The 121,896-nt window shown below is 32.3% G+C and overlaps 4 protein-coding genes and 1 long non-coding RNA gene across 6 annotated transcripts in view; 2 read left to right on the forward strand and 3 right to left on the reverse strand.

The window, feature by feature from the left end:
* LOC118196424 (splicing factor Cactin-like) overlaps positions 1-7,379 on the forward strand; it is a 7,492-nt gene extending 113 nt beyond the window's left edge. The window contains exons 1-2 of the mRNA XM_085810198.1: positions 1-795; positions 7,265-7,379. The exon at positions 1-795 is cut by the window's left edge and continues 113 nt beyond it. Of these exons, the coding sequence (XP_085666324.1) occupies positions 1-795; positions 7,265-7,379 (910 nt within the window). The remainder of the gene's footprint in view (positions 796-7,264) is intronic.
* Positions 7,380-19,116: 11,737 nt separating this feature from the next.
* Positions 19,117-49,471, reverse strand: LOC118196413 (UNC93-like protein). Its single transcript, XM_035367871.2, has 4 exons — positions 48,237-49,471; positions 37,244-38,472; positions 29,620-29,887; positions 19,117-20,046 (listed from the first exon to the last, which is right to left on the reverse strand). Exons 2-4 carry the CDS (start codon positions 38,216-38,218, stop codon positions 19,859-19,861), a joined length of 1,431 nt encoding a protein of 476 aa, XP_035223762.1. The 5' UTR covers positions 38,219-38,472; positions 48,237-49,471; the 3' UTR covers positions 19,117-19,858.
* A 3,419-nt stretch (positions 49,472-52,890) lies between these two features.
* Positions 52,891-66,682, reverse strand: LOC118196397 (N-acetylglucosamine transporter UNC93A-like). The gene is made up of 3 exons (XM_035367849.2): positions 65,254-66,682; positions 59,343-59,610; positions 52,891-53,639 (listed from the first exon to the last, which is right to left on the reverse strand). The coding sequence occupies exons 1-3, from the start codon at positions 66,292-66,294 to the stop codon at positions 53,407-53,409; spliced, it is 1,542 nt and encodes a 513-aa protein (XP_035223740.1). The 5' UTR covers positions 66,295-66,682; the 3' UTR covers positions 52,891-53,406.
* A 4,295-nt stretch (positions 66,683-70,977) lies between these two features.
* LOC118196405 (UNC93-like protein) lies at positions 70,978-98,319 on the reverse strand. Of its 2 annotated transcripts, XM_035367861.2 has the most exons (5): positions 98,047-98,319; positions 83,406-83,714; positions 80,515-81,498; positions 78,829-79,096; positions 70,978-73,847 (listed from the first exon to the last, which is right to left on the reverse strand). In XM_035367861.2, exons 3-5 carry the CDS (start codon positions 81,475-81,477, stop codon positions 73,624-73,626), a joined length of 1,455 nt encoding a protein of 484 aa, XP_035223752.1. In that variant the 5' UTR covers positions 81,478-81,498; positions 83,406-83,714; positions 98,047-98,319; the 3' UTR covers positions 70,978-73,623. The 2 variants fall into 2 exon arrangements, with proteins under 2 accessions (XP_035223752.1, XP_085673313.1); XM_085817187.1 differs by lacking the exon at positions 83,406-83,714.
* Positions 78,986-120,368, forward strand: LOC146999130 (uncharacterized). The gene is made up of 2 exons (XR_015041300.1): positions 78,986-79,122; positions 115,152-120,368. It is a non-coding gene; the product is annotated as an uncharacterized LOC146999130 (long non-coding RNA).
* Positions 120,369-121,896: the final 1,528 nt, after the last annotated feature.

Below are 121,896 nucleotides of genomic sequence, written 5' to 3' on the forward strand. Positions count from 1 at the left end.
CTTATCTCAATATTTAGAGACTGATCGCTCATGTGTGTTTATGCTGAATATCAAAGACCCAGTAGATTATATCAGAAGTTTTAAAATTGTTGATTTACAGAGTCTTTTATCTGATATAAAATTATATCAAGACCTTGAAAAAAACGAAAATTTAGATTTCTGGAATGATCTACAACTAATTGTGGAGAACATAATTAATGAAAAGCATTCTGATAAACTTGAAAGTTTGAAAGTTGCAAAGAGAACAGCTATTAATTCATCTGTGAAAGGTGATATTGATATGATTTTCAAGAATAAGACTCTGGAAGAGTTGAAAATCCTATATTTTGAGGTAGAAAATAAAATTGCTAGTCATCACATGATTGATGTAGCTTACTGGGAAGTACTACGCGACAGTCTGAAGATTCAAATAGCTGAAGAGAAATTGAGAGATGTTAACAAAAAACTAATGAATTCAGTTGAAAAGATATCAGTAAATGCTGAGTTGGAGGGAAAAATCACCAGCAATAATGACTGTCAAAACAGGTGTGAATCAATAGATGAAAAGAAAGAAATTTATTTATCTGAGCAATATAGTCCTAAGTTAGTACCATATAATGAAATCCCAACCTGCTTAACAGTAGTTGATGCTGTTGATGACATGGATCAACTTTTAACACAGCAAGAATTGGCAAAGAGGTTTTATAATTTTTCTTGTAGCCAGAAATCAGAATCACATAAAACATTCTGTGATAAGTATAAGCCCTGTAAACCTCGATATTTTAATAGAGTCCATACTGGATTTGATTGGAATAGGTATAATAAAACTCATTATGATTTAAATAACCCACCTCCAAAAATAGTGCAAGGTTATAAATTCAATATATTTTATCCTAATTTAATTTATAAAAATAAAATTCCTAAATATACCGTTTTGCCTTGTGACAATAATGACTTCGCAACTCTAAAATTTCATGCTGGACCACCATATGAAGATATTGCTTTCAAAATTGTTAATCAAGAATGGGATTACTCTAGAAAGAGAGGTTTTAAATGTCAGTTTACTAATAGTGTTTTTCAGTTATGGTTTCATTTCAAGAAACAGCGCTATAGAAGATAGAAAATACATTATTACTATGGTTTTCTGTGTTTTATTTTTAAAAGAATCAGCTGTATTTTTAGTTTGTTCAGATGCATATTTTTAATCTGTGCAAATACAGTACATTTAAAATTTCTCTTTAAAGATTAAAGGTGAACAGTTGTAATTATGATTGCTTTTTATACTTGTAAAATTATTATTATTATGAATGTTGTTATATATTGGTAAACAACTTTAGTAAATACAAATTTAAAACACTTAGAATGAACTATGTTTTTCTGTGTGTTCATGTAAAACAACTTCTTGTCATGTTCCAGTTGAATAACAATTTTAAATATGTAGGTTTATGTTTAGTTATATAACTTTTGATTATTATTTATACTGAAATAGATTATAAAATACAGAATTTTATAGTCTATAAAGAGGAAATTTTTAATAAGTTTGCAGAAAATCATATTTGGGATATATTCAATTAAATGCAAATTTATGATAATGCTAGAGAACTCCATAACTGTTACATCCTTAATAAAGTTTCTAAAAAAATCCTGGATTTTCATGTCTAAGCATTTTAATTAATACAAAGCAGTGTTTGGTTGATCTTTACATTATGGTAACTTGGCGATTTTTTGGCAAAAATTTGGCAACCAACTCTCCTACAGCAACCCTCTATTTTTTTTCCCCGCCGCCATTTTGTCTTCACGAAGTAAAGACATGTTTCTTTTCTTCTTATCTACTGAACACTTCTTCCAACAATCTACTAGCCGAATTACACTTATGCTAGAAATTTTATCTAACAAAACTGCTTAATCATGACAAATATTCACTGCAAAATTGGGAAAAAGTGCACAATACCATACTCCTTACGTGTTTTTCAAAATAACACATACACATAAACCATGTACACGTCGACTTATTTTTACTTAATAAAACATCCCAGAATTACACAAAAATGGCATTGCGCACACTCTTCACTATATCCATGTACACTGCTTTTTTCTCATAAATTAGAAAAATTTCATGAAAATACATGACAATTTTCTGAATCTTTAAACCCGGTAAAAAGAACATATATGAAATTACCTGATCGAGAAAAAGTATATACTCTTTCCAAATATGAACATTTCCACATATAAAATAAATAAAATATCCAAAACTTTTACCTCTAAATCATCTATTATATTATAAACGTCACCAACGAATTCATACCGCAAGCATTACAAATACTTAGTGTCAAATATTTAAATTATTTCCATGCACGTTTACTTCAACTAAAACATATACCAAATTCCTACAAACATAAAATTCACAAAATAACTATCATTTAATTAAAATATCACTAAACCATGTACACGTCGACTTATTTTTACTTAAAAATCCCAGAATTGCACAAAAATGGCATTGCGCACACTATTCACCATATCCATGTACACTCCTCTTTTCTCATAAATTAGAAAAATTTCACAAAAATACATGACAATTTTCTGAATCTTTAAACCCGGTAAAAAGAACATATATGAAATTACCTGATCGCGAAAAAGTATATACCCTTTCCAAATATGAACATTTCCACATATAAAATAAATAAAATATCCAAAAACTTTTACCTCTAAATTATCTATTATATTATAAATGTCACCAACGAATTCATACCGCAAACATTACAAATACTTAGTGTCAAATATTTAAATTATTTCCATGCACGTTTACTTCAATTAAAACGTATACCAAATTCCTACAAACATAAAATTCACAAAATAACTATCATTTAATTAAAATATAATTAAATTCAAAAACACTACTTAAAATATAAATAAGCACATACATTAAATTAATAAAAATTACCTTACAATCCTAATTACTTTAAACTAAATCATTGCTAATAACAATTTTCCCAATAATACCAAATTACTTTACTTCCACCTTACATTTAGAACAATGCATAAAAATAATATCCTCAAATAATTAAAAATACTAACTTACCTTATCTTCTTCAGAATCTTGATTACGTGTCCGATAAACTTTTCTTATTTCTGTTTCAGGATCTTTAAAAACATACTTATAGTTCACAGCAAGGTACCAGGTAAAATAAATAACTTAATAAAACATCTTTACTTCTATCTCGCACAACCTTAAAGAAACACTTATTACTACCCTTTTCAATCCCACTAAATACCCATTTCGAATTCACTTTAGTTAGGGCCATGGGATCCAAAAATTAACGAACACTGTTTCACACAACACAGAATAAAGCCAAATACAAAATTTCCAGATTTTTTCCCGATTTCCCCCCTTTTCCGATTAAAGAACCGTAATTCGTCCATTAATATCACATGACATATCCCATGATCTCTCATTTCCCTCACACAAAATAATGCGTAATCGAAACTGAGTACTGCTCACATTACTACCAAAGTCCCAGGTAGTAACCTTTATCGCCTCCAAAATGTCGCCAAACTACCAGTTACCATATTCTAAAGATCAGCCCTGTAATCATTTTGAAGTAAATTATCATTCATATTTTATTGACTATTATGTTTATCACTAAATAAATATTTTGTCCAAAGTTGCTAAATATGCATCAACTGAAAATTGAGCAAATTCTCGAAGCATATTTTATAAAATATCAGAAAAAAATGAAAAGTTTTTTTTCTATAGGCAGCACTTAAGAAAATTATATTATTGACAACAGCATGCATGTTCACAAAGTAATGGTTATCGTACAGAATAATTTGGTTAGAGTAGAGAAAAGGGTACTGACAACAGCATGCATGTTCACAAAGTAATGGTTATCATACAGAATAGTTTGGTTAGAGTAGAGAGAAGGGTACTCCCTGTATTATCATGAACTTTTTTGGTTAATCTTCGGATTATAGTAACTTGGCGATTTTTTGGCGAAAATTTGGCGACCAACCCTGCTAGAGCAACCTGCTAGTTTTTTTTTTTTTTTTTTTTCCTCAACATTTTTTTTAACAATCTGCTAGCCGAATTACGCTTATACTAGAACTTTTATGGAACAAAAGTGCTTAATCATGACGAAGATAAGGTGCAAAATTGGGAGAAAGTGCAGAATCACCCACTGTTTGCCGCGTTTTTAAGAATTGCACATATGCATTATCCATGTACATGTTGACCTATTTTCACTTAAAAAAACATCCCAGAATTGCACAAAAATGGCATTGCGCACACTCTTGACTTTATCCATGTACACTTCGAGCTATTTTCACTTAAAAAGTCAAAGAAAATTGACAAAAATTCAATTCTTCTTACTCTTGTAAAAAGCACGAAACAAATAATTGGGCTATTCTGCATTTTAGCAGCGAAATTGTTTCTACGTGCTTGTTAGCTACGATCGAAATTTTCCGGAAAATGTCACATTACATGTCTCATGATCTGTCATATCTCTGAGACAAAATAATCTGATTCGATTTTGTCACTTTCCAATATGGATTGAATAGAGCAAAAAGTTCTGCAATAATTTTACTATGCTTGCTAAGTAGCAGACTCAGTTTTGTTGGGCCATTTTTTTTTTTTTTTTTTTTTTAATATAAATATATTTTTACAATCTGTATGTTTACGGTGATAACTGGGCTACAGATCATATTTTTTTTTAATCAAGAGCAACATTTGTTGGTTAATCTTTGGATTATGGTAACTTGGCGATTTTTTGGCAAAAATTTGGCGACCAACCCTGCTACAGCAACCTGCTAGTTTTTGTTTGGTCGCCATTTTGTTTTCACGAAGTAAAGGCATATTTTTTTTTAATCAACATTTTTTTCCAACAATCTGCTAGCTGAATTACGCTTATGCTAGAACTTTTATGGAACAAAAGTGCTTAATCAGGACGAAGATTAGGTGCGAAATTGAGACAAAGTGCAGAATCGGCCACTGCTTGCCGCGTTTTTACGAATTCCACATGCACGGTATCATCCATGTAAGCGTCGACCTATTTTCACTTAAAAAAACATCCCAGAATTGCACAAAAATGGCATTGCGCACACTCTTGACTATATCCATGTACACTGCTAAAGTCCTAGCTAGTAACCTTTATCGCCTTACCAAAATGTCGCCAAACTACCTGTTACCATATTCCAAAGATTAGCCCATTTGTTACCTGCTGTATGTTAAATTAAATTGTTATTTGCAATTAAAAAATAATTGTAATTGTTTCCCATAGTTGAGTAATGCTGATTATCTCTTTAAATACTGAATTTCTCAGATTTTGAATTACGGTTGAATCTCATTATTTTAAGGTTATGCAGTTGTGTATATATGTAGTTAATGTAATTAAACAGGTGCTTATTTTTTTTCTTAAAATGTGCTTGAAAAGTGCTTATAGGTGCTTATTTTTTTAACTAAAATGTGGCTATGAACCCTGTTTGTGTAGTGCAAAGATGAATTTCCTTTTTTATGTTATTTCATTGTTTGATTTAAAATGTAGTTTATTGATATTATATATTTTTTGTTGGCTGCTCTTTTGACTTTTCAAGTGAATATAGTTCGATGTGTGCATGGGAAAAGTCTAGGGGCTGCGCAAAGCCTAGTTTGTGCAATTCTCTGATGTTTTTTAAGTGAAAATAGGTCGATGTGTACATAGATAAAGTCAAGAGAGGGCGCAATGCCATTTTTGTGCAATTCTGGGATGTTTTTTTAAGTGAACATAGGTCGATGTGTACATGGATACCGAGTTTGTGCAATTCTTTGTCTTGTTATTTTGGCTTTGTGTAGTGGCGATTTTTGCGCAAAAATCGGCACTAGACAAGCCAAAATAACAAGTCAAAGAAATGCACAAACTCGGTATCCATGTACCCCCAAAAATCACCATGTTTTGCCAAGGCGTAACCGTAAATATACTTTTGCTAATAGTTTATATCAGTGTTATATTTTTCTGAAAGATAGGAATTTTCTTGCAAAATGCATATTTCATTTATATGTTCCACTGAAACAGTTCATTATTATAGTTTAATTATTACTTCTATAGATTATAATTTCAGTACTGATAGATTTCATTGAGATTTTTATCTTTGGGAGACAGGAGATAACCACACCTAATTCCGTAGCTGACACATAGCTATGTCAAATATTAATGCGTATCTATGTATTAGAGTTAGTATTATTTCTGGGTTGGAACTAGTACCAAGTACAGAATGTTTTGGATTGCTTAATAACCCAAAATGTTACACATTTTGGTTAACACATATTGTTTTTAGAGCTATGCCAGATATATTAATATTATTGGGTAAAGTACTAGAGTTAGTATTATTTCTGCATTGGAACTAGTATGTTAGTCAAATACAGGTGTTTTGGGGTCGCTTAATAGACCTCTCTCCTCTTATGATGTGCTCTACCTTCCCCAGAACTGTGTCGCAACATTTACGGGACATCCTGTAGATATAAGCAGGGTGGGCACTAGATTTTTTCCCACTTGGTGCAAACTCTTAGAAATTCTGCCACCTGGCGGTTGCACGCGCTTTGCTGCCAGCTCTGTGTGTAAGCATTCATGATCTTGTTTAATCCCAGAAAGCTATATTCTGATTTATTATCAAAACTAAAATTATTTGAAAAACAGTTGAAACAGAGATTATTTTATTTGGTTTTTAATTACTGTTCTGCTATTGGGACCATATTCACAAATGTATGTATGCATGCACATGGTTATGTATGTATGTGCATATATGTGAGTATGCATACGCACTCATACATTTGTACATAATGTACAAATGTATGTGTTCAAATATGCATACATGAACACATACAATCATAGATATATGCATGCATATGTACATTTCTGTATTCGGCTCTGATGACAGAACAGTACTGGTTTTTATTATGCTTTAATAATTTGGAATTTTCCTTAAAAAGTGTTTTTATTTATTCATTTTTGGTCCTATCTGTTTCCCTGCAGTTCTTTCTTACTATAGTGTATCTTTTGATAAATGAAATAACATTTTGCGTTGCTGCATACATTTTTAGTAACCATTCTGTTCCTAATACTGTCTCTTTTTTTACAGTAGCAACCATATGTAAAAAGACTTGTATAATAAATAAATACTTAAAAATTATTTTTGTGATTTATAGAAAAGGATGGTACATTTATGGCCATTCATAATGAAGCACATGTGTCCATAGTGATTAATAATGTGTGCAGATTCAGGGATATAATATTAAAATGTACATAATTGTGTTTAGGAGTGCGGAGTATAACACAAAAAGCTACCATAAGGCCTTTAATCTTCTTACATCTGCAACTCAGGAAGTAGAACATTTAATGCCATCAGAAGAATTCCTTGAACTAATGGCATAATTCCTTTTGTGGAGCATAAAAAAAAAAAAAAAAAAAAAGAGAGATTTTTAAGGTAAATATGTGTATCTTTGTTCCCTGCCGCTCTTATGTTAGGGTTTTTATATGTAGTATTTTAAAATCTTTCTTACTGTTTTTCTATAAAATATTCTCAAAATTACTCTCAGGAAAGTGCTCTGTTCTTTTGGAAAAATAATAACAAATAACTTTAAAACTGCCCAACAGCAAGTGCTTTTATTTCAGAAAGACTTTAAATCATTTATCTATTACATATAAATGATTTAAATACTAAACTAAAATGGAAAAACTCCAATATCTCTTTTATCTTACACTGAAAGTATAAAATTTTAAAATTGCTTCTTTGAAAAGACAATCTTTTCACATCACAGCTTTTGTTATTGTATTATTTTTCCATAACTCTGTGACATAAAAGTCAAACTGCCTTTTAATGAAATTGATACATTTGAGTTATCTTTTTGTGGAATTCTAATTTTCCATTATAGAATTTGTATGCGATCCTTATTTGAGTATGAGATAACCTTCAATTAAACTGTTCACTTTCCATCAGTGACTAACATAGTTGTTTCCTGAATTGAGCAAGTCAAGTATTTAGGAATAATCGCAGTCTTATATTAAATGAGTATTTTTCAAGTTTCTCTGGCATAAAGCTATACTCCCCCCCCCCTAATTTCTCAAAATAGCATTATATTGATTGATAAATTACTTAAAAATCATAATAAGTATCTGATATTTACATGTGTTTATCATGTCTAAGGTTTTTCAGTGTTATCCCTCAGCATCAATGAACTCAAAATGCCAGTAATTTATATATATATATATATATATATATAATAAAAAAAAATCATTTCTGGTAGAAGTGAATGTTAAGTTTATGTTTATATTTATGCTAAAAATTTGAAAAATATTCTGTAATTACATGGTAAAATTTAATGATCACACTTAATTCTCCTCACATATTAGCCCAATAATGTTAGCAGAAGTCAAATGCCATATACTCAGGCAACCATGTGTGTAATAGTTCTTCAGTTTTGATATGCAATGCTGTCATTTTGATATGCCTTCTTATTATTTTATCCAAGTTCTAGCAGTGTTTTTAGATAAATTGTCTTTTTTTTTTTTTTTTTTTTTTTTCCAAACTAATTTTCTAACATGAGCTTGCTTACAATGAAAAAAACTGCAATAATGTTTTGCATGACTGTAGTATTTTAACACAAAATCTTGAGAGGAAAATTGCTTTGAATCTCTTCTTACCATAAAATCTAAAATATGAAAAAATATTGGTTTATTAATTGATTTTTAAAATAAATACCTAATTAAATGGTAAACTATATATATTAATATAACAAATAATTTTTTGCAGTTATATGTCATCATTATTTTTCTTCTGTAAAAAAATTCTAAATGGCCTCAAAATAATAACAGACCCACTTTATCCCAACTGTAGATTATGCTATTAGTCTTAATAACTTTAGGAGATTGCTTACCATTTTAAAAAAGCTTAATACCGTTTGCCCACTTTTCCCATTTTTTTAAAAATCTTTTTTAGCTTTTCCATTCAAAATTAATGAAATGGGTCTGAAAATTCCCAAATATCTGATTAATAGTTTCTGCTGCTTGGCTAATGAATGCACATTCTCTTTTTTTAATGATGCTGTACATACATCACTAAAAGTTTCATTCCTCTTCAAAAAAATTTAAACATTATGAACTTTATCTCAACATTGCTTTAAATTATTGCTAATTATAGAAGGAATTAGCCAAGATGCAACAAATTAATTGCTTCTCTTCATAGATAAATAAACATATTTACATATACCAGTTCCAAAATGGTATGATTTTTTAATGTAGTAGATGTTTAGAAACTCATTCAGTCAGCTAAAGCAGTCTAATATTTTAGTTTTTTGCAGACATATTGTCTAAGTGTTAGAAGTTTATGTTTATCTCTGCAGGAAAACTTGTTAGTATTGGTCTTCTTGGTTTTAGTTTGCAGCTTTTATTTCTGTTGATTCTTCCAAATATTTATTTTCATTCACTCTATCAGTGTTATTGTACCCCTCCTTTCTTTTGGCTAAACTTTTTTCATCAGTCTCAGGTGCCACATGTTACTTAATGACATCTGGCTATTGCCAGATGGGGCTCTGCAGGATATACTCGATGAACTCGCCTTAATTGATTCAAAGAGATATCATGTGAATCACCAAATTCAGATTATCTGTCATAAGCATCTGTGTTATGCATATCATATGTAAATGATGCACACATATTTAAATGTGTTTTATAAACTGTCAAACTCTGTTATCTTCCTTTCCCTTAAAAATATAACGTTTTTTCTGCCTTTTAAAAAAGCTACATATAAACACCATAATTTTATTTCTGCAAAACAGTTTCATATCATTGTTGCATTCTCACTCTTACACCTATTAAGAGCCAGTCCAGTGTCATTTGAATTGATAAGTCACAAATTCAACATCATCTGTCTTTAAATTATATATGTATCTAAACAGAGAGAAGATATTTTCCATTTTTTAAAAGGGGAAAAATAACCGATCTCTTCCTTTCCCTTAAAATAAACTTATTTTTGCAAATACCAAGCACATTTGGATTTTTAAATTCTTTGTAAATCATATTAAATAAAATTTTTAAATAATGAACTTAGGGTAGTAGTATATTACTACAATTTAAAATACTATCAAGGTAATTTAGTATTTTTTCAAATAATTAAGAAAATGTAAGGTTCTACCCCCTTTATGAAAAGAATTAAAAAGCTGTGTGAATTACCCCTTTCCTTTTTGAATAACATTATCATTTTCACAATTTTTATGGAGTACTTACAATATAGAAATATGTATTTATAGAAGTTACGTTTTGCAATCAAGCAGTTGTCAAGTCTTTGAATGAGAATAGATTTTTTTTTAGAAAGCGGATACACACTGTTTGAATTGGTTTGCAGTTTTCATGTTTAAGATCTGAGGAACAAGTGTTTTAGTTGAATAATAAGTCAAATGAAATCTGTTTAATATTGCTTAAAATTGGCTAGTGCCAAAAAGAGTTCTGTGTAACCTGTCCTTAACACCTTATATAGAATTTTCACTAAGCCCTGTTGTTGTCCCCTTATAACCATCACATTCTTTAGACTCTTAATCATTAGACTGAATTAATGAATATAGAAAGGCTGGCTCTGAGGATCATTACCGGAACTATTAAAACTACTGCAATTGATGCCCTTATACTTTGCATGGTAAAAAAACACATCAGAAAAAATTTCTCTGACTACTGTATAATTTATATGTTGTGTAAAAGCTTATTACACAACTTTTTATAGATTTTAAGAAAAGTATGTAAATGAACCATGCTAATTTTTCACATAGGATGATTTATACAACTCATTTTAAAAGAGAGAAAACACTTAACTCAGTCTTTTTTACCAAGACACAACTTCTTTGTTCGAAATCGTAAAATTATTCATTCAGTTTTTTGTCTTGATATTTTTTGGCCATTCTTTCAACCTGATACCAACTGTGTTGTTCTTTATTCTGTTGCAATATATACTATTAGAAGGAGATAACTTTTCAGGTGTTGGTTATGGCTTATACTGATGGGTCTCATGATGACAGTACAGGAAGATCTTCAACTGGAGTTTTCTGTGAAACCTTTTCTTATTATGTACCCTTTGGCCAATTCAAAACTGCTTCCTGATAGCGAAATAAAGATTTCAGTTATATATATATATATATTATATTCTTTCCATAGACTATTATCATTTCAGATTATAGAAAAGTTGTCTTTCTGGCTATTGCTGATCAAAACTGAGCGACAACTAGTTAGTGAGGAATGCTGGATTTTCTTGCATTACCTCACTGGTTACAGGAAAACTATATTTCATTGAATTCCTTCTTGTGTGAAACTCCTGGTGACAGCTGTGGAGGCCCTTGCAAAGAAGAGCAGATGCATCCTGAACAAGACCCAGCAGTATCATTTATGAATCTGCATTCCCCACTGCATATCAGAGAATTCTGAATCAATGTAAAATATATCTATAAGGAAGAATATTGAAGCTTTTTTGTTTGACCATTGAGCGTTTCCACCTTTTGACATTTTGGCACTTCTCTTTTAATTTGGTAGTATCTCTAACCCATTGTGTCCTTTCTCTGAAGACACATCTGTGAATGTCTCCCAGCACATCTGATACCAGATTCAGTGCAGGTGCACTAGGTTAAAACAATTTTAAATTTAATAGAAATTGCACAGCAAAATGTCTAGCACCAGCCCTGCTCTCAATTTTGTCTTCTGTATTCTTGTATTAAAGCATTTCAAACATCTTTGTCAGGCAGCAGCAGGTAGCCAACCTGTGTTTTAAATTCTTGTAAACTTTGATTAATAAAATGTAGCACATCATTTTATTTATATGATGTAATGAGTGCTCACATGTATTATAGGATCCATATAAAATGGTGTGTCCATTTGCTTGCTGGCATTCCTGGCATCTTTTCTTGTTTCAAATGTTATAATTTAGTAGCCCTCTAAGCCCAGGCTTTTAAAACAGCTGTTTCTTGCTAAACATGTAGAGATTTTGTTGGAATGCTCTGTAATGATTCTCCAATTCCAACAATTTTCTTTTCCATTAAAACTTTTTCTTTATGAGTTCTGTTGTTGGATGGTTCAGTTTCCCTTAATCTAACAACAACATTTCTGACAGTATTCCTATGAGGAACTGGAAAGCTAGGGAATTTTCTATGTATTGTCTCTATGCACATTTCTTAAAAAATCTGTTTTTACATAAATGTCATACGCAAAAAATCTTTTTGTTTAAGTGTTAACTTTTGCCATTGCATTGCACACACAGTAATAAACTTCATATGACAATATCTAAAATCACCTCATGCTAAAGCCAAACTAATCCCCATACAACTTGAAGGAGAGTCTAAGACAATGACAGCCTTGAGTGGCACCAGCCTGCTACTGCTCTTGTCTGCCTATGCATTGCTAGCACAAAGATGTTTACCATTCTGCCCGTCTACACAGTGACTCCTACAAAGATGTTTGAAATATGTTGTATCTTGTCTGGCATTCTCTTTAGTCTCAGTAGTGAAGGGCATGAGATGTAGAAATTTTTTACTGCCTTTTCTTTTTTATTATTTTACTAACTCTGCATAAAGACCTTTTTCCAGCAGACTACCTAAATTTGAATAAAACTTTATAGTTTACCACTTACATTAAAATAACTTATTCTTGTAATGTCACAATATGTTAATTTCTTGATGAACTTGATTAGATAGAGCATAAATTCGGTAATGTTGCTTTTGAGTAATACAAATTTGTAACAGAATTTGTTTGACTCCAGAGTGCAGTTTCTGTTTGAGGAGTTCCCCCTCCCTCCACCTGAATTTTCTTATGCTTTGTACATGGCACCTAACTGCTACTTTTAATACATTTTGATTGAAAAAATGATGCATGAAATAATACTTTCAATGACTTAAGAGCTTTCTATGTGAAATAAACTCTGATATTGGTAAGACACAAAGTATTGATAGCATATTGAAAACAGATTTTGATGTTGATTCAGGAAAATATTGAATAGCATGTCTTTTAAAAACTACTGTGGTTATTTATGAAATTAAATTTGTTATAATAAAAATATATTATAACTAAATGTTTTTAGCATTTTATTTCACATATTTAATTTTCTTAGTAGTTTTCCTTTGTTTCCTTATTGGCACTTCTAAAATTATTTAGCATGCTTTAAAACTGAAAAATATGTTACTCATTCCAAATTAATGAAAAAGCTTCACATATTAAAATACATTATCATCCAGTTTCAAATTATTTCATTAATCTTGTTTAATTTGCAGTGAGTTATAAATCATTTATGTAATAAATAAATGTACAAAGTTAATAATTATTATTTCATAATTCTCTTTTTGTAAATGTGATTATGTGTAACAGTACTTATTCAAAGCATCTGCAAAGAATTTGGTTTGTTAAATGTTATTCTTTTAATATCGTATTGCCAGCCATACCAGTATACAAAGTATCTTATTTGTTTAATGTTATTAAAGTATTGTATTTTTTTCATGCTAGATTTAAAGTTGTGAATCAAAATTGGGTGAAGTATTTGTCAAGGTAAGATTTTGAATTCTTTTTCATGCCTGACACAGTAGATCTTGGGAAAAAATTCTAAATCTATGTTCCTAAAAATTATATATCATTCAATCTGCTTATAAGAGAGAACTAATGATTAAGTCTTGGTTTTCACTTTTACCACAATTGTGAAGTTCATTTGCATACTTTTTTACTAATTGTAAAATAAGTTATATGGATTTCCAATTTCCATATAATATTTTTGCAATTTGCTTCATCTGCTTTTAGCATTCCTAATCTGGTACCTCCTACATAAAAATGTACGGCTCCAATGTCATATGCCAGGTGATAACAGTCGGACTATACAAATACAGTCAAAAGTCGTTAATTCGGACACCCATAATCCGGAATGATCTATAATCCAGACCTCAAAGCTACAACCTTTCTGCGCATGCGTCGCGTTGACGCATGCGCGTAAGACCTTTACCGCTGCGAATTTGCGCGTGCGCAAAATACGTTTATGAATGCGCGTTTAATGTATAACGGACGGGATAAGCTAAGCTAAAATTATCTAATTATCTATTTCAGTTAATGTTGCAGATTGCATTGTTCCTTAATCTTCGAATTGGATCCGGATTATTATTTTTTGCAGACTGTTTTCGATTATGTCAAATAGAATTTTCGATATATATTTACAAATATGTAAAGGATATACAAAGCGAAAGTATCTTTCGGAGCCCATTACACAAAAAGTGGAATTGCTACAAAAAATGGATAAAGGCATATATTTTGTTTATCTAAACTTTAACGTTTGTTTATCTAAACTTTGTTTATCTTAAACGAGGCGGTGGCGTGCAATGAATTCACTATCCTTATCTTAAGGGCAGATGTTTTTATTTTATTTGGCTTATAATTGCTTACTCAATGTAGTATTTCATCTCGATGTACTCCATCTTTGATATGATTTAAATCAAATGCCTCGTCATTATAATTCGCTTCCGATAGCGAAGAAAATGACAGAGGTTATTGAAAACGAAAAAATTTCGATTGACAAATTAGTCGGTATTCTCGACACAGCAATTATAGGACGTGAACAGCGGAACTTTGTAACTGAACAAGAAATTATGTCTGTTTATAGAATTAAAGAGAATGTATTATCACATAAAAAACGAATCAACTTAAACAACTTACATTGAAAGAAATGTTTAATAAAGTAAACAAATAAATATTAAGCTTTTTTTTGTAAATTTTGATACCCTTTAGATCATAATTGTTCTTTATTTCATAAATTACGGTTTTATATTTTTAATTTTATAATTTCTGCATGCCATTTTACCAGATTTAAACTGATGATCTATAATCCGGAAAAATCGATAATCCGGAATCGCCGAAGTCCCGACGAGTCCGGATTAACGACTTTTGACTGTACATACAGTTAACTACAGATCACCAGTACCACAACACACAGGAAAACCCTAAAGGTTGCAGGAAAGAAGTATGAAAGACTGCCAGAGCTGCACGATTCAAATTCATATTGTGATCAGTGAATGATAGCACATTATTTAATTCTATTAATTTTCAAATTGCCATAATTTCTATAATTGTATATAATATTAATTCATACAGGGCTAGATGCTGCACAAGAAACTCACAGAAGCTGCACATTACTATTCTTGAACTTTCTTTCAGACACTGCCAGAACATTTTTATTGTTAAAGTCTTTGTGCTAGTTTTTGAGATAAGAAAGTGTTAGTCAAAGTTTAGTAAATTTTTTTTTTTTTTTTTTTTTTTTTTAGTGATTTTGTTTACAGCATTTACATATGCACCATGTTGGAAAGGGGTGAAAAAGGAGAAAGTTTATGGTGATATTCCCCTTGTTATTTTTTTTCCTTTGGTATTTTTTAAATTTTTTTGATGAAAAAATAGCAGTGAAGAAAGAAACTTAACGTTTTAAGCATATTATTTTTCTGGGAATGAGTAAAATATAAAATAGAAACACTTTACGGTAAAATGTAAAATTAGACAATAAAAGAAAACTTTAGATTGACTTGATTTTATGTAAATGTCCGGTCAGTTTTTTGAGAGCAATTAATAAAGGTCCTGCTTCCCTTGGGAGAAAAGAATTCTACAACTATGTTTTCCCCATCTGAAGAAGAATTGTATTTAAATTCTATACAAATCTAAGGGTTCTTCTTCCCCTGCCCAATATTATGTAAGTGAAAGGAACTCTGCTGCTCTATATTTCATTTGCTTCTTATTTTCATGTTGATGTAGATCTTGTCTTGTTATTTATTGTCTTATGCTTTCATTACCTTGTAAAAAAGTGTATGATGGAAGATGGATATTTTAGGAATAATGAAAGTGTAATCTCTTGCAATTTAAAATCCTTAAATTTTAATGTAATGTTCCTTTTTAAATACACAAAACTGATGAAACATTTCAGAACTTGGGAGTTTGTTTTACTGTCTATTTCATATTTTGTAAACAAATTTTTAATTTAAAAACTCAACAATTTCAAAGTGAACAGTGGTGACACGGAAGGGAATAAAATATTTTTATCTCCTGCATCCAAGTCCGTCTATCAGAAATTCTAAAAATATGCTATTTTTTTAAATATTTTTAGTCCAGTGTGGCATTAGCTGAAATGCTCTTGAAACATATATGTGTCCGTAAATGGTGAAGCAAAATTACTGTTTTGCGCATAATGTAAAATAATTTTTTGTTTTCTTAAATTTTGTTATTTTTCTGCATTTCTTTTCTTAATGTGAAATGGTATAAATGTTACTGGCAAAGCATGAAATCTAGCATTCTACAGAATACCTAGGCATGTGACTTTTATTCCTTCACTCAGGTTCAGAATTTGCCATTTGCATTCTGAGCTTTGTTTGGGAGTGTCAAAATACTCGAGTTTACTTAAATTTGTTCATCAAAAACTTAGTTTTATACTGTGCTGGATGAAAAGGGAAGAGCAAGATGTAGTGTTGGAGAAGGACTCTTGCTTACCAGAACTTGAAGGAAAAAAAAAAGCCAAAATGAGTACTAAGAAGAAACCGCAGAATTGTTGGTTGCTGAATCGCTGTGATGTATAAATCATACCAACCAACAAGACGCATAGAGGGCACTAACTGTCAACCAACAAGACGCATAGAGGGCACTAACTGTCAGTCTGAGAGGTGCCAAAAGTTTAGTTTCTAGGAGGGAGACCTACAGAGGTCATAGATAATGGGAAGGCTTGTAAGAACCATTAGCAAAACAAATTAACTTGTATTAATGAATGTACATATTTCAACCAGTGCATGTGCAAAGTGGTGTGACAAAATTCATAATTTCTGTGGTCATACTAGTAAAAATGGAGAATTGAATATCTTGTGCTCTCTTTGTTTCAAACCAGAAAATGCTGTCAGATATTAAATTAATTCTAAAATCAGTCTGGAAATACAAGCCCAAAGAGAAATGAAAATGAATTTGGAAACAAAAGTTTTTTACTGTTTCTTTGGGCACCAGTGTGGGAGTTCCTACTCCTGACATTAACAAGGGTCGAAGTGATTCATGTATTTGGCAGTTGTAATGACTGTGACAGAGGATAGTTTTCTACCAGCTTGGAACTTCTAGGGGAATTTTAAAACAGCATTATGTGAGATCACAATTCATTTCATGCCCTTAGAACTTGCTTAGAACTGAAGATGCTCCTGACCATAAAATTCCTCTCTGGTCAGTTCCCTTGGAAGCTGCCATGGATTCACCAAGTATATGTGTAAAACAAAATCCTAAAATACGAAATGTCTTTGAGTGAAAAAGTGTTGAAGTGTAATTCAAAATGTCATTCAAGCCTACAGTATAGCAACAATAAGTTAAATTTAATTTTTAGTTTTTTGAAAAAATTACATTTTTAAAATTTTGTTTTCAATGTGTGTATTTTTTGTAAAGTTCATTTAATGACCCTGTTTTACTTTCTATGAGAAATAAAATTAAGTGAAATTCAAAATAAAATTATTTCCTTTCTTGGTGTGGCAAGCAGCTTCATATCTTATTATTTTTTTTAATGAAAAAAGGCATAAATTTTTTGTACAACTTGAATTTTTTTATGGATTTTGAATAAAAGTTTTTAATGGCAGTCTTTCATTATTTTTTCAGAACAATATAACTATATTCTATTATTCTATATATGTATATTTGTGGAATTCTATATATGTATATTTGTGGAACATTTTTAAAGTAATAGCCATATCATGACCTTTTTCGTACTTTCCCTAAAAAGCATTTGTCAGTCTATAAAATGCCTTTGTATTAGATATAGTGCCTAGGTAAGTCTAGCAATATGGGTATTCCTCTTTCTGCCTTAGGGCACTAAGAGTCCCCCCCCCCTCGGAACAAGGCACATAGTTCAAGGTTCAAGGGACGCATCGGTTTTGCGACACTGATTGTAGACTATTATTTGCTACCTGTCCGTCGCAGAGGGACATTACTCAACAAACTAGAGGCGCTACCCCCGGGCTACTAGAGCCAACTGCTCTAGGATGTGCCAAACCCTCGGGCCGGCTAATAAATGCCTTTCCTGGGGCCTTCAGAACCACCAGATTCATGATTTACCCCTACGGCCAAGACTGCCTAGGTACAGATCCCAGGCAGTAGCTTCACAGAGTTCTCTGTGTCCACCCCATATCCATACTTTTCCTAAAAACTCCTGTCATTCTAAAAAATGCCTAGATATTCTATAGAATGCAGATATTTCATACTTTTGCTGGTAATATAAATAAGAAAATATCAAATTATTATAAAACAATTACTGTTTGAATAAAGCATAAATAAAAGGGGAAAATATATAAATGTTCATAAGCTTTATTTAATGCAAAATTTCATCATTTTATTAGATTATAATTTTGATGCAGACAGTGTATATACAAGAAATAGAGTTCTAAAATTTGCAGTCATCATATTATACGTTTTTTATTATGCTAATGGATAAAATACACTTGTTTCAAAATAGTATCATGTTTCTTTTTTAGCATGAAAGATTAATAAGGTATTTTAGACATGTGTGAGGCACATCAGGACACTGATTTGTACCACTCCAACTTATATCCAAAAGCATTAAGAGCCATTTATCATAAAAACAATGTTACTGCAAGAACACCAGTACAATCTAATACACAACATGGGAAATTGCTGTAAAGTAATGACCACAAAATTTGTTACCACATTTTAACAATGTATGGAAAAAATTTACCACAGTTTCCTGTCTATCACATTTCCTATGCTCTCATTTACATTCATTTTTTGAAGAAATAGACAATTCTGCATTTTAATCATATGTCAGGCATTATACAATAAAGATCATATGCATTTTCCATGTTCTTAGCCGCAAAATCGTTCTAGTTACATGAGTTTTTATAGTTAACTTTTCCTGTGAATAAAAAGAAAAAAATTTGTATACATTCGTTTCTAAAAAGTTTGATTATTGAATGAAATGAAGCATTAATACCTTATATAATTCAAACATACTAAACTAGAAATAATTGTTGTAGTTGTAGCTATTGCTGGAGTGAATTTTCATGCTTTGAATTTGCTTTTGTGTCGATTAACTGGTGCTACACCATAATTTTCTACTCTTAAATTGGAAGCAGTAAAAATGAAGTCCATATGAAAATTAGCAACAGTTTTGGCCTTTATTTGTATTCAGTAAAGAAAAAAGCACTAAATAATTGGAACAGTATTCCCTCCAAGAAGTTATTAATACTGTTTATATAATATATATATATACAAATTTATATTTCACAAGGTGTAAATGCAATAGAATTAAAATATTCCCATGCCTTTTTACCTGTCATGGCATAATTTTTATATGATAGGCTGTGCTTCTAATAGTATCTCAGTGATAATACTAGCATTCAGCATTCCATGTACACTTTTTTTATGTAAAACCTAAAAATGTATGCAAGAGAAAAATAGTATGGCACGACATAGATGGCCAGGGCAATGTTTCTGTACCAGTCTTTTTCTGAGAACAGTAGATGGTTCTGTTTATTTATAACTTCTAAAATTTGTAATGTAATTTTATTTTTAAAATAGTAGATATATTACAAATATAGTAACTTAATATATATCAAAAGTGTAAATGTGTTCCACCATATTTCTAGAAATACTATTGATTTTTTTTTTTTTTTTTTTTTTTTTTTATTATTTATTCATATTATTTCCATAGAAAAAAATTCAGTACAGCACTGAAGAGATATATTTATACAACACCTAGCTCTCTTTCAAAATAGTTACAAATAAACAGAAAATAATTAATATAATGAATGTCTTTTGTAATTTCTCAAGGAATATTTTCCATATTCTTTTATTTTAATTTCATATTTTATTTGGTATTAACCTGTACAAAATTAACATATTTCTGCAATAATGTAACCTATTACAGAAACAAAAAGCAGTCCCAGTAAAGTATAAATTTTTATACTTGTGCATAATATATCACTGTAAGCAAATGCCACTGTGAATCCTAATGAGCACCAGAAGTAGAAAGTTGAAAATGCTGCATCAGCATTTTCAGCAAATATAATTCCATAGAATGCTGGAAAAGGTAATAAATGCATTAGCATAACCAACAGCATATAATTTTATTAAAAACTTGATTGAGTTGCAAAATAAGTTTTTATTATATTGTTATTACAAAATTAAAATCATGCATTAGAAGTTATCACAAATTACAATGTGAACTCTGTCATCTCTTTCTAGATGATATTTCTAATACAGTCAAAAGTCGTTCATTCAGACACCCATAATCCGGACCTCAAAGCTAAAATCTTTCTGTGCATGTGCCGCGTTGACGCATGCTCATAGGCGTTTTACGTGTGCGCGCAAGACATTTACAACTGCGCATATGCGTCTGGGCAAGGGCAGAATACGTTTTCGCGTGCGCGTTTAATGTATAACGGATGGTATAAACTAAAATTATCTAATTATCTATTTCAGTTAATGTTGATGATTGCGTTGTTCCTTAATCTTCGAATTGGATCCGGCTTATTATTTTTTGCAGACTGTAAGAGCAATTTTATAACAGTAAGCTTGAACTTTCGATTATGTCAAATAGAATTTCCGATGCTGGAGCTCCCAAAGGATCTAGAAAACGAAAGTATGTTTCGATGTCCATCAAACAAAAAACGAATTGCTACAAAAAATGGATAAAGGTATATCCTTTGTTTATCTAACCGTTCCGAAATCTGTTTATCAATTTCATGCTGCTCTGCGTGGGGGGGGGGGGACGGCGCGCAATGAACTGAAAGTTGATCTGTCAGCACTATCGTTATCTTCAGGGCAGATGTTTTTATTTTATTCGGCTTATAATTCCTTGCTAAATGTAGTATTTAATCTCGATGTACTCCGTCTTTGATATGATTTAAATCAAATTCCTCATCATAATAAATATCATGAATACAAATCAAATAGTTTTCTGGTTGCAATTTTCTAATTTCGGCTATGCGTAAGGTATGCTTTACGCATGCGCGTGTTGAAAGAAATGTTTTATAAAGTAAACAAATAAATATTAAGCTTCTTTTTTTGTAAATTTTGATACCCTTTAGATCATAATTGCTCATTATTTTATAAATTACAGTTTCATATTTTTTATTTTATAATTTCTGCATGCCATCTTACCAGATTTAAACTGATGATCTTTAATCCGGAAAAATCGATAATCCGGAATCGCCGAGGTCCCGACGAGTCCGGATTAAAGACTTTTGACTGTAGTAATATTGAAGTGTATGCTTATAGTCCAAATAAAATCCCACTCCACAAATGATCCATTTTAAAGCTGATGAAATAAAAAAAACTTGTTTTAGAGTAATTTCTCAAGTTACTCATCTCTGCATTATTTGTTGTAACAACAATGACTTAAATCAGAGTTTTAAAAGCCACAATATTAATTTCAGTTATCAGTATTCAAGAACATTTTAACATTTTACAGTATTGTAGAAATTTAGTTATGCACTGACTATTCTAGTTACATTACTAATAACTGAATCAGTATTTTAAATTTTTTAATAATCAGATAAGCACTTTGTGTTCTATAGTGCACTTGATTATCCCAAGGATTATTAGGATTAGCATTGCATTTTGCATCTTTTCCTAATGCTTATCAATTAATTCAAAAATCTAAATATTCATTTACTCACTTACTTCAAACTTGTTTCAAATGTTATCCCAGTATTTATTGCTTCATACTTTCAAATTTCCAAACTGCTTTAATATCACTTATCTTCACAAAATATTTATCACTTATTTTTTTTTTTTTTTTTTTTTAATAATGTTTTCAAAAAGTCTGCAAGTTTCTTAATTTTCATGCTAATTTAAAAATTGCCATCCTCTTTCTACATAATTCCATAATAATTTGGATTAGTTCTTTCCGTTCATAAGTTTGGATTGATTATTGATTTTTTGAATAATGACATTTCCTTAATGATATTCCTTAATTTTTAATATGTAAAAATTAAATTGCATGTTTCATAATATTTGTTGCCTGATTGATAATTTATATAACTGTCATTATATAACTTACAATAACTACTAATAATAGTAATAATTATATAACTTATAATATTTACTTATATTAATAGATGTCAGACTACCATCTTTTCCATTTCTTTCAGCTTCAGATTACCACTTACCATCTTTCATCTCAGTATCCAAGATTCCTGAGTTTTATCGCGATGGCATAGCAGAGCTAGTCACTCGTTGGCAGAAGGCACTGGATGCCAATGATTAGTTGGTGATTAATTTGAAGATTAGCAGGGATTATTTTTTGTTTTATGACCTTTTTCTTTCTGGTTGTCCAAAACGACAAGAACTTTTTTGGTTACCTTGTAGTTTATAGAATGAAATTTGAAATTGCAATGCTAGTTTAAAACTGATTTTTTCAAATCTTTCTGATGGTAAATTATATTTACTCAAAGGAAACATTAAAAATTGGTACTAATGTGTAAAAGGCCTTTGTAGATGTTAAATTGCTTGTTTTTATTAAGAATTTCATTTATGCTATTACCCGATGTATATCCAGTTCTACACTGCTGGCCACCGTAAATGCAAGACCCTGAAGGAAGCATGTAAATAACATGAAATTTACAACATGCATTAGCAGAGGTGAGATATGCAAATGATTAGAATTTTAGCACAGATGCACATCACATGCGCCTGTGGCGCCACTTCAAAGTGCTATTTAAGGCTTGGAGTTTTCGACGATTTCAAGTTTGGCAATTGTGTTTTTCTTGTGGTTTAAAAAAAAAAAAAAAAAACGATCAATTATGCTTTGTAGTAAACAGCGATCATCGTTTGATCAAGTATCCTAGTTCGACAGAGGAAGGATATTGGCCTACCAAGAGTGTGGATTATCTTTCAGGGAAATCGGTAGTCGTGATGGACGAAACCAAACAACTGTTATGCTGATATATGACCGTTGGATGCAGGAGGGTACAACGGACCAACGTGTTCGATTGCATCCACTTCAGTGCACCACTTCATGGATGACAGGAACATTGTGCGCATGGCAGTGACGGATCACTCGGTCATATCACAAAACATAGCACAGCACATTCAGCCTGTAACGCATCATCCAGTGTCTGCGTACCATTCAATGCCGTTTACAGCAGAGTGGTCTGTCCGCAAGACGTCCATTGCTTCGTCTACCCTTGACGCAGAACCACAGACGCCTTCGCTATCAATGTTGCGATGAAAAAAGGATGTGGACGGCAGAATGGAATGAAATTGTCTTTACTGATGAATCGCGCTTCTGTCTGCAACACCACGATGGTCGGATTCGAGTCTGGAGACACCGTGAAGAGAGAATGTTCAACAGCTGCGTTATGCACCACCACACTGGTCTTGCACCGGGTATTATGGTATGGGGCGGTATTGGATAGCATTCTCGCATTCTTCTAATATGCATTGCCAGTATTTTAAACAGCCAGCGCTACATCTCCGATGTGTTGGAACCAGTTGTCCTTCCTTACCTTCAGGGCTTGCCCACAGCCATATTTCAACAGGATAATGTGCTACCACATGTGGCACGCATTATCCAAGGGTTCTTCGTCAATCGCCAGATTAAATTGCTTTCCTGGCTGGCTCGCTCTCTGGATTTTTCGCCGATAGAAAACATGTGTTCCATAGTTGCTGAACGATTGACCCAGATTACATCCCAAGCTGCCACACCGGATCAACTTTGGCAATGTGTGGAAGCTGCTTGATCTGCTGTACCCCAAGAACACATTCAAAGTCTCTTTGAATCAATGCGAGGTGTGTGGCAGCGGTGATCTCCAACAACGGCGGCTACTCTGGCTACTGATTCTGGAAGGAACCACACTTCACAGAAGTCTAGAAATTTAATCATTTGATGCTTGGTCAACATTTTATCTACTAAATAAATTTTGTTGTAATATCTCTTGTCTTTCTTTGTGTTGCAATTTGGGTGGCCAGCAGTGTAGTTGCTGACCCGATGCCTACATTTTGCAATGGGTTTTAGAAGATGGAGGGAAAAGTGATAGTCAAAATTCCACTCATCTGGACTGAAAGACTTGAGATACAGTTTTTCTCAAAGGAAATGCAGTTCACTGTAAGTGGAAAAATTACCAGGAATTTATATTTTATCATATTGGAGTTCAAATAGATTGAAAATATGTATGATATCATCACTGATTGCAAAGAATCAAATATTTGTTAACTAAAGAAAAATTATACTTTTTTTTAAAGTGAAAAGAAACATCTTCTGAAAAGATTTGTTCTTAGAATTAGGTGACTAAAAGTCTAATGCATAATCTAGTAGAAAAAAAATTACCTGTCTATGTAATGTAGATAGAAAATGTAATGTAAGTGTTTAATCAATGTAAGCAGAAAAAATTACCTGTCTCTAACAGAATCAAAACATTCTGTTGGTAAGTGAGTAATCTTTTCAAAAACTTAGTAGCAGCAAATAACAAGTCTGAAATATGAATTATATATTGTCAGTTGTGAGCATTCTATTGCTGTGGAGTTATTATTATTTAAGCAATAAATGTGTAAATTAAGTAATGTTTAGCTTAATAATTTTGAATGCCCTTGTAAAAGAAATAGAACTTTATCTCAGAAACCAGAGTGATTTAACCCCTTATGGTTTTTACTCTAAATACTGTTATGATAAGTTTAATGTGCCATACCCTATAATGCTCTTCTTTTCAACATAACGTTGTCACGGGAAGAGAAGTAGTTTAATAGATGAATCACAGAATAAGCCAAGATACATATTTTGTAATTTTTGTTTCCTAATCATCTTTATTAGGTAATTATTGTTAATAGTAAAAAAATAGTTAGATCAAATACTTCTGAGTTTGGTTGCTGAAAAAAAAAAAAAAAAAAGTGCTTGGTCTATAAATATTTTTGTAGGTAATAAATTTTTAAGCATTGGTTATTATTATTGAAACATTCAATAATAAATGTTTTTGCTTTCTTATATCATGTGTTAAATAAAGGATATGTTGAAACACTTTGTAAGATGTCACAAGTATAATATGCTTACACATTTTCAAGCTATCTATTCGCAATTTAAAAAGAAATTCATAATCTTGCTAAAATTCTTTTTAATTCTAATATAATATTTTCGTTATTTTTAAGGCCTTACTGAATATGTAGTAACATTCAATAAAAGTGTAAAAAACAAGATATGCTTCATTAACCTGAGCTTCAATATTTGGTATAAATGTATGTTTCCATGTTATGTAACAAGATCATGAGATTCAAAACTTTTACTTCATGTAAGCACATGACAAGAAATTAAAATAGAAAAACACTCTTTTTTACTTCCTTGTACGAAGTAAAAAGGAAGTATTGTAATCGCGAAAAGCTTCAGGCAGCATATTTCAACGAAAATATCCACTTTGACTGCTTTCAAATGCAATTTAACGATGTTTTTGCGTGATATCTGTATGTAAGGACAGAATAAAAGACTCTTTTTCTCTAAAAAAACTGCTTTAAAATGAATTCTGAAGAGAATTTTTCGTGGCGTCTGTATGAATGTATGTACGACGTATCTCGCATAACTCAAAAATGAATAGCCTCAGAACGTTGAAATTTTGTATATAGGAGTACTATAACATGTAGATGTGCACCTAGTATTTTGGTTTCAATCGGCCGTGCCAAACGTATATAAATATATTTATAAATATATCCACTCTGTTACCCGAATCAGTAATCTCAGTTTCTTTACTCTTATATGTTTGTAAATGGTACATTTTTTTCTTTAAAAATGATTGAATTATGTTGTTTTTATCTTCCGGTTAATGGTTTTGTGCCTTTAGTAAATCTGTATGCAATATTTTTAGAATTATCAACAATTTAAAAGTTGTTTAAGTGCTGCTAAGCCTATTTTGATGGCGGAAATTGCGTGTTTACATTTGAAACAGCTGAGTAGTGAATTTGTTGCCAATCTAGAGAAACGCCTTCATTTATTATTGCGATTTAAATCATGCTTAATCCTTTCTGGAATTTTTTCAAGGAAATAAGTGTTTAAGATTTACTTAATTTTTAATAATTAGTAATTTTTAGTAGAGATATTTTGAGTTTTTATGTATTTTTGCCTTGTTGCGAAGTGAGAAGTGATTAATTGAATGAGAAATACTCAATCGTCTGTAAAAAACTGTTTGTTTTGTTTGCTTAAATTCTTTTATACATCGTTCTAGCTTTATTTTAGTACTTGAATAGAATGTGGCAAGGATTAGATAATTCTTTAAATGATACAAATTTTGTGCATTAAGTCATAATATGAACGAAATATAATACTGTTAAGTGAAACTTGCGCCAGGGTGTCGCTATGGTAAACAAACAGAGTAAATTTTAAAGAATGCACTTATTCTATTGTGGTTTATGCGCTGTCGGTGAAATAAATATAATTAAATAAGTTTAAACAAAATGCAACAAAAAATGCGTATAATTTAATATTCCGTACAAGGAAGTCATGTGGTATACACATCAGATTTTTTTAACTTAGAATTGGTCTGTTAAGATCAGCCAATACGATGCTTTTTTTTTAAAAAAATTATATATATACAGTGGATGGACAAAAATATGGAAACACCTTGTGAAATGCATGTTTGAAAAGAAAGATTGACTTTAATGAAATATGTAGGTGTCGCTGGCGTTTTTGACTACTGACGCCACCTATACAACTTCGTAAATGTGCTAAACAGTTCAGTTGTTGTCGGAGTACTGTTATGTGAGGTTGTCATTGCATTATGTCAGAGTTAACAGACTTCGGACGTGGGCAAATTGTAGGAGCACGTATGGTAGGTGCTTCCGTAAGCAAGGTAGCCGAGGTGTTTAGTATTTCAAGAGGTACTGTATCGAAGATTTATTCCGCATATTTGAAAAGCAGAAAAACATCATCTGCTAAATCACAGCGCGGACGAAAGTGTGTCCTGAGTGATCGTGACAGACGATCATTAAGGGCAATTGTGACGAAAAATAAGAAAACCACAGCTGCAAAAGTTACTGCTGAAATGAATGTTGTGTTGCCGAACCCTGTGAGTACCAAAACAATTAGAAGGGAGTTTCATAAACAGGGAATTGCTGGCCGTGCTACAATTGAGAAGCCACTCATCAGTGATGCTAATGCCCGTAACAGGAAAAGGTGGTGTTTAAGTCATAAAGCCTGGACTATAGAGCAGTGGAAGCGAGTAATATGGTCTGACGAGTCTTCTTTCACATTGTTTTCCACTTCTGGCCGAGTTTACGTCTGGAGAACGCCATCTCAAGCCTATAATACAGACTGCTTGTTGCCAAGAGTGAAACATGGCGGGGGTTCTGTTATGGTTTGGGCAGCCATATCGTGGTTCTCTGCTAGCCCCATGATAACTGTGTCAGGGCACATGACTGCCAAGACTTATGTGAACATTTTGGCCGATCAAGTTCATCCCATGGTACAAACTTTGTTCCCCGATGGTGATGGTGTCTTCCAAGACGACAAAGCCCCTGTTCACACAGCTCACATTATCCAGGACTGGTTTTCTGAGCACGAGGATGAGTTGTCCCATCTCCCCTGGCCACCACAGTCACCAGACCTGAATATTATTGAACCTTTGTGGTCTACATTGGAACGGAAAGTGCATTCTCGTTATCCACCGCCAACATCGTTATCTGAATTTGCCATCGTTTTGCAGGAAAAACATACAGGAACTGTATTTATCCATTCCGAGAAGACTGCAAGCTGTTTTGGATGCCAACGGGTTTCCTACACCATATTAAGCAAAGAAACATGTTTTTTTAAAGGTGTTTCCATATTTTTGTCCAACCCCTGTATATATATAACTTAATAACATTATCTACATTTCTTTTTGACAAAGATCTGTGATTGGAAAAAATATTGTGTGCTCAGTGTTAATTAAATCTTCTGACATGGTGGGGGGTAAGGAAACAAATTGTAAGTAGACTTTGTTAATATTTCTTGCCAAGATTTCTCTCTCTTCCCTCTTTCAAGAGAGATTCTTATCACTATCAAACATTTTAATTGTTTTAATTGTAAATCTGCATGTGGAGATCTTTGAAATAATCATATGTTTATTACATGTACCCTCCTTTTCTGAAACAGCTCTCATCAAAACATAAAAGGAATATCTTCTATTTTTAATATGAAAACATCTCTTAGAATATTCTTTCAGAAGATTAAGACCTTATAACTCAAAAAATTAAATCATTATATGTCTGAGATTGATAAATAAGTTCTGAAAGTTGAGAGTAGTCATGAAAATGTAATTTGCAATTTCTCTATCTGAATCAGAATTTTGTTTATTTTTAAATTGCTTTTCATTTCACTTGTATAGTTCGTGAGTAAATTTCTTCTATGATACACTGAGAATCAAAAGTTTTAGAATAAACCATTTAATGAAATACTTGTTCCAGAGCAGTTATAAATGTCTATTCGTGTGTTGTATTTTTCTAAAATTAGCTGCTTTTTAGAACCATTCTTCGGCAATTGTGTTTTTTGTTCATAGTAATAATTTTGCAAATTATTTCATAAAAATTTTTAATCTCTGTAAGTAGCATGTATTGGGATAAAGGTTTTCATATCTACACTGCTCTTAAATATCAGGTTAAGGGTCCTAAACCACAATGATTAGCTTGAAATACTAGCCCATTAATCAGTAAATTTTGACGCTGAATCTTATAAAACGATGATACAAAAAACCTTCATCAGTAGAATGTATTTTTGAATGCTATCCTTCCTTTCATTACCTCATGTTAAGTTTGATTTTAATTTTCTTTATAATTCTTGATGTTGAAAATAGAGAAGTTCTTATGATTTATTTACTTTGTTGTCTTATTTTGCTTACATGTACATATGGATTCACTTTTTCTTAACTAAACATTCATGTCCCCCCCATCCATAGTGTTACCATCTGCTTGTTAAGTGCTGATTTGTTTTAATATAAGCATGTTGGCTTTACATAAACACAAATGATATGCTATTAATACAATTTGTGAGTGGCAACAATTTTTAATTTCAGTTTATTGTTGTTCCAAAAAAGAATATTCTTTAAATTTATCTATGAGAATGGGGAATTCATTTGACTTACTTAGTAGAATTTTACAGTGTAATTAAAAACATCTTTATTTAGGAATCTTGGATGTGTAATGTTTCTTTAGTAACACTTTTATGGAGTCTGGGGCTCAAAGTTTAGCAGAAAATTCAGTGAATTTTCAGATTGCATCTCACACATAGCTTTTTTCACTAAACATATAAATAACTCACCAGAAAAACTTGTTAAGGAAAAGTAGCAAATTATGGTACCCTTATGGCACTAAAACAGTTATGCCTTTCTTGTAACTATATGCTTAACTTAAAATTTGTTAACATAACAACCTTGAGTTTGACGTAATCCCTTTTAAGAGGTAATTCAACCAATTTGCTTCTGTTTAAAACCATCAGGAAAAGCAAGAAGAGGAAAACAAAATGTTATTTAATTGGTTTCTATAATTATTATGCAATATTATACTTCTGAAATTGGAGGCATTATAATATTTGTTGCATGTTAAACTTACAAAACAGTCTTATCATTAAGGCCATAAATTCATTATAAACATGTCTATTAGCATAGTGAGGAATAATGAGAAATTGTAGAGATAAACTCACCTGTTATTTGCGACCACCATACGCTGGCACCAATGCCATAAATTCCAGCAAGAGCATAATAAAACATAAAATTATCAGGTCCAGGTGCCCACACTAGAAGTGAAGTGAAAACTGCAAAGTGCGAGATGGCAGCGATAATGAAAACTGTTGGTCTTCTGAGATACTTTACGAGAGAGCCCACAGAACAGTCCGTGACAGCGCAGACTACCCCATAACAAATTGTCACATAGCCAACTTGAGATATTCCCCAAGCACATGCTATAAATGCCTGAAAAAAAAACGTTATGCAACTTTTGAAGAAAATATTTGTATCTAATCTGAATAACGATGGTATAGTGGTTAGTGAACGCTGATTGTTAGTCCAAAATGATAGTTTGAATCCCATATAAAGCTAGATTATATATGTGTGTGTGCCTTTCTCTTCTCGCTAATGTAGTGCTCATCTATTCCCTGGGGTCCACTATGGCAACATTTTTGGTGGTAAGTTGACTGCTATTGCTGACGAATGCTTTTGAATAACTGTCCAGCTTTTGGATAATATTTATTCATAATGCAAAAATTGAGTTGAAATTTATATGATGTCAATTACAATCAGGTTTTAACAATTTCAGCCATTTTGTGTCATTTTCTTTTACTGCTATCATATAACAATTTTTATAGCGATATTTTCTAATTTGAAGACAGCCCTGTTCTCTGAAATACATAATATTTTATTCTTTGTTTCAAAAACCACTCAACAGTATTCTTTAGTAAAGGAATTTTTTTGCCAAGGATAGCCAAAGCTAAGTTTTTTTTTTTTTTTTCCAAGGATAGCCAAAGCTAACTTTCTTGGGCAACCTTAGTCTTTAAACAAGTAAAAGACTTCTTATTTGGTCGCCAATGTAAGCTTTTTGATTATAATGATGTCAGTAGGCATTTAGTTGTAGAATTCAGCCATTGACAGCAACTCGGCTTTAAATGCCGCAACCCTATTTCACAGTTAGAGCACATGTTTTCTTTTTGATACCTAAATATAGCACCACTATTTCTTTATAAAGTCTTAAGCCAAACATGGCCATTCATTGCAACTTTAGCAGGCATTTTTAAATTACACTTTTTAGAGGTAGGAGGCATTATTCCAGTAAGTAATTTTTAGGTCTTTAGGCATTTATTTGTAATAATTTTTTTGTATAAGGAGTGATTAATTTCTAAAGATTTTATGATTATTTTTAATTATGTTTCATTTTTTATTTAATTAATCGTCTTATGTAGGATGGGAAAGAGACATTAATTTTTTCAAGAAAGGCACTTCAAAAACTGGTGTTGAGAGCCATCTAACATGCAAACTCTTTCCACCTCTCACACAGCCTCCTCATCACAAACATTCCCTTTACCCTATGAATAAGTCTTCAGAGGGTGAGTCAGATGTTGATTCCATGTATGTAGAAAATAAAAAGATGTTAATCTTACCTCCATGGTTGACTCACCCCTACCCATGTAAAAATCTAGCTCATCCACACATGCCTTAAAAGTTACGTACTGTATAATAAAATAATGCTTTATTTGTTATTTATAATTTTTTATTTGTAATATTCTGTATTTAAAATTTATTTTTGTGTTTTCGTACTTTTAAGTGTTTATTTGATAAAATAGATCTTATCTTATGGTTGTTTGGAACATAACTCGTTCTTATGTTGGGGAGCAGCTGTATATATACATATATATATATACTGAGAGAGAGAGTAAGAGAGACAGCATAGCAAAACTCATCTGTAACCAATTCAGTGTGGGCCATTTATTCATGAAATTCTGTCCAACTATAAGATTTTCTCCTTTCTTTCTGCATGCCTTTGTGGTGTAACAGTAGCACACTTTGCACATATTCAAGAGGTTTAGGTTCAAGTTGGAGAGGGCATTGCATATTTTTAACATCTCCTGCATCCAAATAATGACTCTATTTTATGGCTGCCTGACGGCTATTTTATACTTGAAGCATTCAGAAACAGAAACAACATTGGTGGGGCTCAGAATCGTCTGGGAACCAAAATGTGAGCAGTACTACTGTGGTTTAGCATTTGGTTTTAGACTCTCTGGACATCACTTGAAGAAGAAGCATTATGCACCGCAGAAATAAGATCTCTGTATCGGAAAGAGGCTAAAGAACATGTGGAACAGATTACTAAACCGTGAAAAATATTTATTTACCAAATATTAAATACTTTTATTAAAAATTAATTATTAAATATTTTTATTTAAAATATTAAAAATATTTAATAATTATACACCATTTAAAATTATTATATGTCATTTATACATTGAATGGGGGTCTAGGAACTGTTCAAATTTAAGGAACACCTACGAAAAATCATTAGAATAAGATGGAAAAGTGTTTAAAAATAAACTTGGCACATTAATGCAACTATGGAAACACTTATTTCGTATTGAAGTCATGAAATGTTTTATGAACACATCCAAAATCTTATTATTTTTTAATACTACAATATCATCAAAACCAGAGGTGGTTCCGCTGAATGTTAATGTCACTAGATGTTTTTAAAACACAGGTTTTTTAAGTTTCCCATGTTTATTGTTAATGCCATTTTTATATGATGGATACATCAGTGATTGTGTCTCTGTTCTTTTACATAAGTTCAATGGTTTTAAGAAACTCCTGTAATAAAAATATTATACATATATGTAATAAGTATGTTATAATATATGTGTAATAAATCTGTTATTTGTGTAATAAATACACTATACATATATGTATATGTATTTTATATGTAATAAAAATATACACGTATACACATACCTTTTACATAAGTTGCATTAACAATAATTATAAGTAATTCATGTAATAAATATATACATATATATATAGCATACATACAATCTGAACTTAAGCCACAGTTTTAAGTTTGGAAAAATAATAAAAATTAGCTGCCCTGAAATTTAAGCCCAATAATATTGGAAAGTTCAAAAGATAACTGGCAAAAATATATATTAAAAAATAATAAAAATATTTTTCATTTATTTAAGTAAGTAAACTCTGATATGAATGTAATAAGCTACCTGTTGAGAATTTTCTGCAGATGTACTACCACTTTCAGAATCAGCATTACCATCTTTACCTATAACACCAGAGCACATCATCTTCACTGCCATTTAAATCATTAGAAGTGTAAAAAATTTAAAAAAAAAAAAAATTCTGTTAAATTCTGCAGGAAAAGAACTGATTACTGTAGAGTGGAAGATCGGCAGTAACAAGATGTTAAAATATTCGCTATCAATTTAAGTCTTACCCTAATTTTATATGTTAAATATTTGAGTAAAAAATAAATTCAGTTTGAATTCGAAGTAATATGGCAGTTTAAAATAAATTAGTCACATGCTTGTTTTTGCAAATTATTTACTTCATTTTGCAGTATCTTCTTATAGTTTACCGTAACAAATAATGAATGCAACATACAATATAATTTCTTGGATAACACTTATAATTCAGCAAAGTAGAAAACTTTTAGATGGATTTATACCAGGACTGTATACTGGATTTTCATGCGGGGCATGCTGCTGAAGAGCAATTTAAATATTCATGCAGGGCATGCTGCTGAAGACCAACTTAATAATAATGTGTATGATAAAAAATATGTAAATCTATAATTTAGCGATAATCTATTAATTCTTCATTTTTGAATTTGGTTATTTAAAAATGAAGAATTAGTCCAGAAATGTTAATTACTATTCTAAAAATAATAATAACATTTCTAGACTGCACCATTTCTAGATTAATCTATGCCACAAAGCTTGCATAATGCTGATGACGTAGTTATTTTAGATCCTAAGCTCTGAGAAATGAAAATTTTCCAATCTAAACCAAAACCTTCCTCTTGGTAGGCTTCCATATTGGATAAATGCACACTTCGCTTGTATCTCCGTTGCTGCTTGGATGCTATTTAACTCCATTTTGCTTTCTTGTGCTGTTAACGATGCCATTATTTAAAAAGTGATACTCTATATAAAACTCTGTGGTGTCTATTGCTCCTATGATCATATGTAATGAAAATAGGGTTTCAATAATTAGTTTGTGTCCAGCAATAAAAATTGTGCTCAATTCAACTACATCTCTCTACAAGTCTCTCCTTTGAGTGTCATCTTTCTAATTATGCAGTAGTCTCTCCTAGTAATAATGTAGAGAACCATCATCAGACCATTGCAACTTACTCCAAGTTATAATGAGCCGGCAGCCATGAAGCACCATTTAACCATGGGTGAAAATTCATACATTAATTCATTAATGTGGATTTGCCCATAAAATTGTTAAAAGTGTGTATACAGAGAAAGCTGTGGAGTCTTCCAGTTTGTACAAAAATTGGAAAATTAATTAGAAATATCTATAATAATAGAAAGAAAGGAATGGAGGTTTTTAGATTCTACTGCATTTAAGCAGTAACCCATCAACAAGTTGTAACGCTGATTTGCACTGTAGAGGATTTGCTCATTTTTATCAACGTTTATTTCATTATTGTACTAACTTTTGTCACTTTTCTGTGTTTATTAAGTTATTCCATTGTACATTGCTTTACAATTAAGAAAATGTGAATTGTTTTACAAGTATTAAATCATTAATTTTAATACAAATTTTATAAGTATGATAAAAAAAGGATTTATATGGATAACAACAAATTTTACATAAAACTTTAAAGCTAAGGATTGCAAAATATTATGATATTCAACCAGAGATTTTAAGAACTGTGAACTTTTACAGTTATTTCTTGAAAAAATTAGGACATTCCTTACAGTATGGTTGCTGAAAAATGAACTTGCAGACTTTCAAAATTTCAACAGCATTTTCACTTGTTAAAAATGATGTCTACAAGATTTTGTTATTTTAAGACAGATCAAAATTTTATGATTATTTTTTCAAAACTGTATTTCTCTTGCTTTGCTTATACTTTAATGCTTTTTCCTAAAAAGGCTTTTCTGTTGCCAGGCATTTTTTTTTAAAGGGAGGATATGTAAGATAAAAAATACATAAATAAAATTTATAATTTAATTTAGTAATAATCTCTTAATTCCTCATTTTTTAATTTGGTTATTTCTTCGTTCTAAAAATAATAATAATTTTTCTGGACTGTGCCGTTTCTAGATTAATCTATGGCACAAAGCTTGAATAATGCTGTTGACGCACTTATTTTGAATCCTAAACTCTGAGAACTGAAAATTTTCTAACCTAAACCAAAATCTTCCTGTTGGCAAGCTTTCATACTGTATAAATGCACATTTTGTCTGTATCTGTGTTGCTGCTTGGATGGTATTTCATTTAACTGTGCTTTCTTTGTATCGCAATACTATTAAAAAATGTAAATGTTCTCGATATAGGCACAATTAGTGTGCCAAGTGATTATGGCCACAAATGTCAATTTAAATAAAAATGAAGATATAATCTGCCTCGACTGCTAAATTTCTTATTCATTTTAGATCAACATTTCAGTATTCTATGCAATCATATTTCTTCCTTTTCAATACGGATCTATGTTCTATGCCTAACAACATTGCTACGTTTCTGTGTCTCAGTGTTCTAAAATCAGTACTTCTAAAATTTGCTGTTATCTCACATATATAGACATGGTAAGAAATTTAGAAGCAATTTTTTGCAAAGGCCCAAAGGAAGTGAAATCCAATACCAATAAATTTCAAAATACCCTATAAATACGCAAATAAGAATTAAAAAATGTGAAACTAAAAAATACAAAAATAGAGAAAACACAAAACAAGAGGAATTAATCAAATCTGATATAAGGTTATGAAGAGAAGGATACAATAGACTCAATTACTATCCTCCTTCCCCTTGAAAAACCACTGCGTTTCTGTATCCAAAATCAGCTGATGAACTGTTCAAAAGTATTTCATTATAACAGTTCATCCGAAAATTTTGAAATGGTATTTGATGATGTATACAAGTTGCCAATTCACCCAGCATACGATTTTTAATTTGCCTTTAAGTTATAATAGTAGAATTCTTACAGCAAAATATGAGTTAAAAACCAATTTTCAATATATATATATATATATATATATATATATATAAGAAAAAATTGAATTTAATTAAATAATTTAAATAAATTAATTAAATTTAAATACAAATTTAATTAAATAATTCTTTGCACCATTGCTGCAAGGAATGAAATTTAAATTTAAACAAATTAAATTTTAATTTTAACAAACACATATAAAAGTAAAAAAGCAAATTTAAAGCCACAATTTGCTTTTTTTAATTTTTACTTATTTTTGGCTTTAAATTTGCTTTTTTACTTTTATATGTGTTTGTTAAAATTAAAATTTAATTTGTTTAAATTTATATATATATATATATATATCGCATTAACCGTAGCTCACAGTTCTGTACAATTAATGATATACTAACTGAAGTATTGCAGCAATAAATAAGGAAAATGTGGGCTATCATTAATTTTTTAAACTAACTCTCCCTTAACTGCAAAATTTTTTGGATGTACTGTTGCCACAATGCATTTATTATCCACATTTTTGAGGAAGTATTGCTACTGAAGATAGGAAATAAATGATGGTTCTAATCTGGTAGTACGATAGTTCCATTTCATATACCACGAACTTTTAATGATAAGGATATTTTTTTTTTTTTAATTTCACGACACAATAATCTAAAGCAAGTCTCTTTCTTTCTAATTCCAAAAATCATTTGACCAACCCGAACTGCTTGCGCAGATGATATTTGCAGTGGCAGAAAAACTTTTGCTAAAACCCTATATACTACACTGATTAATAATATTGATATTAAATATTTTAGCAAAGCTTACAGAAGTCACAACAACAACAAAACAAAACAAAAAAATTTAAATTAAAAAAAATATATCTGAAAGATTTTAAATTACGTCCAAAGGCGCTTTTTTTAACGTTTTGTGTGTTACCTTTATTTATTAAATATGTTCTTTCCACTTAAACCATAAGTTTCAGTTCAATAGCAATGTCACAAAATAATTTTAAAATGAGCATATCTTTAGAATTTCCGATACACAGTTTCGTGCGCTGAAGATTAAAAGGTTCCCCCCTCCCCCGTAGAGTGTTGCCATTGCTCGCTTTTAAATCGTTGAGTTTGTTACTAAAAAATTCATTAAAGTTTTAAAAATATGAAATTGGTAATAAAACAAATTTTAAATTTGGTCTTCCACATACCCATGTTTTTCATTCATTACGCATTCAAAATTTGATGGCTCCTGGGAGATTTTTCATTAATTTCTTCAAATATAATGCAGGTCTCTAACATTTGGTGGGGACAGATTGAAATGTGATGTGCCGTTTATAGTGATTCAACGCAAAATCGCAAAACGAAAACAATAGTCTTTCAGGGACAAAGCCCCTTTGGACTAATAATTAGCAGCAGCACATTGAAATTAGGCAATCTTAAGTTGCTGTGTAAATATTATTTAAAATAAAAGATTTAGCAAGAGAAATATTTTCAAGAGTGAATAGTTTTTATATGTTGAGGTATATAATATATGAAAGCAGTTTAAAAGATAAACAGATAATGGAAAAATATTTAAAAAAGGAAAAATGGTCTTTATATTTTTCTATTCTCACAAAAGAAAAGTACAAATAAATTACTTACCCTAGTAAAGTCACTGTTATAGAAACCATCTGCCAATCCACAGTAGAAAGCCAAAGGTATCAGCAATATTTGATTTGTATTCTTCATTTGTTTAAAAGTTGCGAACAGAATAAGAGGATGTTTTGATTTATTGTTCTTCTCGTCCAAAGAATCAACTATAAATATGACAACAAGAGCTGCAACAATGACTAAAGTGAAATAGATAGCTGTAAGTGTGTACCATTTTGCATCCGAAGGAGGTTGTAAGTTAGGATTTGTTGCAACTTCGAGAATTTCTCCGCAGAAAGTGGCACCACACTGAAAAATAGTTTTGTTGGAGATATCGTTTGTGATGTTATTTGTTTTCTTTACTTCCTCATTTCCGTATTCTATTCCATCGTATATATATTTCGTTTCACTATTTGAATGTAGTGTTTCATTATTCATAAATTTTCCTTCTATATACTGATTGCTCAAGACATAGTACGATATTAAATTTCCACAGATTTCTGCATTTTCGTGGAAAAAAGAAAATATTCCAAAAAACCAAGCACTGATCACGCTTATTGAGGCATGTGAGAAAGTGGAGTAGTTGTAACAAAGTTCATTTATATATGTGCTTCTAGCAGTCCAGTATGGTCCATAGGCCATTCCAGTAAGCATAGCCGTTGGTATAAGTGTTCCCCAACAAGGATACATGTTTGCTGCAACATATGGAGCAACACTGAAAATTGATATAACTAAAGTTTTTTTGCATCCAAATCTCTTTATGAGGTATGGTGGCAAAAAGAAAGCAGATAAGGTGAAAAAAGCATAAATAGTTGCTTGAGAAGCCACGCCTATACCTTCTTTTTCATTTACTGTACTCTGTAAGTTACTCAAAGAATCAAAAGCTGTCATCACTAGGAAATGACCAAATGCTAAAGAGAGAAGATTTTTCAGAATGCAATATTTTTCTGACATATTTAGCTTTTGATTGATCCAGTTGCATGCCATGCTGAAAAAATTGCTTGCGTGGTTGGTACCATTAAGAATGATATATGAAAAGTTTAATTACCGAGATAGTACCTCATTCTGGATGCTCATAACTAAATTCAAATCACTCCAGTGATAATATGGTGTTATAATGTGCGGCTTCATCATATATATTAATTCATATTTCACTAAGATAAATGAAGTTCTAATTTCAAGCTTGGCAAAAATGTAAGTGGAAGTTTTAAACACATGTTGCAATTGTTTGTGATGAATATCTGCAAGAAAAAGAATTAAAATTAAATACACCATTTTAAAATTAGTGTTTAATTAGTCGGTTAGCTAAATCTTATATCCTAAGAATTATAGTTTTTTATGTAATGTTTTTATTCATATATTCGTATTCGGTTCTCATTTCCCAAAACTAAAAGATAGTTATTTCAAAATAGTTTATAGTATACGTAGGAATATTTAATCATCACATCATAAAAAAAAGGGAAAACCAGTTAGTATATATCTTTTAGCATTCCTGGTAGGATTTTTTTTAATTCCAGAATCCCAAAAAGCTGAATTTTTGGGCACTGTCCGGAAATTGTCATGAAATTGATAAAACCAAAAAAAGGTTTCTTAAGGTTAGGTTGGATTAATTGATTAAAACAAAACAATGCGAGGACTAATTTCCTATAAAAGGGACGCCTTCGTGAAGGACTTTACAAGGAAATTAGCTCGTATCCACGTTACGCATTCGTAAAACCATGAAAAATCCTTTGCAGCCAGCCCAACTGCGGGAATTCAAACCCGCGTCGAACTACTAGCGGTTAGAGACGCCTGACTGCTAGTGGGCCTTTTTTTAAGGAAGAGAATCTATTTCAGATCCGAATATATTGGTAGAACTTAATAGTCTATTCGACTGAACTGTAAAATACTTTGTTTATACTCTTATGATTGGATTATCCTCTTCCCCCTCCCAAAAAAAATTTGAAAGATTTCAGGTTTTATATTATGCCCAAAGAGCGCATCTTTTTTAACGTTTTATGTGTTACACTTATGTGCTAAATACCATGTTCTTCGCACTTACACCATAAAATTCAATTCAACAGCAATATCACAAAATATTTAAAAGAGCATATCCTTAGAATTTCAGATACACAGCCCTGTGAGCTGGATATATATATACATATTACAGTGTTGCTATTGCTCACTTTATTGAGTTTCTTAATCGAAAACTCATAAATGCTTTACAAAATATGAAATAGATAATAAAACAAACTCCAATTTGGGCTTCTAGATGCCCATATAGGGATGGTATTCAAAATTTGATGGCTCTAGGTACCGTTGTTTTATCACAATGTGAGAAACATACATACATTTATGGAGATTCTTCATTATTTAATTTCTTTAAATATAATACAGGGCTCTGATATTTGGTGGCAACAATTTAAAAAGTGATTTGTCATTTATAGTAAATCAACACAAAATGAATTTAATAGCCCTTTTGGGCAAATTGCCCGTTTGGACTATAAAAAAAAAAAAAAAAAAAAAAAAAAAAAACCTTTTACGATAATAGTTTCTAAGATCTGCAGCCGCTAAACTGAATGTTCAACCGTCAGAAAGTTAGTTCTAGTTTCTTTCATAAAAATTTTTCACTGTGTTATCGCTCTGTCCATGTCTGTTATACTAATTAGTGAAATCGAGACTGCAACCCACTTAAGTCACTGATCACAATTTCATGGCCCCAAAGGACGGATCTGATTGTCAGTTGATGCAAAATCTCTCTAATAATATACTATTTAGAAGACTGAAATACCATATTACTGTACTTGTGCGAACTGTATATAATGATTTGTGAATTCTAATTTGAGAATTTAGCCGTTTGCACGAAATTTGTCTGTCTCAACTAAATTCAAGTTTTGTAGCGTATGCCACTGCATATGAACACGAAGATCTCACTGCTTTTATACCAGAAACTTGTGTCTTGCATGCTTTCAAAATGCCCTTTTCACCTAGTTTATCATATATATATATATTACACAACTTTAGCTGTAAGCAAACTACTCTACTAGCCAATGGGAGGTATTAAACATAACGATAAATGTTCTAATGAATAAAATTGTTGATCAGCTTCCACGTTGATTCGGCAATGCTTATTTAAACTAAATGTAAAAAAGAGCCTCATTCACAAGACAGTGTATTTCTAAGGTTTCTTCTTAAAATCATTCTTTTGAGTCTGATTAATATATTAAGTAAATACCCATAAGCAATATAACTCTAAAATCGATGTAAGCATACTTAGTATAGCGTGGAAAAAATGCCGATGCAGGTGAAAATGAGCCATGGGCCAAGTATGTTTCTGTGGTAACAACGAGTTTGAATCCGATGGCTATGTTACCGTGAAAGACCGAAATTAGAGAATGTCGACTTTCACCGGAGAATGTCAACATTCACCAAAAACGTCGGTGAAAGATCGAATATTTCTTTACATTCTTGTACATTCGGACCCTCACCGGTGTATGTCGGCAATCACAGATATGCTCTGGTGTAGGTCGAAAAGAGAGGAGTGTATGTACACGCTGCCATTCCAAAAAGAAGTGTTCCACAAATAAATGCAGTTGTAAAAGCAAGGGCCTCTTGTGCAATTCAAAGTGTCATAATAGTTTAAGTTGTTGCAATAAATAAGATTTGAATCACATAATTTGGTAAGTTTATAACTTCTATTATTTTCCTTTCTCATTTTGAATGTACTGTGTGTTTTAAGTTCTTATGTTCTTATTTTGTCTCAAGTGCTTTTTTTTTCGAATGAATTACGGAGAAGGAAATATAATATTCTTATATGTTCAACATTCACCATTAGTACATGGTGAATGTCGACATTCACTGGTGTAAGTAAGAAATAAGAGTATTTGGAAAATATTTCGGACATACACCAAGCGACTATGTGAATGTTGACATTCACCGGTGAAAATTGACATTCTCCAGATTTCGGTGTTTCACCGTAACAGCTATACAGCATACATTGTACTGGAATGAAGATTCTCCTTGTCTTATAGATCTAATACAGCAGATCACATCCGCTGTTAGCGTGATGTTTTCATTACACATTTGGTTTTTCACAATGTGATGGTTGTAATACATGTGTTTTTGTATATCTTTGCTTGATTGTTTGCTCTTGTGGTCTAGTAATACCACACCAACCTCTTGGATCAGTTTCACACATATTAATTAAATAGTTTTATTCCGTGTTTTGTCTTTGTTGCTTATATTTTGAGCAGGAGTGTACAATCCGTAAACCTTGTGAAATCAGTTTAAAAAAAAAAAAAAAAAAAATTAGGGCTGAATGGATAGTGTTTGTGATGCCTCACTTCGCAATTGTCTTCTAAGAGAAGAGTCAGTAGACTATTACATCATGGGTTCGCTCAATGCACACTACACACAAATGTTTCTTTGTTATAAGTTCACTGCTTTGGAATGATGCAAATTAAGTATGTACCTTTGCAAGGTGATGTATCACCTTTTTTTTAAACTTTTTGCCGTTTTTGTCCTTCCTCTTTGTAATGCCCTTGCACCTGTATTAACTATACACCTACATTAACTACAGGTACTATTTCATTGTCCTTTATGTATTTTTTACTGTCCCAGTAACATTCTCATACAAAAACGTGGGTATTGTTATTCGAATTTTCGATATTGATTCGATAAAATCGTAATCCCCTTTGTTATTATTGACGTCACTCTCAAGTTCTTACGTTATATCTAAAATTTCATTTTGATTCGTTGAACCACGCGGTTTGTAGATGCCTCTGTTTAAATGATGTTACTATATGATCATTCTAGACAATCGCCTTGCATGGCTTGCGATGCTCATTTATACATTATTGCGCACACATTACTGACTACACACTACTACTAATGTATGCGCATACATTACTGACCATTTTTATGCATAGTTTAGAAACAAAACGGCATCAATTAAACTGGTAATTATACAAGTCTTTTTAGTTTAGACACAACCTTGCTTCCTCAGCGTAATTTTGGTATCGATGTTTATGTCTGATCTTAGTGACCTTTTTGGTGATCAAGTTATCTCATTGCGTATTATTTTTTTTCTTTCTTACCAAGACAGATAAGCAAGAACTCCACTAAAACAATTTTACGTAATTATTTGAAAATCTGAAGCTATATTCTTGTAGGTATTCTTGGGAAACTTTAAAGCGTCTATTTCAGAAGGATATAGCTCCTAACTTTTAAAAATTATGAATGAGGCTAGTAAACTTGTAATTTATGCCAATCTATTGCCAAATTATTGGAGTGAAATTTTGTTAAGATATCTAAACGAGTTCCTTAGCATATTCGATCATTCCTGCTATTTCCAGAAAATATAGAAGCAATACTTTGGTGCATTTGTAATTTAAAAAATATAAGATTTCTGTTATTAAGAATTCTAAAAATAAACAAGCCGTATATTTTTTACAGTGCAGTTTTAGCATTTTTAACGATAATACATTTTGTAATTTTTCCCGCATTTTAAATGATGTTTAGACATAAAATGTTGACGGAAATACAGCGAAAATGTAATTTATATCAAAGTGTTAGCACTCTGTTATTCTATGTTGATGGATAAGATTATGTATGCATCCGATGGCGTTGCGAGGGGGGTACAAGGGGTGTATGATGCCCGTGCGCCGCTCGCAGAGGGGCTCCAAATGGGTCTCCAAACAAGATTTTCATCATATCACTGTGTTTTTTTCGGGGGGGGGGGAGGGGCGCCAAAAAGGTATTTTGCCCCATGCGCCAGTTATGCTAGCTACTCCACTGTATGCATCTGAACAACGTCAGTGTTCGCTCTGATAAAGATATTTTAGTTCCACTGATGCGGCTGTAGTATTTACTTGTATTCTGCCAATTTTAAAGCACATACTGTAAGGCCGTTCCTAGGCCACTGGCTGCCCTCGTACTTTCCTAGAATTGCCGCCCCTAGGCCATTGGCAGCCCGCGTACTTTCCTGGGATTGCCACCCCCCAAATTAAAAAAAAATAATGCTCAATGATTAAATAAATTTTTATTTTATATTCACTAAGTACATACATATGACAAGTACTTGCAATGAATTAAAAATATTTAGTCGTTATGAGAGTCCGGCCGCCCGCGTATTTTTACTCGCTGCACCCTCGCTAGGAACGACCGTGATGTAGTGACTAAGGTAACGGTTTACCTTTCCGTAAAAGGGCTCCGCGTACCTCACGGGCTTATGGATGACTCTAAAAAATGAATTGAATTAAAGAATAAGAAACGCGAAGTAAAATCAAAATAATAAATTTACAAATTGTATTCTGGAGTTCAAAATTGGTCAAGCTGAATGTCGCGTCTTTTTGAGACGATGCTTGGCCATTTCTTGGAAGTGATCATTCGAAAAGCTTCTCGATCCTTCGAGAATTCCTGGAAACCACTTAAAAGGTAGGCCCTATAACTGCAGATGCCTAGTCGATTTATTCATTTCGGTGTGAATATTCATAGCGATAGTACAATGACTTGTTAGCAATTCTTCCACCAGTTTGCTGCGTTTTTGATTTCATTATGAGGTTTGATTATGTAGCTGATAAGTGTGTTATTTAATAAAATAATAAACTACATAAAAGCCTGGGCTCTCACACGAAAACTTTATTATTAACATGTGCTGGATATGGGATGCCATCGTAAGCCCCTTCCGCTGCACAAACGTAAGATTATATCCAGAAAAAGCGTTGATATACTTGATGAAACTGCATGAACTTGCAGTAGCATTTTTAATAGCCCATGATTCTGTATTAAAGAGGATTTAAAATGAATAAAATAACATATTTGCAGAAATTTTAAGCAAAATTAACAAAATGAATCTGCTAGGAGAAAATGCAGCAGTTTTTAATTCACACGCAAAAGCGTATTCTTTGAAGAGGAAGCTTGTGTACTGATTAAGAGTTCGTGGAAAAGGAAGATAATGAATGCATCTCTCTTTCAAAAAATTTTTGTGAAAAAATGATGTCAAGATGCAAGAAAAAACGCAGAAAATTATTCAGGCGCAAGTCGTAAGTTTTGAACGACTCGTTTGAACTTTACTTCCGGACAGCAGATGAGAAGGTGCTTGAATAACTTTGAATGGATACTGAATGTGTTCAGCGTGAACAAAAAAAAAAAAAAAACTATCTAGTTTAATAGAATACGTAGTGCTTGTAGAACTGGCATGTCGCACCGAACCAAAAATCAAAATCAAAATTTGCTGGAGCATGGCTACATACAAGAATTTCAAATTTTGTCTGTATCAATATCGAAAGTGACTGCTGTGGCTGATGTGCATAGCTTAAATCAGGATAGTAGACTTGAATGCTTAACATAATTTTTCTGTTGTAAAAGCAACATTCTTTTCTTCCTCTAGCAATTCAAAGTTAAAGAATTATTTTTCTGCAGTCATTGCATAAAATAAAGGCAAGATGATGTGTACCTTTTCATGTTTTTCATTTCTTATACGAAGTAAACGAATATTGTAATGACGAAAAATTTCGGGTAACTTATTTCAAATACCCATTTTGACGCTATCGAATGCAATTAAGCGATGTTTTTGCGTGACATCTGTACGTAAGTGCAGAATAAAGGACTCTTTTTCTCAGAATGGATTCAGAAGAGATTTTTTTTCATGACGTCTGTACCTACGTATGTAATTCAAAAACGAGTAGCCTCAGAACTTTGAAATTTTGTATATGGGGCTGCTATATAATTGTGCACCTCTCTTTTTAGTTCAAATCGACCGCAACAAAAATATGTAAAACAGACAGAATATATTATTTTCACTCTAAAATATATGTATATTTTCACTCTAAAATATATGTAGATTTGAAATATGTAATAAACAAAATACGCAATTTTTGAACCTATTTTGACAAAAAAAAGTATGCAGTGAGAGGGTTAATTTGCATGCAAAAGTTCTAGAATTATCAACAGTTTAAAAGTTGCTTAAGTGCGACTAAGCCTAGTAGAGCATCCACATTTTTTACAAGCAGAATAGTGAATTAAGTCAGTTTCTGCAAATTCAGTGTCTTTTTGCCGAATGGACCAAAAGCAAACTTTCAGTTTTGTGCACCAAAAAATCTGCCTTCTTATCCGCTGCCCGAATTGCTTGTTTTTAAGCATAAATTCTAATTTTAATTTTAAAAAACTATTTTAATAGTATTTTTGTTTCTTTATATTTTTCAATTTTTAATGAAGATGTTTTGAGTTTTTGTGTATTTTTGCCGTGCCGCGAAGTGAGAACTGAATTAATTGAATGAGAAATATATCTCTAGTGAAATTCGTGGAAATAAGTTTAAATGAAATACAGCAAAAAAAGTGTATAATGTAATAGGTCATAGAAGGAAGTCATGTGGCGTCTACATCAGATTTTTTACAAAAAATTGAAATCGTTTTTCGGTTTATTTTTTTAAGAAAGGTATTTATATACGTCTTTTGTAAAAGCGAACTTTTTTAAAGCCGAATGTTTCTTGTATAAGCCACTCTTCAAGCGAAAATAATATTACGTTTCCTAGTTAATGCTTCTCTTTGACAAGATGCATATTTTGTTTTATATAAACTTATCATTAACTAGAAAGGAGGGTTTGAACATAGATTTGCAATCTCTTATAGTTGATGATGCAGTAACCGAACACCTGCGATCTATAAATACAGTGATTTGGATTTTTAAGTATTATTTTCATTTTTTTTAAAATTACGATTCATTTTATTATTTTCCTTCTTCTCGGTATTTTTGTTATACCAACACTGATCTTATTTAATGGGTAATGTAGTTTGTCAGATTGTGGTCTTCCGATCATGGAATACTCATACCGGTATACATCAAAAATGATGATATTGAAGTTCTCAGAAATTTTGCTTTCCTCTACAATCCCTAGAAAAACCTAAAAAGTTTATACACTATTAATGTAGCAATAACAACTAATGCTGTTTCTACAAAAACGTTTTCTTCATCCTTAAGACTAAGTGGAAATAGTAGACTAAATACTCCAAATAGCGAAAATTTGGAGCAGTCGTTATCAAAATAAAATGAATTGATAGGTTTCTAATAAATATGCTCTAGCATTTCATATATAGCCTTTCAGAATGGTATGAAGAGCGTAACGTGATTTCAATAATTTCGCGATATACTAATTTGCCGTGGTAGAACGTTTGGGAAAATATTAAATGAAGCCACTGGCATATTTTTAGCTACTAAATGGAGAAATATTGCAATATAAAAATAATGTAAGCAACATTGTCTTAAACTGCATTTGTGAACATTCTGCAACCCTTGATGCAGACGACGTGCAATAACTCTTGTACTTGTGTAAGGTAATTCATGCACAGTGTTCAAGATGGATTCTTCAATGCGAGGTTGTCGTGCACTTCTTCCACTCCTAGTATCAGAGGTGGCTCCAATGACCCGTTTTCACACAGAGACCGATACAACTTCTCGAACATTGTGTGCTTCGGCATACGCCTGTTCAGAAACTGTTCCTTGTACAACCGCAGCGCTGCTCTGCCATTCCCATTAGCAGCACCATACATGAGATGCATGCCAGCTTTTTCCCTGTGCGTATAATCCCTGTGCGAAAACAAACCTATAATATGGTGAAATATATATGTTTTCGTTAAAAAACTCTCATTCATAAAATGTTAAATTACTAGGCTGTTCCATAAAATACGTTCTGTTATTTCCGTGACTGTTATCTGCTATTTTGTAAAGAAAGTTAAAGAGTTGTTTCCGTGAGAGGTCTAATTTTATAAATCGGTTCGTGATCAAACCCGTTTGAATCGAACATTAATCGTCTTGCCAACGGTTGATTAATGTTGTTATTAATGTTAATATTTGCTACCTGATGACATTTTCTTTTTGTTATATGCAGTATAAAATTAATTTTAATGCGATTTAAATTTAGAGTCTACCAGCGGCCGAGTGGTAAAGCCGCTGAACTCTAATAGTTCTATCCGAGGTTCGAGGGCGTTTTCGTAGTTTTTTACATGTGTAACGTGTGTGCGAGCTAGTTTCCCTTAGAAAGTCCTCCACGAAAGCATCCCTTCTTTTGGCAGGTAGGCTTCGATTGCTTTGTCGTTATCAAACAAACCAAACGAAATGATTTTAAATTAATCGCATTCAGTTCTTCTAGTATAGCATGACAGACATGACAAAATATTTTGAAAATTTTTCTTAAATTAGTATACGATGAAATATAAATAATGAAACTAAATTTAGTTATAATGCAAAATAAGTTCTGGAATTAAATTCATTTTCGTGCTGTTTTAGCATCAAAATATTGTAACATCTTGCTGCACTGCATATAAATTGGTACTTCTAAAGATACTGAAAATGTGATTATGGGTTTGATGTAACAGAACCTTGATACAATAAATATTTTAAATTGAATTCGAATCTCTGAAAGCAAATAAATGAATAAAATAATAACCGACTATTTTATATTTCAATTTTAATTAAATAGAAATTCAAATCATTATTATTTTTTTACTTCTTTTAGTGGGGTTTTATAATTTAAGTTATTGCATGTACTGTTTTTAATGCGATTCACCTCAATCTATCGCAATTTTAATAAACGATAATTTTAAGAATATAATCAGCAATTAAATAATTGTCTTTTTTCTCTGCTTCGAAATCATACAAGCCATCCTCAAAATATGCACTTAGAGATAATTTGAATTTAGTATTTATCATCCGGAAAAAGGACTACTATATGTAGTCCACACGAATGAGAAATCTGAATTCTTTGAGCCACTTATCACTGTAGGAAAGAAATTTTATTACATTTTCTAAGATTATACAGACAACCAAAACTAATTTTTTGATACTCTCAATTTGTTTAAACATTTGGTAATTTGCAGTAAGTGTTATTTACGTTTACAACATCAAGTAATCAAATCAGTACACATGATTGATAAATTAATAATGTGAATAAATATAAATCTGAATCTAAATAAATTTAGCGTTTTATAATCTTAATAAAAAGTCTTTTGAAAAATTTGGCTACCTTACCTTTTCAGTTCTTTAAATAAGCAACTATTCCATGAACCGAATTTCAGGGCCCAAAAGTGCTAATGACAGCTTTTGGAGAGATTAGATTCTTCTGATTTCGCAACAGATAGCAGGAATATGTTTATGTTCAAAGAACTCTGTTCGTATCAAACTATTAGTTTCTTCTTTCGTCTCTCCCTTTCGAATGAATGGAATGACTCATATAAATGAATCTTGGCATTCGAAACTGCCTCTAATTCCAAACTATGTATGGTCATTTTATATCTCATCCGGGCAATCGCACGAACTTCCCTTTTTTCCCACACTCTCGTCCAATCTTAAGAGCACGTGAGCTCTTAGCAAAGCTAAAAATGTTTTAAAATGATCGAGTTATTCCTCCGAAGTTAAAGCGGTCAGCTTCCATTCAGCTGACTTTGAGTATCATTTCTCATAATAATTTCATGAATGGTATTAAAAAATTTGCTTAGAAAATAAAGCAAAGAGAAAACACCACAGTTCTAAAACATCGTAGTACAAAATATCGTCGTCGAAAATAAAGTTTAAAACCATCGTTGTCGAAAATATCGTGCTTAAAAATAAAGTTGTATTATTCCCTACTGTGTAATTCTAAGTTACAGTTAAAAGTGAAGAATTTTAAGAACTAGTAAGCGAATAATCGCTTGAGTTCGTGAGACAGTGAATAAACTTGGAAGGGGTTAAAAGACCCTTTATTATTCAAATAAGATTAAACAGAACTCCGTCTTGGAGTTGTACAATAAAGCCGACACTCGGACTTCAATTTAAGAGACTAAGAATTAAACTAAACTAATCTTAACTAAAAAGATATAGCCGAAGCTATCAAAATTCTAATAGAGTTGGCCCCTTAACGCTCATTGACTGCGAAGCTATCAAGGGCTTAAAGTACGGCCGAGCGTAATAATAGCTTACGAGAGAGTAGCCTAAAAAGGTGGACGCGTGCTAGCGAGAATATCTGGTATCTCTCTCACTAATACAATAGAACTTCGCGGTTAAATACCGCTCTTCCTCATTAGCATTCAGACGTGATTCTAAAACTACGTTCTGACCAGGAGTAGTAAGTTGGAAGTTAAGAAACGCTAGAAAAGATCCTTAAATAGTTTCTACAAATCATTGCATGGCGATAACATCGCAGTCATGCGCTTTTAAGGCTTTAATAATTGTAAATGGATATTCGTATAATGATTTGTGAGCACAAAACGGAAAGAAGGATAATTTTCATATTCATATTTTTTTATTAACTAATAATTTTCTTAAAAAACAAAAGAAATAATTTTCACTATAAGAGTATCATATTAACAAAAGTGAAGAAAATAATCTCATAATTAGCAATTTTTTTATAGATAAGGTCATGAAGTTACTTATTTTTTTATCTATTCTTTTTTAGATTATACTTTTCATGAAAAATTACCAGTAAACTTCATAAGGAATAATTTATTAATGACCTTAGTTAGTTAACTATGTCAGTTTAAAATTCTATTAAGTACTATGTTTCATTAATCGTCTATGCTTAAGTTTCCACTTCAGCAAATATTTATTAGTTAATAAAAAATATGAAAGTAAACATTATCCATCTTTACATCTTGCGCTCACAAATCATTATGCGAGTTTTTGAAATCATTAAACAATTATTAAATTTTACAATTATTAAAGCCTGAAAAACGTATGTCTGCGATGTTATCGTCATGCGATGATATGTAGGTCCTTTATTTTTTACCACGATATTTTCGTCGACGATGTTTTTAAACTGCAATGTTTTTAAACCGCTTTGTTTTCGACGACGATGTTTTAGAACTGCGACGTTTTCTCTTTGCTTTATTTTCTCCTACGATGTTTTGTACCACGACGTTTTCGCCTTGCGTTGTTTTCTCCGCGATGTTTTCGGCTATAACCCTTTCGCATAATTCTTTTATGCTTTGATTAAGCCGTTCGTGTTTTCTTACGATTTGAGCTACTCGTACATAGTGACTCATGATGCGACTTAATCCGGCATTTTAAACAGTTAATTTTATTACTATACGATATCCAAATATGATATTTTCGAAAACAAATAAAGCATCTATTTTCATAACTTACACATTTTTTCTTTAATGCTTTTTATCACAAGAAAATGAATTTTGGGACTTTCCCCAGAAAATGTATGCACGATTATCAACAGCATTAAAACTGGCAGCCGTAGGTACATTTGTGTGAATTTTTTTGTAATCAGACTTAGCATTTTCGAAGCATGGAGGCAAGGTATTTCTTTTGTCTTGCGTCAGTAAACTCGACGCTTCACGGCATTCAGTTTCCCGCGAGATGCGCCATGTAATCAACTTGCATTTGACTATGGCGGCCCGAAGAGGAACACAAAGCATCCGGTGTTTCAGTGGTAGAATGCTCGTCTGACACGCAGACGGCCCGGGTTCGATTTCCGGCCGATGCACCATGTAATCAACCTGCATTTAACTATGGCGGCCCAAAGAAGAGCCCGGTGGTTCATTTTCTAACACTATTTATTATCCGTTTATATACATATTTACAATTGTCCTATTGTTAGGCGGACAGCCTTCACAGAAATCAATGTTGCCTAATCATACTTCATATCATACATAAAACCTATCATATACCTAATCATATAATCACATATACCTAATCATATATAATAATACTTCGTGGAATAACGATACTTCGTTTCTACCTAACATGCATTGCGCTGCTGCCAAGCACCACCCTGTACTTTTCTCTTTTCAACAAATGACATGAATTAGCCAATTTATAACGTTTAAAAGTGTTTCATTGTTCAAAATTGAAATTAAAACATAAAAAAAGAAAACTAGTAGAAAAATCAAATTCTCGGGATAGAACCATATGTAAATTGTCAGAAATCTAAAGTAAAATATTAAAATGATCTGAATTTAATCGATATCGAATCCAAACGCCATGCTAGAAAATACACGTAACTCCTTGGCATGCTATCAGTGAGATTATAAGGTATTTTCTTCCTCCTTCCAGCATGCCTCCGTGGAATAACGGTAGCACACTCGGCTCGTATTCGAGATGACCAGATTCGAGTCTTGGCAAGGCCATTGCACATTTTTGCGATAGCCTTCAAACAGTGTCTCAGATGTGGTCAATAGGAAATGCAGCCGGCTGAAGTAGCAAATCAAGTCCATGCAGGCCATGAAGGTAGCATGAGCAACATGCGCCTATCGTTGTTGTGCTGTAAGTGCTGTAAAACTGCTTTCATGACACTTTGTAGTAAAGAGCTTTATTACTGGCTCTATGACGAAATCATTAGAAAACTGAGCTGTCAGTATACTAACAGGTAAAGCTGAAGAGTCCATAATTACTCATTACGCTGCTGTGCGCAGTTATTCCAGCAGCAAAACTGATATGGCATTTTCTCATAAAGTCTTGCTGATGGCGTTGGATACATGACATCCAGACCATCACGGCTTCTGAGGCAGACATCCAGACCATCACGGCATCTGACTCTGACCATCACGGCTTTTGAGATTTAAACGAGACTTACGGCTAAAGGGGAGGGGATAATCTTCCATTCTAACTCACGTAGCTGCCATGCATTACACCATGATAAGCGGCAGCTTGGAATTGATGAAACATCTGTCATTGATCATTTGGCTGTATTATGTAAATTTTTACAATTTATTCAGAATGAAATTTCGTACTAATTACATTACAAGAAATTAATAATTTGTGTATAGTTATCCAGAAAGAAAAAAGATATTAGTTGATTTTTCGCAATTTGCTTAACACTAATTTTAAATATATAAGTTGTTCATTCTACTTTTGCGTTTTAAAAGTTTTACTATGACTAAAAATCATTCACGGGGAATTTATTTCGGAATAGAAGTATGATTTCTAGATCTTCCTAAGTTTCAATTAATATTCCTTACAAAGTTAATTTCAGTTTGAGATGCGTCATTCATAAATGGACCTTGAATCTTGTCAAAACTTATGATTAAAGCAGATATCTTCTCTCTAATTTCTGTGTAATATTAGTTTATTAATGTAATATTAGTCTGTAATAGTCTGTGTAATATTAGTTTATTAATGTAATATTAGTCTGTAATAGTCTGTGTAATATTAGTATATTATTTCTGTGTAATATTAGTTTCTTGTAATGTAATTAGTACGAAATTTCATTCTGAATAAATTGTAAAAATTTACATAATACAGCCAAATGATCAATGACAGATGTTTCATCAATTCCAAGCTGCCGCTTATCATGGTGTAATGCATGGCAGCTACGTGAGTTAGAATGGAAGATTATCCCCTCCCCTTTAGCCGTAAGTCTCGTTTAAATCTCAATAGTCTTTATCTAAAATATTTGCATTCTCAAAAATGGAAAGATTTTACGGAGCAGCAAATATCCATGACTGTGATGCACTTTTATATTAGAAGATATATCAAATAATATCATTTGATAATTTGGTATTTCTGGAACCTTTTTAACGGTGAAATCGGAAAACATTTTTGGAAATGTTCCGCTGCAATTCATTTGGCATTTGTTTGTGGAAACAAAATTTGAAATTTTCTATATAACACTGGATATTTATCTATACTGTCTTCAACATTTATTACAAACTACATAGCGTTTAATTCTGATTAATTTTATTTACACAGGTTACAGCGCTTGTTTCTGATTATTTTTATTTACACAGGCTACAGAAATTGTTACAAATATCGGTGCATTTAGCGCTAATTACCTTTATTTACACAGGCAGCAGCATTTATTAAAAATTTCATGATGTCTAGCAGTCAAATACAAGTTTAACACTTAACAACATATGTTAGGGGCTTCCAAAGAACTAGTCGAGAGACAATTTCTGGTGGGGCAAGAGGATTGAAGCATTATTTTTCTTATTGTGTAATTTAATATAATATATTAATTTGTAATCATGAATAAATTTATAAATACGGATTACATTTTAATAATAATGTATAGTTATTAATTATTACATTATTAGTAAATAGTGCTTTTTTCTAGAAATATTTTCTCCTCATTTTAGCCAAAGCAATTTAGTGCATGTGAGTTGCGTTGATTCGCAACGATATATATGTGACACTAAAAGCGTGTGGGAACCACTGATGCATAATGAGATACTTATAAATGATATCACTTTTGTTATCCAGTATGTATTTTAAATCATCATTCATTATTTTTTAAACTATAAGAAGTTTCTGATTTCCAGATTATTCGTAATTCTAGCACTATGTAGCATATCAGTCCAATACTTAATATAACTAGTGGAATGATAATTTTGACATGAGTGCAAAGATACGGGCTATAGGCGTATGCCACAACGAATCCTAGGGCATTCATGAAGTAGAAACAGGAAAACGCAGCTTCTTCGCTTTTTTTGAAGAGAACACCGTAGAAACCTATAAAAGAAAAAAAAAAAAAAAAAAGTAAGTTCGCAATTGAAGAACATTTCTAACAACGTGCTGAACTTTACGTGAGAGTAACAAAATGTACGTATTTGACATTCGCAATTATCATAAAATTTCAGTATTATAATCTCTTGAAGACGATGAATTTGAAACAACTCTGCGGCGCATTGCAAAGAGCGAGAGACAGATTGCATGTTTTTGGAAACTAAACTATGTCTTGAGTTCACACTTCTTATAAAGGTAAGAGGTTTCGATACTTTTCTTTTTAATTAAAATCTAAAATTACTAAATTTTATAAAAAATACTTCCGCATATACGAAAACAAAGTCTATTTTACGTGCCATACGCAAGTTTGTTATAAGTTCTGCTTTTTGCTCATCTGTGCTAGTACAGTAAACTGGTTATCATTTTTGGCCTGTTTACTAGCCTGCAGAAATATGATCAGAAAAATGCCTTTCCATTAAAGCAGAACACTCATAGAACCTTAACCCAGATGAATGAATCAGCTTTTAATTATGTTACCCCACTGTCGTTTAAAGCACCCTAACATTTTCTTCATTATCTAAAACATGTGTCCAATCATCAGCCTTCAAAGTGTACTGTTTCATCAGCCTTCGAAGTCTGGGCCACAAACCGAAAACAGGAAGAAAGCATGAGATGTAGTAGAATGATTTTTGGATGATATGACTATCAGTTTAAATAACTGAATTTATTGATTATATTTAAAAGTGAATAGTCACTTTTAAATATAATCAATAAAAGTTATTTCAAATAATGAAAGCTAAAGAAATAAATTGAAATTATGACTTACGAACAGCAATTCAATTTGCTGTACTTGTATAAAATCAAACAAACAGGGTAAACGTAAAATATACTACAGTATTTTCCATTTTATACTGACATTGAAAAGATATTCCAAAATTTCAGCAAACACTAACTTTATTTTAATATATTTGCTAATTCATTTTCAGCTGATATCGGACTTATCTGAAAACATGCATTGTATAAATTTTAAATCAGATATGTGACTTGAAAAAATATATAACTAAACTTTTGTAAGTTGAATACTAAATGAATTTTTACAGTATTTCGCGAGTATTCTGCGTTCTTTCCAAACTTCTTTATATTGTGTAAGATAAAAAAATCTGAAAAAGCAAACTTCTAAATTTAATATATATATGCAAGATAAAAAAATATGATAGCATTCTAAATTTAATTCACTATAACTTCTTTTATTTTCTATTTCATTTGGAAACTTCATCTATCTGTCCTAAAAATAGCGTTGTAAGTCTGAACTGCGTCATTCAAATTAATCATGCGATCTTACGTAACCCTTAATGCAGATGCCTCTTAACCAATCACCAAATTGCAAACCAAAACTTTTCGCATTCTTCACAAACAAGGAGGTTAGAACACATGGAGATGCCGTCTCTGCTATTGCAGTACGAAGAAAGTGAAGCCAGGGGGAAGGAAATAAGCCACGCCACGTGAAGGCAAGAATTAGTAAGCGAAGCGAGGTAAAACGCCAGCTGGTTTCAAGTTCTCAGTGTGTTTTCTGATTTTGTATGCGTAGATCTGAAATGCCTAAAAGGCACTGAATTGTTACAGCGAAATAATGTCTACATTTCCGACTTCATGTCCATGTAAAAGAATGTTTTAGAACGTGCATATACAAATAGAATAATCGAAACTTGTGTTTCAATGGCCTTCAAGAAAGAGTTTGATTCTTTGTGTAAAGTACACGAAGAAACATATATAGTTCTCAGATTTACCTTTTCATAATAATAATAAAAGCGGTACTCGTAATTAACTTATATGTGATGGCAAAACGATAAGTAAACAAGGGGAGGGGGAGTATAGCTCTCCATGAAAAAGAAAACAGTTTTATAGCTCTAAATGAAAAAGAAAACAGTTTACTTTAATGTCTGATCATAATTACATTACAGATCTTACCTTTTATGTGTTTAACTACATTTTATTTTGTGCTCAAGTAGATATATAATAACTGGAATTGATTTTTAGTCATATTTGTTGTGTGAGTTTTAAAATAACAACGTAAAGTTTACATATTTCTATCATTGTTTATTCAAATTAAGTTTTTTCGAAACACAAGTAATATTTATAACATGAAAAAGTTGAGAATTATATATACATAGAATAAGTAAATTATAATCAAATAATAGTTTGAGTACATAGTTACTGTTCTGTACATAGTTACATGTACTGTACTGTACATAGTTACACAATACTTTTAATGCTAGCATTCATTAATTACAAGATGCAATTACATAATGTAGAAATTATTGCAATTACATAATGTAGAAATAAAATGAAATGGCGAGAAAAGTAAGGGAAAGAGGACATGAAGAATCTGCGATCCTTTACGACTACCAGGAACAAAATTGGGTGTGGTTAGAGCACGTCAATCTTTCTAAGCCACGACTACAAAGGGCATGCTTCCCCCCTTTTTTGGCTTCACTTGGATTGCGTGGAGGGCATCTCCATGAGTTCTAACCTCCTTGTTCACAAAGTACAGCAGGGCCACAGTGCGGCGCGCATGCGCAATACGATCTGCGACCAATATGAGGGTTGTACCAGTTTGGCGATGATTTTGTTCATCTTCACAGAAGTAACAAAGCGGTGTTTTGGCGGTGAATTTCGCGTATATGATAGCAAAAGAATGAACTTAAAATATCTGAAGTTAACTGGAGTCAGAGTAAGACTATTCCTCAACAATATTAATATAATCGCATCCTTGTAAAGGGGTTAAACCTAAAATCTAAACAATTCAAAACAAAAAATTATCATAGTAGTACAAACTCGAAAACTAAAAATGCAAAAAGGGAAAATATATACAAGATAATAAAAATATAAAAATTAATCTTCCTTTATTGAAACTCCAATTCAGAACTCATCAGGACAATTTTTGTCTTGTCATCAACTATCTGTCAATTTTTTCTGATATTAATATAAATTGTTCTTTCTCGTAATTTGATTTTTTTGGATTTTATTTTTGGAAAAAAAATATTGTGTTATTTTATAAGAAAAGTAGCACAAAAGTTGCCTTTCTCCTTTCTTAATTAAAAAGATTTATTTTCAGCTGCTGCTTCGTGTATAATTTCTTCTCTAATACATTTTATTGCATATTTTCGTACTTTTAATTAAGAGCATTCTTTACATTGTTTAATATTTATATAATGATCTAACTTTAGGAGTTATATTCTGCAAGCATTATAAACCTCTTTACATTTGTGATTTGGAGAGGGTGGGAAAATTTGAAAGTTTTCTCATTTGATGTGTATAAGAGCAATTTAAAAGGAAACAAATCCTGTTGAAAATAGTAAATATTATTAACAGGTAGACAATCGGGAATGGTTTTGTATTTGAGATAAAGCATGAATAATTGTAACTGTATTAGTACTTTTGTAAAACTGGAGCACATAAAATCTTCCGATACAAAAGTTTCTCAAGAGCTTTGGTTTGGTTTGGTTTATTAGATTACGTCAAAGCACTCGAGGGCCATCTGCCTAAGGGGAGGGATGCCTTCGTGAAGGACTTTCTAAAGGAAACTGGCTCGTATGCACGTTACGCATGGGGAAAACCACGAAAACACCCATGCAGTCAGTCCGTTCGCGGGATTCGAATAATATTGATACGAATAAATTTCTTCGGAAAAAGTACAAACATAGCCTTCCATCTATTGCTTTTCTAAAAGCGACATTCTGCATGAAAAGAAAACTGTCAGTTTATACTTTCAAAAATGTACCTGCAGTTAAAAAAATAATTTTCGAACAGATAATTTTTCTATAGCAAAGCAAAATCATCTAAAAATTGTGCAAACAGCCTATGTATTTTAACACACTATCAAACTATGATAGAGAAAATTTTTGCATCATTTGACTAATTTAAAATCTCGTTGAAAAGGTTATGGCTGATGTTTATTAATTTATTTGGTGTTTATTAAGAAATAACAAAATTTAGACTTAAAAAATTTTGGAATACTATCAAAGAAAGTTTTAAATTAATTATCTTATGAAACACTGAAAAATATTTAAACTATTTCTTTTATACAGAATTGAAACTAAATTACTAATCAGTTCTTTTTTTTTTTTTTTTTTTTTTTTTGTTTTGTTTTGTTCTAGAACGACAAACTGAGCTTATGTGCAATGGTTTACTACAACAATGGTAGTTGCATAAGTAATTATGCACTCCCATAAATTTTCTATAATGCATTTCTGATCTTATGCTTCGTTTGATTAAGGTCAATCGCATCTAAGAATATTCAAATGAAAAAATGATTTCTTAGAAGCCTCATCATAATATATTATAAGGTATTTCTCCCGCCTTCTTAGCGTGCCTTCGTGGTATCCGTGTTTCAATTCCCGGCGAAGTTGTCATTTTTCATCTCTCCTGCTTTCAAAAAATACCTAATGTCTCTACAATAACAGCATGCAATATACGAGTATCACAGTGAAGGCTGATATTAGGTAAATACCCACGGGGGAGGAGAAGAAAAGAAGAATATTATTAAATTATTTATTGTTTAACAGTCGAAAATTACTATTACCGTTTCAGATGTTCATGTTATTACGGTTCAGATTTCGTTAGTGTAAGAGTTATGTAAATATTTTCAGGAATTCGAAATTCAAGCTCCTGATTTCAAAAGTAATTTATTCATACACTGACATTCTACCAGCGTCATAATGCATGTCAGCGTTACTGAGCATGTCTCTTTAGCTTTCGATGGTCCATATTTTGGACATCAAATTTTACACAGTGTCTGAGCAAAGGAAGTTTGACTGTCGCATCATCTGCATGATTCTGGCGATCCTGCCAGAAGTGCCAAATTTAATTTTATGCCGGAATGTACATAATTCGGAATAATTTAACTTTAATTCACTCAATTCCTAACTTTGGTTTATTTCCAAGAACTGGCGACTGACATTCCTAAGGACTTATGCTTGTGGTATTCAAATTATGGGTCGCGACCCTATTTGGGGTAGCAAGGTAGATAAAATTCCTAAAAATTCTGAATTGAGGATGTAAAAATAAGGTTCGACGCTGTGACTGGAGTCGCGAAATGTGTTTTGGGGTGTTTGCATTTTTAGGGAATAGCAGCGCTATAAAATTTGAATACCACTGGCTTACACGATTATGATTTAATTCAATTCTAGTGCATTCATTTCCACAGGAATTAGTAAACTCTTATTGATTTGATTTCAGCAGATTGAAGGATGACGTTATAATTTTATTGCAGGTGCTGATGTTATAGATTAATACCTATACATCACATAAATAACCACCAAAATATACTACAATGTTCTATCCTATTTTACCATATTGACTTGAACATAGAATGCATTTTCATTTGAAATGCCTTTTTAAACTTTTATCCGTCGTATGAGCTCAGCCAAAAAATTTCATAAAGGTATTAAGATAATTTATCATTAATTTATTTATTTTGACATTAAAAGAAAAATTTAGTTACCTTAAGTTATAGTACTTAATATAATTTTCTCTCTTGTAGAATACTTTTACTGCATCAAACTTATTTTACTTTATAAACTTTATAAGCCTTTCCTTCCTTTCTAAAATAAATCCGAAAATTCCTGTTATATGTGAGGCAATTTTGGAATCAAGCTAGTATGGTATTCTTGTTGTTAGCCATAAACACATAAATGTTTCAAAACTTACCAACAAGTTGTGACAACCAAATTCCATTTCCTATTCCATGCACTCCTGCGATGAGAAAGAAGCCAATAGGCCTATCTGGATCGGGTTCCCAAAACGTTAAGGAGATGAACATTGAAAAATGGGCTGTAGCCGCCAGAATAAATACAGTCACTCGTCCTAAAATCATGACAGACGGTCCACTGGCGCTATCCACAAGGGCACTGACAACCCCGTAACAAATGGATACCACTCCTACATGTGGTACGCCCCATGCGCAAGCAACGTAAGCCTATAAAAAAAAGCTCATCATTATTTTATGAAGTATCACAATATCTGAAATAAGTTTTCTTTCTTTTTAGTGGGTTTTGAGATTCTGTTTTTATTAAGATAATGAAATGAATGACAGTTTGAAGTTGTGTGATCTGGTGAAGGAGATCACTTTATTTTCTTTCCAACAAAATGCGTGAAAGTAGCGAAAAGAAAACCTTAGATTCGGTAATTTTATTACAGCAGAAACATTCAGAAGTTTTCAGTTTTAGGAAGGATAACGCAGTAGAAATATTAACGAGATGAACTGGATTGTATCCACCTGGCACACACGAGGCAGTAATAACTCATGTAGTCAATGTTCCGATGGCTAAAAACCTATGGATTAGCAGTTTTGAACGGTCTTATTCACTACTAATGATACGCCGCAAGAAGTAATAAGTGAATAAAATCTAAAATATTTTCAAAGATTAAAATAAAAAGAGGGAGTTATAAAATTCGTCTTGCTTTGGACGAATGATCTTTTGGGAGCATAAATTAGTTCCAAACTCCTAACAGGCTTTAAGCGAATATCGCTGGGTCTGAAGTAACTGCAGAGACTTAAAAAGGTTTAAACAACCTCTTTGGTAAAACTTTGACCATAAATGCACTTCGTATGCTAACAGAATTAGCTACCACTTGTGGCGATGTAGCTAAAGTGATATTCAAATTCAAATTAAAACTTAGACTAGTAGTCAAAGACTACGCAATTAAATTTAAATCTAAGCTAGTTCAAAAACTCGAATCGGTGTATCAAATTTAAGTGTCGGCAGCAATAAACGCAAAGCCGAATGAATAATTAAAACATATGAAAGCTGGCCGGAACTATGTAACGCGTCTGCGAAAAACAGGAAAACAGTCTGTCTTAAAATCCCAAAACCTCATTTAAGTACTCTCTAACTCATTTAAATTTCTGGTAAGGAAACGGAATGGAGAAATTATAGTAAAGGTTGGAATTATAAATAATAAAAACTAATTCGCAAATGTAACCTCGTTAAGTGATTAAAATTAGATTCAACATAGATTTACTTTATGGTACCAAACGGGATAAAGTAATATATGGTCAGCGTAAATTATTTGTGCGCGGATTTCTGAATAGTTATGAGCAAAGGAATCATTCTCAAACTAAAATTATATAAATTTACTTTTCTCAGAGTTTTTAACTTTGACGTGATAATTGTCTTTATATACTTGCCAAATATTTTTCAAATCAGTTCACTTACTTTCAAATGAGAGAGGCGTTTAAAACAAAGAATACTAATTTAGAGAAATAATGGTAAAGAGCTATGCAAGTTATGAAATAAAAAAATGAATTAGAAAATTTCTGACTGAGAAGAAAAAGGATTTACCACCATGCGATGAAACAAAATTAGTTATGTGTTTCGAAGTAAAATACATAGTAATAAAGGAGGATAAAGCATCGATAAGCGGTGTATTACGGTGACCGGAAAAATGCCCACAGAAAAAGAGCTTACAGGAATAATGCTCACAGGTATAAATGCTCACAGGTAAAAAGCCCATACAGAAATATGCCCACAAAGTAAAAAGCTCACATTGAAAAATGCTCACTTAGAAATATGCTCACACGGAAAAAAGCTCACATAGAAATAAGCCCACTGATAAATAAAATACGTAGAAATATCCTTACATTAATCAATCGATAATTAATCGATTTTGAACATCGTACATCTACTTGAATTTTTCAAAGAAAAATTATTCAAATTATCAAAACATCGATGGCACATATATCAAAAACTGTATAACTTATGTGTAGATTCAGTTGCTATATAAGATTAACAAATGGACTGTTTTGAATTAGGAAAAGGAGAGGAGGAAGGAAGAAAAATGAAACAGAATAAATAATACAGTGAAAAATTATTACAATTTTAATTGTTAAAAAAATGAAATAATAGTAAATATAAGTTACACATTTTATAATAAAAACGTTTAGAAGAGTAAGCAAATATAGCTAATTACTTTATTTGAATGACGTAAAATATCTTATTATATATAAATCATAAATATATATTTCAAAAAGTTATAAATACATAAATTTACTGAATATTAGCTAATATATGTAAATATCTAATTTTATCATCGATTTATTCATATTTTCTTACATGATTCGCGATTACCAAATGTTAGTTTTTTTTTTTTTTTTTTTTTTTTTTTTTTTTGTAACTTCAGTACGCTTTGTATTTACAATAGCTAATAATAAACATTCACAGGCTAAATCTTTTTTCGGTCCGTCAAATAAAAACCACATACTGGAATGGCTAGAATTAAATAATGAATTTAGTACCTTATGAAAGTTTTCGTAACGATTTGTCGTTTTAGGAGATTTTTCGACGGCTGCTTCATAATGATTACACACATCGATTGGAAATTGTGGTCTTCTAGAACTTTTTTAGCTCCAAACTTAAATAACTACATTGAAACATCAATTTCTATAGACACACATCCAAAGTATGCAAAAACAGAGTAAAAAAAAAAATTAACTATTTGCAATTACTAGAATAAAAATGTCGTACAGGGGCAGTAGTATAAAATATTATAGTACATTTAAAATTTTACTATAGTCTTCATTCTTTTATATACCGCCCTTGAAAAGGTTAATGCGAGCATTTGTCCAATAATTTTTTCAAAAGATTAAATATTTTTTCTTTTAAAAATTAAGTAGGTGTACGATGTTCAAATCGATTAATTATCGATTGATTATTGTAAGGATAGTTTTACGTATTTTATTTATCAGTGGGCTTATTTCCATGTGAGGTTTTTTCCGTGTGAGTATATTTCTAAGTGAACATTTTTCCATGTGAGATTTTTTCTATGCGGGTATACTTTTGTGTGGACTTTTTTCTGTGAGCATTTATATCTATGAACATTATTCGTGTGGGCCTTTTTCCTAAAACCATGTATTACTTATCACATACAGATTACAATATGATAACTGATAATAAGAGAAAGTACTACTTGTAATTTCTGTTAATTGTTTCAACACTAAGTAAAGGCCATGGAGTAGATGCGCAACCTCTCTTATGTTTATATGCTTTCAGACTTTTTAACAATTTTTAATTTAACTTTGTAACTAAATTTAAATCTTAATTCCGCTATATCAGAAGCTACAAAACTTCATTAATTTTTCATGCATTGTTGTCTATGGATATTCAGAAGAATAAAATAAGTACGATAAAAAAGTACGATATTAACTTCAGTTAAGTTTACTTATACGTATAGTTGAAGCACACATGCATTAGGTGCTTTATTTACTTATGCGTAAGCCCATACAAATAGATTTCAAGATCATTAATCTAGCTGAATATTTTAGTAGGGTTGATAAACAAACAAAATTCTTTTTAGGGATTAATTAAATATGATATTTCGACACATGAAACTATAAAAATTTCTGATTCCATGTTAAAACTCTTGTTATAGTGATTAGGGAGAGTACGAAACTATCAAAATTAAAAAAGCAACGTGAAATCCAAGCATTTTCTGTATATTAATAAACAAAAAGAATATTTAGAGCGACTGTTAAAGTCATCAAATAAAGAAAATAATATTTTGAGAAATTCATGACTGTTATCGAAAAATATTTATTGTAATATACTGTTTCCCGTCTATTTCTTATTGTAATATACTGTTTCCCGTCTATTTCAGGAAAATGAAAACCGAATGAAGATATTGTGTTACTTGTTACTGGTAATAAAATGGTAGAAAGATAGTAAATATGGTGGTGAAATTCGGAAAATGACTCTATCGACAATAGAATTCCTGGAATTAGCAGTAACTAGTTCTAAACAACTTATTGTTAGATTTTAAAAAGTCTCTCTCTCTCTATATATATAGCTTTTTATAAGTTTAAACAAGTAAGCTTTTATTTAAATATCGTAAACTTATTATCTTTGGAAGATTATGCAGGAGGGAAAGGTATGTGAAGTTGACGAATGTTTTAAAGCTGAATGTTTATAACTGGAAAAAAATTGTTCTGCAGTATGCATAGATAATGTAGCCCTTATACACTTTATGTAATGATATCATGTAACCTTTTATACCCTGCCTGTTCCATGGAGGGGCCCTTGCAGCAAAAGAATTAAACGATGTGTTTTCAAGTTGTTAGATTTATTATTAAAGTTATTAAAAGCCATCCCTTTAACAACCGTTTATTAAAAAAAAGGAAATTTTAAATAAGTTTTCTAAAAACGGACTCCGATTACAAAAATTTATAACACGTGTAAATAAGATGGAAGTCAAGAGAGCGAAGTTTAAGAAAAAACGAATATACTATAGAAAAGACGAATATATTAAAAATATTAAAAAATATAATAATATTTATGTATTATATTTATTATTTAAAAATATTATTATATTTTAATCGAATAAAATCTAATCTTGCAGCTCTTTTTCAAAATGATATATAACCTTAAGCTAGACTATTTGTTAGATACATTTGAGAAATAAACGACCTCAACTTGTCTATTCAAGGAAAAAATAGCAATACGTTTACTTCGAATGATGAACCTGAAGGTTTTATTAAAATGTTCAACATTAACCAAGTAGGATGGAAAACTGGTTCATTCAAAAGTTTAAGGAGCATTGCTCACAGTAATGAATCTTCAAAATCATTATAAAATTGTTAAGGAAGCAGCGTTATGTTTGTATTAAATATAAACTTCTTGAAACACTTCTGCATTTAAAACTCTGTAGCATGCAGTCTGTACCAAGTAATCAAACTTTTTCGTTATGATTTATCACTGCTTCTTGAAAAGAATTCCACTACTAGAGTCATTTCTTATGAAACTTGTTTTGCCTATTATAATAAACACAATGGGAGAAAAAAAGGTAGAAACAGAGCAGCAGGAAATTTACTGGTCCGGCAGATTTTTCGGGCGGAAATGATCAACGTCGTAAGTATTTCAAGCAAATGCTTATAATACCCTGAATTCAATAGAATTCTAGGAACAGGAAGTGGCTGCGAAATTCTTACACTGTCAGAACATGTTAATTTTATTTATATACGTGTGACTTATATTTAGAAAAATCACACTTTGAGACACATAAATTCAATCATTACGAGAACCATCTAAATGAATATATTCTTATTTGTCACTTTGTAAATAAATATTATGAAGAAATGTTTTAACGTAATTTTTAATTACGTTCTCTTTTATTTATATATAATTATAAAAGCGAAATAATTCTGTCATTTTTTGCTTGTGTCTCGTGTAAAGTTTCTCATTGTAAATATAAATAACCTAAGTTATTGAAATCACAGCTTACGCTCATATATGAAGGGTAAAATTTGAATTGCGAAGCAGATGTAAGTTCATATTTCTTTTAAAATATACCCTTAATTTTCCCCCTTATTATCTCATTATTATTATAGTTTTATGATATGACATATTACAATTCTTTATTTTCTTACTATCACTTCAATAATTCAAGGAACAGCTATTCTGATTAATTTATAATAAAAAATACATATTTTCCATAAATTTTAAGTTTCATATTTACTGCAATAATTTTTGCTATACAATAAAAACATACAAAAGTAAACGAGACATATTCCTCAAAACTTCTATGAAAAATTTATATTGCTTTCTTAATTGACTGATGTTACACTTACCTTGGCGTAATCACCATTATAAAATCCATCCACAAGGCCTGTATAGAAAGACAAAGGCAGTAAAAGCAGCTGATTAATACTTAGCATTTGCTTAAAAGTAGCTAAAATATATTTTGGGGAAAATTCTTGCTGTCTGCGAATAGAAAGCTGTTCTGCATCTAAAGAATCCAAGAAAAATGAAACAAAAAAGGCTGCTGTAAGTCCTAATGCCACATAAATTGTCACCAGAATATATCGTTTCACTTCAGGAGGTGGATGAAGATTAGGATTAAATTTGAACCCAACCTCATCGCAGAAATCGGCTCCACAGGCGTTCAGAACACTACTGGGCAAAGAATTGTCTTCTTCTTCCTCATCTTTTAGTACAAAATAGGATATCATATTTCCCCAGATTTCAGTATTCTGTTGAAAAGCGGCAGATATGCTGAAAAACCACGCATTCATATCAGTTGCTGAAGCACCTTGAAGTGTGGCGTATCGGTGGCTAATTTCATTGATGTACGTATTTCTAGCGGCCCATAACGGACCAGATACCAAACCACAGAGGGCAGCTGATGGTATTAATGTGGACCAATCGGGGTAGAAGTTCGCTAAGATGTAAGGACAAAAGCTTACGAAACACACTACAAGAGTTTTCTTGCAACCTAAGCATCTGATGACTAATGTTGGGAGAAAAAGTGAGGAAATCGTTAAAGTACCGTAAATCACAGCCAAAGATACAACTCCGACGCTAGTTTGGCCATTCATAGTGCTTTGAAGGTTTGCTAAGGAATCGAAAGCCATAAAGAGCAAAAAATTTCCGAATGATAACACTAACAAATTTCTTACTATGAATGTTTTGCTATTTGAGGGCTGCATAGTTAAATTTTGATTATTAACGTCATCTCCATCAATTTTCACTACGTTTGTGGTTGTTGGAGTTTTGGCACTTAGTGCACCATTCTCACTGTCGTAAAAGGTAGTAAGTGTTATAAGTATCGATGACTTAGTTTCCTGCTCTTGTTTAGTATTGCTGCCTTGGCCTTGCTCGTCTACCGCCATTGCTTGTACAAAAAAATATAGGTCCTCTAGAAATTATTACTCCGTGGAACAATTAACAATTTTTTATGAGGCAAATATTTCGTCTGATCAGATCTTGAAGTTTCTTTCTTTAGCAGTGCAAGAAGTGTAGTAAATTGACCGCATAATTAATCCTTGAACGTCCATTCTACCTTTTTATGTAAAAGAAACACATTTCTTTAAATCTGTACTTCATTAATAAATTCATTACTTTATTGTTTTATACAAAAAATTGAGCTATGACTTTATGAACAAAATATTAAATGATCCGAAGCTGTACTCGAGAGTTTTCTGCCTTGCTGTATGATTCAAAATGGTTCAAAACCTCAAGGAACTCGAATCAAGTATAATCGAATTCTGTGGATCGTAGAAGTACTTCATGGACATTTGAAACAGCTGCTACACACAGAATTTCTTTTAGTTTACTTTGGTCGCAAATAATTTATAGAATGTAAGGTGGGAATACTGAATAAAGAAAACTGAGTCTGTTTAAAAGTTTCCTTTGTTTCGCTCCGAATTGTATCAACATTTGTTGTTTATTTAGCCTTCATGGAGTTAAACGATTTTAGTTGCACAATACAATGAAATGCACTTTCGTCCAGTCCCATTGAGTTATAGGAAGTAGACAAAAAAGTACGAACACTTGTGTCAGCTAGTAAATATATAATGTATTAACTATTTTTTCACATCTTTTTTTGAAAAATCTTAAGACTTTTTGTAGTAAATATTATTTTTGTAGTAAATATTATTAAGAAATCATTATTCCTTGGTATCCTCTTAAAATTTTTTGTGCAATTTTATGAAAAGTTAATGCGTTATGAACATATTAATAATGCTATATACTCAGAGAAGATCACATTTCAAGAAAAACGTATGTAATCCTACATATTTTTTGGTATAATTTTTTTTTATCAAACATGAAGTGGCAATTCACTGAAACTTCATTTTATTCCTTTACATAAGTGAAATTAATTTTATTATGATTTGTAACTCAACATTTCAGAATCTTTCATTACTACTATTTATTAAAAATAACTTTTTAGAATTCCAAAAGAGGAGTAAAACTCCAGCAGTTTCAAAAGTTTATGAGGTGTTTACAAATGATATGGTAATGCTATTTTTGTCTTATAACCCTAACAAACATGAAGATAGTTATCTCTAAGTTTGAGAACAACGATAAAGTCTTGAGAAGGTTAAATTAACCTTTTTATTTAAACAGAACTTGGTCCATAAATTTATGCTCTCATGCTACAATAATCACAACTCGTAGTGATACAAATAAATAGAAAGGTGACAGATGAAAGTGTGGGGAGACACCAGAACTTCACTATGAAATTTTACGCCGTGTTGCCCCCTCATATTAACCTGTAGAAGAAAGACCTTTCCGAGGATGAGCGCCGGTTGGGCGAAACTTGAAATCTTGGTGTTGGTGTATTTAATTATGGCAAAGCACACGAGGGCTATCTGCCTAAATGGAGGGATGCCTTTCGTGGAGGACTTTCTAAGGGAAACTGGCTCGTATACACGTTACACATGGGGAAAACCACGAAAACGCCCATGCAGCCAGCCCGTTCGCGGGATTCGAACCTCAGACCGAACTACCAGTGTTCAGCGTCTTTACCGCTCGGCCGCTGGTGGGCCTTGAAATCTTGAAGTTCATAGTATTCAAACTGGTGATCAGGATAAGATCGCATTCCACGCGTCCGCTGTTTTTATGGTTCGGAGGGCTGTTATAGATTTACAGAATTAATAGCTCACTAATTAATTCTGTAAATCGCATAGTAATAATCACTTTCCGTTGAATATATAAATTAAAATAATCAATTTTAGTAATAGTAATAATTAACCTCCATTGGCAATTAATGGATCAATCTTGCAGTAGCATTAATCTAATTTTATGATGTAACATTAGAACTAATGTTTAGGTTGAAAAAATACGCAGTTATGTTCATTTCACAGGGTACGATTGCAATAACAGACTGAACAATTATTTTGGTACTTTTGTAAGTTTATCTTAAGTTTATAACAGTTATTATCCTAAGTTTATAACATAAAGAAATTGATCTCTCTTAAACAGGCTCAAATTTCAGACTAAATTTTAGAATTAAAGCGTTATAACCTAAATTTTGATAATTAAAACGGTAACAAATTTTTAATCTAATATTTATTATTTGTGCATATTTAATACAAATAGCCAATAGGTTGGGCAAATAGATTTAAAGTAGTCTGTCTATTTCAAATTCAAAAAACTCAACCTTTCAGTACTAACATGCATTCAGATGATGAATATAGAAAGGAAAAGTTATATAAACTGTTAAATTATAATAAATGGTTAACTAACATAAGATTTCCTACAGGTTACTACTAATTATCAAGTTTTATTAAAAGCTTTAAATCATGCTTCATTTACTTGTTTCGAGGTTTAGTGGAATAAACATTTTCCCAGCATTGTGGAATCCACCATGAATGAAACTTTCAACCAAAAATAATGTATACATATTTCTTCTTTCTTAATTTTTATATTACATATATCAAGAATGAATAAAATGATGTATCAGATGAATGAATAATTTATGGTAGTATATAACAGATTTTATAATTTCAGTTTGATTGTAATTTTCTATATACAATGATTTTTTTAAGTACAAATTTGCTGAAAGTACAGTGCAAATTTGTTGAAACTTATAAAAAGTATTTCCTTGTTATATATTTTATTGAAAGTGTTTCATTATTCAATAAACTTTATTTACGAATCTGTAAAATTTTTTAATAGAAAACTAAGTTGATAATACTAGGTTCTCTGAAAGTATCAGAAATCAATGCTCTTCCCCGGTGATTAATAGTTATCGTTTATTGTTGTTAAAATGCAATGTATTTAAATATATATATATATATATATATATATATACTGAATTAAAATCTTCATTAAAATCATGTGAATGTAAGATTGTATTAAAATTACGGATTTTGTAGGCACATGAAAAGAAATAAGGCTTACATTATGTATCGCCAAAAATCTTTTTAAAACAATTTGAGTGAAATGAAATTACTTGAATGTACCGACAATAATCATTTGCTTACATGACCTTTTTAAAAGTCTGTACTCACTTTTTAAAATGCAGTGTCACTTTACTTTTTATTTTTTACATTGTAGCTAAAGATACGTTCTAGTTCATTCTTGGCAATTTTAATTTAAAAATTCATCATTGTTAACAATTTCAGGATCATTTTTAGCAGGCAGAATCATTATTACAGTCCATCTATAAAATTATGGATGGACTATAATTTTATATAGATGGAAATATTTTTCAAAATTTGTGAGTTATTCTAGGAATTCTAGGAAAATTTCATTTAAAAGATTATTGTCTAATCTCTTCGATGGTATAAAATGTCAAATGATGGAATTTTGAGAAAAATTTCTTAACGTTTACTAGTGTCATCGGAAACACGTGAACAAGCAACACTTAGAGACAATCGGTTTAGTAGAAGTGGATCTAAATTGATTCCACGTTTGGACTTAACAAACAGAAACGAACCTTTAAAAAAAAAAAAAAAAAGTCGAAGGAAGAAAGGTCAGGATAAATTTAGGCAAGGCTATCCTTTCAAGAAAGGAAACTGCTAAGTCTAACGAATATCTAAAATACACTGGTTATCATAAATTAAGGAAAAATCACAAAAATAGCGATAACTCCCTCAAAAATAAGCCAAACCGTGTAAAATTTGAATATGTTGCCAAGGAAGAGTAGCTGAGTAAAACTGCGATATGCAAATTAGTGGCGCTGCTTTCGGAATACGTCATCTGCGAGGAGCATATAAGTCCATGTTTGAGAGCAAGCCCACATATTTCACTGTGACAGTGACATCAGAAATCTGAGATAGCCAATTCGTAACAATGACCTCCGGTCATCATTTGCCTGCAGAACTGCGATGGAGAGCCAATTGGGAGACTAGAGGTAGGACAAAGTCGAACGGAAGTGGCTAAATGGGAGTCCTTCTGTGGTTCATAGAATTTGGAGGCAATTTCAAACCACAGATTCGGCATCTAGGAGGTTCAGCCAAGGACGGCCAACTGCTACGACGAGCGTCGATGACCGATATTTGACATTATGTGCACGCAGGAATATAACCGCTACTCCGACTCTTCTTAGATCCTCCCTTGCTGCAGCCATCGAAAGGTTCGTATCAACGTCAACTGTGCGTAGAAGGCTTCACGAAGATGGTCTGTATGCGAGGCGATCAGCCATTTGCATGCCGCTAACGTCACGCCATAGGAGGGACCATTTTCAGTGGGGTCGACAGCACGTCCACTGGACGCCTGATCAATGGCGGGCGGTTCTCTTTACGGAAGAGTCCAGGTTTAGTCTAGAAAGCGATAGTACGCGTTATTTGATATGGAGAGAACCTAGAACCCGTTATCATCCGTCAAACATCCGTGGCAGAGATGCATACGGAAGGGGCAGTGTTTGTGTTTGGGGTGGCATCTCTTTGGGTGAACGCACAGACCTCCATGTCTTTCCAAGGGGAACCGTGAATGCTCAGATTTATAGAGATGACATCCTTGATGTTTAGGTGCGCCCATATGCCGGGGCAATAGGTGATGCTTTCCTGTTACAGGACGACAACGCAAGACCACACAAGGTTCCCATCGTAGATGATTATCTTTAACAGGAAACAATTATGCGCATGGAGTGGCCGGCTCGATCCCCGGACTTGAAACTGGGATGCTTTAGGGAGACGTCTAGCTGCTCTCAATCCGCCCCCTCAGACCCTTGTCACGCTTGCAACTGCTTTGCAAGATCAATGGCTCTCGTTTCCTATGGAACTGATAGACCGCATAATTGAAAGCATCACACATCGCTGTATGTGCTGTATTGCTTCTAGATGTGATCATATTCCATATTGAAGGTACTTATAGCAAACTGATACCTTCGATTTTTTTTTCATTTTATACATGTGCTAATATCTATACTACCATATTTTTCTGGTAATTTCTTTTTATGTTATTTGATACCTTGCTATGTGTTGTATATTGTGGGTAAGTTTCATTAAATTCTACATGTAACTTTTTCAGTAATCGGGATTTTTGTTATTTTTCCTTAATTTGTGCTAACCAGTGCACGTTTATTTCTCTTTAACAAATGGAGGCCTACCAGCTGCCGAGCGGTAAAGTCGCTGAGCACTGGTAGTTCGGTCCGAGGCTCAAATCCTGCGAACAGGCTGGCTGCATGTGCTTTTTCGTGGCTTTCTCTATGTGTGACGTGTATACGAGCCAGTTTCCCTTAAGTCCTCCACGAAGTATTTCTTCCCTTAGCCCCCGAGGCTTTGCCGTAATTACATAAATCAATTGTACTTAGAGAGATAATTTTTGATGGGCCGAAGGAGGTTTGAAAGAATTTTTGTTTCTTATGTGTTTACGTGTATACATTTTATGATTAATAACTCATTTATTTTATGACTTTAACTATATATAGTAATTTTTTTATTACTTCTTTTTACGATATTTTCTTCTAGAACTCTTCTTTCGCCAATAATTCTTTCATTGCAACTATATGCATAAAGGTCAGGATAAAATGCCATTATGTGCATTTGTGAAGTAAAAGGTTTAGGAACCATTGACTTAAATCGCAAATTAATGAATGCTACATCAATAGTCTTTTCTGCTGTAAGGCATATATGTAAGAAAAGAGATCACACAACGACTGCATTTATTAAAAAATGTATTATCATTATTAAATTAAAAACGTATTAATCAAAATTCAAGATCTGATTTAGAGAGATTCAAGTTACACTTAAGTTATTTTTAATAAGCCATTAAATGATACAAAATAGATTAAAAATTAAATAAAAATAATTTATAATAAAAGTATTTCAGAGGATATATATACTTTATAAATAAATAAGTACAAATATTTCACAGCATTTCAGATAAAATATTAAAAATGATAAAATTCTCAATAATAAATAGAATGTAATAAAACAACTATAATATTATTTATGTTATAATAAATGTCTCTAAGACATTTAATATAACATAAATAATAATCATAAACATAAATAATAATCATAATCATAAACATAAATAATAAGACATTTATTATAACATAATTAAAATCTTGTATAATGATGCCAAATAATTTAATGCAAAGTCATAAGCATAACTAATTATAAATTTTACAATAAATTTCACATAAAATTGAAACTCGAAAATTAAATGCATTGTATTTCTGTTTGGATTACAAGCTGTGAGTTTTCTTACACATACGTTGTTATCAGATGACAATATAATACACCGATATGAAATATAACAACTTAAAAAAAAAGGAAGGGAAACTGCTGTGTATAAAGCTGGGTTTATGATGGGAGAATTGCATTATTATCATTAACTTCATGAATTATCTTTTTCAAAGATTTAATAAGAATAAATATATAATGACTTTTCATTAATAGTAACTTTCAGTAATAATTCTTCTTCAATAATAGTAACTTTTCAATAACAGTATTTCCTAGCTAGAAAAATTCATTTCATTTCACAAGGGATTATTGCTTGGAAAGTATTAAGGAAAATGGAAAATGAAGTAGATATACAGTTCAAACGAGTTGTATATGTAAAATGTAACAGCAGTTTTTTAAAATTCCAGCAGTTTTAGATGCTGCCGATTTGCTAGATCTGTAAAGGTGTTTGTTCTTTTTAAAGAAAACATTCCAGAATACAATATCTAGGAATTGATTTGTTTTAACATTTCCTTTTAGTTGCCATTTAGTTTCTTCCAATGTAATATCATTTAATTAAATTTTTGGGCCTTACAAACGTCAATTAGTGAAAACTGTATAAATTAGCTTTAAAAATTCGCACGCAGGATATAAAATACGACTGACTGCACATAAACAATTTTCTACGGAGTAGAACTTCAGATTCTTGAACCTTTTTCTGTAAAATAGAAGTTTTAATAGTTTTTTCAGTAAGTGTTAATTACACTGGCATTGTAAAACTGGGGAAAAACTAAATTTCCTTTGACGTTAAACACGAGTGTTACTTTAAAACTTTGTTTCCTTTATTAAATCCCATTCTGTACGATTAAAAAAAAATTAATTCTTTTTTTATCGGAGTAATGATAATGTGTCATATTGGTTGAGTCTTCGATAACTTCGACTGCCTATGACAAATTGACTAATTATTTATTAGTTATTAACTGAAAGTTCAAAATATGTCATTTCTTACAACAACTTACGTAATGTCGCACGGGCGTTTCTTAAACAAAATCTAATGTCTGCATTCGTATCCAAAAGAACATGTTTAAGTTTTATAATAAATCATGTGCTTGGAAGGTCGTAAGAATTTTTTCTGTTTTTCTTTATTTCCACAATGAGGTAACCAGTTATGCCTGTGGCTAAAAAACCTAGAAGTATATACATTTTTGGTGCTATGCAAAGGAACGTGCTGTAAGCGAAAGCTATAGAAAATCCCAAAGATTCCCAAAGTCTGTAATTGGAGAAAGCTGCTTCTTCTTCTGATCGGAAAAGAACACCATACAGAGCTGCAAAAATAGAAGTCGTAATTATATTTTCTATAGTACCTGATAAAAAAATCCATTTTTAATTTTAAAAACAAATTAATCTCATGAGTGAAATAATTGAGAAATACAACAAAAAGTTTATTATTAAAAAATTGAAAATTTTATAGTACCTTAATTCTGACATGTCTAACATATGGTATTATTGAAACTTTAATTGCTTGTTTTCGAAGATTTTAGATATAAAATGAGAATGTCATCATCGTTGCCCAAGGTTGCGAAAAACTAACTGCAGATTAACAGGATTAACTGCATATGCCCCACATTATTAGCCTAAAGAGTGTTAGCCCATAAGGGCTATTAATTTCGTTTTGTTGAAAACTTTAATAAATGCCCGTTTCACTTTTCAAATTGTTTCCACCAAACATTTTCGCCCTGTGTTATATTTAAAGAATTTAAATAATGAAGAATCTGCGTAAATACATGTATGTTTTTCGCATTGTAATAAAACAACGGTACCTAAAGCCACCAAATTTTGAATAACGTAATCCTCCATCGAATATGGGCATCTGGAAGCCCTAATTTGGAATTTGTTTTATTATCGATTTCATATTTTGTAACACTTAAACGAATTTTTTGGTTAACAAACTCAACGATTTCAAAGTGAGCAATGGCAACACTGTATTGGAGGGGGGGGCGTTTTTATATCCAGCGCGTGAGATGGTGTATCGGAAATTTAAAAGATATGCTCTTCTTAAGTGATATTGCTGTTAAATAATTGAATTTTATGGTTTAAGTGCGAAGAATGTGATATTTAATAAATAAAGATAACACACAGAACGTTAAAAAAAAAAAAAAAAAAAAAAAAAAAAAAAAAAAAAAAAAAAGCCCGTTTGGGCATAATAAAAAATCTGAAAACTTTCAGATTGTTTTTCAGTACATTTCTAAAATGAAATTGGGCTCTAGTGTAGAATTTGGTGCCCCTTCGATTAGCGACAATTTTTTGTAAAAGTTTGGCGATGAAATCTCATTTCTGGTTACCATAATCGTTGCTTTAGTCTCCTGATTTTTTTTTAAATAAAAATAGATTGATGTGTACATGGTCAAATTTAAAGCAGTGCGCAATGCCTAGTTTGTGCAATTCTGGGATTTTTTTTTAAGTGAAAACAGATCGATGTGTACATGAACACAGAGTTTATGCAATTCTTTGACTTCTTATTTTGGTTTTGTGTAGCGGACATCTTGAAATTGTGTCTTTCTGGCGCCGATCTTGGCGTCAAAAAAGAATCGCCAAAAAACAAGGAGCACCCAATTGTAAACTTTTACCTGAAATTGAACAAAACATTGCGATCTGAATAGAGTGAGTCCCCGCTTAACGCCGTTTCAGTTTAACGCTCTTTTATTTGAATTGTGGGATTCCCTGCAATTGCACGCAGCGTTATTAGGCTTCCCGATATCCGAAGCAGTTTATCTGTGTTTCTTCTTTCCTGCGGTGTTATACGAACGTATTTTTATCGTTTCAAACATTTGTTGACGTTATTGTAAATAAAAATTTATATAATATTATAAGGATCTTAAGTTTTACTAACGTTTATTTTATTTTAAATCTTTACTATCACTTCTTATTTTCTACTTCCGACCAGAATTAAAAGCGTTAACTTATTTATGCAAAATTTGTCTGGCGAACGCCAAGTACTTAAGTTGTGGCTTTTTGCCAAGCGAGAGAGAGGAAGGAGTTAGTCGAAGCAGGCCGCTTACCTTCGAAGTTTTACTCAGTTGCTGTTTGCCTTCCAGGCCAGAGGTTTAATCCTCGTGATAATTTTAAACGTATTGTAGTGTTAACAGTTCTCTGTACTACATACGGCTTCCTGTTAATATCCGGCCAATCTTACACGTAGGCCCTTGTTGATTATTCCAAATTTAAGTTAGAGTTTAGTTATATTTTTATATTCTTACGTTCAGACCACAAGTAGTTGGTCTCTGTATTCCGAAATACGGAAATTATTGTAAAGAGTGAAAAATAAAGGGTTTTGTATACCCTTCCTGTGTATCTTGTCTACTTCCCACAGTTATTGAACATAGCTTTAGTAAGCTCCCTGTTCCAAGTCAGGTCTGTGCATGTTCCCAAAGAAAGTAAGACGGAACATTGAACCTGATAATATAACGATTGATATAGTGATAAATAGTATGATTTTTAGTTTTTATCATGGGTGATAATAAAAAACACGAAAATAAAGCAACAAGAAAAAGCATTTTACTAGAAACTAAAATGCAAGTGATTAGAAGATTGGATATTGGTGAACGTCAATCTCAAATTGGTGCTGCATTGAATTTGGCAACTTGAACAATAAGGATTATTCTTAATAATAAGAATAAAGAAAAAATACTGTCATCGGCAACTGCAACTACGACAAGTTCTGCAACTAGAATTACCCGTTTACCCGTTCTAGAAATAATGCAATAGAGGGAATGGAAAAACGACTTCCTATATGGATTGACGACGAAATTGAACGCAATATGCCATTAAGCCAATCTATTATAATGGATAAAGCAAGAAGAATTTTTAATGACATTCAGGTTGAGGCAAGTGACACAAATGAAACTTTCGTTGCAAGTCGAGGATAGTTTAATAGATTGAAACATCGAAATAATCTTCATTTCATACAGATTACAGGAGAATGAGCAAGTGGTGATACGAAAGCGGCAGCTGAATTCCCAGCGACATTAAAAACAATAATTGAACGAGGAAACTATTCTCCAGAATTGGTTTTTAATGTTGATGAAACGGGCCTATTTTCGAAAAGAATGCCAAAACGAACACTTCTATCCCGCGAAGAAAAACGTGCATCAGGATTTAAAGCGGCAAAAGATCGCTTAACACTTCTATTGGGTGGGAATGCAAGCGGAGATTTCAAATTGAAACCATTACTTGTTTACCAATCCAAAAACCCAAGAGCGATAAAAGGAATATCTAAATCCTGTAATTTGGAAGTCTAATAAAAAATCATGGATAACTATGAAAATTTTCCAGAATTGGTTCAATGAATATTTTTGCCCGTCTGTTAAACGCTATTGCGATATTAAAAAACTTGAATCAAGAGTATTTTTAATTGATAATGTTCCAAGCCATCCAACGAATTTATCTGACTTAATAACATACATTTCAGTCGAAGTGGTTTTTCTTGCGCCTAATACAACTGCCTTAATCCAACCAATGGATCAAGGCGTTATATCAGATATTAAGGCGTATTACCTGCGGCGAACATTTAGACAGATGTTTGAAAAACAGACGGAGAAACAATCAATAAGAGAGTTTTTGAAAAACTACAATATCATGAATGCTGTAGAAAACATAAACATTTCTTGGAATAAGGTAACAGAAAAATGTTTGAATGGGGTGTGAAAGAAAATTTGGCCACATCTAAGCAAGGGCTGTGATACTGGACACTCTATCGATATGAATGAAATAGTGGATTAAGCGAAACAAACCGGTTTAGATGAGGTGAATGTGGAAGATGTCGAAGAAATAGTGCAAGAAACAGCAGCAAGTCTTTCTAATGATGAGCTCAAGGAATTAGCGGGCCAAGAAGAATACAAAAATATTGTAAGTAGTGATTCTGAAGAAGAGAAAAATAGAACTTTCAACAGAGTTTTTAAAAACCAGTTTGACCACTATAACAGAAATTATGGTCCAATTTATTGAAAAATGACCCAAATTTTGACAGACGTTCAAAGACAAGACAGAGTGTTGTGGATGTCTTATCCACTTACCAACAACTTCTTACAGAGCGCAAAAGGAAAACGCAAATTACGTCCGATACCTTCTTGATAAAAAGGCAGAAAATTGGAAATACAGAAGAGACTGAATGATCTGAAATGTAAACATACTGACTTCGAATTTTATTTATTTTTATATGCATATTCGTTTATTATGTTTCTATATTTGTAAGGAATAAAATTTTGTTCTATTGTTGTTAAAAACATAACTAATAAATTTAATGGTAAAATACCTGACCAATGTTCTACCCGTCTTTCCCTAACCCCATTATTTACGTGATGAGATAACCTCGTTTAGCGCTGTTTCATATTACGCTCTACTTTGATGGAACGTATATCCCGCGTTAAACGGTGTCTTTCTGTATTTCAGATGACAAGCTAAACATCAGAGAAGAATTTATCTCAGAGAGATAAAGTTATATAGCTTTTACTGCATTGTCAAAAAGCTATACATAATAAACTTATGATTTTAGAGATAAACTGTGTGCAGACTAAATGCTGAAAGATAGCCATTATGTCAGTTTTAAATGTGTGCTGCTTGTTTAAATCCTAAAGTAAGACTTAACAATATTTTTGTACACCCGTAAAGATCTACAACATTTTCTTTCATTTTAAATCCACTTGTAATCCTTTAGCCATGGTAATGGAACTTTTTCGTTCACAAATTTTAATGTTTCCTAGATAAAAATGTCAACTGTTAGTTATTTTTTTAATTTTTGAAAGAATATTGCTAACTATCGAATCATTCCTTCCTCAGGTAATTGTTCTTTGACTTGTTTCTTTCATGTCAAGTTTGTAAATTTTGAAAAGGAATTCCGAATAGCACTGATGTTTTGAAAACCTTAGTAATCTTTAATACTGTAGAATTAAATTCTAAGGATTTGAAGAATTTCGTTTCTCATGTACTTTGTCCTAGTTTGTCACCGCTATGAATAAAAGAACATTCATACGATTTTTATTAATTTCTTTTTTTATTTATTTCTTATCAGAGTGCTCTGGATTCTGAATACGAGGGTTTTGTTCATAACTGCTTCATGAATATTCGTTCATTTAACATAATTTAAAACTTAATTCAAAATTATATTTTATAAATTTATTATTTTACTTATAAATTTAGCTATCAGGGAATCATATCTGATATGCAACTAACAGATTGGAAGTATTCTACGCTGCTTAAATATTTTATTTACAATACTGCGTGTTATCTAATTGTTCACCACAAACTTACCATTTATTTGTGTTTGCCAAATGGCATCACTGAGTCCCCATACTCCAATTAACACAAAGAAGTAAATCGATTGACTTTCTTCTGGTTGCCAAAGGAATAACGCTGTGCAAACTGCCACATTGCCGAGAGCTCCTGCTAACATGAGAGCTACTCTTGACACATATTTAACCAGGCGGCCAGCAAGAAATGACATAATTGCGTTCACTACTCCGAAACATATAAAGACAAGGCCAACGCGGTACACTCCCCAGGCACAAGCTACATAAGCCTGTAATCAACAACAAATTCTATAAGGTAATTTATATATTCATTTCCTATTTAATTTACATATTCATATATATTTCATTTAGATATTCATTTTATATATTCATTTTTTATTTATATATTTAGGTATTCATAATATGACGTTCTTTAAAACTTTCAAAATGTACTCAATACGTTTCTAATGATAAGTTCCTTAAAGCATTTAAAGTTGTTTAAATAAATACTTCTTTACATAAGCAATCAAATAAATAATAATAATAAATAATTTCTCATTGCATCTACATTGGTAACAATTATGTGAATTAAATTTTAAAAGGTTAAAACGTCTGGTAAACTGAATGCTACATTATCATATTTTTATTTTTGACAGAGCTATCACTTTCAGTGCAAAAATAATTATCAGAGAACATTATTTCCATCAAAGAATAATTTTAAATGTTAAAACGGGGAGTTCTGTTCAATGAAGTATTAGTATGTTCAGTATTTTAGAACTTCGAGAGATGATTTTTCTATTTATTTTAAGAAAGGATTTGATAGGCATGAATATTTGATCCATGGGTTAATTTATTTTTACCTGATAGTTTGCTAAAGTTCTAATATATTCGCACACATGAGAATATATCTAAATATATTAACACTTTATCGTCCTAAGTGAATTATTTTTTTCAAATAATTCGATTAGGCTTAGGATTTCATTTAAAGATATACATATATCTGAAATATAATATCGCTGAAACTTATTGATAATAAATTTATTAATAATTAGATTAAAATTAAAGTTTAACAAAATTAAAATATTTTTATTATATTGAATTGCAATTTTTATTAAATATATAGAATAGAATACAGATATAATATAAGCGGCATTTTTCTCTCAGAAATTAGTAATTACCTAACATGATGTTTTATCTACAGTAGTTTATATTTGGGAAAGCAGACATTCTTAGACGTCATACAGTTGTTTGCGTAAGGGATTTTAAAGTTGTTTGCGCATTTAAACGAAAGATGTAGAAAGACAACTTAGTACATTAAGAAACAATATGATAAAGATGGCTTGTAAAAACGCGTTATGTTCGCCATATGTTATGAAAGCCAAAAATATGGCGAATGAAATTAAACCATAAGAATTATGATTAATGGCTGAAAATATTACATATAGTTTTTAAGCTCTTCTGGAATTTATTAAAGCAAATTTAAGTTTAATAATCTTTAACAAAACACACAAACAAATGCTTAAAGCTCCAGTTCTTAAAACTTGAGTTGACAATCTAGGTAATCTACTAGCGAAAAGCTGCAAGTAAAATGAAAATTTTATTGGTGTTTATTTTACTTCCGTTGGGTGCAAGAAAATTAATTTAAGCTAGTTTCGATAATGGGTGAACAACTAAATGTATCTTAGTCGTAATGTATTTTATAACTTACTTTTGTGTAGTCCCCAAGGATAAAAGCTTGTTCGATGCCACTAAAAACTGTTATAGGCACCAGCAATAATTGATCTACTTTCTTGAGGTGCTTTAGTGTTGCCACCACTCTGGATAAAACATTTTCGTTTTCTGCTTTGGATTTCTTCTCTGTGGGCAGTGGATCTAAGAATATGCTAACAATAATAGCTGCTAAAATAGCACACGATAGATAGATGGCAATTAACATGTACCTTTTATCTTCTGTTGGAGGCTGCAGATTCTCATTCAGTCCACTACAAAAATCAACACCACAGGTTAAATTAGTTTGGTTGGGGTTAAGGTCATTAGCAGGTGATTGAGAACCACTTGTTGCATTATTATACTTAATAGGTTTCAGAACAAAATATGATGCTAGGTTTCCCCATATCTGGGTATTCTGAAAAACCATAAAAAATATTCCAAAGAATCTCGAAGTGATGATATCAGCTGAGTCCGTTCCATGGCCTGCATACAAGACACTAATTTCATTTAGATACGTACACTTAGCTGACCACAACGGTGCAGCGCCTAGACCAAGAACAATCGCAGTTGGCACAAATGTCCCCATATGGGGATAAAAATTAGCAGCAATATAAGGAGCATATGTAAGGATAGACAATGCCAGGGTAAGCTTGCATCCCAGCTTCCTGATTACTAATTTCGGCAGAAAAAGTGAAGAGAAAATCAAAGCAGCATAGATAACGCTTTGAGATACAACTCCTAAATCACCTTTCATGTTCATTGTACTCTGGAGGTTTGCAAGTCCTTGGTAGGCGCTGAATAAGAAAAGGAACCCCAGGCAAACAGTGATTAGATTTTTCATAATTCGGAGCTTGCTCATTACTGGAGTCCCGAGTGGACGAGCAGTGGAATTTTTCTTCCTGTCGAGCTTGTCTCCGTAATCCACTTCCATTTTAGACTGCATATTATTAGATTTCTTCATCTTGAAAGTAATTTTCTCAACCTTAAAGAAAAAAATATGTATAGCTAAATAAGAAAGAGTAAATATTCCGAATCATAAGGTGAAATTTAACAAAATTTTAAAACATATATTGAAATATCACTGCTATGTGTAATAGGATACCATTCTTACTTGCAATAAAATACCATGTCTACACATAATATGATAGTGAATACTATTTCAGGCAATATTTTTGCTTTACTTCAAGTATCGTTGTTATATCTTTAAACAAAATACTCTTACAATGTAAGTATTAAGATAAATGCGTATTTCTTTAAAATTAAGGATAAATTAACATATTCCATGTCTGAACAGAATGAAATAAAAGAATGTACTACAATATATCAGTTTATTAGGATAAAAATTATCATTGTTAATTCGGCTCTAAATGTGGATTTCTTAGAAGCTGCCAAAAGTTTTCACCATAGCAACCTCTTGAAGGATGAGGCTTCTATTCTTTCTTGTAAAGACGTGAGTCAAGTTATTAAGAGGGCCACAAAGCGTGCAAAAGCTATGTGTTGGAGATGCCGTCGTGTAGGACTTTTTAACGAAACTGACAAGTATTTGTGTTTCACATGGGAAAAACCATAAAAAAATCTTAATCTGGGCCGAGTTCCTATTCGACAACTAAAGCGCTTATCAAAGGCGTGGGAAAATTTGCTGCGAGTTACATCTTTATTTTTCTGAAAAGCACTATAACTTCTGCTCTTCATTCCCTAACTTCTGTTACACGTGTTAATAATAACAAAGCTTTATAAAAGTGGAAAATTACAAAGTAAAAGCTGTCAGCAGTTAAGTTCAAAAAACAATTTTAATGCAAATTTGTACATTAAATTTGCATTAAATTTGGCTTTAAGTACTTTATGGTTAAAACGTTTTGTCAGTTGCATGTAGGCATATTATAAAATGTTTTTCATTTTAGTCTAATACTGATTTCATTAGCTTCTCATACATATAGTATAATTTTAATAACAAAATTAATATGGAAATAAACGAAAAAATTAAGAGCCTCATAAGTAGATTTCTAAATTTGAAGACAGATATCAGAGCTTTGGGATTATTACTGTCATCATACCCACTTTGAAACTATTACTGTCATCATACCCACTTTGAAAAGTGATATGCTTTTATCAAAAACATTAATATCGATGTTGAATACTTTTTCTTTAAGGCAACTTTCTCTACTGAAAATCAGTCTTCTGTAACCATTGATGATTGTCCTAGAATCATCATGGAGTTTTGCCAAAATTAATTTTGGTACATCTCATTATATCATAATATAATTGCTTACCAACTCCACTTTTCGTATGATTTTCACTTTATAAAAGCATCGCGAATGTTTAGCCAACAATATCTAGTTTTATGAACGTAGCATTTTTAGAGGAAAAAACTGAAGATCTCGTATAAATATAACCAGAAAAAAACCAAGGAAAACAAGTATTGTTTATAATATTTTGACATTTGCATGTGCAGTCATATTACGAAATGGTATTATTCAAATTGTCTAATACCCTAGGTAAATAACTGGTATTATTAGCTTCTCATATTAATAGAACAGGAAATATAGCATAATTTAATAACAAAATTAATATGAATAATAAACACAAAACTGAAAGTCCCATATACATGCTAAATGACTAAATAGATTTCTAAATTTAATAAGGCTTTGAAGCTAGCTGTCATGGCTGTCGAAGATATAAAATCTAAATTGTTACTGTCATATTCAGTTTGAGACTTTTCACTGTAAAAGTCAATTGCGGTATTGCTAAAAATTATTATCGTTAAAATTAAAGCATATATTTAAAAATAAATAAATAAAAAGTCATCTGTGACAGTTTCGTGTACTATTTTTTTAAATGCATCAAAAATTTCTAATATAAATGCTTGCTTACGATATATTGCATACTTACTTTGTTTTGATGGGAAATAAAATTTGTGTTTTAAAAGACGAATATTTAAAACAATGATATCAAACATTGCTTCATATAGCGATTGTGATTGTGTCTTTCAGATATCTTCGTTATCACACATTCTCCGAATGCTGATGAAATTCTAAGTTCTCTTTCACTTTCGATCTTTTTTCTATATTTGACAACTTGTCAATTTCAATCCGCATTCCATTGTTACTACATCGTTTGAAATGACAGCACATCTACTCTGTTGCTCTTCCTATGCCTTCTCCGTGACTTACAGGCAGTAAACTCGTTGTTGTTTCCCTCCTAAAAAGGGAATTAATAATTATTTTTTTATATAATTTTTAATTCTTTTAACTATAAATTCTTTTCGAGAAGGGAAAATTGATAAATTCCCTAATTACTTATAAAATAATCTAGAATAAAAATGGTACAATATTGTGTCATCACAATTCAAATGTGACACAACATTACACATTGCAAATGTAAAAACCGGTTTTATATTGTGTCATATAATTCCACGCTGTTATGAAATGTATAAGAATAATTTAAATGAAGAAACAGTTGTTAATTTTAATGACGCAGAAACTCATAATGAGCAATTTTACATAAATTATGTAAAAGGAGTATTGCTGGCAACTTTAGAAATGGTGATGGCGTAGTTTCTGGCTGAATTTCTATGCCAGAAGATAACTACTTTTTGACGAAAAAGTTTGTTAAGAATTATTATAACATAACTCTAATTAAACAACTGCGTAGTGATTAATAGAAGTTACGTTGCGAATTAATTGTGTTTCCACATCTTAAGAAATGCACGTGGAATCCATTTCGAGTCTCAACACATATTAGTCTATGAGGAAGAAATGCAAGGACTGGTTCAATAATGTAAGTTTTTTGATAACTAAAAAAAATTAAGAATTTTTAAGAACGCTATAAAACTATCTTATACATAACCGCTGTAGAAAGTGATAAGCATTTCTCAAATATCGGTGTTAAATGTCACTTCTTTAAGGCAACTTTCTCTATAGTACACAAAAGTCTTTAACCACAAGTGCTGATCCGTTTAATTTTTTTATTTTTAAATTGTATTTTTAATAATTTTTTTACATTAAGTGATTTTTAAAGTGCTAGATTGTAATTTAAAGTTTTTAGATTACATTCAGGAGTTAAACTTCATATAAGGTAGAGGATACTGAGTGATTGAACACTCCATGCCTCAAGAATATGTGTGGCCAATTTCGATACATCATCATCTCCTGTAATGCTAATTTTCGATGAAAAATCAAGTAGATAATTCACAGGCACATGTATCTTAGGAAAAAAAAAAAAAAAAGAAAGAAAATAAGAAAATGCAGCATGACGTGAATATGCAAAATTTCGAAGGTCGTGATCAAATTAAATTGTGATCTGTACACCTGCGCGATAGTGCAAGTTGGGATAAATATACTCAGTGATGTAGCAGTTATGCGGATAGTATATATGGCTGTAATATGGAAGAGATTATAATCTATATTTTTCAAAAATACTGTTACATGCGTCTTTTGCTATAGATTTAGAGGTCCCTCAGTATAGTGAATGAGAGAAGTAATACAACAAATGCCTAAGATAAAATTAGTACGCAACAGAACAGCCCACGGCAAAATAGTCTACAAAAAAAATAGCCTACGGCAAAAAGTCAATGAGAAAACAACCCATGACGGAGTAGCCTAAATCAAATACTTCTGAACCAAGTCCCAAGTGCATTTTTTAAAGTTTAGTATCTAAATACATGCAAGCGATATAAAAGAGTGCATATCTACAAATCTATACCTACATCTTGCATGCAAATACATTATAAAAATATGCACGTTATCGTATTTGATGTTGATTATTATTTATATATGATGGCTAATAAGAGTATGTTATTAAAAAGATTCACAATCATTTATCAGCTGCCCAAGTGGGATAGTGGTTAGCTGACTGCATTACGGAAGGTCCCGGCTTCGAATCCGAATATATTGCCGCACCGAAGGGCCCGGGTATAGATTTTTTTAACGGCCGGGCGCTTTATTTAATAGCCATTAGCCTTGCCCCGCTACAAGTGGACGGAAGTAGTGGTCATTTCAGTATGGATTACCTAATAGGTGGCCACAGTTGCCTGCTATGAAGGGACGGACAGTTACAACCATGCCTTCTCCGGGATTCGAACCCGGGTCAATCGCTACGGTAGTTAGGACATAACTCTGATTTGTGTAGAACCTTAGGTCGGAGGTCCATGCGACGGCGTTTCGGTCACTAACCACTTTACTGGCTGGGCGGTGAAGGGATGAATGTTTGTGCGGCATGGGAGCGCTCTAAATATACAGCGAGCCGAAATTCCTCTAGAGAGGTCAGTGGTAGGGGAAGAGGGCCTGGACGCCTTCGGACCCTTTCCCCCAGGGTGTTGTCCATCAAAATAGGGTGTGGAATTGAGCAAAGTCGTTCTGTCACCTTGTATGGTGCTCAAGGCTGTTGCCAACGACAGACGCAATTTCGTACTCCTTGCCACGATGAATTTCGTGAACTTGTTTTGATGTTACTATCAGACAAGTGAGATAAGTCACAGCAACAACACAATCATTTATCGTGCCCTAGTAATAATTTTCACATACAGGTTATCAGGTTCAATGTTTCTTCTAACCTTCTTCGGAAACATACAATGACCTGACTAGAACAGAGAGCTTACTAAAGCTATGTTCACTAGTTGTAGTAAGTAGACAGGATACAGACGAAGGGTATACAAAACCCTTTATTTTTTTTCTTTATATACAATGACTTCCGTACTTCGGAATACAATGACCCTCCACTCGGGGTCTAACTTAAAAGATATCAAAATAAAACTAAACTCTAATTTAACTTTAGAATAAGATTGGCCTTATAATAACAGGAAGCGTATGTAGCACAGAGACTGTGAACACTACAATACGTTTAATTTATCAAGAGGATTAAAACCTCTGGCCTGGAAGGCAAAGTAGCAACTGCGTAACTTCTAAGGTAAGCGGCCTGCTTCGAACTCACGGCTTCCTCTCTTCTGCTTGGCAAAAAGGCCACACTTAAATACTTGGCGTTCGCCAGACAACTTTGCATAAACTCCTTCACGCTTATAATTCTGGCCGGAAGTAGAAAATAAGAAGTGATAGTAAAGATTTAAAATAAAATAAACGTTAGTAAAACTTAAGATCCTTACATACTTCCCGCCAGAGTTAATTAGTTGGAAACTGAGGTCTAAAACGACCTTGTTGAAAACTTTTAGCTCTAGAAACTAACGCGAGGCCAACCTTTTACAATCATAACTTAGCTAGAAACTAGAAAATTTTAAAAGAAAGAAATTTGTTACAATAGCAGCTTCCGGAATATACAACAATCTTTTTTCTTTTTCATCTGTACTGCATCAAAACAGGAGCTTTATTCAATTCTGGTTCCTTCCAGAGATCTGGAAGGAAAACTAGTTTAATGAAATGTTACAGAATGACATTGCAAATAACATATAGAATATACTTTTCTTAACATTCTTATTTCATTCATGACTATTTTAATTATCTCTCCCCGTGCTCTCTGACATGTGTTGTAAAAACACCAAACACGAATGTGTTTCTGTCTATGTGTTCAACACTTCCTCCTACAATCAAAACACTAACGTGTTAAAATTCAACATACGAGACCTCTTAACACACCCTAATTTCAACTCTAGACCCTGAGGTACTATTCTGAAAGTGGCTAACTCTAAAGTGTAGCGTCAGAGAGCCTAACTACATCATTCAACCTTTAACACATATTCAGCATGATTTAATCTTTACAGTCACACGAATAACAAATTTTTTAACATTACTTTCACTTTTACCATATCACGGTATTTCTAAACATTCAAAATAACAGTTCACATGTATACAAGAACATATCAAGATGCCGTTAATTTTACACATTTGAAAACATACATTAGTAGTACATTGTTAACTTCTATTCTTTTCAAAGCAAGTGCCAATTCTTTCTACATTGAAATAATACTACATTTCAAAAAGTCTTTCAGACTAAAACTTCTTTCTTGTTAGAATGTTTTAAATAAAATTTATACAATAACTTTTTACAATATTTAAGTCTTTATACAACGCTATTATACATCAACTTTAGTTTTACGCGCGAGTAATTGAAAAACATAATAAGAAAATCGGTCACAACTCATTTCTCGCCCTTTTGGCGATAAAGGTAGACCTCGCATGAGGTAAAACTTTTTGAAATCTGCCACTTGCAGTAAGAATGAAAGATTAACTTAAGTTTGTAAAGTAACATAAAATTTTACTTATCTTTGTAATATTCAGACATCCTTTTCTGGGCCCAATCTTTAAAGGTGCTGCAGACCGTAGCTTGGTTGATCCTCCTTCTTGTACGGGCTCGCCCTTCAGTGCTTTCCTCTGGAAGCTTCCGTTTTTCACCACTACGGCCACCCTTGAACATCTTCCTTCTGTCCTCTGCTTGTGGTCTTGGCCGTTTGAAGGCAGCTGGTCTTGGTGGAACCGGGAAACTTCTGTCGTGATCCTGCTTGGACCTCGTTGTTGGCCGTTCAAATTTTTCTTGTACTTTTTCCTCCGCCGCTGATGGCCCTTCCGCAGTTCGGCGACTTTTGCTGCGGAGAGTTCTGTCGGATGAGTCAATCTTCCGTTTCACAGCCGGGTTATAGTTGCCGTCCTTTCTCCCGGTCTTTTCCACATACGTCGTCCTTCTCCCTTCTTCATTCTGGGGGTGTTCGTGAACTCTGTTTTTTGGACGGTGGAACGGCTTCTTTTTCTTTGTACCTTCAATTTTTCCGCGGGGCAATTTTCTTTTCACTTGCTTCTGTCTCTCATTGGCTTGCCCTTGTACTTGTCGTTTTCCCACCTCTGGAACTTGTACCTGGTAACGGGTGTCTGCCGTACCGGATCCTGCAAAAGATCTGAAAAGATTTGCATTTTATTACGATCGAAGTAGGGCTTGATTTGATCCATATTTGCGGAACAGGTTTCACCATTTCTTGCCTTTAACACTACAACAGCGTGAGTTATTTTTTCTATAACATATGGTCCTTCAAAGCGTGGAAAAAATTTGGCAGTTTTATCTTCTGCTGCTGAAGAAAGTGAATGCTTAATTTTTAGTACTTCATCCCCTACTTTATAAGTTACTCCCCGTCGTTTCAAGTCATAATACAATTTTTGTTTTCTTTGTGCTACTTCCGTATTCTTTTTTGCTTCTTTTATTAGTTTTTCTATATCACCCATTTTAAATTCTGGGGCTCTTTGTTGCACATAAAATAGTTTATCTAACGGTGTTATAACCTTTCTGCCTAAAAATAACTCAGCAGGAGTTTTGCCCGTTGTATCATGTTTTGCGGTCCTAAGGGCGAAAGCAAATTCATTGACATAGTTATCCCAGCTTTTATGAAAATTTTTAACATAACTACGGATAATTTTCACTATATTTCTGTTGACCCGTTCCGCTATATTTGATTGCGGCCGATACGGGACCATTTTTAAATGACGTATGCCCAGTTTTTGGCACATGTCTTCAAATATATTACTTACAAATTGAGGACCATTATCCGATATAACTTTTAGGGGCGCCCCGTATTTTAAAATATATTTATTTAAAATAGAATCGGTAACTAATTTCGCGGAGGCTCGTTTTAAGGGAACAATTTCGGTCCATTTACTAAAATGATCAACTATAACAAGGAGATAGCGACTTTTGTTTAACTGACTTTTTGGGAAAGGGCCCAATAAATCGATGCCGATTATTTCATTTGGAAATTCGGATTTAATACTATTTAGAAACCCGGCCGGGCGGAAATTAATATAATTAACGGCTTGACATGTTGGGCAGGACTGGACATACGCCCTTGTTAACTTTTGCAGTTCAGGAAAGTAGACTGCCTCGCGTACGCGTTGAGTAGTTTTTCGAATACCAGCATGAGAAGCTAAAGGGCTGTCATGGAGCTCTTGCAGGATATTTAATCTAAGACTAGCTGGGATAACAGGTCGAAATTCGTTGTTGGAATTCGTAGTTTTTGTATAAAATAATAGACCATCTATTAGTTCGTAATGGGCCGCCCTATTTCTTATCGCCACAATATCTTGGTGGCTAAAATTTTCAGGATCCTTCAAATACTCATAAATGCTTCCAAACTCAGGATCCTTACCCAGTTCGGTTATTACAGTTTCTCGGGAATTTATTGTACACGCTGTCAGCATTGCAACTTTTACGGTATTACCCTGTTCGTCTAATTTAATTCGTGACAGGGCATCTGGTACGATATTTTCCTTTCCGGGGGTATGCTTGATTACCAGATTATATTCTTGCAGCTTGAGTGCCCATCTTATTAACCTTAGGCATAAATTTTTTCCAGAGTACAATCTAGTTACCGCCGCATGATCAGAATATACTGTTATCGGCGCCTTTCCAAAATAGACTCGGAACTTTTGCACTGCTAACAGAACTGCAAGTGCCTCTCTCTCGGTCGCGGAATAGTTTCTTTGTGTTTGATTTAAAGTTCGGCTAAAAAATGCCACTGGCTGCTGATTTTGCGAAAGTACCGCTCCTACCGCATAATCCGAAGCATCCGCTGAAATTTCTAAATTTTCATCCTTTTCAGGAAATTTCAACACAGGGGCTTGCGTTAATGTTTGTTTTAATTTTTCGAAAGCACTATTGGCTTCGGCCGTCCACGAGAATCTTGCCTTTTTCCTTTTTAATTTTAACAATGGCTCAGCGATAGCCGCAAAATCTTTTATAAAGGACCTATAATATGAACAAAGTCCTAGAAAAGAAGAGAGCTTCTTTGCCGTGTTTGGAGTCGGATACTTTTGTACAGCGATTATTTTTGATTCATCTGTCTCGATCCCTTTTTGCGATATTTTGTAACCTAAATATTTTAATTCAGGGGCTGCAAATTTGCATTTTTCGACATTAACTTTTAGACCGGCCTCATTTAATAAAGAAAACACCTGTCTTAAATCCTGTACATGTTGGTCTAGATTATCACTAGTAATAATGATATCGTCTAAATAGATAAATGTGGACTTTCCGAGAACAGGTCTTAACACAATGTCCATGCATCGCTGAAATGTTGCTGGGGCGCCTGAAAGGCCAAACGGCATTCGCAAAAATGCATAAGTGCCAGACTTGGTTATAAAAGCAGTCTTAGGCACGTCCTCAGGCCTGATCCCTATTTGAAAATAACCATTCGTTAAGTCTAAAGTTGTCATAAATTTGGTTGATTTTATGTTCCTTAAAATTTCTTCTATAATCGGTAACGGATATACCGGATATTTCGTTATGGAATTTAATTTACGGTAATCAATAGCGAATCTCCACCTTTTTGAATGCTCCAAAGGATAATCATTATTTTTCTTACATAAAACCACCGGACTAGCATAACTACTTGAGATAGGCGTTACGATCTTTTTACGTAGCATATCGGTAATATGCCATTCTATAATTTTTTCCTTATTCTTATCATACCGGTATGGTTTCTGACGAACCGGCAATGCATCTCCGGTGTCAATACTATGGTTAGTAACCTGGGTAAATCCTGGAATATCACTAAATAAGGAAGCAAATTCACTTACCACTTGTCGGATTCTATCTTGCTCGTCATTAGGCAGGTGGTCAAGATTTAACCTCGGCGGTTCAACCTTTTCTACACGTACTGGTTTCATCGTCAGCTTAAGAGACGCTTCATTAAAATCCAGTGTAGCTTGTGCGTCTGAAAGAAAGTTTATTCCTAGTATTAAGTGTGCTTGCAAATTCTTTACTATAAAAAACATCACCTTTACTTGTTCGTCCTTGATACGGATGTACAAAGGTACTTTACCTACGCACTTACATTGTTCTCCTTGCGCCGCTAATACTGTTGTATTATCCGCATTATATATGCGGTATTTGCGAAAATACTTTCTAAAAAAGACTTCTGCCACACAGGAACACTGCGCGCCGGTATCCAGGAGTGCGGTGGCCGGGATATTATTTACCAAGACTTCAATCTTCGGAAGAGTTAAATTTTTCACCATTACTGTATTTAACTTGTAGGAAGAGGAGTTTTCGTGGCCTTCAGATTTCCGCACCCTCTCGTCAGCAGAAATCCGTTTTAGTTTAAATTATTTTTTCTTTCGGTGCTTTCCTTCTTTCTCCACTGGCCTTGAGACTTTTTTCCTGGGTTGCTATTGAACTGTCGACGTTCAAATTGGTTTCGCTGTTGATATTGGCGTCTTCTTTCGACGTCCGCCGTTCTTCTACTTTCAAACTGGATTGCTAGCTCAAATAATTTTTCCAGTGTAGTCGGATTTCTCAATTCAATAAAGTCTTGCACTTGGGGTAGTAACCTCGGCAAAATCACTTGAATTATTTCAGGATCCGGACGGTTTCCATACAAGAGCTTGAAAACGTGAATTTTTCTTAAAATAAAACTGGAGAGGTTTTCCATTCTTTGTTGATATATACTGAAAAGTTCTGTTTCTAATTTCGCACGATCCCTTACAACAGGGAAGGCTTTTAGTAGGGCAGTCTTGAAATTTTCGTAGGTATAGGTGGGACTTCCTGCTTGACCCAAGAGACTTCTGCCGATACATTTGAACCAGTTAAGCGCTTGGCCCCTCAAAGCGCTGGTAGCTAAGGTAACTTTTTGAAACTCGTGCACGGGGTAGAGCATGAAGTGGTCATCCAATTTTTCCAAAAAACTGGTTACCTGTGAGTTTCCATTAAACGTTGCTTCTGGTTTCATCGAAGCGCGCATGGTCTGGACAATATACCCAAATCCTTCCAGGGCGGCAGCTGGCATTTCTGGATTCTGAGCTGTTTCTGCAGGCAGCACAGGTTCTTCTTGAAACTCGGCCATGGTTATTCTTCGTCGGGCGCCACTATCAGGTTCAATGTTTCTTCTAACCTTCTTCGGAAACATACAATGACCTGACTAGAACAGAGAGCTTACTAAAGCTATGTTCACTAATTGTAGTAAGTAGACAGGATACAGACGAAGGGTATACAAAACCCTTTATTTTTTTTCTTTATATACAATGACTTCCGTACTTCGGAATACAATGACCCTCCACTCGGGGTCTAACTTAAAAGATATCAAAATAAAACTAAACTCTAATTTAACTTTAGAATAAGATTGGCCTTATAATAACAGGAAGCGTATGTAGCACAGAGACTGTGAACACTACAATACGTTTAATTTATCAAGAGGATTAAAACCTCTGGCCTGAAAGGCAAAGTAGCAACTGCGTAACTTCTAAGGTAAGCGGCCTGCTTCGAACTCACGGCTTCCTCTCTTCTGCTTGGCAAAAAGGCCACACTTAAATACTTGGCGTTCGCCAGACAACTTTGCATAAACTCCTTCACGCTTATAATTCTGGCCGGAAGTAGAAAATAAGAAGTGATAGTAAAGATTTAAAATAAAATAAACGTTAGTAAAACTTAAGATCCTTACAAGGTTACTGCTGTGTGCAAAAGTCTGGTATCCTCTGGCCCTATTCTAAATTATAATTGCTATATAATTTGCGGAAAATTTATATGTTTTGCGGGAAAAAGATATTTAGAAATATAAAATAATACAGTGTCGTTAATATGTAATTTATTAAATTTTAAACGTTAAGGAGTAACTTTTCAGGAAGTAAATAAACCATGCAAACTTGGTTTAGATTCAGTTCGAGTTTTGATTTTATTGAAACTAATTTGAATCCAAATGAATCAAACTGAGTTATCAAAAAGCAGAAAGCTAGAGACTTGCTGAAAGACGGTCATAGCTATCCTAAGGCAAGAAACAACACAGAAGGAAGTATCTCATGGAAGTGTACTCTGCCTTCCTGTAAAGTCCGTTTAAGAACTATGGGTAAAGCCTTTCTGGCTGTGATATGACATTGTCATTCCTTTTGTCTACAATCCCATTGACTATTTTCGGAAAGGAAAAAAAAAAAAAAAAAAAAAAAGATATGGCGTAAATTCACGTGAGTTACTGGGATGCAAGCGTGGGTAATTTAAATGCAAGCAAGGCTAAATAAGTACAAATGAATTTACATCTGAAAGCATTGGTGGAGAATTATGAAAACATAGAATATATAGACTTTATTTGTGGTATTTCTTATACTTTTGAAATATGAGTGTCAATAAACTGTTGTTTTTACGGGTCTCACATGCCTTGTTTTTATTTTAAAAATACGATGTATACACCGCATAACTTCCTTGTACGGAATATTAAATTACACGCATTTTTTCCTGCATTCATTTAAACTTTCATTAGAGAAAACGAATTCTATTTCTTTAAACGAATTTCATTAGAGATATATTTCTGATTCAATTAATTCAGTTCTCAATTCATGGCAAGACAAAATACATAAAAAATCAAAATATCTTCATTAAAAAATGAAAGATTTAGAAAAACATAAAACACCAACTACAGTTAAAACAATTAAAAAATAATTTTTACAATTAAAATTAGAATTTCTATTCAAAAACAAGCAATTCAGCCATCAGGTAAGAAGGCAGATTTTTCGGCGCAGAAAACTGAAAGTTTACTTTTGATCCCACTCAGGCAAAAAGACACTAAATGCGCAGAAACTGACTTAATTCACAATTCTGCTAAGTTTCAAATGTAAACAAATGGCTGCTCCGTTTGGTTTAGTCGCACTTAAACAACTTATAAATTTATTGATAATTCCACAAATATTGCATGCAGATTAACTAAAGGCATAAAAACCTTAACCGGAAGATAAAAGCACCATAATTAAATCATTTTTAAAGCAAAAAAAGCATGATCTACCAACATATAAAAATAAAAAAGAACTGAGCTCACTGTTTATGTATGTATATGTCATATTTTGGCAGTCGGGTACATACATAAAGCTTGGCATGAAATGATGACACAAAAGATGTTAGCTGTTTTGGTTCCACATGTTTATTAAGTTCAAATGGTAAATCATTATTATTTTAGATTCCTCAAGATTACATACTCGATAGTAATTTAGACTAAAAATGCGATTAACTTTAAGTTTACTGCATCATACTATTCAAATAAAGAAGACTGACGGGAAGAGCAGCAGCCAAAGGGTTTTACTGCGGCAGGCGGAGAAAATCAGTCTGACGGAAAATGACGCGAACTCTTCATTTATAGCAGCGGTTACGTAACATGCCAGAATGTTCTCGAAAGTACTGGTCTAGGGGGAAGATCCTGAAATTGCGGAAAGTTAATTAGAGGTTGCCTCTTTGCGTAGAGCAAAGCCACCGTATTTTTTATATTTTACATACATGTATATACATATATAAACTTAAAGCATCTAAAGTTAAAACTAAATTGGAGTCAAAGCAAGGCAATATGTGAACAATATTGATAATTGAAACTGTGTATAAGAGGTTTAATACAATATCTAAACAAATCAAAAATAAAATAAGAATTCAAAGTAGTATAAACTCGAAAAGTAAAAATGCAAACGGGAAAAAATATACAACATAATAAAAATATAAAATTAGTATCCTTTTGGTCATTTTACATAATATAAAGTGTTTTTGTTTAAGTAGTCAGTTTGCAAAATGTTATGTTTGGTTTTTTCTTCCAAATGTTTCGAAGGCTCGTAATGAAAATTTTGGTACATTTGAGATTCAAGTTTTCGGTTTTATATCAATTTTAATGTCTTAAATGAAAATTTAGATTTTTTCGCGGTTTTTGATCTCAAATGGACCAGAAAAACGAAACACGTTTTCGAAACATATTAATCGACTTTTATGAAGCTTTAATTCATTTACCTCTGATGAGTTCTGAATTGGAGTTTTAGTAAAAAGAGATTAATTTTATATTTTTTCCCCTTTTGCATTTTTATTTTTCGAGTTTATACTTCTTTGAATTCCTATTTTATTTTTGATTTGTTTTGATATTGTACTAAACCTCTTATACAAGGTTGCGATTATCAATATTGTTGAGGTATAAGCCTTGCTCTGACTCCAGTTTACTTTAAATTGCGGAAATTGAGATACTTTAAGTTTTAGATAAATTTAGATACTTTAAGTTTATTTTACTTCAATCCTGCAGCTATAGCGCAGGGCGGATATAAAAATTTTGGTTTTTAATTTTTACCCTCTTATCATGTTTCTTTATATATATTATATATATATATATATTTACTTATTTGTATACTTTTGGTGTGAGCGATTGAAACCAAAAAAGAGGTGCGCAACTACATGTTATATCAATCCTATATACAAAATTCCAAAGTTCTGAGGCTACTCTTCTTGAGTTATGCGAGATACATACATGCATACGTACGTATATATGTACGTACGCACAGACGCCACGAAAAAATTTTCTTCAGAATTCATTTTAAATCAGTTTTATAATTTTTTTTTTTGGGGGGGGAAGAGTCCTTTTTTCTGTCCTTACGTACAGATGTCATGCAAAAAAATTGTTAAACTTCATTCTATAACGGTCAAAATGGATATTTTCGTTGAAATATGAGACCCGGAATTTTTCGTGATTACAATACTTCCTTTACTTCGTACAAGGAAGTAAAAAGTGTATAAAGTGAGGAAAATATTTTTAGATACTAAAGCTGAATGTGAATTTTGTTGAATGATGCAAAATGTCAGTATCGGCATAAAAAATTTAAACCTGGAATTAGAAATAAGATGTTTGTAGATATTTGTAGGCTATTTCGTGGGGGCTATTTTGACGGTTCACAGATAAGATCGTAAGGCCTTTCTGGTCGTTGAGTGTGCGAGACAAGCAGAACTGTAATAACTGAGCGCACGCTTTTGGCTTTCAACTGTAAACTTGGATAATTATAAAGTTTTAGAAAAAAAGAAAAATATTTGCGAAAAGTGCAAAATAGATCCTTGCTACTAATGCCACACATGTGGGAAAATTGCCTCTGTATCACAGAAACCGTCATTTCGCCAATCATAAAAATGGTGAATTAAAGGATACTTAATATTGTCAATTTACAATAGATAGCATTCTTATAGCTTTTTTTTTTTTTTTTTTTTTTTTTTCAGTGTTCCCTCTTTGTTTCTTAGCTAATAGTTTGTACTAAATTATATAGTATTGCATTTAAAATTATTTTAGTGTAATACTTATTAATGGTGTACACAAGAAATAAAGCATGATTGTAAATCTGCGTAAGTGTTTAGAAAACATTAACTCTATTAAACATTTTCATTGAAATCTGAGATAATCCACCACTAAATCGGGAATAAATTGATAATATTTTTATGCGTTTCTGTCCTGATCATTGAAAATAACCAGATCGAAGACATTGTTAAATAAATAAATGACTCACATACAGCTGTATGTGAAGACATTGTTAAATAAATAAATGACTCACATATTGCTATTACAACGTACTGGTTATCCATTGTAATAGAAGAAACGACGACTACGGTAAATTCAGATTTACGGTTAACAAGATGAGCGTAATAATCCTATTAACATAAAGGTACTATTAACAAATTACCTGCATATTTAAGCAGTTTGATTTGAAGAACTTCATTTGGTATATAAATTAAATCAGTATTAAAAATAAAAAGCAAAAATGTTGTTATTTTCATTATTCTTTTATATAGAAATCATTATGCAAAAGAGGATGTGCATTTTATTTATGCTGACCATTGAGCAGTTTGCTTTTAATGGATGATAGAAAAATGTTTATGTATTCTGGATTATGTACAACTGGATAACGTACTGTTGCGAAATGCCAGATTCTTGTTTGAAGCCACTGTTTATTAATCCAAACACCATTCTTTTCCATTTTATATATTCCGTAGACAGTTTTGTTTTAATCTGATCATTTGTGGTAATAATTTCCCCCCCCCATTTCACAACTAACAAACTTTATTTATTTAATTTTGTTTACACAAAGCCATATTAATAAAATAGGATACTAAATAGTAAAAGTTTTCCTTACTCCAAATATAAAAACAAATCGCACTCCTAAAGCGAATTGCGGGTTCTTTTTAAGTACATATTTTAAACGACAGCAATTATAATTACTCTTGGAAATGATTAAATGACAGAGACCACCTACTTGAAATGTAACAACTAATTTGAGATAAAATTATCAACCTGAGTGTAGCAACTAATTTGGAACGGAGGAAGTATAATATATATATGAGCATCAGATGTTCTAAATATTGATTACAGATTAATACACAATAACACGAAGTCAAAAGGCTGTGAATTACTTCACATTTCAAAAGGCTATCGAGATTGAAGTCAACATTTAATTTTGGTTTATCAATAAAAAAATTATTCTGTGTCATTCAAATAAATTGATTTATCATATATTTTTTGACATAAATTTGACTTGCGAAGAAAAGGAAGAAGAGTCAATATTAGTCTTTTTTTTTAATAGTTCATCTATGGAAAATATTCATACCGAAGATTAAAAATTATCGAAGTTCTGTAACTAGCAATTCTGTGTTGATAATCGTTAAAAATAAATGGATTAATATATTTACATAAAAATATTAATTTATGTATGATAATAACCTGAATTGTGTTGATAATAACCTGAAAAGCCATAAATTTTAACTAATGTGAATTATTTTAGTTGCACATTTACGTTAAGAGTATTTAAAATTTATAATACACTTATTTGCTGAAACTGTTTACCTGTAACGTCTCGAAGAAGCGTCTCCGACTTAGTCAGCTGAATATCTTGTCTTTAAAACAATCCCTTTGACGAAATATTGCGTAAAAACTTCTGTGTATTTTCATTCATCCGCTGCAAAAGCTTTCTTTTCTATATAAAAGGGACAAGTGTGTGCTTTATTATGTCATGTGGTATGCGCGTGACTTCCAGGTCTTCAGATAGTTTTTTTTTTTTTTTTTTTTTCAACTAACAAAAAAAGTAATAAGCTACGGATCTTTCATGTTAATGCATTTCTTCATCCCCACTGACAGACTCGAAAGAGAGAAGATTCTGCAAATTAAAAACTATCTTATCGGACGAAACTGGGTGGGGGTACAAAGTTTGAGATGATTCAGCTGTTTATATGTTCGTACAGCATGTTTACATGCTTAAAACAGATGTATTTTGCTATATTCTTTGTATAAAAAATAATAATAAAGGAAACTGAAATTTTATCCATGAAGTTTTCGTCAAACGCACGAAAGCTGAGTCTTTGAATATCTCATTAAAAGTGTAAAGACTTCTGGTTTGAAAACTCATTTGATTATAACGTGATTAACTTATAATCTGAGAAAAATATAAAATTACAGTCAATTATGGATTTACTGGAGCAATACTGGTAACAATTTCAGTGGTTAACTCCATGGTACAAAATTACAGTTGATTCGAAGACAGTTTAAAACACTTAAGGTTGTAATTAACGGGAAAAGTACTGCCGACAGTCTGCTTATACTATTAAGTACTTCAATCAAGAAATTATATTCATTTGGTTATGTAAATTGACTATAAGTTGATTACAAATACACTATAAACAACGGAAGAATAGGTACCATTAGAAATGAAACACCGAGAACTTGCAGAACAATATTTACCAGTCGACTGTTTCATTTTACCCTGAGACAAAGCCTGTTTAATCCCACTTCCAGTAATTTGGAAGTTGACTGCAATATATAATTTTAGGTTTCCTCAATGTTATACTTCGATGGGCCTGTTGGAAATTCCAAATGTATGCTAAATGACCTATAACTTTTAAATATAGATTACCAATCTAGGTTCTTGCGAGAGTTTCTTTTTTTAGGATAAAAAATATCACAGTAAGAGAGAAAAATTTCTGTTCTCATTTGTAGAAAATCTCATTTAAGCTGATTGTTCAGCAAAACGTGGTTTTTCTTATGAATTTTTAAGATTTTTAAGAAAGAAAGCATTTAATTTCAGAAGAAATATGTTCAAGTAATTTCAGAAGAAGTAATAACAAACAAACGAAACTCGGGAGTGGGGGATTATTAGAAAAGTTCTTTTTTTAGTTTAAACTAAAAATGCGACATTCGAGTACATGAATCTCGGGAATTTAAAAAGATTGCGAGATCCTAAATCTCGAATTTCTTTCCAGCAGTCGAACCTTTTGATTTATAAATATTTATCACAAAATTCGGAAAAGATTAGCTTTACTGACTTCCAAAGCTTTGATATCTTAGAAAAAATTGGAAAGATATCTTCGTAATCGGAAAGTTATTTCGCAACTTCTATGGGACTTTGTCATAAGCATCACTTTGCGCTTAGCTTGAGCGTCTTTACTGGTTCACTGCGCCATCTGGCGGAACGTACCTGAACTTTCGATTAATATTCGATGCACTGTCCGCAAAATTTGCTAAACCTATTCTCAAATCGTTTGGTTAGTTCTGGATGTAAATAATCTCCTGGATATTTTTTTCAACTCGTGAGCTTAGGAATTTTTAATTACGTACTAAATTTGTTAAATTCCACGTGTATCTTCTTAATAGGTATATTTTTAAAACTACATTCTCAGCTACGTTTTTCGTTAGACGGAAATTCCAAACTTGGTTTTAATGGGAAACTTTTAATATTAAATAAAAATACTTTTCTTTTATTTCTGCATTATTGTAAACAGAGCCCGATTAACCGGGAGCGGATTCAAAAGGACATGTCTAGTAAAAATGTTAAGTTTGTTTATTGAGGAACAATAAAAATTACTGTCGTAAATCGTAAGTGAAAAATGAAACTGTCCACGAAATGCGCAAAACAGATAAAAAAAATATCCGTAGTATAACGGCAATGACAGCCGATGATGTCTTTTAAATGAACCCTATCAGAAAACAAAAAGTTGAAACAGACATTTTAACATGAGTTGAACTCAAAGATATGGTTCAAGTTCCCTTCAAAATTTTATTCCTTATTGCCTTGCCTTTTATAACTTAGCTTTTTTTTTTTTTCATTTCTGATAATATTTATTCTTATGTAACATACATGTTCTTTTTGCTTTGCATACTGATTTAATTTAAGCGTTCAAATAAACGTTATCTCCATAATAACCTGCTTGAATTGCTGGACTGTTGTTACAATTTTTCTGCTAATTACAATATGAAACATTCCTCCTTTCTGCATTTTTTTAACTTGAATAATATTAACGTGATTCTCTTTTAAATAAGATATTTATACGGTTATTACCCCGGTTAATCGGGAGGTGACGATATTTATTATTCTAACACGAAGAATCTGAAAGTTATCTTGGAAGTTTTTCCATCTCTATTTTTAAACTGAGACCCAAACCTAACTCATCAATTACTCAATTCGTGTTTCGTCATCCATACAGGCATGGGTATAGTAATATTCAAAACCAAAAGTAAATTAAATGTGGTGAATTACTAAAAAATTTAAACAAAAGGAATTTTGAGAAATTTAGAAAGCAAATTAACTAAGAATCAAAATAATAATTAAATGTAAATTGCCAATGTAAAAAGAGTAGAAAACCAAAGTAATTTAGAAACCTTTGCCTACTTGAAAACTTCCCCGACACTAATTATGCATGTAGACTTTTTAAAAAAATTCCTTATTTGCTAACGGAACTTCACTTTTTATATCAGTTATTGACTTTTTATATCAGTTATTGAAATATACTTCTGTCATTGCAAATGTGTGTGGTTGCTCCCGAATCAAAGTACCAATTATGTGTTCCTAATTCTCGCGTTGTATTCACAATCATGAGAGAACAACTTGGTTTAGGGGATTCTTAATTGGGATTTTTGTTTGCATTCTGATGCTTTGTGGCTTTTTCTGTTACAATTATAGCACTTGAAAGTTTTCGCCTTCTTAGACGTTTTCGCGTTGCCGTGATATTTAGTAACTAGCGCATCCTTCAGTTGGCTGTTTTCTTGTGCTTTAAATTGGTGACTTTTAGCTTCTTCTGGTAACTAACCTTTTAGAGTGTTTAAGTCTGGCATTTTATCACGAGATTCTATCGCTATTCTAAAACTTTCAAAGTCTTCTGTTAGGCTACAAAATAGCAAACTTGATAAGAATTCTTCAGGAATCTCAGCTCCTATTTCTGCTAGTTTGTCTACAACTTCGAAGAAAGAACTTTAAATACTCCCGCGTTTTTTCGTTCGCGTTCATCTTTTTCAAGATGAGTTGCTTCATGAGGCTAACTTTAGGAAGAGAGCCATGGATTCCGTGTAATTTGATCCATGCTTCGTACGACGTTTGACATTTTTTAATGTGTATATCTCAGATGATTTCACGCTCAGAGCAGTAATTGCTAAAGCTTTTTGATCTTTTGAAACCCACTCGTCAACTTCGGCTTCGTTATTCGCGGACATTTCTGGCTTGACTAACTGTCTACTCGCGACATCCCAAATTTCTGACTGGATTGAAACCATTTTCACTTGAAAACGCCATATTTCAAAATTTCTATTATCCAACTTTTCAGTTTGGATATTCGGGTTCATCATTTTCGTTAGATACATACTGTTTCAGGAAAACCAAGGAAAGAGTAATTTTTGCTTACCTCGTTTTCCACCAAATGACCATAGATGTTCAAATTACTGCTTAGACATAGTTAGAACTCGATATTCAGTTCATTCAACTGCGAATGAACTGAATATCGAGGTATAAGACGCAACCCGTTTTTCAGATCTATTTTCAAACAAAAAAAGTGCGTCTTATACGCCGGCAAATACGGTAATTTCTTTTACGAGGTAATACATCTAAAAATTTTACAAATGCATATGTGTTTAGACATGTTTTTCCGTTGAACTTCTTGCGAATCTTGGTTGGTTTGTTAGAGAGAGAGAGAGAGATCTTAACACTTAGGTACCTGGTTACTTTGATTACCTGGGCCCATAACCTGTTGTTTTTTGAAATTTTTGCTCTTTTAAGGCTTTGAGAGTTATACGCAGTAGTACGTGTAAAACCGAGATTCTCTTTCTGAAGGAGTACAATTGCTGTAAGTTGAAAACGTAAGATTTAATAGTGACTTTCCTTAAGTTTAACAAAATAGATGAACATGTCATGTCAGACTAAATAGACGTTGGTTAAATCATACGATGGATAACATACGAATGTACCTGACCGGTACAACATGAGTCTGCTTAAACAGGTACTTGGCGGTATAGTAAAATTATCCGGAATACTTGGGCTAGATTCCTATTACAATGTAGTCTTCCACTCCGATATTCCATGTTAGGACTCTATGCATCACATTGCCTGCACCACGCTCGAGAGATTCACGGCTACTGGCCACGTCTACAAACGCATCGGATGGACATATCAGGAAGGACACAGTCTTCACCACAATCAGAAGAATACACAATCGACATCATACACATTTTCTCTCTGCAGGGAGGATTCTACTACTGCTTATATAGCTCACTTTTTCTGTTCAGAGCAGTCGCAAACAGGAGGAATTCAAATTCCAACACTTTTATATTACTATTGCTTATAATTACCGTATTTGCCGGCGCATAAGACGCACCGGCCTATAAGACGCACCCCCTTTTTTATACATATTTTTGAAGGATAAAACTTGATCAATATAATGAATCTGATATAATTTCTGATCAATATAATGAATTTACAGTATTTTAAGTATAAAGAAATACAAATACAAAGTAATACTTTCTGCAAGTACCCAATCTGTCTGAGAAAGAACACCTTTCAATCTTCTTCGTCATATCCCAGACACTCATCTCCAGAGCAAAATGAAGAGTCACTTGAAACTTCTGCTAAATCAGCGTATTAGGACTCATAACAAATTGTCGTCTATACCATCCAGTGCAATACTACCTCTTCCTGACTTCGCCAAGTTTTTATCATTTTCTCAGTTGGGGATGGCCCGAAATGTCTCTTTGCAGCCCTGTTTCCATGTTCTTTAGCATACACGTTCACACGTAACTTGTATGCTATGTTATAGTAATGTCGGTGTTGTTTTTGAACCATAACTTGACAACAAATTTAAGAAAGTTGAACAGTAGAAATTTCACGCACTTAAACGTCGTTCACAAAATTGGAAAGTTTAAACGAATCCAGCTGTGATCGTCGATGACAATGCAAGCGCATTCACTGAACTCAACGTTAACTGTAATATACCCACACTCCACAAGGAAACAAGAAAAAAAGTCGCTTTAACTGCGAACGAGCTGAATATCGACGTATAAGACGCACCCCGTTCTTCGCAGTTAAAGCGAATTTCAGATCTATTTTCAAAGAAAAAAAAGTGCGTCTTATACGCCGGAAAATACGGTAATTACTTTTACGAGGTAATACATCTAAAAGTTTTACAAATGTATACGTGTTTAATTTCAAAACTACTGCTTTTAATTCGAAATTCAACGAAATACTTCTTTCATTCCCTAACATGTATTGTATGTAATTCTTTGTTTTAATTATTAGTATTTCATATTTCTATGGAATGAGTCCGCTTCTTTTATCTTTTAATTATAATGAATTTTTATTTATTTTATTTGCTTACTTTTGCATAATTTATTATAATTTTACGTTTAATTTAATGCGTATTTTAACTATTAGTTGCTTTATTATTTTATAGTATCTTTAATTCTGAATAAGTAAACGCTGACAGTGCAGTATATAATATAAAGAGAAGTGAAAATACATTGTTTGGCCACTAGAGAGGACATCATAAGCATAAAAAGTTTGTTTGATTTGATTGATTTATTCAGGAAATAGGATGGATGAGCTCGATCTGCAAGAGAACATGAATTCTCCAGTTACCTCTCATCCGTTGTAATATTCGTGCTAGATAAATCTTAGTGTTTTGCTAAGAGTGTCAGCCACCTGAGAGCAGAATTTTGCAGCCGATTTGGCGATATCTTTTAAGTTTCTTGGAAGTTTAGACATTCTGGAAGTTTTCGATATTATTGTGTAAAATTCGCTTCCAAACCTCTAGCATTGGTTTAACTAGGAGGCTTCAAGAAATCATGATTAAATTGACAGACTAGTCTGAAAACTGAATTGCTTTTAAATATTTAGTGATTTTCAGCTTTTGTTTGTAAGCGATTTTATAATTCTGCTGCATGTTCAAAATTTCGAAACTGTTTATTTACTATTGCGAATGCTCTTGCCTGTTTAGAACAGAATCTATCAGACTGTTCCGCCGTTTGTCAGAACAAAGCGATATCTGCTGCTTACGCTTGAACAATTTGTGACTGTTTTACTTCACCTATAAAACTCTTTTCATTTAGGGCTGCAATAAAAGTTCAGGTTTTCCTACATCTTACTTGTATATTCAAGAAATTGTTACAAACCGCAAGCACGTAAGAACGTTAAATATTTTAATCCATATCTGTTAAAATTTAAATTTGTTTAAATTTAATCCATATCTGCATATTATATAAATAAGTGTTTAAGATTTACTTCGTAATTTTGAATATAGATATTTTGAGTTTTTATGTATTTTTGCCTTCTCGCGAAGTGAGAACTGAATTAATTAAATGAGAAATACTCAATCGTCTGTGAAAAACTGTTTCTTTTTTCGTTTTGTTTGCTTAATTTCTTTTATACATCATTCCAGCTTTATTATAGTATTTGAATAGAACATGTGGCAACGATTAGATAATTCTATTCTTTAAATGATATAAATTTTGTGCATTATGAGTTATAATATGAACGAAATATATAAGTTAACTGTTATATAATTATTGGATTATATAGCAGTTAACTTAGTTTCCGTTATAAAATTATTAATACTGTTAAGTGAATCTAGCGCCAGAGTGTCGCTATGGTAAACAAATACTACAGTGAATTTTAAAGAATGCATTTATTCAATTGTGGTGTATGCGCTGTCGGCGAAGTAGATTTAATTCAATCCAATAAGTTTAAATGAAATGCAAGAAAAAATGCGTATAATTTAATATTCCGTACAAGGAAGTCATGTGGTGTACACATCAGATTTTTTCCTTACATACGTATTCGGAGTAATTTTTATACTTGAAGCTAAATTTTGACGTTTTTTCTCCTCTGACAACATTACCTATCGTAGCTTTAGATTTTGAAAGATCGTGACTTTCACAACGTTTTTAATAACTAGATACGAATAATTTTCTTTGGAAAAAACACAAAGAATAACCTTCCATCTATTGCTTCTTTAAAAGTGACATTTTGCATGAAAACAAAACTTTCAAGCAGCAGACGATAATTTATACGTCCAAAAATAGAGCTGCAATTAAAAAAAAATCAAGCAAAAGAATTTTTTTTTTCGACCAAAGCAAAATCGACTTAAATATGTGCAGATGTTTTTGAATTTGCTGTTTCTTGTGCCTCATCATCATCAACAGTACAAGTGTATTTTTCGGTTACATGTCAGCATTGCAAGAGTGTTGAAATTCTGCAAATGAAACGCTTTTATAAAAATCCTTTTTTATGCCTTGGTATAAATAAATAGTATTATTAATAAATTATTATAGTAATTCTATATTTCCCCACAAAACTTTGAGATCTGTTAAGAGTTCCACGTAAAGTACCACTTCTGCTTAATCACAGTAGTCAAAATGTAATATATTGTTCTTATTTATAATTGTATATGCATAGTATGCCATCGCATATGGATGTACCAGTTTTAAATACCAAATCTAAGAGGTTTTGCATTATATCTTGTTAGCAATTTCCACAGTCTACCGGCAGATGGCGTCATGATATTCAAAGATATACCGTCAAGATATTCAAAGCATTTGTAATAAAAACAAAAACGAGAGGTAAGGAATGTAACCACGGCGGCAGACAATATTAATTGCTCATGCACATTTTAAAAGAGCAGTGGAATAAAGTATTTCGATGATGTTGGTTGTGAATCTATCTCTGTACTGTTAAATAATAATACAAAATCAAAAAGAGGAAGCACTTCCGCAGAGAACCCGGTAAATGTAAACATCGCCAACTTTGGCGATAATAGTTCAAACATGGTAACCTAGATAATTCATCCCATTCGCTTGTGCGAAGGTTGTCGTTGTTCGCATTTGGAGATTTATATTATTCTTCTCTTATTTATTGTTATTTTTTCTGAATTTTTTAACAACGAATAGATAGAAATATTTTCGCATAATTAAAGAAGGTTTCGTCGAAAGATGCCGGTTCTCGGCTCGTCAGTTCGGAATCAAAGGAAGAAAATATGGCGGGAGGGGTGAATGCTAATTTGTAACATGCTGTTCACTTTATGTTCTTAATTATTAACAGCTGTAAGCACGCGGAACCACGAGGTTTCCAAATACTAAAATAATTTTTAAATGTATAAAGTTCTAGTTTTATTAACTTAACAATGCTAGTGAAGAAAATTTCATTACTGTTGAAGGTTATTTGTATTGTGAAATATATTATGAAAAAGGACAGGTATTTGTTGCAACGTAAAATGCTTTAAGCTGTATGCAAGTAACTTGGAAAAAAAAATACTGAAAATTATGTAAAATGGATGTATTAAAGGTCATGCTTTCATTAATTTATTACATGGGCATGGCTCTTACCGAAATACATCAATCAACATGCCAAGTACTTAATAATGAAAAATGACACTTGTAATAGAAATATTAGTATTCTATATGAATTAGAGAAAATACATATAAGTATAATGTAAACGTAAGTATAACAATACTAATTTTTATTTTTTAAATGAATTTCTACTTCCCGTTATGCTTAATACATTGTTTTCTGTGCTAACTTGAATTTAATACAAATTTATTTTCGTATACCACATTTAACCTGTTAGTTTTACATGTACATACTTATTATCTGTGAATTTTTACTACCATTGTCTGCTAACTTGAATTTACATACACTAAAAACCACGTTTACGGCTCGGCTCATCCTCGATGAGCCGCGAGCTTGGCGAGTAAAAATGCAACGGCGCCAACGGGTTCTTTCCCGAAGCGCCAACGGGTTCTCTGCGGATGAAAACCCCAAAAAGATACGCATAGTGGATGTAAGAAATAAATTTGAGGCCAACAATTTCAGAAGCAGGATTGCCGATGTCGATATCAATGTAGAGTGACTGAACGCCATTGTAGGTCTGATGCAAAAACGAAAAAGGTAAATGTTTTGTTTTTACTCCTTTCTAAAGTTATTAAACATATCAATGACACTATTAAACATATATATGAAAGCTTTCAAACGTATTTTCGAAAGCTATTGAACGTATCAATAATAAGTATTAAACGTATATAAAAAGGTAACCTTGAAGATGTCTTTTCTTGGCAAGGAACGTAAAAGCGATCTAATTGAACTTGCGACAGATTGGGAATTGGGGAAACGGTTCCACCTGGCGCCATTCTTATTACGATTAAGAACATCATCACTAATAGTAAAAATTATGACGAACTATTTGTAAAACAAGTCTTTGAAAGGATTATCGAGGAAAGACTTAAGAAAGAAGAAGATGAAAGATTAGAAAAACAAGCACAATTAGAGTTTCAAGAAAAACGAATACAGTTAGAAGTTGAACGAGGAAAACAAAGGAAATTTGAATTAAAAAAGACTAAAGCTTTTAAACGAAAACAAAATAATGTCCGAAACGTCAACGGAAAATACAACCACACGAGAAAACAAAAAATGTATCGATTTGAAAAGTCTTATGCAAAAATTCGATTTAAAGGATGGAGACATATCTTCCCTAGTAATAGTTCAACGTCAAGCCAAACGGGTGGGGTTAAATGAAGATGATTATGTTTTTCATTTATTAGGACTTTTACCTCTCGAGATCACAAAACTGATCGCCAGAAAAACTGAAGAGCAAGCTAATGAGTACGTATTTGTTAAGAATGTATTATTAAAGCGTTTTAAGTCCAGAAAAATTTCGCCAGAAATTTATTAATCATATTAGGAATTCAAAAAATACATGGACAGATTTCGTTTTCGAAATTCGTAACTATTTTAACGAATGGTTAGCATGATTAAAAATAAATGATTTCGATTCTTTAAAAGAATTAATTGTAACAGATCAATTGAAAAAAACGGGTTCCGAATTCTATGAGGGAGCATTTTATTGATTCATGGCCTAAATATGTAAACGCGAATAGGAAAATTAGATGACTACGAAAACGTTCTATCAGGAGTAAAAAAATAAACAATGAAAGTAAAAGTAGTTCCAAATTATGGCCTTGGGATGATTCTAAAAGCACTCTGAGAGTAGTGAATGTTAGTAACGCTAATAGATTCCAAAACACGACGAGAAGCTATAAATATTGCGAAGATACTTAGTTCGCTTATGCATAAATTATGATGGAAAACAAAAGCTATTTAATTCTTCTGCTCGTAATGATCAGGGTAATCCCAAATGTTTACCATGTAATCTTTTTGTCATATTTCAAAAGATTGTCCCTGTCCCTGCAAAATTTGTGGATTAGAGGGCCATTCAAGGAAATATTGTCCTAAGAACAAAAATGAAGCTACACTAAACGTGCACAGTCTTGATGACTCTTCTGCCGCAGCTGATATGTACTTAAGGAATGCTTTAATTAACAATTCTCGAATTGCGTTTTCAATGATTGACACGGGAGCGTCGTCATGTCTACTTAAAGAATCGGCTGCGAAAGGCCTGGGAATAAATATATTTCATCTTGCAGAAAGGAAATGTTTGGCTTCGACAATCAAAACTGTCCGATAAAAAGTCTTGGTGCGGCATTTGTGGATTTAAAAATTGATGACGTAGTGGCAAAAGATATTCCAGTATTAATTGTGCCAGATTCGGCTCAGCCAGTTGACTTATTGGTTGGACGAACGTTCTTAGATTTGCCACATATTGTATATGCTAGGGTTGGTGATGTCTTGCATATCGGCTATGCAAAAGATTATTCATTTACTGGGTTGGATTGCACTGAAGAAAATTCGTGTGTTAAATTACAAGCGGATGAAACAAAGAAAATAACAAATAACATTGCAAATTTTGTAAAGGTAAAACTGAAAAACAAGTATTCTATCCTGCGACAAACTAAGAAGTTGATTATGCTAACCAAAATTATGTTCGAAGCGACAAAAACAAAGATTTACACCTCTGCAATGGTGATAAGACGTACGATTGGAATGCGAAATATGATGATCATTTTCATGGTTGAAGCAAAGCTGATTGTTCAAATCCCTTGTATAGAAAAATACCAACTATAAAGCGAAAGCGATTTCCAAACCGAAATGACCAAGTTGAAAGTTATGTGTCTTATATTCCTGAGAGAAATGAAATTTTGTAACAAGGAGAGGCTACCGATTGTATGGGATGCGCAAAAATGATTCAGATATGAAAGAATACGAAAAAAGGTCTTCTGATCAAGCAGGTTTAAACTCTATGGATGGAAGAACATTACCAGAAAGGAAATCTGAGGAATTTGCAGATGAAAGAAGAATTAGGTAGCCAGAAGAATTTGTGTATTCAGCCCAAACGATGAGTGAAGATAAGTCCCTGCAAATATCATCTTATTCGGAAATCACGCACTGAGAAACAGAACATCAAATGCCAAGGAGAAGTCATATTACTCAAGCTGAGAGTAAAGAAAGAGTACTGAAAATTTTTACCTCATTAATGCTGAAAGAAGTAAAAGAGCGGATGGCAAATAAGATGAAGTACTACTACTATAAGAAGAAAAAAAAAAGGGGGGGGGGAAGCGTGTTTGACTGTATACAACAACAACCCACGTGAGTCAGCTGAAATCTTGGCATGCTAATAACTTAGATGAGTTGGATGAAGAGGGAATCGGGTAACTGGGATATTAACTCGTGAAGCTACAGGTAATGTAAACTTTTATTTTTTCCTTTCCCGAACCTACAAGGAACTTTACTGGAAAAACTTCCTTAAGAACTATTTTTAGAACTTTTTACTCATTCTAGAACTTTAAATTATGATTATACTGTGCACAAAATGTGGATTCTTGTGCTATTGCCATTAATGCTTATTAAAAAAAGGGGGGGTCGACAATTGAGGGCAATTGTTTAGTCAGGATGCCCGAATGTTAGCAATTTCCACAGTCTACCGCCAGATGGCGTCATGATATTAAAAGATATTCAAAGCATTTGTAATAAAAACAAGAACGAGAGATAAGGAATGTAACCACGGCGGCAGACGATATTAATTACTCATGCACTTTTTAAAAGAGCAGTGGAATAAAGTATTTCGAAGATGTTGGTTGTGAATCTATCTCTGTCTTGCTAAATAATAACGCGAAATCAAAAAGATACGCATAGTGGATGTAAGAGAAAAATCCTGACGCTAACAATCTTAATACATTTTTTTTATTGAAATATGATCAGTGCATCCTAGGTGAGTAATTTTCACCGAAACCTTTTATGTTATTTCCATTGAAATAAAAGTTCTCAGGTATTAAAACTGAAAAATTTTGAGTTGTATTTTAATATAGTTCTCCATTAAAAATTGTTATGAACGTCAAGCAAAGTACCACTTCTGGCTGTTAATTAAAAACTGTTATGAGCTTTTCCAGTTGTCCAATTTTACCAAAAATCTGTCATCTGTTCAATTGATGGGAGGTAAAAATGGATTTTTCCTTAACCCTCTTATTTAATTCATCCTCCAAGTATTTTTTGAGTGAAATATTATACGCAGATTAATAACGTAATCACACCATGAATACGAATAATTTATATTTCGGAAGTTACTGACACTCATAATCACTCTAACCGGAAAAATATTTGGTATTTTTTTTTTACCCTGATCGGGATGATCGAGTTTATCATGAAGCATCAAACTTTTACTAATCATATACACGGGAAATATACTATGCCTTTAATGTAGTTGCTTGTATCCAGGTTCGTCATAAGATAAAAATAAAATAAAATAAAATAGAAGAATACATCGAAATAAAAGCAGTAAATGCAAACCCCTACTTCTGAGAACATCATCCGGTCTGGTGAGATTGATTCATGCTATAACCAATTTAGAAACAGGAAACTGTGAATTTTATTTCTTGTAACGATTTGATGCAATACTGATGTTTTTTGTCACGTTTAAGTTTCGCCACTAAGACTGGTAACATTCTGATCTCATATTGAGAAATCTGTTTTTCAGTTGGATAATAACTTTTCAAGGTATTAATTTTGAAGTCAAACAAGAAAAATCAGCGTTATATTTGCAAATTTTCACAGGACTGAAAATTTGCAAATATAATGCTGATTTTTGTTGTTTGACTTCTAAATTAATACTTGTTCGCGTGTTGTTTTTTCAAGGATTTGTAAATGTTGATTTAAGTGTTAAAACTTTGATTTAAACCAAGATATACTTGTTTTCGTTTTTAAAAAATTAATAAGAATTAACTTTGGCAAAAAGCGTAGAGCTGAAAAGAAAAGGAAAATAAACATGAGTAAGGAAAAATGATTGTAATTTAAATATACATGCAATTTAAATATACATGATGCATCAAAAACTTTCATGGTTAATATCTTTGAATAATTAGTGGCACATGATGCATCAAAAAACTTTCATGGTTAATATCTTTGAATAATTAGTGACAAACTCGTGTTCCTGTTTCAAAAAAAGAATCGAATAAATTAGGCATTGGAAAGTGATAACTCTAGACTCTCAACGCCTTTTATTAAAATCAAATTAATGAAATTAAAATTTTTACGCCTGCCTTGTATCAAAAAAGGTCAATAAGAGCTAGATTTTCCTGGTCAAGTTATTCAAAAATGGATGAAGAAGACGGTTTCCGAGCGCAAATATTGCTGAGTATCTTTACGCATGTTTATTATTAACACCAGAGGTACTATTAATCTCAATCCTCACTTTTTTGTCCGCATCATTTTTCAAATAAAAGAATGTTAGTATCATTTTTAAATGTTATTTGCCTTATTATATTACCGAATTTTATAGCCATTTTCAAAGAAATAATACAGCGAATATAGAAAACTGTATGGCAACACAAATAAAAGAATGTTGCCACTGATTGTTATCGTCATGTGTTATTTTTAAACATATAATAGAACGAAAACAAAAGAAGTGTATAACAGCACTTAACAAACTCTCGGGAATTCTAAAGATATGCTGTTTTTAAACATTTTGTAACTCTGATGTTGAATTTTATGTTGCATAAGTGCGAAGAAGTAATACTTAATAATAATGTTTAAAAGGCAAAACTTGTTTTGTAGATCATCCTGTTAATAAAACTGAACGTTGATATGATGAATTGAGAGAAAAACGGGACAGAAAAAAAATTGGGGTGATATTTAACAACGTAATTGGGAATGCTAACAATTTTGTGATTTTATTGTTGACTTTTATATGGCGTAAGGACGTAGAAAGCGATGTTTAATAATAAAGTAAAAAAGTCAAAAAGGTTAGCAACAGCAGTTGATAGCAACAGCAGCTCATCGAGGGCATAACAATCCCTTAACAAACTCTCTAGTGCAAAGTTCAAATCTGAATGCTTTCAGATTTTCTTTCATCCCCTCTCTAATTTGAATGCCTAAAATATACATTTATGTTCAACAAACTGTAACTCCAAATATTAGTTCCAGTAGAAATGTTAAAATTCAAAATTTTATAAATTACAAAATTACATACGAACCGTACATGATGCATAAACCCAAGGGAAAAATTTAAGAGCACTGCATATGATATAAAACTGATATTGATCTTGATATTAATCTTGTTGATACTGATTTGAGAAGCAGTTGTTATTCATTTATGACCTTATCCAGGACTCCTGACAAGAGTTCCAGAGTTCTGAACGTATGTCCAGAGCATAGAGACGGTCTTAAATATTCATACATTTCACTGCGTCCATGATTGTCTGCTCAGCCTCTAAACAGCCAATGGTTCACCACGTGACAGATCCTTCCAAGTGATACTTCGGAGCGATAGCAAATCATTTTGAGTCCTTACAAACTTTATTGCAGATATTCACTCAGATATTCACCTTGCTCAAAGCTCTTGATTCCCCGTCAGATGGTGTAATGTCTTAATTTGCATATCAGAAACCATTTGATCACTTTTGATTGGATAATGCTAATCAGGCTCATCTTTCACACATTTCCTGCAAAAAACGACGCATTGATTGGGTATTTCACAGAACTCCATTATTTTTACTTCCTTGCACGAAGTAAAAAGGAAATATTGTAATCGCGAAAAGTTTCAGGCAGCATATTTCAACGAAACTATCCATTTTGACCACTATCGAATGCAATTTAATGATGTTTTTGCGTGATTTCTGTACGTAAGGACAGGATAAAATGCTCTTTTCCTTCAAAGAAATTATAAAACTGCTTTAAAATAAAGTCTGAAGAGAATTTTTCGTGGCGTCTGTACGAACGTATGTACGTACGTACGTATCTCGCATAACTCAAAAACGAGTACCCTCAGAACGTTGAAATTTTGTATATAGCACTGCTATAACATGTAGATGTGCACCTGGTATTTTGGTTACAATCGGCCGCACCAAACGTATATAAATATATTTATATATATATCCACTCTGTTACTCGGCTCAGTGATCTCAGTTTCTTTACTCTTATATGTTTGTAAATGGTACATTTTTTTCTTTAAAAATGATTGAATTATGTTGTTTTTATCTTCCGGTTAATGGTTTTGTGCCTTTAGTAAATCTGTATGCAATATTTTTAGAATTATCAACAATTTTAAAGTTGTTTAAGTGCCGCTAAGCCTTTTTTTAATGGCGGCCATTGATGTTTACATTTGAAACAGGAGACTAGTGGATTTTTTGCCAATCTAGAGAAACTTAGCTTCGCAACAACAAAGATAACGCATTCATTTATTATTGCCAATTAAATCATGCTTAATTCTTTCTGGAATTTTTTCGAGGAAATAAGTGTTTAAGATTTACTTCGTAATTTTTAATATAGATATTTTGAGTTTTTATGTATTTTTGCCTTCTCCCGAAGTGAGAACTGAATTAATTAAATGAGAAATACTCAATCGTCTGTGAAAAACTGTTTCTTTTTTGTTTTGTTTTCTTAATTTCTTTTATACATCATTTTAGCTTTATTATAGTATTTGAATAGACCATGTAGCAACGATTAGATAATTCTATTCTTTAAATGATATAAATTTTGTGCATTATGAGTTAGAATATGAACGAAATATATTCTTAATATAAGTTAACTATTATATAATTATTGGATTATATAACAGTTAACTTAGCTTCCGTTATATAATTATTATATAAGTTAACTGTTATATAATTATTAATACTGTTAAGTGAATCTAGCACCAGAGTGTGGCTATGGTAAACAAATATTAGAGTGAATTTTAAAGAATGCATTTATTCTATTGTGGTTTATGCGCTGTCGGCGAAGTAGATTTATTTCAGTCCAATAAGTTTAAATGAAATGCAAGAAAAAATGCTTATAATTTAGTATTTCGTACAAGGAAATTAGCCAACTGGCGACTGAGGAAGATTTTAATTTAAAATTTTAACTTTTGAATATGGCTGTGCACACATTTATGTATACATGTGTGCATGTTTACACATTGGGGCAGAAGAAATGCTAAAAATATGAATATAATTTAATTTTGAAAAAAACTTCGGTTTTATATTGCCAAAGAATTTTCCAATTTTTTCTTAAAAAATTGCTTTTGTTAATGTTTTTCAAGATACTTGCTTTAAAAACAGAAACATTTTAGTTGTTTTCTGTTTTGTTAGCTTTGTGAATTGTTATTAAAAATACCATTTCTGTTCTGAAAATTCACTACAGTATTGCCTAATATATTTTTACTGCATATGTATATTTTGTTTACAATTTATGTAGATTTTGTTTACAATTTATGTAGATTTTGTTTACAATTTATGTATATTTTGTTTACAAGTAATTTTCTTTCTTTTTCTTTCTGAAACAGGATCATAGATATCATGAAAAGAAACGTAATATGATTCAGAGCACTAAGAAGCATGTTTTTTTAGCTCGAATCACAATACTGGAAATAAAACGTTTACAAACCTCAAAATTAAAATTAACAGTGAATTTAGAAGGAAAAGGTGTTTTTAGCAATTCAGAGAAAACTTAAAAATAGTTCGAACTCAATCCGAACTACCAGCATTATTTGAATATAATCATGATATTGATGTTAACAGAAGATTTCCTTCAAACGCTGGGTAGAAGATTGAAAAATGAAATATATCAAATGGTAAATGATGAGATTGATAGAACTAATGAAGTTAAGCCTTATTTTTATGACTTTGTGAATTCAGACAAATTGCTGGGGCTTTCCCATGGACACTATCCATCTCATTCCGGTAAAGAAGTTTTCCCCATGAAACTACACAATAAAAAATGATATTAATTTAGCTATTAAGCAGAATCAGCATTCAAAATTAGATCAAGAAAATTTAAAAGCCTCATAGATAAATGGATACATACTATGGCTGAAGATACTTTTTTTCCAAATTTTTAATCAAGAGGAAAATACACCATTGTTATTTGTTCATCAGCCCGAAAATCCAAACCATCTATTGAAACGATATGGCAGTGAAGCATGTTTGTTAGATGCCGCATGCAGAAATGCATATATGCTAATATATGCATATCCATATATGCTATATATTAGCATATATGCATTTTAAATATGCTTTATACTTTTTTTCCCTCGTTGTAAATCGGCTAGTTGCTGTATTTGTAACTATATCATTTAAAGAATAATTGAATATATATGAATATAGATGAAATAAGAGTCAAAACAAGAAGAATCGAATCAATCTCTAATGCATTAAAGATCGTAAAAATCGTGGAATGTTGAATGGCAGCCCAAATATTTTATGAGTGAGTATTCAAACGCTGAAATCAAAGCGGTGGGAAAAGTCTTCCCGAATAGCAATACTACACTGACTATCAATAAGTATTTGGACACCTATGCAAATAAAGATATCTGCGGTCCTAAGGTACGTCACGGAATCCGCCGGTATATATCGTGTAGGAAACAGCATCGGCTTTAGTTGCATGCAACATGCCTCACAATTCGGAGCTCTCTGATTTCGAGAAAGGTATAATTATCGGGTATAACAAATGTGGCCGATCCTTAAGGGACATATCTAGGCATCTGAAGTACCCAAAATCGACAGTGGCCTATGTGATTAAGAAGTGGAACGTAAGCGGTGATTGTCGGAATGTGTCCCGAGTCGGCAGACCAACGAAACTGGGAGATGGAGACCGACGAGTGCTGTCCAGAGAAATTCGGAAGAACCGCACCCAACCGATGGCCCTCATCCGCGAGGAGTTTCAATAGGCATCCGGGAGTATTGTTTCAATGAATACCATCCGTAAGGAAGCACATCTGCTTGGTTTTCATGGTCGTGCTGCTGCCCATAAGCCTTTGATCACAAAGTCCAACCGTGCTGCTCGGTTTTATGTGGTGCAAAGCACATCGAAATTGGACCGTAGATTAGCGGAAACGGGTTCTTCGGAGTGACGAATCAAGGTTCACCCTTTACCGTTCGGATGGCAGAGTCTGGGTCTGGCGTCTACCTGGAGAACGTCTCCTGCCAGAATGCATCGTGCCAACAGTCAAGTTCAGCGGAGGTGGAATTATGGTCTGGGGGTGTTTCTCCTGGTATGGGCTGGGAGCCTTGGTCCCCATTCATGGTAAGCTCAACTCCGATGCCTACTGCACTATTTTGGATGACAATGTGCTTCCTACGTTGTGGCAGTTTTACGGGTTTGACCCAACGACTTCATATAACAAGTAGACGGCTCACCCACAGAGAATTCGTCTGCTAGGGTGTCTCCAACATATACCACGTGACTAGTGCTCTTGGGGAGTTATAGCTTAGGCTGTTCATCGCCAGTTTGGCCCGCAGGTAGTACTTTTTATTTCCGTCTGCTAGCAGTCAGCAGACAACGGCCTCGAATTAGGTTGTTCGATTTTTTACAATTATATTTAGATATAACTTAACCCTTTTTTTCCTGAATATTTTATCTAAATTTTTAATAATTGCTTTAAATTATTTGCACCATTGTTTAAGATGTTTAGGTTAAATAATTTTAGGAAGAAAATCTAAAATAAATAATAAAAAATTGAGATGGAAACTTTAATTTTGAATAACGTTAAAAAATTAATTGCACTACTGTTATAATATTTGAGAAGGTAAAAAAAATCTCGTTTAATTTTAATGCATTGCATCCTAAAGAGAAAAAGAAAATCACATTGTATTATATGTATTTATGCCATTGATTGCCTCTCTTTTTTTGAGATTATATTACTGGAACAAAATAATGCACTCTCTTTTCTTGAGATTATATTACTGGAACAAAATAATGCAATCTTAATTACTGATTTTCCACACTCATATGTATGTCATGGGGGGATCAATACATCTTATTAACTATAAAAATTATTTTATATTGAATATGTATCAAACGGTAACAAACTTCAACTCAGTATTTATTATTAGGATCAAAACGATATTACAGTTAAAAATTCTCTTACTCTCCCCCTTTTTTTTTTAAATACTATTTAAAATATGGTAAGTTTTTCACATCGCATTTTTTCAATTACAATAAATTTCTAACAGCATCGTAGATGAGACAGAATTATAATCCAGATTATTTTTATTTTAATTGATTTTATAGAAAATAATGATAAAGCATTGAGCTTTATAAAAGTAATCTGATTTTTAAAATAATGCTGTTTAACTGTTTATGTTCAATGTTGCATGAATCCAGATCTTAAGCTTTTTTTTTTAACAAAGTAAACATATCGCACAATCTTTTCTCAATAATTTAATGCTAATAATAGCGTTTTTCTTTTTTTATCGCAGGCAGTAATTGTTTATGAAATCAAAACGCGTACGACTTGGCGAAAAAAGGTTAACGCCAATTGGCGCAGCTTTCTATTTCAACGGAATACACGGAAAAAACATATAAAATTCAATTATTTGTAAAGGGTGATTCCAGTAAATAGTGTCACAGTATTTAATACATTTTGATGCTAATAATACATGCTGAAAATGTCATATACGGCGGCAATTTTCTTATACAATATGGCTGAAACTTACCAACCAATACAACAGAGATAGTAAAATGACAAAAATACTGAAAATAAAATAATATATCATGCAGTTTTAACTTACCTATGAAAGGTTACAAGTCCTCCTTTCACGAAACTTTCTTTACATCCGTAGGCGCTGCAGCGAATAACCATTTTTACTTAAATTTTATGTGACCAAGCAGAGCAGCAGTCTTTCGTCCCATAGAAAGCAATGTAAAGTATTTTCGCACTTTCGGAATTCGCGCAGCAGTTACGTGACACTAATGTTGGAACCGGTTGAGGGTTGCAATACGCTCTCTACCAGTATATTATCTCGTTGGTTGGACCCCTGTTACTTTCAGGACGACAATGCCAGTTGTCATGTTTCGACGTTAACCAAGGCTTGGTATGGTGCCAATGGAGTTCATCGAATGGACTGGCCTGGCCAGAGTCCAGACCTGAACCCTATCGAGAACCTTTGGTACGAGTTGCATCGCCGAATTCAGGGGTGCACTACCCGTGCAAAATCGGTGAAGGAACTTCTATGTCTTCTCCAAGCCGAGTGGAAGAAAATACCACTAGCTGTCATACAAAGACTTGTGGAAAGTATGCCCCAGAGGGTCCACGCTGTAATTACCTCTCGTGGAGGCTCTACCAACTAATTATCGGGTATCACAAATGTGGCCGATCCTTAAGGGACATATCTAGCCATCTGAAGTACCCAAAATCGACAGTGGCCTATGTGATTAAGAAGTGGAAGGTGAGCGGTGATTGTCGGAATGTGCCCCGAGTTATGTGATTTTGAATAAAGTTAGTTTTTCTTTTGTATCACAGGTGTCCAAATACTTTTTGGTAGTCAGTGTATTTTATGCGATTTTCACAAACAGAGTTGGGAAAGATGGCTTAATACAAAAGAACATGGTGTAAATCCTGCAAAAGAAAAAATTCTTCAAAAGCTACAGAAGATCTCGCATTCAGAAAGTGAAATAGAATTTAATGTTTCTGTGCCTTTTGGAAATATTCATCAGAAGTGCAAAGCTATTATTTAAAAGCATTGGAACCATATATTAGAACATGGGTGTCGTGCTATAGAAATGAAAATTTTCTTATCAATAGTAAAACAAATAATGGAATTCAACGGCTTAATGATGAGGTAAAAAATTACCATTTATGAAGACATAAAACACTGAGTGGAATATTAAAATTCTATGTATTAAATTTTTTGTTGAAAATTTAACAAATACGTTGAAAAAATATCTCTTATTTAGATATAATATGGTGCTATTCAGCTGATATACCAGACTTCCTTCACAATAGGCCACATAATTTCATTATTCATTGCTTGAAAAGAATGAATAGTAGCAGACAGATATGAAATGTATGATCAAATGAAAATTTAAGTTTCACAGTTTAAAGTGAAGAAGATAAGCTGAAATTTTATGCTGTAAAATTTGGACGTAACGATGACATGCCATTTTCTCAATGCCATTACTAGAACAATTACAGGTGGCCTTGCAAACACAAGTTTGCTGTACGAAGGGGGTAAAATGCATTGGCAGGACACTGGAGAAAAATATATGAATTCATTATTTAATACATTGGACAATACAGTGACTGTAAAAATAATGCCTCCGATCATTGTGTCCATCAACACCACTTCTATCTGCTCAAATAGTTGGAAATGTTGAAGAAAATACTTCAATAAATGAAAAGGCCTCTCGTGAGGATAAATCTGTAAATTCTGCAGGACATGCTACAGAATGCAGAATGTTATGGAAGGAACTCTCAAACTTAATTAACATTATAGAGGACAATTATATTCTGTTAAATATAAAAAGATTAATATTAAAATCGAACTAATGAAAGAATTTTAAAAGTGTAATCATTTTAATATAATGCACATGACTGAATTTGGATTAAGTGTAACCTTTTCTACCCCTTGGAAATTGATGGTATGAGTATATATCAAGAATGCATGCAAAGTATTCTTTTCTAAACTCCTTTATATATATATATATGTGTGTGTGTGTGTTAAATTGCATATTCATGCTTTTCTAAATTGTCATTGGATAAGAATAAAGTTTTCTTTTCTGACTACTTGTATATTATTATAATTTATATCACATAGGATAAAATGGAATTAAATTTGGGTCCCGATAACCGAAAAGTACCAAATTTTTATTAATAAATCCATATTCAAATAATTTTAATTGCATGTTTTGAGTTTCTACATTATATTTTTATTATTTAAAAGGATAATCCCTACTTAAGAATGGAGAAAATTTTACTGAAATAACTTAAAAGAATATGCATTTTATTTTTAAAATAGAACGTTCAGATTTAAAATACTTGGAAGTATGTATGAAGAAGTTAACTTGGGAAATAAAAATATAAACTGAATAATATAATCTTTTTAAACTTTTATATATGAATTCAGTACAATATAATTGAAGCAAACGTAACAAGAAAATTAATTCATATATAATTATGCTGCATATGCATATATTAAAATTTTAAATCCTTACTTTATCATGAAAGAAAAATTTATTTAACCAGCCACTTCCACATAAATGGTGTTGATATGTGCACATTAGCACCTACAAAATATTGAAAAATACTTTGGTTTCCAAAAATTAAGGAAAAATTGCAAAAATAGCGATAACTAGTTCAAAATAAGCCAATCTATGTAAATTTTGAATACGTTGTCAAATAAGAGTTGCTGAATAAAACTGCAATACGCAAATAAGTGGCGCTGCAATCGAAATACTTTACATGTGAGGAGCATAAAATTTGGTTTTTAAGAGCAAGGCTCCAAATTTCGCTGTGATACAGCGATAAGAAAATTTAGTATAACAAATTTGTACCAATGATGTTCAAGCAGCATATGCCCGAAGAACTGTGATGAAGAGCTAGGGTGATTACAGGCAGGACAACGTCAGACAGAAATCGGCAGATGGCTAAATGCGAGTCCTGTGGTTCATAGACTTTTCTACAATTCCTTAATACAGACAATAATTTCTAGCAACAGATTCTGGATTCAGGAGGTTTAGTTAAAGACAGCCAACCGCTACGACGAGCGCCTATGACCAATATTTGTTGTTATGGGCTCGAAAGAATAGAACCGCAACTCCGATTCAACTTAGATCTTTCGTTCCTGCGACCACTGGAATTGTTGGTGTCAACGTCGACCGCGCATAGGCTTCAAGAAGGAGGTCTGGGTGCGAGGCAACCAGCCATTATCGGCCTCTCACGTCACGTCATGGAAGAAAATGTTTCAGATGGGCACGTTAATAGGTCCACTAGACAGCTGATCAATAGGGGGCTATTCTCTTTGTGGATGAGTGCAATTTAGCCTCTAAAGCGATAGAAGGCGTTATTTGATTTGAAGAGAACCTGTAACCCGTTATAATCCGGTGACGCATACGGATGAGGAAATATCTCTCTTTGGGTTGGACGCACACACCTCCATGTCTTTCCGCATGGAACTGTGAATGCTGAGATCTGTATAGATGATATCTTTGGTGCTTATGTGAATTCATATCTAAAAATTTAAAATGATTATAATTATGCCGGGGCAATATGTGATGATTTGCTGCTACACGCCGGCACCGATAGACCGCAC

This window comes from Stegodyphus dumicola, chromosome 1 (genome assembly GCF_044657685.1).
Source record: "Stegodyphus dumicola isolate Sdum_Otavi_A_Nest chromosome 1, ASM4465768v1".
Taxonomy (NCBI): Eukaryota; Metazoa; Arthropoda; class Arachnida; order Araneae; family Eresidae; genus Stegodyphus; species Stegodyphus dumicola.

Bases quoted from the DNA above. Each gene is read 5' to 3' on its own strand.
- LOC118196413 (XM_035367871.2), bottom strand. From the start codon at position 38,218: ATGGCATGCAACTGGATCAATCAAAAGCTAAATATGTCAGAAAAATAT. The intron at 29,888-37,243 runs GTAAGTAATTTA...TTTTTTTTTCAG, and splicing joins ATAACAGTGACTTTACTAGG to GCATTTATAGCATGTGCTTG. The intron at 20,047-29,619 runs GTGAGTTTATCT...TACCTTTTCCAG, and splicing joins ATGGTGGTCGCAAATAACAG to CATTCTATGGAATTATATTT.
- LOC118196397 (XM_035367849.2), bottom strand. From the start codon at position 66,294: ATGGCGGTAGACGAGCAAGGCCAAGGCAGCAATACTAAACAAGAGCAG. The intron at 59,611-65,253 runs GTAAGTGTAACA...TTTTTTTTATAG, and splicing joins ATAATGGTGATTACGCCAAG to GCTTACGTTGCTTGCGCATG. The intron at 53,640-59,342 runs GTAAGTTTTGAA...TTTCTTTTATAG, and splicing joins TTGGTTGTCACAACTTGTTG to GTTTCTACGGTGTTCTCTTC.
- LOC118196405 (XM_085817187.1), bottom strand. From the start codon at position 81,477: ATGAAGAAATCTAATAATATGCAGTCTAAAATGGAAGTGGATTACGGA. The intron at 79,097-80,514 runs GTAAGTTATAAA...TGTTGATTACAG, and splicing joins TCCTTGGGGACTACACAAAA to GCTTATGTAGCTTGTGCCTG. The intron at 73,848-78,828 runs GTAAGTTTGTGG...CTATTTTTGCAG, and splicing joins TTGGCAAACACAAATAAATG to CTCTGTATGGTGTTCTTTTC.